The sequence below is a fragment of the Mugil cephalus genome, chromosome 9, assembly GCF_022458985.1.
Source record: "Mugil cephalus isolate CIBA_MC_2020 chromosome 9, CIBA_Mcephalus_1.1, whole genome shotgun sequence".
NCBI classification, from domain to species: domain Eukaryota; kingdom Metazoa; phylum Chordata; class Actinopteri; order Mugiliformes; family Mugilidae; genus Mugil; species Mugil cephalus.
In genome coordinates, this window is record NC_061778.1 from 1,056,690 (window position 1) to 1,199,485 (window position 142,796).

The window sequence follows — 142,796 nt, forward strand, 5'->3', positions numbered from 1 at the left end:
TTCATTGTTGAGCAGGTGTAACGTGCTTTGTCTAAAACTCAGCAGCTTCCTGTGCAGCTGCAGAATCGGAAACAATCGGAAGCGCTAATCGCTGACGGCAGCGTGGAAGTCCCTTCGCTTTCCCACCGAGCTTCACCCGCCTCAGGTCTGGACATCGCACTCACCGCCGGAAACCGTCTGTAACGAGACCGTAGCATCGCTCCTAAAGCTACGAGTCCAGCTAGCATGTAGCACGTGTCTTCATCCTCCATGGACAGTTGGGAAAGTGCATATAAACAAACAAAGTTTTCTTAATCTGAATCTGAAATGAAACAACAACTACAGATTTATTAACCAGTTTGTTCAGCCAGAGGTTTCCTGCTGCCCTGGTCTGTCCTGCATTCAGCCCACGATGCTTCGTCCCACAGGTTTCGGGTCCTTGCAGCTCCTTCTATCCCTTCGTCTGGCTCCTTTCTAGGGACCGGGGTTTGCTCCAGGATCACAGGGTAGCTCGCTCTTCTTCTTCATAGTTTGTGAGAGGAAGTACGTGAAGGACGCGTTGTTAGCAATAACAAGACCTAAACGTTTCAGGTACCTGTTGATCTGATCGTGCAAAGGTGGAAATTCTCCCGGGTTCTGGTGAAGATGAGTCAGTACGGTGCATCTGCATCTGCATCTGCATCTGGTGGTAGGAACCAAGATGGTGGACGGTGTTTCCTTCAGGTAAATGTTTGGAGAACTCTGCGTTTGTCTCAAAAATGATCCAAACCCTTGTTTGTTTTGCGTTGCTCAATGGTTGGTTGGGTTAATTCGACCCAACTCCTGAGTGGTTTATGGGACAGCAGCGTATTTTTGAACCAATCACAGCTCTGGACATGAGTTGTGTTTGAGTAAACGCTGCATGATGCAACATGAACCCAACAACTTGTTATTTCTTAACTGGGTTCCAACTTTGATTCCTCCAGAACTAAACCACTTAGAGAGATTCTGACTTCAGTGATAGAAACATCAGAGTCTTGTCGTTAAAAAGAGACCGAGACCATGAATGAGCTGCAACATGTTCATGAGGATCAGGCTCAACCTCTGGAAGGAGACGTCCAGGTGGAGGGATTAGATCTGGTCTGGCCTGGGAAGACACTGGGATCTCTGGGAAGGTTTGTTCTAGGGACTAAACCTTGGTTATTTCATATCAGGGGGTCAAACTAATGTTGATTCAGAGGCAACATTCAGTAATAGAATAATAACCTACAAGTAACAAGAACTCCAGATCTTTAGTCTTTAGTGCAAAGAAGAACATGTTAATTAGCAGAATGTTTATACTTAATAAACTATCCTTCACATTCAAATGACGTTTCTTAAGAAAAATAAGTGTCTGGTTCTGTCTAGTCCTGGTTCTAGTCCTGGTTCTGTCTAGTCCTGGTTCTAGTCCTGGTTCTGTCTAGTCCTGGTCTCAGTGATATGTTCTGTTCAGTTATTGTCGTCTTCCGTGTAATTTGTCCACCTGCCGTATGTTTTCAGCTTTCAGCTTTGTATAAGAATCTTTCCACAGAAACCAGAGATGCTTTTATTGGGAATCAGAAGGCGACAGAGTGATTCCTCAGTAAACACAGGCGATACCGCTGCAGGCAACAGGCTGTGGCTGTGATTTGTAGCCAGCAGACCGTCAACATGTCACTCTACCTTCGGTGTGTTTAACAGACGTCTGGCCCGGTGCCAGAGGACATGCCTCCTTTACTCTACACTCCCTCACGATGTGGAAAAACCCAACCGGTGTCGCTTTCAGTCCGTTCACTCTTATCGTAAGGGGTTCAGTTAAAACCGCCTCTACTCTGAATACCACGAGCCGTCAAAGGAGCCTGATCCTTTCACAATGAGAGCTTGTTGTGTTGCCAAATAATGGGATGACAGGAAACGAATCGATACTCGTGCAGGTTTTTCATTTTGAAAGTACAATTTGATTTATTTGCGTAAATAACCTGTGATTTTCCACTTCAGACATCTTCCTCCTGAATATGACACCACCAGAGGTTAGAGCCGCCGTTACAAAAGAAACTGAAGTGTCCTAATGACCCACATCCATTACTGTACATAAGCTATGTACATAAACTGGCTGTAAGTGGATTATTAACACAACTCAAACTAGAGGTCATTCTTTATGACTCCTCACTGGTTGTTTCACCTTCCAGACCTCAATTAAGGATCAGCTGATCTACACAAAACGAAAGCTGGTAAATATTCTGCTTTTCATCGTCTGCAGCTCGGCCCCTTTAATCCCTGGGTTTGATGATTTGCATTGACGTTCAGAGCAGGAAAAGAAAGTCAGGCTCGTTTCCTTTCAAGCTTTTTATAAAACCATTGTAATTCATTGTGTTGGTGCCAGAAAGCTTTGTCCTGACGGTGGAGCCAGAGTCAGATTGACAACTCTCTGCCTCACCTCGGCGAAGTCGTCCTTCGTCCTCCAGCGAATGGCTTCATGCTGTCATTCATCCAGGCGGTAGTTCCTCTCTGCAGCGTCTCATTACAGGCGGCGTGGACTCAGTGGGACGTTCCTCCTCCTCTGCAGCCCTCTCCTGGTGGACGCTAGACCTCCAGACGTCACCTCTCATTTGTCTTTGGAAACAATGGCACAGTTATATAATCACATTCCTCACATGCCTCCACAAAAAAAGAATAAAGGGGATTTAACAAGACGTTTTCAGCCCGGACCTCTTTAATCTGAATCTCTGAATACATGAGATCTCTGCAAGATCAAACTGGTTAGCATCTCTGAGACCTAACATACTTCAAAACCCAAAAATAAAACTATGAACTCTGACTCTGAGGCTTTTAGAGGAATACAAGTTTCCGAGAAGATTCGTTAAAACCCCAAACGAAGAAGTGCTACTCTTAGCTGGGAGGCTAGGAAGCTAGGGAGCGTTACTAACAGCTGGGAGGCTAGGAAGAGCTACCATTAGTGGGAAGGCTAGGAAGAGGTATTAGTAGCTGGAAGGCTAAGTAGCGCTACCTTTAGCTTGCATGCTAGGAAGCCAGGAAGCTAAGAACTATTAACTGGGGCAGGGCAAAGGAGGAAGACAAACAGGATCAGATTTTTTTTCCTCCTTCCCCCTTTTTTTTCCTGTTCCAGATGTTCTTGTTTGAACCTTAACTCTCTCGGTCATTTACAGCTGAGGACGTTTTAAGAGTCTCCTAGTCCAGTTTTGTTTTTCACCTTTTTTTTGGGGGGGGGGGGGGTTAACTATGACCTAGATGGCTGAAACCCTTAGAACACAAATCTACTCAGTAGATCTTTGTAGATTTTGCATGATAAACCATAAACAACATTTGGAGGTGCTGCAAATCAGTTCCAGTTTGTTTTATTTGGCCTGGAAACCAAGGACCTTCACCTATGAATTATTTTTCTGTTTGTTTGGACGACAACCAACTGTCATTTCCTGACTTCAGAATGTACCGAGGTCAAATACTGAGGACGTTGGACGTTACATTGCTGACGACCTGTCTGATGGAAGGGACATCTGCAGACAGTATGAGACAAGATGATGCTTCAGAAGTCTGGTATGTCCTCACCATCTGTAAAAAAAAAAAACCCTCTATCGTTCCTCTGGTGGTTTATGTGACAGCAGCATCTTCATGAACCAATCAGAGCTCTGGACTCCCGCTGTGTTTCAGTAAATGCTGCATGATGTAATATGTCATTTTCTTCTGTTTTCATTGATAAGAGTCATTATAGGATTCAACCGACACATTTTATCAGATGAACCCAACAACTTATTATTTTTTTAACTGCGTTCCAGCTTTGATTCCTCCAGAACTAAACCACTTTTAGTTCTGGACCGAGACCATGAATGAGCTCCAACAGGATTCAGTTACTTTGACTATGTTCTAAATAGGGTTATTTAGGGTCTTTTTGCAAAAAGGTTGGAATGATAAGAGGTTTAAACGTTTAAAGCTTTTCGAATTCCCAACAGATCATCAGTCCTTACTCACAACATTTCAGAGAATGGAACTTCCACTAAGCTGCATTTTATGTACATTACTGTGTTATTTACATTTTCTCTAAAACTGTTAGTTTCATGTAATGATGGTATCAGGCTGAGTCACTGAACCTCCTTATTGCAACACTGGTGAACCACTGGTGTCCAAATCTAGATGTGGATAAATGTTAGTGTTTTGTTTGTCAGGTTTTTACTATGGAGCTTCACTGTGTCCTGAATAATGTTTTATTGACTGATTAATTGATTCTCTTTTGGAAGCTGATTGCAAACATCTGCCTGTCAAGTCAAGCCGTTTGGACGGAGGATGTTTATTCCATCTCAAGCTGGACATTTCATTCACCTACTTGAAACGTGTTGCATAAAAAAAAAAAAGGATTTCAGTCACTTCCTGAGTTTACGGGAAAATCCAACTCACACGCTGATGAGTTGATGTGACGCACAAATATCACCAACTGTGATCTGCAGATGCAAACATTCCTCATGTGACCAGCTTCAGTGGAAGTCCCGGTTTCAGAGAGCCAGGTGAAAACCACACATCACAATTCAGGAAGTCATCCTGCATCACTGTGACAAATTCCAAGGGTGTAGTGGGTTCATAGGTGACAAGCAGGTGACAGATTTATTAAAAAAAATGCTTTTATTCTAATTTTCACACGTGGCAAATTCATCCAAATTCATCAGCTACTATTAGCTGGAAGAGCTACTGTTGGCTGCGATGCTAGGAAGAGTTAGCGTTAGCCGGGAGACTAGGAAGCTACGAGCAGCTGCTATTAGCTGGGAAGCTAGAAAGAGCTACCATTAGCAAGAAGGCAATAAAGCTAGAATGCTAGCTACTATGAACTTGCAGGCTAGGAATACCTACTATTGGCTGCAATGCAGGAAGAACTATTAGCTGAGAAGCTAGAAAGAGCTACTATTAGCTAGGATGCTACGAAGTGCTACAATTAGCTGGAAGCTAGGGAGAGCTACTATTGGCTGGGATTCTAGGAAGTTAGGAGGAGGAACCATTAGCTGGAAGCTAGGAGACGCTACTAAGCGATTTAGAGATTTTCTCACTGAAGTGTGTGTTTATACTGTTACACTCAGTTTCTTAAACATGTGTGATGTTTACCAGTAATTATTTAGATGAGCCTCCCTCCGTCATGTTGCGTACTTGATGTTGTAATTTCCTGCATTTCTCATGAGGCCGTTTCAGGTTGTTTCCAGTCATCCTCGAGAAAATAAACAAACAAGACTGTAACTCAGTCATTCTTGTCTCACGCTCAGGGCCGAGGGTAATTCCAGGAGTTAAGCTGTGATTGAGTTCAGGGGTGTGGTTTGCTCAGGTTTACAATTTCAAGAGATGCGTTTATATGAAACGGTCCAAATTTAAAGCCATCTGGTTCACCTGGTATTAGCGGGGAGGCCAGGATGAGCTACTATTAGCTGAGAGAACAGGAGGTTCTCTCAGGGGGCTGGCATTAGGCGAGAGGCTAGGAGGGGCTAATATTAGCTGGGAGGCTGGGGTGAGCCACAATTAGCAGAGAAACTAGCAGGCCAAGAAGAGAAGAAGAGGTTAGGAAGAGTGACTCTTAGCTGGAAGGCTAGGAAGAGCTACCATTAGCTGGAAGGCTAGGAAGCTAGGATCTCAGTTACTATTAGCTATGGGGCCAAGACACTAGGAGGCGCTACTATTAGCTGGGACAAAACATAAATTCAGAACAGAGGAACCGAACGAGAACCTCCAAGCTGTGCGGCGTCTAAGAACAACGAGGCCACCTGGAGTCAAACTGAAGCGGTTCTACTGTTCGTATTATATGGACATAAATCTGCAGCATCCAGCAGCTTGACCTCATTCCTTCCCTCCAGTGTTGAAATCGTTACAGTTTCTGTTTGTGTGGTCACAAAGAAGACAAAGAACAAGTGTCCTAATGTTTCTAATGTGATGATAAGAGGCCAGGAACCAGATAAGAGACATTCATTCATCTGGATTTGACTCAGGAACATTAGAAACATGATAAACTCCTCTGAAGCGCCTGTTTCTTCTCTTCAGTTTGACGTTAGACCTCAGGTATCAAACACACAAATACATAAAGTGAAGAATGACAACAGACGTTAAACTGAACGGACACGATCACTGACATTCCTGTTGTCCAGGTTTTATTTCATTGGTCAACAGATATTTTCCCTTTAACCACGTATGTCGACCTCTCTGGTCCAGTTTAGTGAAATCACTCTTCTTGTTAATGTGTAACTCACTGTGTTACACTCACACTCACTGGGTGATGCATCAAAACCTGCAAGTTCCACGTGTCTTTGCTTATTAAATCACCCACGGCACAAACTAGTGTGGAATCCAGTTATTTTATGAGAGTTTATTAAATGTAAACACGCTCCTCGTGTATTCGTTCTTCTTCGCACTGAAACGAATGTGATTAAGTCTGGAGCTGTCGTTGCTGATTGGCTGTAGAAGCTGTGTGTAAATATGCTGCTGCAGGAACCAGGTGAGCGTGGGCTGCAGGAATGCAGGAGCACAGGCTTCAGGACGACTGAAAGCGAAACCGCTGCAGGAATCATCACATTTGACACCGTGAGCGACGGGCGACGCCCACGGGTGATAAATGTGCTGCGGATTATCACCAGTATTCGCTCACTTGCTTTTACACGCAAATAAACTTAAGTGGAATCTCATTCATAATCCACCGGCGGAACTCTTCAAGGAACAGTCTCCATCTAATTCATCCCTAAGATTAGGGTGAATTATGATTTGATTTATGATGTATTATTTTATTTTTATTGTTCATATATATATATATATATATATATATTTATTCAATTGCTTTATTATTATTTATATTTGATTCTATTTCTTTTACTTTCATTAGTTTTATTAATATTTAAAGTATTGATAATAAACTGGTCACATGTTGCACTCGTGTAAAACACGAGGTGAGGAGGAGAAACCTTCACATTTCTGCTGCGTCCTGAGACTCTGAGTCTGGACGTGAAGAAGGAAAACGTGAAGGTTTCCCTCCGTCGCTCCGTCGCGTTTGAACTCGGGTGGAGAATCATCGGCAGTGATGGAGCTGTCGCTGTGGATCAGACGGAGACAATAAGGACGTCGACTCCCGGCAGGAGGTCGGAGACGGAGGTGGAACACGTGCATTAACCCTCCTGTTACCTCTGGGCTCCGTCTGACCCCGTTCGATGATTAACCTCTAAATATATCATTAACTTCATTAAGGTTCTGCTTCATATTTAATGACTTTCCCTAATTTAATGAGGACAAGGCCCCGACGTGATATGTGTTATTGTTCTAGATATTAGTCCTTTGAACCCGTTGTTACAGAGAACGAGAATGTGAAGTTAGATTAAATGATGTAAAGTCACTTAAACGCGTCTCTTTCCAATGATCTGGTTGTTTCTCTATAGTTGAAAGAAACATAAAGAACATGACAAATAAACTTTGGGATGAAATATTAATTGTAATCATTTTCTGGAGGTTTAATTTGCTGGAGTCAAACTGATAAAAAGACTTTCAAAGACACGTTAGTACGAAGAAGCTCTGCAGCCGTGCAACATTTTTTAAGATGAGACTCAGAAATGACCTTTTATTCCGACTTAATAATTATTATTACGACTCAGAAGCAGCGTGGTTAGCCTAGCTTAGCATAAAGGCTTTAAGTGTTGGATGCCAATGCAAATAATTCCTGCAGGATTCTTTTACTTCCCTAACGACAGTGAACAGTCAGTTCAACCTCCACCACATTAAGTCATTTGGTTACATCATCGCGACAGTTTCTCGTTCCTTCCAGCAAATTACAGATGTGTTGAGACATGAATCAGCTGCTTTCATCCCACTCTCTTCTGTCTTATAACGTTTTCATTTCCTTATGTGACGTCAGTCAAAATCAACTATACGACACCATGATTGTCACTTATGCCACTTCCACAGAATCATTTAAATATAACGAACCTTTAGCCAAACACGTTTAGCTAAAGTGTTTTTAGCTCATTTTTGATTTAACTGTTTTCAGTTAACTGTGTTTTAGCTAATTTTATTTATTTTTTTAGCTATTTGTTTTTAGCTATTTGTTTTTAGCTGGGTTTTTTGTTTGTTTTGTTTTTTTAGCTGTTTTGTATCTAACCACGTTTTAGCCGAGTGCTCAGGTTGGTCCCGGAGGATGAGGTCAGCTGACTCCCTGAATACACTGAAGGAGCAGGTTCTTCCATCTTCCACCAGGATTCATGGGGCTCAGAGAGAGAAAGAGGTTCAGGGAGCATGAGTCCAGACCAGAGTCCAGACCTGAACCCAGACCTGAACCTAGACCAGAGACCAGACCAGACCAGACCAGAGTCCAGACCTGAACCCAGAGAGAATGTTTGGGACGAGCTGGAGACTCAGACTCTGACATCATCAACACAAGATCTGAACTAAAAACACTGGATGGAAGAAACCTGGAGACACTGGAGAAGCTTCTTATTGAACCAATGGAGTCAAAGCTGGAGAAGCTCCGCCCACAGACTAGAGGGAAGAAGCTCCGCCCACAGACTAGAGGGAAGAAGCATTATAACTATTATGTCGTAATGTGCAAACAAATGAGTTTTGCAACACAGTAAACGTTTCACTTTCAGGCTGCGGTCGTCGTCTTCCTTCTATTGCCGAGCGTCGTCGCTGCCACATACCTGAGAGGAGCTGAGGCGAGACGAGACTCGCAGCACCTGAACTCTGCAGGTTTATCTGGGTCAGCGCCAGCAGCTCCTCCAGGGCTTCATGATGGAGCAACTCCAACTTTAACCCTCCAGGAACCAGGAACCATGTGTGCTAACGTGGTTCCTGGTTCCTCTCAGTGAGGTTTAGTGTCATGTGGTTTTCATTGTCATGTCTAATCAGGGTCTAATGTGGTCTACAAGGTCCCCCCTCTGATCTGGTTTATCAGGAACCATGAAGAAGAACAAGTGTCCTAATGTTTCTAATGTGATGATGTTGATGATGTTCTAATGTGACAAATACATGTTTACATTAGTTTAAGGACCAGGAACCAGATATGAGACCAGGAACCAGATGTGAGACCAGAACCAGATGTGAGACCAGGACCCAGATATGAGACCAGAACCAGATATGAGACCAGGAACCAGATATGAGACCAGAAACCAGATATGAGACCAGGAACCAGATATGAGACCAGAACCAGATATGAGACCAGGAACCAGATATGAGACCAGAACCAGATATGAGACTAGGAACCAGGAACCAGATATGAGACCAGGAACCAGATATGAGACCAGAACCAGATGTGAGACGTTCATTCATCTGGATTTAACTTGGGAACATTAGGTAAAAAGGTTAAATAGCTTCTTCTGTCCAGCGAAAACACTCTGGGGTTGAAATTTTGCAATTCCCAGTATTTCAGTGAGTGACCTATAAAGGGTGAATCCGTCAGGCCAGTGGTGCAACAACATTTATTCTCAATTTGAAACATTTTAAACGCATTGCGCCATCAGAGTGAGGAAACTACCAGAGGAACACTTGGTCCTGTGGTTGTTGTAGGCTCATCAGCTCTTTTCAGCCCAAACTGGACATCGAGACCCGACAGTAACATCCAACCTGAGGCCTCAGGACCTGGAGGAGCATTTTAACTGAGACCTGGGGCCTCATTTATCAGCCCGTGCATGGAAAAGGTTCTAGATTCAGCCGTAGGAATGAAATTTAGACTGTGTTGAAGTACAAAAAAATCCAGATTTATCAAACATGTGAGCACCGAACTGACCATATATGGCAGCAACAATCCCTTTAAGTATGCGTGGGGCTTTTTTTTACCCTCACTGAAATCATGCAAAGAGAATGTGGTGGTTTGATGTTGTTGGTGAAGTCTGTACGAGAACTGGACGTAACCTGAGGCCAGAGAAACGATTTCCTCCCAACGCTGCCGACTTGATTCTGTTTAGTGTCGGCTACGTGTCTCCAAACATCTCAGGGTGGACGCTGTAGAAACAGGAAGTGACATCATGGCGACCACCAGTTGCCATGCCAACCAGTCCATAAAGGTGTCTCGTGAGACTGTGAGAGTTGGAAAAAAACTGCTTTTAAATAGTTTATAAGTTCAGGATATAATGCAACGTTTCCTTGTAGCTGGTGGAGGTGGAGCAGAGCGTCGTAGGATTAATGAAACGGAAACGTGTGGGCGGGGCATCATTATCGTGGCTCCGCCCCCAGACCGCACTGATCAGACTCTGGCTCCAAAGTTACAAGATGGCGGCGCAGGTAAAATAGCGTCAGTTTGGACCAATGACATTTTTAAAAAAGCAGGAACACTCGACTAAAATTGGACAAAATGTCTGTGGACATTATTTGGGGCAAGTTCTTAGAGTGCACCTTCCTCCTCCTCCTCCTGTTACTGTAACACACTTTCCAAACATAGATCTTCATCTATTTCTCAATTCTGGTTTGGCAACAAAGGAGTTGCTGGTTAAACATCTGCTGAGTGGGTGAGTAAACAGACGATAACGTACGTGTTTACAGTCTGTGAACGTGGGAGGATGAAGAGGAAAGAAAATACCTTTCAAATTAAACCCGAGTCCGTCCGGTCCAGTTTAGACATCTGGTCAACACAACACTGTCGCATCAGTTCAGGGAACAAAGTGAGTCCTGCAGAGAAACATCCAGGTACGAGTTTCTGTTTTCACGTCATCATGATTATTCATGAGCACATTAAATATAAACCGTCCTCACATTAGATCAAATAAACGTATTAAACTAGATTCCCACGTTAAACACTTATAACATAAAACACTTTAATGGTCAGAGTTAGACGGAGTTAGACGTTAGAGACGCATGAATGTCCATCTAGAGACGACCTGGACCAGAACCAGACCAGAACCAGCCCAGAACCAGACTCTAAACCAGATCAGAACCAGACCAGAACCAGTCCAGAACCAGACTCTAAACCAGTTCAGGTCTGAACAAACTTCACTGGAAACTTGATCAAATAAAAAAAATATATATTTGATGTGTATTGAAGTGTTTTAATTTTAGAGGTTAACCCCCTCCTCACCTCCATCCATCCATCGTTCCTTCCTTCCTTTCTCTCCATCTTTCTTTTCCTTCCTTCTATCCTCCGTCTCTTTCCTTCCTTCCTTCTTCAGTCAGAAATGACTAAAACCATCCTTGTGTAAAAGTTTATTTGACGTGTATTTTAGTTTTTTGGCTCAAGCTCCGCCCACCAACATGGAGGGGGCGGAGCTTAGGACCTATACTGCAGCCTCCAGCCACCAGGGGGTGCTCTACTAGCTTTGGCTTCACTTTACAAGAGCTGATTCATGTTTATTTAAGTGTTTTCTTCTCATTTAAATGATTTATTAAAAGCTAATAAAAATAATAATTTTTATTAAACTCTTCTCCTCCAGGAGCTTCAGCCACGGCCGAGCGTTCGCCTCCGTTCAGCTGATGGAGGCAGGAAGTGGAGCGAACTGAGGATGTTTTGTCTCAGAGATTTATAGAAGAGCTCTTCCTGTTATGTCTGAACAGACTCTGGTGGATAATCAGGCTGAAACGTTCACGTTTCATCAGGAGACAGAGGCAAAATATCATGAAATAAAACACATAGTAGTTTTAAATCACTATACTTTATACTTTTACTTGAGTAGATTTGTGAAGAAGAAACTTTACTCTTACTCTGCTACATTAGGCTTAAATAAGCTCGTTACTTTTCTTTTTACCTCTTTGATATTGTACACGTCCTTATTTTTATACATACAACTCATTTTAATGTTTATTTTGACAGAGAGCGAGATTTTTCTGCCATAGGTTCTAACACGTGACAAACGGACAATTCACTGAAATATCAGAATTAAAAAAAATCTAACCTGGTGAAAAAGTACAAAGGTTTGGAAATTTGTATTACTTGTGCTTAATTTATTTTTTATTTATTATTATTATTTTTTTATTGAAGTACTTGAATTTACCAGAGTTATTTTAATTTAAGCTATTTTGTAATTAATTCATTTTGATTTATTTTATTGTTTGGATAAAATTTGCCTAAAGATAATTATTTTGTATTTTTGTCTGTGATTAAACGTTCGTGTTAACAAATAAATCAGACGTTACTCGTTCAGTTACTCAGTAATTATTTGGATGATATCATATATGATATCATATCATATTATTCTGAAGTAACAGCACTTTCACTTGAGTACAATTTTTGGCGACTCTACCTCTGATGACAACATATAACTGAGATCAGGAGGAGAAGACGTGAAGGAAGAGGAGGAGGAGGAGGAGGAGGAAGAGGAGGAAGAGGAGGAGGAGGAGAAGAAGAAGAAGGTCTGAGCCTCCGTCTGCCTCCAGAGGTCAGAGGTCAAGTTTACTGTTCACTTTATATATATATATATATATATATAGATAACCTCCTCCCTTCTTTCTCTTCTCTCTTGTAAATAAAGAGTCAATAAAATAAAACAATAGAAACCATTAAAGCAAATATTTCACTGTCAGTCCCTAAAGTTTCTCTCTTCCTGTCACCTTGAGACGCTCGTGTGTTTGCTTCACAACAATCCAACGCACAAACAGGATGTGAGGTCGGAGGTCAGCGGAGGGAGGAGGGAGGAGGAGGAGGGAGGAGGGAGGAGGAGGAGGGAGGAGGAGGAGGGGATGTCATGTCTCTCCTCAGAAGGAGACAAAGGAAGGAGGACAAGGAGACGGAGACATTTAAGGCATATGATGTAAATCTGTGTTCACCTGAAAAGACCGACTCCAAACAAACTGGTTCCAGTGAATCAAATAAAATGAATAAATCACTGATGAAGTATTTTTCTACTTTTTAAAGCAGCTCAGATCTAGTCCAGATTTCCTCTGGGATAAAACACAAATAAAAGTTAAACGTGCATAGAACATGAATCATTTACTGCAGCAACAGCTTTTGATTTCTCCAAAAGAGAAAAACTTTTATTCTACAGTCTCAAATAAATAGTTAATAATAGACTTAATTTTATGGCACTAGTGGTCCGTGCATTTATTTTATTTATTTTTATTTATTTCAGGTTTGGCTTTAAAACAACTGTTAGATTTTTATTTTTATTTTTTTTTTTTTATCTTTGTGTTGTTTCTCCTGAAGTTATTTCTTGTCCTCGACTGGTCCAGGTAAGAAGACATAAGGAAGAGGAAGGATGGAAGAAGAAGAAGGAGAAGAAGAAGAAGAAGGAGAAGAAGGAGAAGAAGAAGAAGAGGATCTACCAGGATCTAGAGGCTGGACAACATCTGAATTAGTTTGGCTCATTTCTTGTCACTGAAATGTTGATGCAGCGTCTGTGAACTCATCTTCTAGTGTGATTATGATATGAAAATAATTTAATTACTTACACCTGACTCTGATCACATTTAATGGTAGAGATGGGACAGACACTGGGAACCATGATGCTAACGATGCTAATGCTAACGGCAGTAACCAGACTGATCTGGTTCCAGTGAGTGTTTAATTAGCTTAGCATCCTTAGCTCTATAGCTGCATGGATGGAAGTGAAGCTTCAACACGTCTGAGACCAAACGTTTGTTAAAGTTTGTCTGGACTTCACCTCTAAAGATGCAACAAGGAGGAAACACCTGGAATTAGATCCAACATCTGACCACACATAGCATTAGCATTAGCATTAGCATAGCATTTTATTAACAGATCTGAAATGTAGCGTCTCTGATGCCTGACAGACCTCACACCACTGGTTTATTATTATTATTTATTTTATATTGGTTCATTTATTTCTTAACCAGTTTAAATTTTGTGTTCATTTCTAAAATCTCTTTTTGAGTTACCACTATTTCCTTTTGTTAATAGCTTTGTTTGATTGGAGAAGATTTGTTTCTTTCTTTTATTCTTTCTACGCGCCCAGAACCATAATTAATTTTTTTATAAATTACTTCTTTTTGCATTTTTCTTTAAACTACCTGAGTAACTTCATCAGTTATGACATTAATCCAAACTAACAGAAAGAGTTTCTAAGCTGAGTAATTCTAAATGAGAAAAGAGCTCAAGCTGAATCTAATTTACTGAATCTAAGGTGCATCTAAGGTTCCTCTGAATCCTGCAAAACATTATCTATAAATATATATTCTCCGTTTCCCAGTAACCGGATCTGATATGTAATCTCTGTACAGCAGCGTCACAGGCTCGTTTCGGAGGAAAAATGCTTATGTAATGGATAAAGGCTGAATGCTGGCCCAGATCACCCAAAACAAAACACAACTGCTTTTAATCTTCCAATTATTTCAATTCAGATTCTGTGTGATGCAGCTTTCACAGGAAACGACCACGAGGAAGACGAATAACAACTAAACTGGAGCTGATGGAAAAACTTCTACAAAAACCTTGATATGAATCAAATCACTTGTTTTACGCATCAACAGACAAAAAATATAACTGCTTTCTTATTTCATTTTAAACTTGAAACACCAGGAAGTAGACGGATAAACTATGACCTGGATGATCGAGAACCTTCACACACATTTTCAGACTGAAGTTTAGTGTTAAGTTCAGCTCTGATTCATGTTGTTGTTTCATGTTCTTCTCTACAGAAGATATCAATCACGTAAAATAAGTATTGAACGCATCACAGTGTTTCATAGTAAACACGTTTCTAAAGGTGCTATTGACATGAAATGTTTACCAGGTGTTGGTAACAACCCAAATAATCCACACATAGAAAGAAACCAGAACAAATGAGTCTCATGCTGCTCAGGTTCTTCCTCACAAACAGTCTTTAGATGTTGAATTTATTCTCTTCCTCTGAAGCCAGTGAGAGTTTCCTTGGCTCTGTGTTTGGGATCAGTGTCTTATTGAAACGTCCACCCTCGTTTCATCTTCATCGTTCTGGTCGACGGCAGCAGATTTTTATCAAGAACGTCTCGGTACATTTGTCCAGTTATATGAAGTTTGCCAGTAGCATAAGCAGAAAAACAGCCCCACACCGTGATGTTCCAGCTCCAGACTTCACTGTCGTACGGTGTTTCTGGGCTGATGTGCGTTGTGTCCCACTAACATCCAAACAGTTCAGTCTCACTCTCATCTGACCAGACTATGTTCTCCCAGTATTTTACAGGCTCGTCCGAACGTTGTTCCATTAAACTTTAAACAAGCTTCAACGTGCTTTTTCTTCAGAAACGGAGTCTGAGTGCGTCGCTTATTGTTTTCTTTGGAACTATTGTTCCTGCTGATTCCAGGTCTTTCTGAAACTCTACACTCGTGGACAAACTCTTCTGATAATTCTTCTCCTGGTCGTGGCCGGTTTGTGGTTGAATGATGTTGGATTATGGCCCCAACAGTTCCCACTGGAGCATTGAGAAGTTTAGAAAAGTTTATCCTTCTGGAACCAGTGGCATCAGGATGTTCAGCAACAATAAGGCTGTGAAGGTCTGAGCGAGTTCTTTGCTTTTACCCGTCATGAGATGATCCTTGTGTGACACCTTGGTCATGACAAACCTTTTTATAGGCGTCAGTTTGGACTGTTTTTCTGATCACTGATGGATTTCAGCCTTTTTCCACCTCCCTCTCTGCGTGTTTTCAATATTTTTTCCTTCTGTTATTTCACAATATTACACATGAACTTAATTTCTGAACTCATCTGTGTTCTGCCTCTTCCTCCTCTGGATGTTTTGCTTCACGATGTATAAACCGGAGCGGAGCAGCTATTGATTCCGAGGTGTAAAAAGGTCAAATAAACGTAAACAAAGAAAAACCCCGGTGTGACCGACCTGAGGCTGCGTACTTTTCTGAACTTTTCCTGGGAACAAATGATTTTCTAGAAGAGGGTTCTGGTCAGGATTCCTCATGTTTACAGTAAAAAGTGACGCCCTGATTTATGGCCTTTGCTTCGCGACGCGTGTTTTTAGTTGGATGTAAATATTTAACTGAGTCTCTGCTGCCTCTTATTCCTCATTAAAGTGTGATCTTAGCTCCTGTGGGTTTATAAGGACGTTAGAGACTTTACAGCTTGTTCTGAAACGTGCATCATTCTTCACATTCGTGAACTATTGAGATAAAACAGACCTGCACTTTATGGTTTCAGATTTTCTTCAACAATCCATAAGTTCACAAGTAAACATTCAACCAGGAAACATCTGCTGTGAGATAATTCATCAAGAAAACTCTGTGATGGTCTCCTTCCTTCCTTCCTTCCTTCCATCCCTCCTTCCTTCTTTCCCTCCTTCCTTCCTTCCCTATGTCACAGTGAAACAGTTATTGAGTAACACCGAACCCATTACCACCCCCTGTGTTCTGTGGAAGAAAACCCGCGTGGATTTGCCCTCATTCTGAAGAAAACAACGAATGAACCAAATAAACAAATACATGAATCACTGATGAAAAGGACGATTATGACCGGGGGTAAACTCCTCTCACACTTTGCCTTTGAGGTTTCAGTCGCTGCTAAAAAATCACCGCGGACACAGGAGGTGTTTTTCATCCCTGCGGTTTGTTGGTGGTTGTGGTTCAAAGTGAGAAGCCTCAGGTTAAAGGGAACAAAAGCCCTGAACGCTCGCGCTGTTTCGCTCACTCAGTTTGTGGTCGTGTGGCTGAAACATGACTCTGACGGTTCACGCATGCATTCCTGCATCAGTCTCATGTACAGCGTTTGGACACCAGCCAGTTCACCAGGTAAACCGTGACAGGGAAACAAAGCCGTGATTCTTTCCATGTCGACGTGACGGCATCACAGAGTTATAGCTGATTTTGTTGGCAGAACATCCACGATGCTAATCTCCTGTTCCACCATATCGCTCTATTCTAGCGTGAAACCAACAGCCAGGTCTGCTTTGATAGATTCCATTTGATAAATTTACTGTCATTAGACATGGCAACGCAATGATGGAACAGTAACACTCTGTAGTTTTAATGGAAGAATCCGGGTTATTATAACATCGTTGTGTTCTCCTTGGTACAAACATCTATTTTCCATGTGTTTTACCTTCATAGTATTTCTATTGAGCAGTATTTACTGTATTTTAAATCATAGGACGTTTTTGTGAACATATGGACAATATTTAAACATATATATAGGTGAGTGAACAGAGAACACACAATGACTGGCTGAGCTACTGACATATTCTACAGATGGATTCAATGTAAGTAGATTATAAACAGGAAGGAGAAGATCATTTACACTAAAGGAAATGGCATTAAATAAATAAGAACCAGTGTAGTATTTAGTCCTGTGCAAACAGACTATTTAAAGTGTCCAGTGGTGCAGTGATGGTGTAACAGTCTTACACTTTCTAATAGACAACGGTTACAACTAACAACAAACTCAACAATAAACAATTACTTCTCTGAACTGCTGTTGGGCTGGTGCTTTACTTATTTTATTTTTATTTTAACTTAAGTCTTTTAGAACCTTAACTGAGTCTTTAACCTATTTTTGCTATGTTTGCACAGATCTCAGACAGAAACACACTACGACACCACTGGTGTTAGAAACCACCGACACCATGCGGACGTCCAATAAAACAGGACGTTGCATCTGAAGTAACGAGGTGACTGTCATCACTAAAGCAAGAAAACACACATGTCAAATCCAGCAGAATGTCTTCAATGTCCATACGAGAAAAGGGTAAAAAAATACACATAAAACATGTGAATATAATTCATAATAAATGTTAGAGTTCTCCTGTCAACCAAGAGGTTGGACAGACTTTCCCCACAATATCCAGAAAATGTCTTTCTAAGAAGATGCAACCAGTTGGTTAGGTTCTACTTCCTCCATCATTCAACAAATAGCTTTAAATACAGGTTTAAATACAGCTGTTTACCACTGAAGGGCAAGGAACCATATATGGAACATTCATTAATCTTGATTTTATCAATGAAAATTAAAAAAGTAAAACAGTTATTTGTCGTCCTACAATAACACTGGAGTTAAAGTTTAGCCCTAAAGGGTTAAACAGAGCAGCTCTCTGACCGTCCAATCAGAGGAGGAGAAAACACCGACACTTCCTAGAATACCAACTAGAAATGTGACAGCATCATAACAATGTGTTTCAGTTTTCATTGTGGACGTCCAGGCAGATTTATTTGACTCTGACTGAAATATGACTGGAAGTTGCACTGAAGGAAGCTCCACAGCTGCTACTGGGAACAATTTAATAAGATTAATTGGAAAATATTCAAATGTAAGTCAGTGATTTTGATCATGTTTAAGCCAGAAGAGAAGTGCATGGAAATCTGCCTGGTTAAATTAGCCAGCATCACCATTAGCATGGCTATTGGCGTAGCCATTAGTGTTGACTTTGACGTTATTTTTAGTGGTGCTGTTAGCGTCTCCATTAGAACTTCTATAACACATCACCTTTTGTGTCGCCAATAGCTTTTATTTATCTCACTTTTAACTTTAGCACGCTATTAGCACCATCTTTAGCATCGTCTTTAGTGTCCTTCATCCTTGCTCTGGGGGTTTCAGGATGAATTTTATGTTTCTAATGCTATATAAATAAAAGTGAATTAAATCGAATTGAACTGTGAGCATTTAATGCCACTGGCTTAATAGCATAATTGCCTATGTCATCTATTGACTTTCTGTTACGATATCAATAAATATACCAATGTGTTTTTCCCGAAAACGTTCAAACATGTCTTGGCCAATTTTGCTATTAGGCTAAGACATGTAAAGTATAACTGCTTAATATTCTCAAACAAAAACCACAGAAACACGTTTTGTTGGATGTCCAGTCAAATACAGAGCGACACGCTGGAGCACGAATGGATCTACAAGTCCTGACCTGGAGGTTCAGATTAGCTAATCCTGCAGCAGAAAAGGAAACATGTGCGTCTGGATGCAGAGCAGGAAGTTGGAAAAGACTCGGGTACAACTGCAAACAGACTTTCCAGACAAAGAAAGATTAGAAACTCATTGCAGGGGGAGGGCGGGGGCTGTGCTGCAGACAAACTGAACCAGTTGTCTGGATTCTGATCAGACGGCTCTTTCCTGGTTCAGCTTTCCTGTAATGTTTGGTTTACGTCACTCACAGGCGGCCGGCTGCAGATTCTTATCAGCAAACTCATTACAAACCTTTCTGCAATAAATAACCAATTCAAATAAAAATCACTGCTCTCACTGACACCAGAGAGGAATCTGCAGACTTCCTGAAGGCATTCTGGGAAATGCAGGCCTTTATTCAAGAATCAAGAATCAAGAATCTTTATTGTCATTATGCAAGGCACAACGAAATTCTGTTCATGCAATGAATATTGCATGTATAGCAGCATGTTTAGACAAGGTGCAGTGCAGTATCAGAGTCTATCTGGCATCTGCAGGGGTTTAATGCTCAGTCTCTGGATGGGGGGGTATGTGAGGAGATGGGGTGATGGATTTCACAGCTCTGGGGAAGAAGCTGTGTCTGTGTCTGTTTGTGTTGGTCTTTATATTCCTGAACCTCTTCCTGGAGGGAAGAGGCACAAACATGTTTCTATCTGTGGTTTATAGCAGATGCAAAACAAATAAACAAATAACATCGTTGTGACTGAGGTTAAACTATTAGATGAATAATAGTGAAACAAAGACACCATCCAGATCGTCTACAGCAGGACTCAAACCGACGACCTTTAAATCCCTTTTTCCTGTATCTGACTAAACATTGAATGCACCACAGAGCCATGTGACCCTCAGGCAACCAAAACAAACCCCGACCAAACCACAGGTAAAAGCACCAACATGTTTGCTTCGTTTTCATCCATTCGTCGGTTCCTGTGTAGATCTTCAAAACCTCAAGAATTTGAGTTTCTAAAATCATCTGATTTGTTGATCTGCTGTTGTGGAAAAAGTTTATACAAATACAAGTTTGGAAAATCCTAGAAAAATAAAAAAGCACCACTTACGAATCTTTCGTGGAGTCCCCCAGGGATCTGGTCTTGGGCCGATCTTATTCTCCCTGTACACAAGTGTTTTTTGGTCTTTTAACATTTTTGAAAGAGTCTATTTATAATTATTTTATTTATTTATGAAGTTATCAGATTATTTCTCATTTCAGCTTTATTTGAGCGATAGCTGCTCTGGGTATTTTCACTTTTTATTGTGTTTTAACTTTGTTAGTTTGTTTGTGAAGGTACTTTTTGGAAATAAAACAGGAAAATTCAAAACTAAAAAACTTCAAACTTAATTACGGGATCCTCCAAAAAAAAAATCCAAATTGAACCTAACTTCCAACTCATAATTCTCGACATCTTTACGGGGTCAGGATGCTTTAATTTTAGGTTTTCAGTTTTCAGGTGACAGTAGAGACATGGGATTTAAGTGTAGCAAATATAAAGCTGTAAAATGATCAGGTTTAGAGGATATACCAGTATGATTTAATTTTATAACAACCCCGTGAAATAATGGAAACGCAGACATGTATAAAGTACTAGAGACGGAGACTTGAGTAAAAGTACAAGTACTCTATCAAAAAGTGACTAAAGTAGAATTTGAAGTCTTCTTTAAGTGCTACACTTAAGTGGAAGTACTAAAGTATTCGACAGTTTTGTACTTAAGCATTTCAAGTAGTTTATTTCAATATTTACTACTCAAGTACTTAAAATAAAAGTACAAGTATTGTGTTAAGTAGTTATTAAAGAAAGTGGTGAAAAGTTTGAATATCATCATTTATATCCTTTCAAATGTGTTTCAGTCCCTTTGGCTGTAGCAGCAGTACAAGTACAGGAATGTACTACATAGATACATGTACATGTACATGTATCTATGTAGATACATGTAGTACATAGATACATGTACATGTACTACATAGATACATGTACATGTACATGTACATGTAGTACATAGATACATGTACATGTACTACATAGATACATGTACATGTAGTACATAGATACATGTACATGTATCTATGTACTACATGTACATGTACATGTATCTATGTACTACATGTACATGTATCTATGTATCTATGTACTACATGTACATGTATCTATGTACTACATGTACATGTACATGTATCTATGTACTACATGTACATGTACATGTACTAGTACATAGATACATGTACATGTACATGTAGTACATAGATACATGTACATGTACAGTCACCAGCCTCAGGAGCAGCTTCCATTCACAAAATACTACATGAAAGATGAAACGCAGTGACTTTAAATGACCTGTTGGGGGCGCTGTGTTCAACTGTGATGTAAACTGATGAAACATAACGTTAGAGAGTCTCCCAGCATCGAGACCCAACGCAACAGCTAACAATGCTAGCTAGCTAGCTGGCTAACATTAAGCTAACTCACGTCAGCTCGGCTCTAATATTACTAATATTCTCCAACAGGAACCATAACTTTCATATACACGTTTGTTCACATGAGCGTCTTGCTAGCTCGACGTTAGCTAGCTAGCTAGCTATCATGTAGCTTTAGCCCATTGTGTGTTACCTTGGAGCAGACGCGTGTAGCGTGTTTGTTGTGTTGACGTGTAGCTGGAGCGGCTCCTTCCGCACTGTTTCATCCACTTCATCCGTTCATGTTGTGTTTCCAGCTTCAGGAAGAACTCGACCCACAAACCACATCCTTCAACATGTAGCTTGTTGGAGGCCGCAGCTAGAAGCACCTGGTTTCCATAGTAACGCTTTCTAGGATGTATGATTGGGGGCGGGGCTTTGAGAAAGGTCGATGGTAACGAGTAACGATGCAGCTCATGAAAAATGTATCAGAGTAAAAGTATTAAACTTATCAGAAATATGTAGCGAAGTAAAAGTGGAAGTAGGAAAAAATATATATATAAAAATATATATATAAATATATATAATACTCCAGTAGTGAACAGATGCAGCGTTTGAGTACTTAAGTACAGTAGTGAAGTAGTTCTACTTCATTACTGTACATCTCTGTGTAAGAGGCCATGAAGGTTGTGGTGTTCAGTTTAGTTTCTAACAATTGAGAGAGATGTTGATTTAACTTTTCATTTTCTAGAACATCTGAATCACAGCTTGTTCTAAAATATGTTTCCTCCACGATGATCATCCAGATGAAAGATTAAGATCAGAATGCCTTTATTAGTGTACGTGATAATCTGGACAGGATGTATATAGTTCACTGCTGACATATCTCTTGCAGCCACCACTTCCTGATGCAACATGTAAATATTTTTTGTACCGTAACATCTTGTCTCATCTCATTTTATCTTCTCCTTCTACACTAATTGCAAGTGTTTAGCATGACTGGACAGTCCTGACGAACGACTCCCTGAAACTGGGCGTCCAGCTGAATAAAGCAGTCCGGTAAAAGCAAGACCGAAAAAAAAAAAAAAGTGCCATTTTCTGGTGCAGATGGAAGTGAAAAACCACTCAACTCCTTTCACTTTCTGGGGAATCACAGTGGACGAAACTCAAAGAAGAGCTGTCAGTGTGGGAAAAAAGGTTCAGTGACTCATCAGTTTTAGTTATTTTAGATTTGGAGATATCTGAATCATCTGAATGAGACTCCAATGCACCTTTTTTTTGCATTGCGTGCATTAAGTTAGCATGCTAGCTGTTAGCCTCGCTGGTTTCTAGATGCCACCATGAGCCCACAGGCCCCATTTGTTGGCGTATATTGGATTTTTTTGTGTAGTAGGTATGACTGTTTGATCTGTAATGCATCTTTAAGTAAACAGATGAATCTTGACCTCTTGCTTTGGCTGAGTCACCAAATATTTATTTACTGGAAAACTGAGCTGGGCTTTTTTCCCCTTCCACACCTCTGACTGAGACTTTGGCGAGAGACTGGTGTAATCATGGCATTTTTGTGAAACTGTCCTGTCATCTGTGAAGTACGCACATGCTGTGTTTATTTCCCTTTTGCTATAACCAACGCTCGTCATCCTTTTCAGAACAAAGATGCAGAATTTGGATTGCTGGACACTTACGAATCGATGACTGAAAGAGGAACAAACTAAAACGGGTAAAGAGGAATCAGCTGCACAGTCTGAATGCTTCAACCAGGAACACATGTCGCCTTGCTGCGCTGTCCTCACAGGAAAAGCCCCGAAAAGCTAGTGGCACCACATCTTTATCAACAAACCTCTTCCTCTTCCTCTTCTCTCACAGAGACCTCCATTGTGTTCGCGGCCGCTCTGCCAATCTCTGATTAATTGATCCATCCGTCAGTGTTTACAGAGGAAGAGAGGAAACAGAGGTCATTATGTCGACATAAATCTGTGTGGACTCGCCCAATGTATATTTTAATAAACCTTATTTGACTGGTATTATACTCAACACTTCAGTGTTTGAATAAATCACTGAGTGAATAAATATAAATATGGATTAAGCCTCTGTGACATCGTCCTGAAGCTCAGTGTTGTATCTTCCCATCTTTGTCATTATTGTAGGGACATTATTAAACATGAGGGACTTGAACCCACACCCTTTAAAAAACTAAATGTGAAGCATACTTGAAGTCCAAGGCCCTATGGTCATCACATGAGCTGCAGTTTATTTGCAGAGACACCGGAGGGGATCTCCTGACCTTGAAAGAGGAAACTAGTAACACAACGACTCTGGTGGGTCTCAAACCCACAACCTTTGAATCACTTCCACACTATTCAGCTACAAGTCCAATGCACTGTCAAGGTTTCATGTGAACAAATTTTGTGACATTAAAGGCTGAAAATGTGACCTTCCACCTAAAAGCCAAACAAGAGGATGTAGCACAAAGCTAAGGATGTTGATTCCGCGTGCGAACGACAAACAGGAAATAACAGCCCTTCATCATTACCTTCATCGGATATTTACTTAATGTTCTTCTATTGGGCATGAGAAGAGAAGGCATTAGCTTTGCTAAATCTCTGCAAAAGTCTTTGAATTGCTTGAACGTCCACTAGACGAACCGTGAGAATTTGTAGTAAACGTGATGAAGGTATTTAAAGGTTTGGGCCAGTGGTTTGATTTTAGGAAGAATCGAGATAAAATCCTTAGCATTGTGCTACATCCTCTTTGTTTGGTTCTTAGGTGGAAGGAGGTTATGTTTTCAGTCTTTAATACCGCAAACTTTATTCACATGAAGGCTCTGAAATGTTGCTCTGTGGCGCAGTGGACAGCGCATTGGGCTTCTAGCAAATCACTAAGAAAGTGACCTTTAAACAGCTTCATCAGATGTTTACTAGAAGTTCTTCTACTGGACTTGAAAAGAGCTGCAGTAGTTCTTAGAGCTCTCCCTCTTCTTGAAACTAGTGACATAATGACTCTGGAGGGACTCGAACCCACAACCTTTGAATCTCTTCCATCATTTTCAGCTAGAAGTCCAATGCGCTGTCCATTGCGCCACAGAGCCGCTTCTTAATGGTTTTATGTGAACAAGTTTTGTGGCTTTGAAGACTGAAAACGTGGCCTCGACAAATTTCAATCAGGCTTCTGACCTCACCACAGTACAGAAACGGCTTTTATTAGAGTGTTAAATGACATGAGGTTGAACTCTGACTCAGGGAAGGTGTCAGTTCTGGTCCTGCTGGATCTTCGTGCTGCGTTCGACACTGTGGATCAGAGTTTACTGCTGAACAGGTTGGAAACCTGGTTTCAGGTCCTACTTGGAGGAGCAGAGTTATTTTGTGACCATTGGAAATTATCAATCCGACCGAGTGACTGTGACATATGGAGTTCCTTAGGGCTCAGTCTGTGGGCCCCAACTGTTCAGCATATATATGCTGCCTTTGGGTCAAATTCTGCAAAATTCTAATGTCAACTATCATAGTTATGCAGATGACACTCAGATATATCTCACACTGTGTCCAGATGACTCCAGTCCGACAGAGTCATTGTGTCACAGCTTACAGTCACATCAAACCAGTCACCAAAACAGCCTTTTATCAACTTAAGAACATGTCCAGAATTAAAGGCTTTATGTCCCAAACAGATCTGATTCTGACTGGACTCCCCCCAAAAAAGCATCAAAACGTTGCAGCTCGACTTTTCACCAGAACAAAGAGATCAGATCATATCACCCCAGTTCTCAAGTCTTTACACTGGCTCCTAGTCAGCTACAGAATAGATTTCAAAGTTCTGCCACTGGTTTTCTGTTTTATGCTGTTCTTTTTAAATGCTTTGTCTTTATGTAAAGCACATTGAGTTGCCTCTTGGTATGAAATGCGCTATAAATAAAAATGCCTTTCCTTGTTGCACCTCAAAGCCAACAAACAGGATGTAAAATAATGCTAAAGTTGTTAACTTAATTCCACCTGAAAACAAACAGGAGTCCCAAACCATTCAATTCAATTCAATTCAATTCAATTCAATTCAATTCAATTCAATTCAATTCAATTCAATTCAGTTTTATTTATATAGCGCCAATAACAACACAAATCGTGTCAAGATGCTTCACAAAAACCAGTCTGAAACCTCCAGAGCAGCCTAAGGGAAAAACACCTTTTAACAGGAAGAAACCTGGAGCAGAACCAGCTCATAGGGAGGAACCATCTGCTGAAGACCAGCCGGGTAGAACCAGAGAAGATAGAGAGAGAAGAAGAACAGGAGAAACAAGATAAACTAACTTCTGTCATAGATACAAACATCAAGCTGAAGGAAACATGTAGGATCTAGTAGTATAACACATAGCTGATGATCTGTGACAGTTTGTGAGTGTAACAGGAATCATGGGCAGGTTGGTGAATAGTTCATCTAGGTAGGAGTGGACACCTGGAGGAGGACATGAAGACTGGGACAGATGTAGTTTATGGAGCTCCATGGGTCTGATACACAGCACTCCAGGCCATGAAGACTGGGCTGGTTGATGAGGCCACGGCAGCAGATGTAGCTTAGAACTCCACAGGTCAGATATTCAGCCTCCAGACCAGAGACCCTCACAAGAAGATGGAGGGAGAGAGGGAGACACAGTGGTTAGTAAATTATAAGAGATAGAACATAAAATGATAAGATATTAGAGGACAGGAGCCAGAGAAGACAGAGGAGAGGACATGTCCTCAGTGCATCGTCCCCCTGCAGCCTAGGCCTTGAAAATACCTTCATCTTCATCAGATGTTTACTAGAAGTTCTGCTAATGGACACGAGAAGAGTTGCAGTTATTTTCAAAGATTCAGAGATTAAGAGCTCATCCCTTCTTGAAACTAGTGTCATAACAATGTAGCATAATGAAAGGAAAGTTAAAGTAAGTTAACAGGAAATAGCAGCTCCAACCACCAACCTTTCAATGACTCACTCTGAAATTTAATAGAGGTTCTTACTCTCCATCTAGAGGAGAAGAAGCTGCATAGATTTAGAGAACCCCTTCTGGATGAGAGGAAACACACTTAGTGGAACTCAGAGATACGTTTCAACATTGTTCAGCTTTTTTTTTCTTTCACAAAAGGACAACTATTCAACTATTCAAGTTCCAGAGTGGGACTTCTTCTTCTTCTTCTTCTTCTTCTTCTTCACTCACTCATCTCTTTATCGAGATCACATCCAAAACATCCTCTGGACTCTCTCCAAAACACCTTTGCCTCGTCTCATAATTTGTCTCCTGCCCAGTTCAGATGTGATTACCATGGGTGGAGGAGTCGGTGAAAGGTTATCAGCTTCCTCTGGCCACTGTTCTGCTGAGCTCGCATTCCTGGAAGTGCACAGCTAAATTTATAAGACAAAAGAAAAACACCCATATCTTAATCTCTTAATCAGCGTTTCACTCTGGGAGATCCTTCCTCTGGAATGGAACTGGAACAACCTGGTTTTCTGCCTTCAGCTGAACATCGCTGTGATGCCCCTGTTAAATGCATTTAAATGTAAAGTCATGGAGGGCAGAGAACTTCCTACAGCTCAGCCAGGACAAAACAGAGGTTTTAGTTCAGAGAGAGAAACTTTTACCAAAGCTACAGGATTTTAACCCTTAACAATCTGGAAAGAACGTGTGGATCATAAGAGTATGAATTAGAGGAGTTTGAGGAAGATGCAGAAAATCTCATCTCTTCTTGAAGGGGATGGTTAGACAACAACTCTGGTGGGACTCAAACCCACAACCTTTAAATCATTTCCAAAGGACTCTGCTGGACGTCCAACACGCTGTCCACTGAACCTTCTTAAAAATGTTTGAATTCCTTCGATGTCCTTCAGACGAAGAGTAAACATTTCTAGTAAACATGTGATGACGGTATTTAAAGGTTTGGGGCGCTTGTTTGTTTTCGGGTGGAGTTAAGCTAACATCCTTAGAGTTATGCTACGTCATGTTCTTTGGATTTTAGGTGGAACGAGGCCACACTTCAAGTCTTTAATGCCACAAAACTTCTTTACGTAAAGGCTCCGGAAAGAAGCATTGCATTCAGTCACTACGGCCAGACAGACATTTTCTCCTCATGTTAACGCCTTAATCAGACTTTAACTAGACAACACCTGTGCTCATGCTCCATGACCCCGAACAAAAACATCCAAGACACAGAAGAAGAAGACGGTAAACAGAGCCAGTATAAGAATAATCTGAGGGACAGCGCCATCTATCTGCACCAGAAGTAGCGCCACATTACGTACGAAATTAAAAAAGCTGAACTATTATCCGTCTGGTTGTTGTTTAAATGCTGATCTGACACGTGAACGACTCTTGTTTGTTTGCATCTTTTGTGGAGTCTACGCTGGTCCATCTGGGCTGGGGTGGTTCCCCCCATGGCTGATCTTTCCTCACCTGGATCCTCAGTGTCCGGCCATGTTTGTGTTTTATGTTGTTTTTTTATGTTTTTTTTGTGAAGGACTTTGTGTTGCATTCTTATTGTATGAACATTTATTTCTAAATAAAGTTCGATTGATTGACATCGAGATTACAGAATATTAACTAATAAGAAACTTCAGAGTTTTTCTATTTGTCTTAGAACAAAGAAGAATGAGTAACTTTCATTTTCAGGGACCAGACTGGAGAGCTGAGCTGGAGTCTCTCTGGTGGGTCCTGGTCCTGATCCAGTAACGATATGAGAGGTTTTTATTACACCAGAGATGATGCATTCAATGTTTACACGAACCAAACAACTGTTTCCATGCTCTAAGTTTATTAGATCAGAGTATAAAATAAAGTTACACATAATTAATTCTGTGTCTGTGACTGGACTCAGTTAAAGGATGAATGACACGTGAGAATAAAGGATGTAAAGAAGCAGAACTCCCTTTTTATGAAACTGACAGAGTGAGAAAGTGTGAATGAGTGAGAGATGGAGTGAGAGCAGCTGTTTCCTGCTCCATAAACTCCTCCGTTCCCACAGCATTCCTCTCCAAACGATAAGCAAACAAACAACATCTATAAATCAGATTCACACCTCACGGCTGATTGATTGTCGGGACTCAGAGACACCAGCTCAGAGAGTCTAGAGGAGAAAGATCTGATGGGGTTCACATTAGTTTAGCATTAGCTTAGCATTAGCTTAGCGTTAGTTTGAAACATGGGGGCGCTAATGTCCTGGTTTGGGCCTGTTCTACTGCATCATTGATGGACCAATGAACTGTGAATTCTTCCAGAGAACTCTAAAAGAAAATGTCAGGACTGGAAATGTCGTAGCATCAAAAAAATAAATAAAAAATAAATAAACAGAAATGTTGTAGCATCAGTTGATGAGAAGAAACCACCAACATTTCACAACTGAACTGGTTCTGATTAATGGGATCGGATTAGACCCTGATCAGCTGTTACCACAAACATTCAGTCACAAGGAGCTTTTTTACAGAGATTTATAACATGTGCTCATTTCACGGAATAAATAAATGCTTTCGTCTAATGTTTGTCAGCTTCTCTTTGTCTCCTCGTGTTTTCAGTAGTTTTTATGCAGAAATGTAGAACATTGTGCAGGATGTAAACTCTTTGAAGCGTCTCTGATAACGTGCTGTTTCATTTTGTTGAGTTCAGTCGTCACAGTATCGAGATTAATTCTCAGAGTTTCATCTTTAATCACTGTTGCTGCTTTTGCTTTAATTGCGATGCTGTTTGGTTTCAGGAACTGATTCTGATTCTGTTTCTGGTGAAAATCTTCCCACATGTGGAGCAGACGTGAGGATAAATTTAATCATTTATCATAATAACACACAAATGTACGTGAGTTACTATTAAAACATTTGTTTTTAAGCATAAAACAAAATGTTTCTGTCAACACATGAACAGTTTATATCCTAAAGGTGTTTAATTCAATCCAGAGACGGAAGTTACTGGAGGAGGAGGAGGAGGATGAATAATATATATATATGTGTGTGTGTGTTATTATATATTATCATTATTATATATTATTATATATAATTAGTTCTATGAAGCAGAAAATGTCCTGAACAGGAGGAGACTGAAAATGAACCGAGAGTTGTGTTAAACTTTATAACTTTATTTAAATATGATATTTATGAAGGTAAAAACGTCCTCCTCCTCCTCCTCCTCCTCCTCCTCCTCCTCCTCCTCCTCTTCGGTTCCCACAGTCTGTGATTGATTGCAGGTTGTAAATTCTTCTCGTCATCTCCTGACCGAGCGGTGGAGTCGAGTTACCCAGGTTTGGTTTGATGCCCCCTCCCCCCCTCACCCCCGAGGAACTCGTCCTCTAAAGGTTTTAAACTCATTTTAATTAGAAATGAGTTCGATGAGGATCCAGAGATGAGAACCAATGCATTTCCTGATAAATCAATGAACTCTCAAAGAGTTTATTATGAAAGTAGCATCTGAAATAAGGGGGGCGGGGGGGTGTAGACAGGTGCTGGGGTGGAGGAGGAGGAGGAGGAGGTGTATGAGGAGGGGTCTGTTAGACTCATCATCGCCGTGGTAATGTCCTCTCTGGTCGTCACGCCAACTCATCCCCCTGACGACGTTCCCACGAGAGCCGAGGTCAAAGGTCGGCTACTAGACGGATGTAGAGGAGGAGGAGGAGGAGGAGGAGGAGGAGGAGGAGGAGGAGGAGGAAGGAGGTCTAGATCAAGGAGGAAGGTGATGGAGGTAGAGGAGGAGGAAGGAGATGGTGCTAAGATTAGTCACCTGTCACTTGTTACCCCTTCCTCCTCCTCCTCCTCCTCCTCCTCCTCTCCGTTAGCCTGCTACGTTAGCCTGCTACGTTAGCCTATGCGCTAACCCTCCGTGTTGTGTGTTGAACTCACCAGGACCTCTTCTTCTCTGCTTTTAGGATCGTGGGCCACCTGTGGAGAACAAACCCTCACATTCCTTTTCTCACCACCTCCTCGACCTCTGACTCCTCCTCGCGGACTCCCAGTCTCTGGGTCGGCTCTGTCACTTCCTCCCCGGACGACCTCCGACCCCCCCAGATCACAGCAGCTGATTTCTGTCTTTTTCCTTTTTATTCCAGGAGGTGGTTGGAGCTCCATCCAGCTCCATCATCAGACCTCATGTTCCCTTCAAGTCAGCAACAGCTTTTATCTGTGGGGTCAATTAAACCGTTATGTGTCACTTTCTTTACATTTATAGTTTATATCCATCCATATCCATCCAGAACACCTGCTACACGGTTTCTATCATAATAAGTTCATATTCTTAGTCTCTATAACATTTGGTCTGAAAATCTATCATCAGGAATTATTATAAAGAATAAGAACCTATATTATATCGAGACCAGTGTCCTCATCATAGTGTGTCAGGGTTCGTGGGGTGAAACTGTGCAACAGTTCGTACAAACTGTAGCATAGTTGTATTTATAAATAGTAATTAATATAAGAGTTTACTACATTTACTGAAGAAACTAATTAAATTATATTGATTTACGGAGAAGGGGGGGAATTAAATAAGTTTTTAAGTTTTTAACTTTCTTTGTGAACTGAAAACGTAAATGATTTAGTTTTGAGTTTGTTTAATGTGTTGTGTGTCTGTGAACATGTTTGCATGTATTTTTCTTGTTTAATGTTCCAAATAAAGCTTCAATCAATCATAAATTAGGAAAAGTCATTAAATTTGAAGCAACAAAATAATGTTAATCAAATATTTAGAGACGTTGAACAGTGAATGGGGTCAAACTGAGAACAAAGATAAAAAAATATATATGTATAAAATCATTTTAAAATAAAATATAAGTGAATAAAACATATTAACAGAATTAGCATATGAATATACTTCAGCTACCTGGATGATGGAGGCCTCCTCCACCTCCTCCTCCTCCTCCTCAGAGCGTCTGCAGTCACACGTCTGAATAAAGCAGAAGGATGCGTCTGAGTCTGGACCTGTAAATGTGCTGCTCGGTCTGGATTCATGTATTTAAATGGTTCACTTCCCTTCCTGCGTACACTCTGTTATCATGATTATCATGAACACAGACCACGAGCTCCTTATCGCTGAGCAGGTTTCACACTCTACACCTGATGTTATCTGAGGACCATGGTCGACTCATTTCAATCAGTTCCTCAGAAACAAACAAACTGTTTTCCACTAAAAGAAATGAGAAGTTCAACACATGTACATTTAGATTCTTATTGTTGTTTTTCCGGTGACGTGGAAGTCGTGTGTCATTGAGGGTTTCTGAATAAGTCTGGAGGGAAATTCTGTTACCGACAAGGTTCTTGATTGATCTTGATTTCTTTAACTCTCCTTCTCAAGTTTACGCATCGAATACGACGTTGTGTAAGACTGTTGGTTGTTGAGCGTCTGGGAGTCATGTGTTAGATTAGATTAGGTCAGACTCAACTTCATTATTATTCCACATCCAGGTTCAGGGCAACTAAATGTAGTTTATCATCTAACCAGAGTGAGAACAGTGTGGTTTATCTATTTATTTTCTTTTTTTTTTTCGTTATTTTATCCTTTTCAAAAGGTGCTATAGAAATAAAATGATAGATTGATTGCATAAGTGGGTAGATGATGAATTATGTGAAAGAAAATACAGATGATGTGAGCATTAAATAACGAATGAGCAGTAGCTCCCTGATGTTACTAGACTACTGGTTATGAAAAATGTTCGTCCAGACGACATATTTTAGTTGAAATGGCTGCAGTGATCTGCTGGATGAAGAGCTGCAGGACACAACGACGGAATAATGGGAAAAAATAACAATTAATTCAGACTTCTTTATGAAAATGACAACAATCTGCATTCTCTGTTTCCTGTGTTTTAATAAAAATGTTTTCAAATAAATTGTGACTGATTCAATTCATCCCGATAAAAGAAATGAAGGAGACAAAACATTAGAAAAATCTATCACATTACGAGGGTTAAACTAAAGCTTTGTGGCTCAGATCCACACAGAGACAAGAACCTGGAGGAACCATGAACTATGAAGGCTCCCATGAACCTTCGCGTCCTGACTGGAGGACGTCCGAGGACGAGCAGGATGAGACGACACTTGATTCATGTCCTCCTCGTCCCTTTCCTTCCTGTTCACACACTCTCCTCCCCGTCATGGAGGATTGAGGCCAGACAGACTCTGTGTGTCCAAAACAAGCTGGGAAAGAGGGAGGAGGAGGTGGAAGAGGTCAGAGGTCGTGGACGGTGATGGAGTGATGACAGATGTGTGTTTCATCTGTGTCTTCTTCACCCTGTCCCTCTCTGTTAAATGTCTTTCTGTCTCCTGCACTAGTCAAACGTATTAAAACCTGCAGAGACCATCAGCTGAATGAACAGGCTAACGGCTAGCTGACAACTTCAGTTATTAGATTAGCCTAAAACAAGACAATTAGCTGCTATGTGAGTTTACACAAGCTAACAGGCTAATGCAGCCTGAGAAAGACAACATGAGCAATTATATTACCCTAAAACAAGATAATATTAGCTGCTACGTTAGCCTAAACACAGTAATATTAGATGCTAATGTAAACAAGATTAGCCTAAACGAGATTATGCTGTGTTAGTTTATACAAGCTAACAGGCTAATGCAGCCTGAGAAAGAAAACTTAAGGACTTATATTAGCCTAAAACAAGATAATTAGCTGCCATGTTCATTTACACAAGCTAACCAGCTAATGTAGCATAAGAAAGACAACTTAAGGTATTATATTAGCCTAAAACAAGATAATATTAGCTGCTATGTTAGTCAACACAAACAGGTTAATGTAGTCTCAGAAAGACAACTTAAGCAATTATATTAACCTTAAAAAAAGATAATGCTAGCTGCCATGTTTGTTTACACAAGCTAACCAGCTAATGTAGCATAAGAAAGACAACTTAAGGTATTATGTTAGCCTAAGCATGTTGATGCAGATTTTAGCTTAAGTGAACCAAAATTAGCTGGTACATTAGCCTAAACGAGATTATGTTAGCTGACAGCTAACAGGCTAATGTAGCCCGAGAAAGAAAACTTGAGCAATTCTACTCACCCAAAACAAGGTAATGTTACTCGCTATGTTAATGTCCACAAGCTAAGAGGCCAGTGAAGTGTGAGAAAGATGATTTAAGGTATAAGGTTAGCCTGGACAAGGTAATGGTGACTGTTTTATTAGCCTGATTTAATGACTCTGTAGCTCTTTCCAGAGTCAATCTTTAAGTTTCAGTTTCTCTCTTGTACGACTTAAGTTCTAATTGTGTCATTTTTGAACACTTTGTTCATTTAACATAAAAACAAAAATAAGTGCAATGAAGGGAGAGATTTAGGTTTTTAGTTTCTGAACATTCTGAACAAATAATCAGTTTTCATTTGTTCTCATGTGATAATTTTGTCCCATTGTGATAATAAAGTATTTTCTATTTACTTATAAACAGTTTTAACTGGTTTTTAATCCAAAAGGCAAATCAGAAAAACACTGAAAGATTAAACTGGAATTTCATAGTGAAAAAGTGTCACTAGCAGTGACACTGGCCTGTGTTTACTTCGGATAGATAGAACCTTTGACCTCCGCCCTGTTTGTCTGCAGTCGGTTGGTTTCTGTTTCCACTGACAGGTTTTTGGCTCAGGGTTCAGAGCTGAGCCTGAGGACAGGTGTGTTCTCCAGGTGAACGACAACAGGTGAACAACCACAGCAGGTGAACAACAACAGGTGAACCAGAGTCTGAAGTTCCCTCCGCTCTCCTGCTGTCGCTGTTAGCGACCGTTTGCCACGTGGCCTCGGTTACTGGTTAACCAGGAGACGCTTTATCAATTCTCTTCAACGAGACTGTGGACGAGGAAAGAAAAAAATAAAAAACGGCTTAAGAGTGGGAAGGATGTCTTTGATTATTAGCTGCTGCTATGTTAGCAAGTTAGCTGCTGCATTAGCCTTTAATGAGACTTAGCCTAATGAAGATAACTTAAGCACATCTTGCTGGAGCTGCGTCACATAGACTCCAGACCAACTTTACTACACAAAAATAATCTGTGCTGGTGGAAGTTGATCAGACTTCCTGGTTATTTCTCTCATATACAGTAACTGCACCCAGTTTAGGACCTTTCATTGACATGATACCAAACTATCTCCAGTAAGAGCCTAAACTGAGTCTAAACGGGTTTTAACCTTTGGGAAAAGGCCACACAACTTCATAAAACCAGGACCCACAAACACAGCAGTGTGACCAAAGAGATTAGCAGCAGGTGCAGCTCAGAGGACGGATTTTACTCAGCAGCTGCTCTTCAGCGTTTTATGAGGATGCACAGTCTTCATCTTTTAACCACAAATCTACCAAGAACACTTTAAATGAAATGAAGACAGAAACTAAATCCATGAGGTTTTGATGCTGGAAGTTGATTCATCTCCAAACATTCGCTTGTTTTAACTAAACCGGGAACTGAACTACACCTGAGTCTCATCACATTGGTGGAAACACCTCTGGACACCTGATACGTAATAACGATGGAGCAAAAACTTTAAATCTGTTTAAAGATCGGACCAATAAGAGCTGTAGGACGGAGAGAAAAAGTGCAAAATACCATAACAAAAGAATGATATTCACGTTATTTTTCTAATTTATTTATGAAAAATATATATTTCTTGATTCAGACTGAGACATTAGGCACATTAACATAGACATATATACAATTCTCTGTCATAAATACAAAATTATTTACAAAAAGACGAAATTAAATAGGAAACACTATCTTCTGGAGGGTATGTACACATTGCATTGTTTTTCTTAAATTAACGAAGATAGCACAAAAATACACAAACTACACAGGGACGACACATATTTTTGGTATCAAATGGATTATTAGAATAAAAAAGAAGAAGGAATTTATATATATATATATATATATATATAAATTCACACACACACACACACATATATATATATATGTATAGCTCTTTGGAGTCCTTCACTGATATAAAAGAGAAACACGTTTTCTGTAAATAAAGCTGCAGTAGAAGAGTTTTTTCTCTTTAACTTGCCGTGACAGCAGTGTTTGACAAAAGGCAGCAACAGAGAAAAATTAATTTCTACGACCTGCAGCACCAAAGACTGATCTGAACGTCGGACTCTTTGTAGAAAAAGGTGCAAACTCTTCCCCGATTCCACTGAAATCACATTTTAGGCTCAAAATCTGGAGAATACACATCAGCCGGGATAAAACCCGGCTCTGGTGGATTAAAGAAAGAGATTCCTGGGATTTATTCTTTTTTTTTGTTTGTTTTTTTTTATAAGAAGAGGCACTTCAGTGTCTTTAGGTTCGTTGGACGGTGATTGTAAGGCGTCTTCCAACATTTCATTAACTGGACGGCCGTGGCGATAAAAAATTAAATGTCACTCACAGGGTCAGGCTGTTTCACCTCGAATAAAAACACAAAAATAAAAAAGTCTCTGATTATTCAATGAATGTAAAAGTGGAAAGTGGCGGCACATTGATTAGGGAGCGTAGATGAAGGCAACCGACTTTCCAGACTGGCAAAAAGTTCACATCTTCTGTTTGATCCAAAAGGAATTAATATAGAACAGATAGAAAGGAAATTATATTAGGATTTAGTAGTAAAAAAAATAATAAAGATAAATAGTGCAAATGACGCCGGACATTCAGTCTTTATCTCTTTTTCATTGTCATCCGAACATTGTCAGTATCGAAGCAGTATAAAAAACAAGTTCCTTTTTTTTTGTTTGTTTCCGTTGAGCAGCAGTAATAAATATTAAATATAAAAAAAAGGGTGTGGGTGGAATAGATCCTCTGGTTGTCCTGGATAGAAAAAAGGTTTCAGACCTTCAGCGTTAAAAATAAAAACAGAATTCCCTTCGCTGTCGGTCTGAAAACTGGAGGTTATACCTGAGAGAAACACAGAGAGACAGCGGTTAATCATCAGCGTACGGGATTACTTCAGGTAAGTCAAATTAAAAGACGTCAAGTTGTATTTTGCAGTTTTGGCTTCATAATTCTGCTGAAAGTTCAGGAATGTTTGTATTTAATGCTGCAGGTGGTCAAATATCTTTCATGTAATATTGGAAATAAGATTTTCTTCAGAATGAAATAGTTTCTGATACAGATTCTAACACTCGGTGCGTTTACATGCACGTGAAAAAAACGAATTATTGCCTTAATCGGACTCTAACAGGAGAACTTAAGTGCATCTAAACACGTTACTCAGATTAAAATCAGAATTCTCATTGTCTGATTGCGAGGCCCAGATAATTCAATTGGAATCAGAGTTTTCATCAGATAATGCGTGTGCACATGCTCCACCGCCGCTGCGCTGGCGTGTGACCCAACAACAAACACGTCCAAGAAGCTGATCATAGAAGAAGAAGAAGAGAAATGGAGCCGTCTGAGGGACAGCGCGGATCTTACCTGCACCAGAAGTAGCACGAACATTACGTACAAGATTAAAAAATGTTCTATTATCCATCTGGTTGTTGTTAAATGTCTGACGCATGAACGACTCTAGTTTATTATATCACGTAATAGATCAACCAGAAATCGGGCCGTATTAACGTGGTATTAACCCGCTGAAAATACACGTATCGCCCCCTAGTGTGGAGGAGGAGAACAGTTATTCGATTTTCTTGCGCTGCATGTAAACTGGAACAAGGACTGTAGTCAGAAAGTAGAGTTTAGAGCAAAGCTCCATTAAACTCTGCATGTAAACGCAGTGAGTGAATCAGTTCAGGAACATTTGAATGACTTGATGCAATGTTTTCATTTCTTCTTCTGCAAATTTGCTTCTGAGGGTCCAAATCCAGACCAGGGAATAATAATGATGATGATAATAATAATAATAGTAAATCTTCACCTCAGTAGCAAACACACACTGCTCCATCTGCTCCGGGATGATGAAGACCGGGTGATAGAGTCCGTCCATGGTGAACGTGAGCGGAGGGACGACGATGGACGAGTCACATTTTTTCCTGTTTGAGTGAAAAACAAAAAGAGAACAGAGGGAGGGGTTAGTACGACGACAACGACAGCAGCGCAGACACAATTAGACATAAATGCTCGCAGGTGGAAGTATTTGAAAGGCGCAGACTGATGAGATAAGACGTGTTGTGACTCGTCTCCAGAGGAGGAAGAAAGACGGCAGAGAGATAGCCATCAGAGCATCTAGTCAGGTACTTACAGGTCGAACCTGTTCTTGTCCCGATGCGACTCCTCTTTTGCCAGGTTGTAGTCTGCCATTTTGTTCTTGAACACGTTGTCGCCGCCCTTCTCCACCAGCGCTGCGTCCTTATTGGACACCTTCAGGTGGCCCCCGGGGATGAGGAAGGCCTCCTTCTCTTTGAGGCTGCCCAGCGGCGCTCCCGGGAGGCCGCCGTTGTTGTGTCCTCCTCCGCCACCGATCACTGCGTTGCGGTTGTTCACCGTCTCCAGGTCGTTCTTCACCGACGTGGACATGGCGATGAGCTGTCGGCGCCGGCGGAGCTGACGCAGCATGTGGACGGCGGCGCACACCAGCAGCGCCAGGGTCACCAAGCCGAATGTGACGGCGGCGACCAGCGCTGGGGGCGCGTCTCCGTTCTTGGGCGGCTTGGTGGTGGGACTCTTGACAGGGTACTCGCAGCGGGCGCCCATGAAGCCCGGCGGACACTGGCACACGGGGCCGCTGAAGTGGGTGTAGCAGGTGCCGCCGTTGTTGCAGGGGAACTGCTCGCAGGGCGTGGTGCGCACCGAGCAGTCCTTGCTGGTGAAGCCGAGCGTGCACGTGCAGGTGAAGCCGTTGATGCCGTCGGTGCAGGTGCCGGCGTTGCGGCACGGGTTCCCGGCGCAGTCGTCGATGTTGGTCTCGCAGCGGTGGCCGGTGAAGCCGGGCTGACAGCGGCACATGACAGTGTTACCCAGGTCCAAACACTGAGCGCCTGGAGATGGACGAGACGGGAGGAGGGGGGAGGAGAGGGGAGGGGGTTCAGTTAAAAACACAAGGCTAGAGGACGGGAGTTTGACACCTGAACGCAACACAAGGACTGGATGCACAGGTGGAAAGAAGACATGGATGCCTTCAGGTTTTTTCAGGTATTTCCAATCAAACCCCTGCAGCACATTTACAGGTGGTCAAACATTTTTTATGTTATTCTGGAAATAATATTTTCTTCAAACCTAAATGGTTTTTGATTCAGACTCTACACGGTGTTAAAATGTTTGCCTCAAAGGCTGCAACAAGCAACAAGTGTCTACTTTTGTTCATTGACGGTTTAAGATGATTTGAAAGACAGAAAGAGAGAGAATGCATAAAAAGAACAGAAACAAACAGAGGACCTGGAATGGAGACCTGAGGGACACCGTTGTTTCTGCAGCCTCATACTAGTAAATACTCACGTGTGTGTTTTAGGCTGAAAATATTAAATCTTTTTTCAAAGAGTGAGGAACCGCAGAGTTAAACTGGTAAAAAGCGAAAGGAAATAGTTTAAAAATCGTCTTTTTCATGCACTTGAACTTCTAGAAAGAAGAAACTCATCCGGACAGGAAGGAGAGAGAGAGAGAGAAGAGAGGGGGGAAAAAAAACTTGTTTATCACAAAAATGTCCCGTTCATCAGACCAGAAACGTGTGTTTGATTAAAAACATCCTGAGTCGTGGTTTTCCATCACCGGGAAATCACAAGAGAACAGAACAATACGTAAAGATGTAAGAAGTCAGACCAAAAACTGAAACAGACTCTTTGTCATTTGCTCTGCAATTAAAGGTCAGTTGTTTGATGCTGGAGAGGAGACACACTCGTACTCCTGCAGATGTTTACGTTGTATCTACGGGTTCATTTGGGGCCGTCACACTGAAAACTCTGCAAACCAAACAGAGTAAAAACAGCTCCATATTTGGTCGTCCTCTGCTGCTGCTCTGTTGCAACACTGCAAACCAAGCGTCGCTACAACAATCAAGCGGCTCTTATGAGGGTCTTTTTTTTGGCCGTTCGTCAGGCTCATTGAGAGGCAGGAATGACGGAGGCGCGTTGAAGATAAGGAGGTTTCTACACGCTAATGAGAACCTGAGGGAGGTTGGGGATTCTAGCTGTACGCTGAGAGGTCATATCTGGAGATACAGTTTTATTTCTCGTGATGCCAGTTCTGGAGCCGTCTGTTCCAGATTATCTGTCTGCTCTGGGTTCGACTCGACTGACTGTTGCATGGTTGCACAACAAAGCCTGGAGGCTCCATGTTCACCTTAAGAATGTGCAGATAAACTGAACAGAGCAGAGTCAACAGCTAAACTTCTCCTGTTCGCTGGCATCATTTCTCTCGTCCGTTCAGGTCTGTTTTGTTTGCACTTAATATTACAATTCTTTTGCAGACAGACAATCCATCACGCTAAACGTGTCTGGATCCATTTTAAGAAAGTCTTACTGATTGATCCTGCACGGTGCGTTCAGGAGCTAAGAGTAAATGCGACATTCCAAACTCAGACGAAGTGAATTTGCTTAGTTGTCTTGCAGCTAATTATAATTAATTAGGAGTAAATCCCTGGAACAGTTTAGGAAACATGTGCGTGCCACATTCAGATACTTTCACAATTACATCACATAATTTATCTTTAAGGACTCTATAGTGAGACTCTTTCCAGCCTGAAATGAGTCCTGGATCGGTTCTGGATTCCTTGGACAGACCAGGAGCAGTCAGGTAAAGGAGGCGAGGGGAGGAGGACGGGTTTTATACCACGGCAGCGACAAAGACCACAATGTTTGTGTTGTCAGGCGGGAGGTGATAAGACACGCTCCAGTTTATCTGCTCACTGAGACACGTACATGCATGCAAAGGCTCGGGCTTCATCGGACTGAAGTCATTACACAGAGTAAAGAGAATTGACCTAATTTACAAAATACACACAAAAAACAGGAAAATAGTCTAAAGCTGCTGCAGCAACAGTGGGAATTTCACCCACTCATCCTTCAACAGGTTTCTAGTTGTGGGACATTGTTTGCTTCAACAACGTGTCAACATTTCCAGCTGAATCCATTGTGTCCTCTCTACCCTCAGGAAGACTGGTTTCCAGAAAACCTCCAGCTTATTTGCGTGTTTGTGTGGTGAAGATGAGAGGGAGAACGTCTTCCTCAAACTTCAGGTCAAACAAGTGTTTTCATTTAGCAGAAGGTTATGTTTCTAAATGAGATTATAGCAGCAGGAACCTTCTCCTGCTTTCTGCATCAAATATCTTTTTATTTTTTTAAATCTCCCGGCAGCAGCTGCCAAGTGTCTTGGGGATGTTTGAGAAGTTTGAACGACCTAATTTTGGTCTGAGCTTTGGAGGTCCGTCGAGTTTGCAAACTTTTTCCTGGTGCTCTGTTCCGCTTTAACTCATCTAAATCTTTCCTCAAAGGCTTAAATACTGGATTTTAAACATCCTGAGTCCGAGCTACTGACGGGAGTTTTACATCACAGTGACGGACTATGAATCACTCTCTTCTTCAGGTAAAATCCTTTCACTCAACACATGTCACGCTTTATCTGCTGGAACATAAACTCAGGATTGTGAGCCACAAGTTAATTTTCATTTTCCTGCCAATTTGGCATCACAGAAATATTTGTACATGCAGCATCGAATGTCAAGATTCCCAAGAAAATGTTCACACATCACGCCTGGCTGCTAAATTCAAGTCCCGTCAGATCTGAAAAACGCTGAGTCTAAGATTAAAGAAGCAGCTTCTGTTCCTGCACCACAAACATGCTGCAAAAGTGTCTCCTGAAAGAACCAAAGAGCGGCTCTGCAAATCTATTACCACATAAATCCAAGCGGATTCATAAAACTCTTAGTGCAAACTAACTCTCTGTTTTGCGACGCATCAGTTTCGATTTGATTCCACCCTGACACTGCGGTCACGAACTGGAACGAGCGGACTTTATCAGACATGGACGAGCTCCAAGTCTTTATTTATGCCAAGTGAGGAGCTGTGGCTGTTTGCTGGAAGCATTTCTGCCGTTTTTTATGGGTGCTGTTCTGAGATGTTCTTTGTTTATGCAGACGCTGCACAGCTTTTGCACAACAACCTGGGGCAGCTAACCTCAATCTGACAAATCTTACTCCCTGTTAATAGTTTGATATCTGTTTACTAATGGGAACAAATAGAAGACTCACAGCACGATAAGGCAGCCTGCTCAACAGACGTTTGCAGAGTCTCGCAGAGTCACTGTGGGACTCTGCAAACGATGTTTCAGACACCACAATGAACCTGATCTGATGAACCAACATCGAGTTTAAGCTTCTGATTACACAAACTTCAGGTCAGAGGTCTCAGAAACAAAGAGCACAAATCAAAGATCATCCTCCAGGTTGTATCTGCGCCAAGCCTCAAAAAACAAACTCATCCGAACTTCTTCTAAGAACACCATTCTAGAAACAAGGTGTAGAGCATTTTGAAAGCACAACCCTCCTTTCCTTTGTTTATTTCAGCGTGCAGCAGCAGATTCGTAAAGTTTCTCCACATTTGACATGAGCTAACTTTAAGAGACATCTGTCCACGTCTGTGTAATGAAGCCTGAAGCCTGAGACGCTGTCAGATAAGCTGTGTACCGTTAGCGCAGGGGCTGCTGCTGCATTTGTCGATCCTCTTCTCACAGTTGGAGCCGGTGTAGCTGGGGGGACATCGGCAGCTGTAGCCGCCGGTGGATTTCTCCGTGCAGGTGCCGCCGTTGAAACACGGCCCGTCTGCACACGTCATGGCGCTGATCTCGCAGTTCTTCCCGTAGAATCCCTGAGGACACGCACACGAGTAGTCGTTCACGAGGTCCTGGAGGGGAAGACGGGGAGGAAGTAAAACGTAAGACGTCTCTGCCGGACTTTCAGGAAGAACAGGTAGAACTAAAACGGGGTTCTGTGACTTACTTTGCAGCTGCCGCTGTTCTTGCAGGGGTTACTGTCGCACTCATTGGTCTCGATCTCGCAGTTGATGCCGGTGAAGCCGGGTCGGCAGGCGCAGGTGTAGCTGCCCTGGCCGGTGTTGGTGCAGGAGGCGTCGTTCTGGCACGGCCTGTGGTTGGTGCAGTAGTTCAGGTCTGAATCAACAGCAATGAGGGATGAGAGCGGGAAGTTAGTGAGGTCAGGTCTGCAGGACGTGAAGTAAAACAAGCTGGATGGCACCAAACTGAAAGGATTTACCGTGGGCAGCTAAACAAAATAGAGGCGGTCGAGAATTGCCAGTTTTAGAAACCATACTAACTATCAGTGCTTCAGATTTGTTTTGTGCATCGAGAAGAACCTTTAACATAAAAACCAAATGGAAGTTTTTGCCTCCTTTTATTAATGCGTCATTTAGTTTTTTCCAGATTAACTTTGACTGGAAGTAGCAGTCGTCCTGAACTTTTTCAAATGTTTGAATCCTGATTAGTTCTTAGCGGCACTCAATCGGAAAAGCTTCAAGGTTTGTTTAAAGCAACTGGACTGATGCTGTAATAACAGCCGATGGACACAAATTCACCGTCTGCGTAAAGCGATAACAGAAAGATGAATTCTGTAAATAACTTGGTATTTTGGTATGAAAACATTGGAAAATGGTAGAGGACCGAGGACAGCGCTCTGAGGAACACCATGGAACTTCTGCCCTGATGAAAACTGACTTAACTAAAAGCTACAAGAAGAATATTTAGGAAATAAGGTCAGAAGCGGTTGTTCCACTTCTTCTAATCAAGAACTAAAGCTGGCTCCGAAGAAACTAGATGATAATAATTATTTATTTGCCTGTCGTTTAGTATGTCGTCATCAAAGATTCTGAATTTATTGCCACAAGTCACTGTGGCTGATTGAAGCCTAGAAATCAGCATTTATATTTAACAATTTAAACATTTCTGACAGTTTAAATCCTCTTATTTCCTCATATGCAGACGATAAACCGCTGTAACTTTTACCAGAAATCCTGTCCTGATTTTAAAGAAGACATTTAAATTTTATATGTTTAGCTGATAAATTTTATGTTTGTTTCTGTTGTCACAGCAGTTTGATGTAAATCATCTAATGTTGATTTTAAATACCTTCCCAGAGGCTTTTGGCTTCGTGCTCGCTGATGTTTTTTGGTTACGGTTAAGTTATCGCTGCTAAAAACAAGGGTAGATTTGGAAGCGTTGAAGGTCCAACATGATTATTCGTTGGCGTGAAGCTCTGCACGCTGCGACTTGCAATGTCGAGTAAAATTCAAAATTCTTTGTGTCACAACGCATAAATGATTTGGTTTAAGAAAAAAAACTGAAAACAAAAATGTTAGCAGCGTTAGCAGAGTTTTATTTCATGTCATCTTCCATGTCGCTTAATCCTGCACTAGGGTAGCAGAGTTTTATGTAAAATGTAATTTAAAGAGTTTAAACTCCTGCTCTGTCTGTGTGTCGTAGGAATATTTTGCACAAAACTGTAGAGTTACTGGTTGTGAGTTCCTGCTGCAGATTTCTACTTCCTGTTTTCTCTTTGACCACCTCTGGTCTGCATCATGAATCTGTTTTTATCCGGATAAACTGAGCCATGTGTGGAGGAAAGGCTGCAGCTGTGTGGGTTGACAGTTAGACCACCGTGGTCCCGTGGGTAGGGTGGGTGTTGAACCCACCTTGGTCGCAGTACAGGCCCCCCCATCCCTCCTTGCAGATGCACTGCCAGGGGTCCTGGCAGGTCCCGTGGAGGCAGCCGGGGTAAGGGGCGCACTCGTCGCAGCGCTCGCCCTTCCAGCCCTGCCGGCATACGCACTCCCCGGGGGCCTCGCAGGAGCCGTGGTCCTCGCTGCAGCCCGCTGCACAGATGGCTGATGGGTAGGCAGGTCGAAAAAGGAGAAAGAGAGGGAAAGCAGAGAGCATTAGCACGAGTAACAAGCGGACGTCTCATGTTCTTCAATCACAAAACAATCTCCTCCTCCCTCCTCCTGCCTCCCTCCCCTCTCAGGGGCCTCAAACGCCTCTCCCCATCAAGTGCTTGTTAAGTACGAAGCAGCTGGCCCCCGCACAACAAAAGCAACACATGCCGTCTCCTTTCACGCAAGGCAGCGCACATTAAGCTGCAGCGCGTGTCCCTGTTAGAAGCGGGCGGGCCGGGGGGCCGAACCGGGGGCCCCCATTGTTGAGCACAAAACAAAAGAAGCCAACACACACATGCACATGCTCTAGACGACATAAGATCTGTCTCTTTTTCTTTTATTTTTTTTTTGGCGTTGTCCTGCAGCCACCAGGGCCAAACACGGCGGCGTTGACAACTGCTTGACTTAACAATTTGAAGAAAAAAAATGAAAAATGAAGCGCCAAGAGTCCCATTCTTCACCACCACCCCCTCCTCCTCCTCCTCCACAACGCCTCCTCCCTCCAATCTGAAGAAACGTTAGAATGAAAATGGAGGGAGAAGAGAGGAGGAGGGAGGAGGGAGGGGGGAGGGGGGGTGACACTACTGTAAGAAAACAGTGTTAACTCCCGTTTCATTGAGGCGCTGACACTGAGCTCATTCTGGGTCTGATGCGGCTGCAAACATCAGCTCGTTTCAGGAATAAAAAGTGGCCGCTATGATCACGGTGTACGTTCTGAGGTGGTACTCACGGTCCGAGCAGTACTCGCCCCTCCAGCCCTCCAGACAGAGTCGGTTCCCGTCTACGTCGCAGGTGTAGTGGCCGAAGGTGTCGTTGCGCAGGCGGCAGTAGGCGGAGCAGTCCTCTCCGTGGTAGAACTCACTACACACCACGTGGTAGGAGAAGCGGAGCTCGGTCTGGTTCCCGAAGTGGACGTCCTGGGACCACTTGGCGTCAACGGGCAGCTTCCGGCGAGTCGCCAGCCGACTGATGAGGTTGTTCTGGTTCTCTGGAGCAAACAAGACAAAAAGAGATTAGTTTTATATTTAGATTTATATACTTGTTATTATTATCTTTGTGTGGGATTTTATCTCTTTGTCATATTTATTTCTAATAATAAATGACTCCTTTGTTGATCTAAGGAACTATGTGGCACTGCAAGAGTCAGTGTAGAAAAGAAAACAGGAACTTCTGGTGTATTTTTGGAAAAGTCTCCAACTTAGTTAGTGTCCACTGACGCCGCCTGGCGGTGGGACAGAAACAGCAGCAGCAGCAGCAGCAGCAGCAGTTTACCTGTAGATTCCAGACCTGAAGACTCCGCGTTCCAGGCTTCGATGATCAGAGAGAAAGTTCCCTGCAATTAATTAAAAAAGGATCTATTAGGGTGACTGAGCATGCGTAAATGTGTCATTGGAGGTCAGATTTGTGGATGCAGGTGATTAGTCTGATCGTTTCTTTGGAGAAATAAAGGAAAAGTCTCCAATGAACGGATCACAGGAGGAGTGAAGACACGCTCTGGAGTGTGAGTTCCGTCACCTACCGGCCACTTGAAGTTGAAGGGGACCCTGATGGGCTCGCTCCGGGAGATGGAGTCGGGGTCGGCGCCGAAGATCGCGGTGAGTCCGGTGCCGTAGGTGCATGGCGGCTCCGGGCTGATGACGTGCTGCGAGTGTTTGAGGCAGACGCGGAAAAAGATCTGGCAAAGATCCGGGGACTGGAAGCGACAGATGCCGCGAGAGGTGGTGAAGGAGTCGATCTTCAACTCGAAGACGCCGGAGGAGAGGATCTGGGGAGAGGAGGAGGGGGCGGGCAGCGGGGTCAGATACGGAGTGGAGAGAAATGTCAACGTACACAAGAAAATAAAGAGCAAATGGAAAAGAAGACGGTTTTAAAACATATTTAAAACAACATTGCACATGCGCAAATGAGGAAATCATCTCTGGTCCTTTTCATTTTTGCAGACTCGAGTTTTATTTGTGACTCTGACTTTCTGCCGCTGCACGATTTACCAAACAGATACAAATAAATGTATAAAAACATGATTAAAGTCATTTGTTTCCTGCATAAATAAAGCAAAAATCCCACAAACAGCTTAGAAGAGTCAAGACGTTTCGTGCGTAAAAGCGCACAAACATCTGCACATGTGCACAAATATATAGGCGGAATCTAAAGTGCAGAGATGAATGAATAATAATAAATAAAGAACTAAAAAAAAAAAGAAGTACTCAGAGCTACTCACCCTCTGCGCCGACACAAGCAGCAGGAGACACGGCAGCAACAACCGCGCCATGACGTTCAGGCTCGGAGCGTCCACGGCGAGGTTTGTAAAACCGGTGCGTAAAATCCAAAACGGATCCGAATGAAAACGTTGAGCGCCACCAAAAAAGGGGAATGAATATAACGCTCGTTCCGGGAGAAGTTAAAATTTTAACTTGAAAGTCAGAGGTTCGCTCGTTTGTTTGTGTCGCGGTTGTGGAACAAAAATAAGAAACTGAAAAGCTGGAGAGAGAAAAATCCACTCGGCTGCTGAACTCTGGACTGTAGCAGCGGTGGCTACGCTCCGCTTTATATTGCAGGAGGAGGAGGGGGGGGTGAGCGGAGTGGACGCTGCAAAAAATATCCACCTGAAGAGCAAGCTCTCCTCCCCCTCCCCTCCCCTCCCTCCCCTCCCCCCACCGGAGCGTTCAAAGCGAAACTTCAAGTCGCAAAAACTGAAATCCTGTCAAACAGGAGCGACACCAGCGGAGAAGTTCCCATCACAGCTGACATCGCGCCAAAACTTCACCCGCGACACTTTTTTCTTCTTCGTTTCTTCGCGGACCTGTACGGGATGTGCGTAAAAGCGGTGCAGTAAACAGGAGGTGGAGCGGGGCCACGGCTCATTTCTTCCAGTGTGGAGGGGGGAGGAGGGGGAATGGGGGTGTAAATGGGGGCTCCGCTTTGATTCGCTTTCACCACGGAGGGTGCAATTACTGCGGGGCAATAGAACAAACTGTGAGGCGACAGCAGCGGCCAAACGCTCCTTTTACTGCCTCCTCCCCACGAGTGTCACCGCTCACACGTGATGGGACCCCACTCTTCACACCCCACGACCCCAAAGACACGACAACTACCACACACACACATAAATATATATATATAAAATAATACAATAAAATGATTTAAAGGCAGAAAAGTCCAGGCGAAAACTGGAAGCAAACATAAACACGCGTGGAAATAAAGAGACATGAATAAAAACCTGTAACATTTTAAAAAGACAAATAAGAAATAAAATCACAAAACTTTAGAGTCAAGTGTCAAACATGTGAGATAAGAGAGTAGAGTAGAAATAACTTAGAAATAAATATATTTACTCCTGTGGCCCGTGTCGCGTGCCGTGGGGTGCGGTTTTGGGGGGGGGCACAGGTCCCAGCTGTATGGTAATGATCCACCTTCAGGCCGTGTATCAACATCAACACGGAGCCATCGACCTCCATCAGTGGCCACTTTATTAGGTACAGCCCTGCTTTTAGAAGATGTTCAGGTTTAAGTCGCGCTGTTCATTCTGTTCACATCAGGATTAAATGAGCTGTTTCCTTCATGTGGAACACGAGCGCAAACATTCCAGGTTTCTACAGAGTGTGTACATAATGAGCTGGCCACTCGTCCACTCTGACTTCCATAGAAACAAGTGATTCAAGTCTATTTGAATTATTGGATCTGGCCTGGCCACTTTATTAGGTACACTAGCACCAGTACAAACAGATTCAATGGAGCGAAGCGATAAAAAAAAACATCCTCCTTCTTTCATCTCTTCCTTTTGTTAATTCATTTCTTTCGTTTTCATTTTAATGCGGGTTAAGAGTCGCTGAGTCACGTGACCTAAACTCGGTCTCAGGTGAAAGTGACTCCAGGTGCGCGCTGTCTTTTTCTTCTTTTTTTTTTTTTATTGGCGCTCGCGGCTCCACTTCGCCCTCTATTTTAATTGTAATGAGGGCAGCGCGTGCCTCTGCTGGTCCTGACTTCACCCCCCCCCCCCACCCCCCAAAACTCAGGACCCCACCCACGGCACGAGGCACGCTTCATCTGTCCCGAGACCCACAACAAGCTTCCCATTGTCCCCGCGTTCGTCTCCAGACGTGTCCTCGGGGGCAGCTCGAGACACGGTGATGAATGGCGCGACGTAAGGCACGCCGCACGCGGGGCCGCGAACAATGGACTCAATTAGCGATGAATGAAAGTTACCTTCTGCTCGCGCGTGCCAGAAAACCCAAAACATAAACGACGACGACAACAACAGTGGACCAGAGGGCGCGTGGGGCTTCCAATCTGAGATCAGCTGACCTGTTTGTTGTTGTTTGTTTGTTTGTTATTAGTAAAAATAAATAAAAAAACAAGTTTACTTCCTTCTTTATATGTACAAGTGTGACGCATGCGCAGCAGCACCAGTCTGAACACCACCGCCAACAACAACAACAATAATAATAATAATCATAATAATAACACCTATCAGTAGTACCTGATTAGCGCGTGCAGGTCCGGTCCCCTGGGGGAGGGGGGGAGGGGGGGGGCACCTCCAGGAAACAGGCGGCGCAGACAATATGCGCATATTCGACCGCGCGCCATCTGCTCATTGATCTGACCGCACCTCCACGCCACGCGCCCCGCTGTACGGCCAGGTGCGCGTGCCCCGTGAAGATTTTTATCCCCCCCCCCCAAAGAAACCTCTCTCTCTCTCTCTCTCTCTCTTTTGTCTGGTAACACGCGCCCAAATGGTCTAAAAAAAAAAAAAAAAAAAAAAAAAGCGCACGAGCTTTTGTTGAGGTGCGATAACACATGGCTCGTGCCCAGGTGTGAGGTGAGCGTGGGAAAGTCAGCTGAGGTGAGAGGAATGAGCGCAGGCGTCAAAACCGACACCTGAACAGACATGCGCAGTGACAGAGGGGGCGACAGACAAACGGTTTCTGTGGGCAGGGGGTCCAGCCCCCCCCCCTCTCCACCTCCACCTATTCCTCCCTCTACTCCTCCATCCTCCTCTCCATTCACCACCTCCTCTTCCTCCTCCCTCTCCTCCTCTTCTTCTTCTCCTTCACTGACAGTTTAAATGATTAAAAGAGGATTTTTTTCAGTCTCTTATTAAAACACAAACAGCTCCAGGACAGAATAAAACAAAACTTATAACCAACAACATTTAGTTATGAGGAGGTGGAGGAGGTGGAGGAGGAGGATGTGGAGGAGGAGGATGAGGAGTCCCTCCAGTTCTCCCCCCCCCCAGAAACATTACCATGACTGAGGACGGTTCCCTGTGAGATTCAGTCTGTTTTAAAGCCTCCTCCTCTGATTCAGATGAGAAGTGAACGGCCACAAACATTAATCATTAATCATCAGCATTTATCTTTAGCTGATTATTTTTGGGGCTCGTTATGTTCTAATAATTCACTAATTAAATGCTGCAGATTCACACTGAACCAGGAGGAAACTTTTTTTAATGATGAGATGATAAATTTACTGCTTCTTTAAACTGGCTCCGGATCAGTTTTATTTATCCCGAAGCCTCTAAAATCGGCTCAGTCTCGGGTTCAACTCTCCACCAGAGACGTTTTAACAGCAACCTGGAAAAACCCAGCAGCTCGTCTCCAAAATACACTTTATGAGGTTTGTTCCAGGGCTTTTCTTTATTATTTTTAACTTTATTACCTCCAGTATATTTTGTGCTGAAGACTTTGGCAGCTTCTCAGTGTGTGTTTGCAATTTAGTGCTTTGGTTACGAGCAGGAGAAACTTTGATCCCCTGATTAAAAGTGTTTTAAATGTTCTTTTTTTTTTATACCAGACTCTTCTTGGCTCCGTGTTAAACGAATGAGAGGAAGATCTGAGCTTCAGGATCCTGAGGAGACAAAGAGAAGACGAAGAAACACGTGAAACACGAACATGAGGAAAACTGAGGCCGTGTTCCAGAGAAAAACACCTCTGACCACACGGTTCTTTTCACCGACTTTCAGGATGATTTGAGTCATTTTTATGCAGAAATGTAGAAAAATCAAGAGGATGCAAAAGTGTAAACATCTGTCTAAACATATTCAGGTTTCAGGGCTGATTTGGTCTAAATGTGGCTTCAGAGCTGAAAACTATGACATAAGATGAACTCTACCTCCCTTTACTGACGTCTTTCCATCTTGTGTCTAAATCTGGATCCTGGTTCTGGTTCGACTCAAACACACATTTTCTTTTTTCTCATGGGTGAAACCCTGATATTACAGAAAACATGATTTTATTGTGTCACGGCTGAGAGATTCTTTTTCCCTTTATTTAACCAGGTAGATGTAGATTCTCTTTTTCAAAAGAGACCTGACAGAATTTTACACTATTAAAAGTGTCACAAATAACAATCAGGAGACAGGAATTAAAAATAGAGACTAAAGACAAAGTTATAATGGAAGTCAACGGGACATTTTTGTCACAAGGGGTTAGTACATTTTAAACCTGATGCTAATTTCATGTTTCTTTCTTTTTTTTTGTTCATGAAAAACAACAGTGACTTTAACTCCTGTGTCCTCATACGGGGACATTTAGTTTTAGGTTCGTGGCAGATTCATAACTAGAAACTAGTCGGTGATAAAAACAGCCGGTCACGTGACAAAAATACAAGAATAAAAAAAAAAATAGTTCATTTACACTTAATAACTTTTCTATTTTAATGTGACACACAAACGTGATAAATTCTATCAACAGCACCGAGTTATAAGGTTTAGTTATAACTTCGATAATTAGCAAATATTAGTTTGATGACGTGAATTCATTATTTGCGATTCTGTCTTTGTTCAGACGTGTTCAGTTTTATTTTTTGTTACATATGTGTGACTTTATAATATACAGTGAAATAATCTGCGTGTCCACGTATGAGGACGTCATTTTCTCCAAAAACTACTTCCAGTGCAGAGATGACACTTAGTTTCTATACTTCTTAGGTCTGAATAGTCCCAGATATTATCCTAGGAAATAAAAACGCACAGCAAACTAAAGCTCAGGAGGTTTCAAATAAACACAGCGGTGACTAAAATACAGTGAAATAATCCCAAATACTCAAATAATTAAGATTATAATCTTATCCTAAAGAAATTAAGATGCATTTTAAACAAATGCTCAGATCTCAGGAGGTTAAATGATCAAACTGGGATTTAAATGGTTAAAATCCTCAAAATAGTTGTTTTTTTTTGGGTAGATTTGTAAAATGCTGAAGTGGTTTAAGAAAATTATGGAGAAAATCCATCAAGTTTTTATAGCGGTTTTTGGACGTTTTATCCACTAAAGAGGGCGGAGATTTGTTTCCACAGTGTCCTATTAAACAATAAGAGAATATATATACACACACACACACACACACACACAAATCAGAACCAACATGAAGAGGAAAACATGAAACATGAAATAACCTCCAGGTTTTATTACCTGAGGGTGGAGGAAACTTCAGCCTCTGAAAAACAGAAGAACTTTCCAGCAGCTCCACATTCTTAGAAATGTATTTATTTATTCTAATGTTCACGGACATTTGGCTTAAATTCTCCCATCGTGCACATTATAGAACCTGTAAGAATATTTCCTCCCTGTTGTTCACGTAAAAACCCCAGAGAAGAAGAAACAGCTGTTTTTTTTAGTGGAGATTTTACTTGTTACTGAGGCCGGTGGAGACGCAGCGGAGGACGTTTGAGGACGTTTGTGGATGTTTTCGAGGAGAAACTCCGAGCAGGCGAGTGGAATTTCAGTTTCCCCTGAAAAGAGGAATAAAACAGAGGCAATAACAGCTTGAGAAAGATTTATGACTGGAAATTAAAAACCTACAAAACAGAAACACGAGAAAATAAAATAATAAAAAAAAAACAGCAAATACAATGAACTCCACACACACACACACACACACACACACACAAACACACACGACGTAGTTTGGTTCGTTTTTGTTTATTGAAGGACGACGTTCAGTCTTCTGATCCTTCCCACAATGCACCGGGGCCGGATCACTGGATGAATCCGCCGATTAAAATAGTTCCCAACAAACGCACAAAGAGGAAACTTCTTCTTTTGTGTTTCTCTCCGTCGTCTTGGTTACGACCTCAGGCTGAAGACGCGTCCTTGTTTAACACATCTAACAAACTCCTACAAATTCTACGCAGAGTTCTTCTTCTTCTTCTTTTACGTGAGTCGCCGCCAGCACCGTCCCAAAAAAAAAAAAAAAACAAAACCCAACGACAGATACACATTCAGAAGGCGTCAGGGCCACAAACATCGGCCCCGTTCAGCCTCACATGAGTTCTCCTTTATTGTTTTTTTTTTTCTTGTATGTTTTTAAACCAATCAGCAGCTTAGAAAAAACGAGTCCCCGCCTCCTCCTCCACCAACCAGGAAGTGGTTCCTCCTCCTCTTCTCTCCTCGGTGGAACCAGACGTCCCGGCTCTGGACTCTGGTGGAGGAGGAACGTCTGTTGTTTTAATTTAAGAGGGAGGGGGTGGGTGGGGGTGTGGGGGGGTTCAGGTGGAGGTGGAGGTGGTGATGTGGATGGGGGGGGGTCACTGCTGTTTGGATCTCCAGAAGCGGGAGGCGATGGAGCCCAGAGAGAGGCCCTGCTTCTTCTGCTGGGAAACCTCAGACAGACGCTGCTCCTCCTCCTGGAAGAACGAGTCAGAACAAAATATAAAAGAAACGTTATGAACAGAAAACAGAACAAAAACACGTTATTCATTCATGAGGTTTTATCAACTTCCTTCCTCCCTCCATCCTTCCTCCCTCCATCCTTCCTTCCTTCCTTCCTTCCTTCCTTCCTCAGTAACAGAGTTCAGGTAATTAACGGTTTCATCTTTAATTTCTAAATTAAAGACATGATTAAGATCTGAGACATTATCAAAGATCAGGACAGGGCTCGTCCCGTCTCATCTCGTCCCGTCCCGTCCCGTCCAGTCCAGTTCAGTCCAATCCCGTCTCATCTCGTCCCGTCTCATCCTGTCCTGTCCCGTCCCGTCCCATCCCATCCCGTCCAGTCCAATCCTGTCCTGTCCCGTCCCGTCCCGTCCCATCCCGTCCAGTCCAATCCTGTCCTGTCCCGTCCCGTCTAATCCCATCCCGTCTCATCCAGTCCAGTCTCATCCCGTCTCATCCCTTCCCGTCCCGTCCCGTCTCATCCCGTCTCGTCTCGTCCCGTCTCGTCTCGTCCCGTCCCGTCTCATCCCGTCCCGTCTCATCCCGTCCCGTCCCGTCCAGTCCAGTCCAGTCCAGTCCAGTCCCGTCCCGTCCCGTCCAGTCCTGTCCCGTCCCTCCAGTCCATCCAGTCCAATCCCGTCCCGTCCCGTCCCGTCCCGTCCCGTCCCGTCCAGTCCAATCCCGTCCCGTCCAGTGCAGTCCAATCCCGTCCCGTCCCATCCCATCCCATCACGTCCCATCCCGTCCCGTCCCATCCCATCCCGTCCCGTCCAGTCCAGTCCAATCCCGTCCCATCCCGTCCAGTCCAATCCCGTCCCGTCCTGTCTCATCCCGTCCCGTCCCGTCCCGTCTAATCCCATCCCGTCTCATCCAGTCCAGTCTCATCCCGTCCCGTCCCGTCCCGTCCCCCTCACCTGAGCCAGCTGAGCCTGTCTGCGTTTGAAGGCCTCTATGGGGTCGTCCTCCAGGGCGTAGTTCTCCAGGACGGAGCGGACGTCCTCCACGCCGCTCAGAGCGATGGCTGAAGATGAAGAGGAGGAGAAATGAGGAAGAGGTTCAGCTTTAAAGGTAATGAACCGTCCTAATGAGGGGTCCCTCAGACCTGAACCAGGAGGCTGAGGGACAGGGAGCTGTGTCTTACTCTTGAGGAAGTTGGCGAGGTCGTAGAGCGTCCTGTCCTCTGAGTTCCCGTCCCACTTCTTCAGAGCCATCCCGTTAAAGGGCTGCAAGCTGAACGCCTCCCGCTTACAGTCCACCACGATCACCTTGCTGGTGTCCCGGTTCAGACAGGACACGTCCTGGAGACACAAACACATCACTTAGTTTCAGTCCCCGCACAGAGACGTCCCCGTGGAGCGTCCACCATGAGCCCCGGGGGGACGGGGGAGGACAGGGGAGGACGGGGGAGGACGGGGGGGACGGGGGGGGAGACGCCGTTGACCCTTTCACCGTCTAATCAACTTTATTATCTTAATGATCCTTAATATAATATTCACAGGGATTAAAACACTTTCTCTGGGACGTCCAGCTGGTGTGGGACAGATGGACAGGGACGCTACTTGTTGTCTCCATCGTGTCTCTATCAGGCTCATCTGGTGTTTCTATGGACCCCCCCCCCCGTCCTCCCCCGTCCTCCCCCGTCCACTCGTTTATTTAGTGGAGGAAAGTTTTTCTCTCCAACTAAATGTCAGACAAATTTAAAGTAAAAAAGATTGAACAATAATAAAAGAAAACCTTCAGTTTAACCAATTTATTAAAAAAAAAAATCATTTTTTTGTTTAATAAACAACTAGTTGAAGAAAAAAATAAATCAAATAATCAACCAATTAAAACGACCGTAATGAATAAATAAACAGATTAAAAAAAAATGTTTAATTGACCAAACATTTTTAAAATAATTTGATGAAAAAAGATTAATCAACTAATCCACAAATATATAAAATGTATTAATCGACTAATTAAAAATAAATATTAAATAATTGACTATTACATTTTTTTTTATAAAAATCTTAAAAAAATACAAACTATCAACTAATTTAAAAAATCGATTTATTAAGGAACCAATTGAACAAATAAATTAGTACATTAACTTAAACCTGCGTTTAATTTAAGACACTAATAGATTAATAAAAGTCGACTTCCAGGACTTTTCAGGAAAATCCAGTGAAGGAGGAAAAGCTGAGACTCCGTGAATCTAGTGTCTTTGTTTTTCTTCATTTATCTGGATCAGAACGAACAAACGGCTGAAAAAGCTCAACGACTTCTGGACAAACGCAGCTTTAATAAGTTTCATAAGTCGCCCAAAGGTTCAGGCTGGAAGTAGGTTAACACCAGCTCCTTGGAGGGAGGGAGGGAGGGAGGGAGGAGACAGATGGAAAGGAGGGAGAGGGGGAGGGGAGAAAGGAAGGAGAGGGGAGGAGGGAGGGAGGAAGACTGAAGGAAACGGGGAGAGGAAAGAAGGAAACAGTGGAGGGAGGGAGGGAGGGAGGAGTTTTTCTTTTGAGACATGAGGGAGAGAACGGGTGAGAGGTGAGGAGGGAGGAGGTGAGGAGGGAGGAGGTGAGGAGGGAGGAGGTGAGGAGGTGGTGAGGAGGGAGGAGGTGAGGAGGGAGGAGGTGAGGAGGTGGTGAGGAGGGAGGAGGTGAGGAGGCAGGAGGCAGGAGGTGAGGAGGTGAGGAGGTGAGGAGGTGAGGAGTGAGGGAGGGAGGAGTGAGGAGGTGAGGAGGATGAGGAGGAGGTGAGGAGGAGGAGGTGAGGAGGTGAGGAGGAGGAGGAGGTGGAGGAGGTGAGGAGGGGAGGAGGTAGAGGGAGGAGGTGAGGAAGAGGAGGAGGGGAGGAGGTGAGGAGGAGGGAGGAGGTGAGGAGGTAGAGGAGGTGAGGAGGGAGGAGGAGGTGAGGAGGGAGGAGGGAGGGAGGAGGAGGAGGTGAGGAGGGAGGAGGTGAGGAGGTGAGGAGGAGGAGGAGGAGGTGAGGAGGTGAGGAGGTGAGGTGAGGTGGTGAGGAGGGAGGAGGGAGGAGGTGAGTAGAGAGGAGGAGGAGGTGAGGAGGGAGGAGGTGAGGAGGTAGGAGGAGAGAGGAGGTGAGGAGGTGAGGAGGGAGGAGGTGAGGAGGTGAGGAGGTGAGGAGGTGAGGAGGGAGGAGGTGAGGAGGGAGGAGGTGAGGAGGGAGGAGGTGAGGTGGGAGGAGGTGAGGAGGTAGGAGGTGAGGAGGGAGGAAGGAGGAGGTGAGGAGGTGAGGAGGGAGGAGGTGAGGAGGGAGGAAGGAGGAGGTGAGGAGGGAGGAGGTAGGAGGTGAGGAGGGAGGAGGTGAGGTGAGGAGGGAGGAAGGAGGAGGGAGGAGGCAGGAGGTGAGGAGGTGAGGAGGAGGTAGGAGGTGAGGAGAGGAGGTGAGGAGGAGAGGAGGTAGGAGGTGAGGAGGGAGGAAGGAGGAGGGAGGAGGCAGGAGGTGAGGAGGTGAGGAGGTGAGGAGGGAGGAGGTGAGGAAGGAGGAGGGAGGAGGTGAGGAAGGAGGAGGGAGGAGGTGAGGAGGGAGGAGGTGAGGTGGGAGGAGGGAGGAGGTGAGGAGGTGAGGAGGTGAGGAGGGAGGAGGGAGGAGGTGAGGTGGGAGGAGGGAGGAGGTGAGGAGGTGAGGAGAGAGGAGGTGAGGAGGCAGGAGGTGAGGAGGTGAGGAGGTGAGGAGGTGAGGAGGGAGGAGGTGAGGAGGGGGAGGAGGTGGAGGAGGAGTGAGGAGGGAGGAGGTACCTTGACGTGATGTCCTTCCATGTAATGAGTCGCGTCCCTGAAGAGACGATACATGACGAAGCCCTGAGGGTCGATGCTGTCGATCAGAGGATACGCCGTCTGTACGAACGCACAACACACACACACACACACACACAACGCTACAGTGTCTGTCTGACTGTGTGTGTGTGTGTGTGTGTGTGTGTGTGTGTCCGCTACATGTTGCTGTGTTGTGTTGCGTTGTGTTATGTTGTGTCGTGCCGCGTTGTGTTGTGTCGCGTTGTGTTGTGTCGTGTCATATTGTGTTGTGTCGTGTTGCGTTGTGTCGCGTTGCGTTGTGTCGTGTTGTGTTGTGTCGTGTCGTGCAGCATTGTGTTGTGTTGTGCTGTGTTGTGTTGTGTTGTGCTGTGTTGTGTTGTGTTGTGCTGCATCGTATTGTGTCGTGTCGTGTTGTGTCATGTTGTCGCGTTGTGTCATGTTGTCGCGTTGTGCGGTCACCATGCCGGTCTCCGTGGTGAAGATGACGATCTCGTACAGCGGCGCCAGCTGCTGGAACAGGTAGTCGATGCCCGGACGCTTCTTAAAACGCCAACCTGTCGACAACTGGACACACAAGACACCACGGTCACAGGTCAGACACACTCTGAACAAATACACACACACATAAATACACACACAAATAAATAAATACACACACACATAAATAAATACACACTCTGAACAAATACACACATAAATAAATACACACACACATAAATACATACAAACATAAATAGATTAATAAGCATTAATAAGTCGTCTTCTGTCTTAATGGAGGGTGGCGAGCATCAATGCTGCCAAAAACCACAGAAGAAGAAGAAGAAGAGAAGAGGAAGTATTAGTAGTAGTAGAGATATTAGTAGTAGAAGAAGAAGAAGCCGAGAGGAAACAGAAACGATGTGAGATCATCATCTCGTTTCATCTCCTGCTTCTGTTTGGATGCGAACGACAAATAAAAAATCCTTTAAACAAAGACGTGTTTGTTCAGGTCCAACAGACGAGGAGAGAATGAGAGACAGGGGGAGACAGAGGAGAGACGGGGGGAGACGGGGGAGACGGGAGGAGACAGAGGGGGAGAGACGGGGGGACGGGAGGACAGAGGAGAGACGGAGGAGGGGGAGACGGGGGAGACGAGGGGAGAGGACGGGGGAGACAGAGGGGGAGAGACAGGGGGAGACGGGGGAGGACGGAGGGGGAGACGGGGGAGACAGAGGAGAGACGGGGGGAGACGAGGAGAGGGGGAGGGAGACGGGAGAGGGAGACGGGGAGACGGGAGAGACGGGGGAGGGAGACAGAGGAGAGACGGGGGAGACAGAGGAGAGACGGGGGAGAGACGGGGAGAGACGGGGGGAGACGGGTGAGAGATGGGGGGAGACAGAGGAGAGACGGGGGGAGACGGGGGAGACAGAGGAGAGATGGGGGAGACGGGTGAGAGACGGGGAGAGACGAGGGGGAGACGGGGGAGACAGGAGAGGAGACGAGAGGAGAGAGAACAGAGGGAGAGACGGGAGAGACGAGGAGACAGAGGAGAGACGGGGGAGACAGAGGAGAGACGGGGGAGAGACAGAGGGAGACAGAGGAGAGACGGGGGGAGACAGAGGAGACAGAGGAGAGACGGGGGAGACAGAGGAGAGACAGAGGAGAGACGGGGGGGAGACAGAGGAGAGACGGGGGGAGGATGTTTGTCTGCGTTAACAGGCGACAGGTGTTGAGTTCCAGCTGCTTCACACCTGTCAGATTATCTAAATATTAATAGATTTATTTGTATCTTGGCAGGAAACAGGAGGAGGACGCACCTCCATGGAGACCTCCTCCTCTCCCATAAACCTCACCCACCTCCCTCCCTCCCTCCCTCCCTCCCTCCCCCTTTAACTCTTCTTCTAACTCTCTTTCTCCAGCTGCTGTGTTTCCTTCTTCTACCCATAATGCATCATGTTCTCCAGAGAAACCTGGTTCTTCTTCGTCCTCCTCCTCCTCCTCCTCCTCCTCCTCCCTGTTTCCCGGGGGGGGGGGGGGGGGGCGGCTACGTACCGACCACTCCGGGTGCAGCAGGACGTCGGTGAGCTCCAGGACCAGGGTGTAGGGGGGCTGGTAGTACGGCTCCTTCAGGGGGTCGGGCAGCAGCTTCGGGCTCGTCGGCTCGATTATCATCTGAGCTCAGAAAGAAACAGGGACGTAAAATAAACGCACGAGGAAGTCGGTAAAACCCGCAACAATCTCATCTTTACACCTTTACCAAGATTTACATCTTTTTTTTTCAGCTCTGGAAACAAAAAAAAAAAAACCCAAACAGGAAGATGGGATTTACCAAAAATAATGAATGAGTGATTATTTCTGTGCAGAATAATAATAAAAAAAAAAACGTGAGGACGCAGGAAAAACCCACGATGTGTAAAAACTTTGATGAGTCGATTTAAAATGGACTGAAAATAAAAAGCTGAGTTTGCATCAGAAGAAACAGAGACTGAAAATGAAAGAATGAATCAGAACAAAGAGTTAAATTCTACAGGTTAAAGCCTCATTCATTCAGTACTGTTAGCTAATGCTAGTTAATGCTAGTTAATGCTAGTTAATGCTAGTTAATGCTAACCATGGACTCACCTGTCTATAGTCCTTAAAGTACTTGAAGGTTCTTTTAAAATGTTGGAGAACAGGAGGCTCTGGAGGAGACAGGAGGAGAAACACATGAGAGGAGGAGGAGATAAATATGAAAGGAGGAGGAGGAAGAGATAAATTGAGGAGAAAGAGAAGAACAAGGGGGAGGAGGAGCAGATGGAAAAAGTAAGAGAAGAAGAAGAATCAGGAAGTGGAGCAGGAAGGGGGAGGAGCTGAAGGGGGAGGAGTCTAAACATGTGGAGCAGGTAGTAAATATTTCAACATGGAGAAAATAAATAAACAAATCATCACTTTAATTCACAAACAAAACTAAAACTATGTTAAAACATGTTTTAAATAGCTGATAACATCTGGACCCTGATTGGTCACCACGCTGATTGGGCGTCGTCGTCGCCGTGGTGACCAGAGGGAGGCTAGCTCCAGCTGTCAGCGCGCTAATGACTGATAATGAGAATAAAGACTTGGTTTCCCATGAGGCCGCGGCTCATTACATCAAACGCAGGAGCGTGCCTCTACCCTCCGCTCTCTAAACACACATGATGGACGTAGCAACGCTCTGGTCCCGGGGGACTCAATCCCCCAGAGTTCACTGCAGCGTGCTGAAGCAGGAAGTACAAGCCATCTGCCGCCGCCCGGCTGTGAAGACGCGCTGATAACACTTTCACACACACACACGTGGCCGTGGCCGAATAAAATAAAATAAAATGAAAAAAAGTAAAATAAAATAAAAATAAATAAATAGAATAAATAAATAAATAGAATAAATAAGTAAAATGAAATAAAATAGAATAGAATAAAAAAAATAATAAATAAAATAAAAAAAACAATAAAACAATAAGTAAATGAATAAAATAAATAAGATAAAATAAAATAAAATAGAATAGAATAAAGAATAAAATGAATAGAATAGATAAAATAAATAAAATAAATAAAATAAAATAAAATAAAGAAGAAAATAAAAAGAAAGAAAAAGTAAAAAGTAAATAAGTAAAGTAAGTAAAGTAAATAAGTAAAAAGTAAAGTAAAATAAAATAAAATAAAATAAAATAAAATAAAATAAAATAAAGTAAAACAAAATAAAATAAAATCTCTTTAGGGATTCATCTGCCCAGAGAAATATTAGACTACAAGACATATTTACAGTGCTTGTATCGATGGTAATTATTAAGAGAAGAAGGGAAGAAGAAGAAACAAAAAAGAAAAATATCAAGCAACGAGAAAGAGAAAGAAGAAAGATGAAATGAAGAAGAAGAACTTTCACTTAAACCTGCCGCTCTGATCGAGGTCTGAACATAAACAGATGGTGAGTCGTGAGCGATGCAGGGAAGTGATGAGGCCGTGGTGGGAAGAGGATGTTTAACCTTCCTCGCTTCACCCCCCCCCCCCCCACCCCCACCCATCAGCGTGGGGAACAGGGGGTGAGGATGAGGAGGGAGGAGGGGAGTCGGGGGGTGTAAGCGTGGCTGTGGACTAAGCTCTCCCCCGGGAGCTCCAGCAAACACAGCCCATAATAGTACAGAGTATGAGTGGATGAGGCTTTTATTATGTTAATCAAGCCTGGTGGGGGGGGGGGTGAAGGAAAGAAGGATAGATTGAAGTTGTCTGATGAAGTGTTTTATAAAAGGTTTATTAAATAATCACAGGTTCCTCTCTGCTGGTGGTTTGGTCTAAAGCTGCGTAGACGTGTGATGTGTCAGTGGAAGGTCCTCACAGAGATGGAAAAACACGGAGGTCAGATACCACGGCAACCACGCTCCCTGGTTGCCATGGTATCCGACGCTCCTCTGCATCACGCACACGAATGCCGCCACTTGGCACGAAAAGATGCTAAACGGGTCCCAGAAGACCCATTTATTCATCCATTCACCCCACAAACCACCGCCAACGCAAACCTTCTGGTGCTCCCAGAGGAGGAGGAGGAGGAGGAGGAGGAGGAGGAGGAGGAGGAGGAGGAGGAGGAGGAGCAGGAGGGTGGCTAAAGGGGAGGACAGAGGGTGAAGGTAGAAAAGGTGGAGAGGAGGATGAAGGTCTCCCTGAGGGAGGGTCAACGCTTTAAACTCATCAGGGATGATTTGGCCCCTGAGGCCCCTGAGCCCCCCCCCCCCCCCCCAATCACCCTGAAGAGAAACATCTAAACCTTATATTAACTGATTTATTATCATTTATCTGCGCTCGGTCGAATCAGTATGGGATGAAGTAATAATCTGTTCGTCATCATTGATGGAAACCAACGCGTTTTACTGTCTCTGTCCAACATCTGGTTCTGACTCATTTTTATGTATAAACATAGAAAATCATGAAGGATGCAAACAATCTTAACCTCTTATTTTCTCAATCTTCTCCATCTAGTTTAATTACCGCCCTCTTGTAACCGTAGTGGACAAAAATGTCCATGTCCAAAAAGTCTCTTAAACTTTACAAAACTACCAAAAATTCCATCACTTTGAGGCTTTTAACCTTTTAAATGCCAGTTTAATTACTTAAAGTCACTGTCGTGATTTCTATAGGGCCTATGATGAAGTTTGTGTCCTAAATGTAACTTTAATATCACAGAATGAATTATTTTCATGTGTCATGGCTGAGAGATTAGTAATAATATATAACAGTTATAACGGGAGTCAATGCGACATGTTTGTCCTCTAAGGTCTTAAAATAAATAATAAAATCAAGTCAATACTTCAGATAATCTTGGTTATATCCAACTCTAAGTGACTCTAAGTGATTAAACTGGCATTTAAAGGGTGAAAATTCCACAAAACCATTGAATTTTTGGTAGTTTTATGAAGTGGTTTAAGAGATAAATGCAGAAATTTAATAAATCACTTAAACAACTTCAAACTTGCTCAAAACTACTAAAACATTTCCAACAGCCTTTAAATTCTACTGGCTGGTTGAAAACTGAATTATTCTCCAATAAATAAACCATGCGGGTGTGGGCTTTAGAGTCTTGGATATTGATTGATTGCATTATTATTTTTCATGTAGTGTCAGATTTAAAGTGTTGCATCCTCTGTACACGTGCAAAAAACAAATAAATGTGTTTTAAAACATAGTATTTTTTTTGGGAAATCGCTCAAACAACTTCAAATCTGCTCAAAACTACCACAATATTTTCCAGGATTTTCACCCTGTAACTAAGAGTCTGATGATACGAAGTGTTTTCCATGAAACCGTTCGTTCTGTCCTGTTCATGTTGAAGATGCGTGAGAGCGAAAGACGCCAGATTTCTAAGATTTGACCAGAAACAGAAATGTGTGAGGAGGCTAACGAGGAGTGAGTTACGAGCTCCATCACATCCACCTTCTCACGTCTGAACGAATTCTGATCGCGTGGCTCCGCTAATTATCGTCCCTCCCCGTCCCAGAGGTCCAGTCTGTCTCCTCCTGTCCTCCAGAGTCCACCCCTCCACCCCTCCGTCCATCATAAAACCAGTCTGGAGCTTTACGGCCTCTCCTCTGTCTCTGTCTCTGTCTCTGTCTCTATCTCCTCTGTCCATCTGACTCTGGCTTTCTCATGGCTCTAAAACTGGATGAAGGGGTGGATGAAGGGGTGGATGAAGGGGTGGATGAAGGGGTGGACGAAGGGGTGGACTGATCCGTGGACAGAAGTCTGTCCTCGGGACAGAAGTCTGTCCTCGGGACTCTGGGACCCTTTGGGGTTATTGATGATGGGATTATTTGTGTGGATATGAATCCGTTTGGAGGAAAACATTCAGCAAATATCGACATGAGAACAGACGGGGTTTAAAATGAATGAATGACTAGAGGCATCTGAAGAAGAAGATGAGAAAGAAGAAGAGGAAGATGATGGCAATGAGGAAGAATAAGAAGAAGATGAGGAGGAGGAAGAATAAGAGAAAGAAGGAAAAGAAGAGGAAGAAGAATATTTAATCGTGTTTTAAAGTTGTGAATAAATAAAGTGAGACTCACCTCTGTCAAACTCGTCTGGAATCTGTCGAAGACAAAGAAAGAAGAGAAGAACCATTAAAATCCACAGAGCAGCTGGTGAAGAATCAATCAATCGATCAGTCAACGTAACCATGAATCAATGTTTATCTGTTGATGGTTAAACGAAGGGAGGAGTTTCCTTTAACTGAGAATCAATGACCACATTCAGACACGGGAGGGAGGAGGGAGGGAGGGAGGAGGGGGAGAAAGAAAGGAAAGAGTGAAAGAAAGAAAGAGGAGATGGAGGAAGGAATGAATGGAAGAATTAAGGACTGTGGGAAGGAAGAAAACAAAGTTTATTTCTCACTAAATAAAAATAAAATAGTCCAGTTTCAATAAATAAATAAATAAATAAATGATATGATTAAGAAGCAGGTGATGCAGGAACAGGAGGAAGAGGAGGAAGAATGTTGCCTGAGCAGAGGGAGCAGATTAGGTGAGGTGCGCCCCCTGGTGGCCACAAAGCAGAACTGTAGTCACCACTCAGAAAGGCTTCTGCTGTGACCTCTGACCCTTCAATCCTTCCTTCCCTCTCCCTTCCTTCCTTCCTTCCTTCCTTCCTGCTCTGAACAGATCATTTCTTTAGGAACCTTTTATCTTTACCTCCATCTGGGAACAATTCGGAGAGGAAACGTAATTAATTCTAATTTAATTTAGTCAGAATTCGTCCAGTCGGAGCAGCTCTGAGCTCATTAGAGGAAACCAGGTCCTGGGGGGGGGGCTCAGCTGCCACTGGTCGTATTGTTGTGGAGGTTGTTAGTGGATGTGGACGGAGGTGTGAAAGAGGCCATCGACACCTGGCTACGACCCCCCCCCCCCCCGGGCTGGAGGAGGAGGACGAGTTCCCACGGCTCAGCCACGAGAAAATAAACCCACTCACACACTCATATATATATATATATATATAATAAAAAAAATAAAAAATAGTTGATACATGAGTAGGATTTATATTCTAATCTAATAGTTTTGAAGGTTCTGTCTCATGTTTACGTCCCTAAAACTCTTTAACCTAAACTCACTTGCCACTTTATTAGGAACAAGTGACAACTACAAATAACACTGACACGTCTATGTACTTGTTTTTTATGATATAATGTTTATACTGAAGCTAATTTTATGCTCATCTTGTGAATGTAAGGTTTGATTTTGTTTGTATTTGGTCTTGAATTAGTTTGTTTTCAGAAATAGTGTCTCAAACACGGTTTAAACTCCACTGTCACTTTATTAGGAACACGACAGTTGTTCATTTAACTGCGTTTTCATTTACTTTAACTATTGAACTGAAGCTTGTTCCAAACTATCGTCCTCCAGGTGAATCAGCACCTTCAGATTATTATGCACTCACTAGTGTTCCTAATAAAATGGCCAGCTGACTGTATTTTTGGGAACATACACTAAGATTTTCCTTCTTTTTTTGGAGCTGCAGTCTTATGTCTTGTTGCATCAGATGAATCTTTGCGTCTGGTTTGAGGGTGAAACTCATCATAAAAATTAATATTCTCCTAATTAATAATATTTTTATAACTTAATGACGCGTTGACACATAAACACAGTCGAGGGTTCAGTAGCCGGGACAAACTTTGACCACAACACCCGTCTTTACCGTTACGTCACAAAATAAAGAACTTAACATGTGAGAGACTTTACAGCTTGTTCCAAAATCTGTCATCATCTCCCCAAGTCATGGCTCAACAATGCACATTCTGACTGGATTCTCCGGGAAGTAACGTTCCCTTTTTTCCTCGGAGGTGGGAATGACGCACACCCAAATTATTGGCGTTGCAGTTACGACAAGAAGTCAGAAAAGCAAGATGGCCGCCTCTTTGAAAGCTCTTGCCTTGACCAAATATAACTTGGTGGAAATGTTGTGGGTTCAGTATTTACATTTTTTTGTGTGCGAAGTGAAAATTCTTGATATGAACTAATAGTATTACCACAACGTTAAACTGTTAAACCCAGTTTGTCACAGTTTTGTTTGGTTCTGCTCTGGTTTTACCAGCCTGTTGTTTTTAGCCGTCGTTAGCGTGATTTCCATATAACACACATATCACTTAAATTACACTACAACAACACTTCAACGTATCTATGTGGACGACTGATTTAGTGCAACAACAACTAATCAGAAGAGCAAAATAAAAAGCTTCTAGTCACTGTTTACACACGTGGCGGCCATCTTTGAAACTCAACGTGGGCGTAGTGAGGATTCTACGACTTTCTGAGTAGAAAATTCAACTTCATTTAGTCAAAAAATCCGACTTCTGACTACAAACGCAACCCCCCCGCCAGCTGAGACTTGTGCCGTCTGAACTGAGGTGGGATAAGTGTGTCCTCACCTTTGAAGTGGTCCAGTCGGCCTGTTGGCCAGACAGGATACAGCCTCAGAGAGGGTTTATAACGTGTGACGACGGGAAGGACGGATCGGTCCTTCTTCCCGCGTCGTCCTCCCAACACTTCACAACGACAACAACGGTTACTGTATTTTACAGCTCGGGTCGAAAGGAGGAAATAAATCATAAAATGTACAATATTTCCTGCATCGTCGAGATGGAAATCTGGTCACGTGGAACCAGGTTTTTGTCCTGTTCTTCTGGTTTCACTGATAAAAGTCGTTATAGGATTCAACCAACACAACATCTTTGATTCCTCCAGAACTAAACCACTTTTCAGAGTCTTGTCTTTAAAAAGAGACAAACACCATGAATGAGCTTCAACATGTTCATCAACGTTTTCTAAATAGACTTTTTTTCTCCATAAAGGTTAAAGGTGAATCCAAATAAAACACTATTTTCCTCCTTCACCGTGGGACAAAGTTTCATAATAAAATAATCACTGCTACTGGAGATAAATAAATCCATTAAACGTCTCAGAGGATCTTCTAACTCCAGCCTCCTTTGAAGTGGACTAAACTTTCCCGGATCGACGCCTCCGCTCCACCACAGCTCGTCCAGGAAACGTCCTCTGTGAAGTCGTAGCTTCGGGGACGAGGACGTGAGATAAGTGTGTCTCCTGAAAAGCTTGAGGACGAGCAGCACAAGGCTTCGCCGGCTTCGTCGGCTTCGCACCGACGTGAGAAGTGTGTCGTCTGATGAGAGTCCTGGACGTCCAGCTGAGAGAAGTGTGCTCTCCGGGAGGAACCGGAGGACGTTCACGCCGAGCAGCTAACGTCACCTCCACATGGACGAGTTTTTATATGTGTGGTTAGTCTCTAATGCGGCGAAATAAGAAGAGCATCACATGCTGCGTTTCCATTCCCCCTGGAAATGCACCGCAATAAAAACACCTACACTTCTAAAAACCTCCCAGACGTCTCTAAAACACTGATGTGCTCTCATGAGACGTATCAATAGAAACGTTCATCTCGAAAGGTCGATGGAAACGCTTGTTTGGCCTTTTCCTGGGAGATGATGCAGGGGGTCATGTGACCAGTTCACCTGACGTCCATCTTCCTCAAAGTGACGAGAATTGTGGGATATCTCGTTCGCAAAATACTTTTCAATGGAAACACGTACAAATAGCAAGGCTTTTATTTTGAAAAACTGCAATAGAAACGCAGCTAATGAGGGACGACACGATTTAACCCTTTGAAACCAAATGTGTCCCTGGTTGCGTTATTGGAAAAAGACGTTGGACTTTACAGTTAACGTGGTTTCATGAAGGTAATTTTTCTCTTATGAGATGTAGAAAACTGTAAGTAACTACTGCCAAATATTAAAATTTACGTTCATTTATGCAGCACCTAAAGTGATTCAGAGGCAACACGTCGTATAAAAACATGACAATTTATCAAAGAAATAACAAGGTTATTAAAACTTCAGGTGATCAGGAGAAAAGAAAAACAAACCAAACGCTATTAAAGGCCGAGTAGTGACAGAGTCAGATTTCCAGGTTTTTCTGACCCTTTCAAAGTTCAAAGGCAAAGAAAAGATTAACACACACCTGAATTTGTACCAAGGTTTGAGCTTTCAGTCATAAGATGAGATAAGAATCATAAGGTCTTATGGACAAAACCTCAAATATTAAAGCATTAAAGTGGAAATCTTTTCTTTGACTTTGGATTTTTGATTTTTCCAGCTGTTTGACAAAGGTTGAGCTGTACTCATCCAACAGGTTTGACCTTTTTATAGGCGAAATTAGCACAAACCACAGTCCAGATGGACATTAGAGGGTTGGACAGTAAATGGCTGAAAGGAAGCAGGAAGAAGTCTATGTTTATTTAAACCTGTTTCTCAGTATTTAACAATCATCAAGGGTTAAAAGAAATAAGAAGATTTTGTTTTAAGAAAGTAACGGGAAAACTTTTCAATGGAAACGCGTCTTGAAAACTGAATGAACACTTTAATTAATTTCACTTACTTCCAGTAATTTTTCACTCTTATAAGATGCAGAAAACTTTAAGTAACTAATGTCAAATATTAAAATTTCCAGGTATTCTTAAAAAAAAAACGTGACATTTTCTGACCTTTTTATTGTTGAAAAAAAAAAAAAGAATGAAATAAATGAAATATAAAGATTTTGTCCCGGGAAGAATGTGGACGAGTCTTCGTTCCCGGAGCAACAGCTTCAAAGACACTTTGAGCAGCTCCTTAGCAGGAAGCCGTCCTGACACGTCTGGTCTTTGGTTCCAACAAAAGGATCCTAATGAGGCAGAAACGTGGCCTTTGAAGTGGCTTCTCTTCCCAGAACCAACACCTCCGGCTACAGACCGGGAAACCTGAGGAGGCCTCATCCACAGCCTCATTAGCATCTACAACTGCCCCGTCTTCATATTTAAATGTGTCTCCAGCTCAGTCAGCAGCAGCGCCACCATGTGGTCAGCAGAATATTATATCAGCTACTGACTTTAATGGATCTCTACCTACCACTGGACCAGAACCAGGGACACATGGAAGGACTTGGAGACATGATCCAGATTAAGGAACCAGATGGAAAGACTCTAATTTGTTAATTCTAGCTTATATTTCTTTCTTGTTTAGTTTGGTTCGCAGCTCCAACAGATATCACTTCAACAAATTATAATTTCTACTCGTGGTTGAATGACTTAAACTCCTCTTCTTAGTCTAATTTATGCTGCACAGCTTTATTTTCAAGCTTATTTAAGTTCTGTGTATTTTGTATAAGTGGGAAATGTCTGATTCTGATTCCTCCACAGATCATTATGCCCCAGATTTATTCTTTGTTAATTCTCAATGGGATATTTGGTGATAATTGGTTAATTGGTGATTTAGAGCTCTGTGTTTGTTCTTCATCTTTTTATGTCACCGTTCTTGTTTTATTTTTTTCCTACTTAGTGAACTGAGGCTGTAGTAACAGTGTGTTCATTCTGTTCAACAAATAAACAAGTTTATTTTTAAGTCTCGTCGACTCTTTCCTTCTTTATTATTATTAATTAGATTAATAATTGTCCGGTTTAACTGTTTTTACAGAGGTCACATGACCACCTCCAAACCACCTCCACACCAGATTCTGAGCCTCAAGAGCCAATCAGAGTCACCGAAGTTGATTTTAAATGGTTTTTAAATGATATTAAGTCGGATTCTGCAGTAAAAATCAAAGTGTGAAAACCAGAGCTTGATGCTTTGCCACTGAGGCTAACAGTTAGCATGCTAATGGTCAGCCAGTGGGAATATCCAGATTTCCCTCAAACATATCATAAAACCACATTTACAGCCACGAACTGACGTCACTGCTTTGATGTCCTCAGGTTTCCCAGAGTCACAGGTCTCTGGGCTACATGTCAAGTGTGCCGCCACGTCGCATTACAGTAGTGAGGGGGGGGGGGGAGGGGGGTTAAGAAGTAGGCGAGATAAGTGTGCTCTCCTTCCTCTCTCACGGCAGCACCTCTGCTGTGAAGTGTGCCCTTTACAACGTCCTCTACAACAGGAAGGAGGATTTCCAGGCCGTCGCTCCAACGCATCAAATGGGAAAAGATGAAGGCGGCGCGTCGACGTGTGCTAACCGGACTAAATGCCTCCCATCTGATCCTGAATAGACGGCTGAGTGTGTGGACACAAGAGCTAAAGACACTGACGGGTGAGTAGAGTCTCACCTGCAGGAATTAAGTGTGTGTGGTGCAGTACAAACTCACCACGTTTCCTTGTTCATCCACTGAATTACTACCTGGAAAATAAAGACAGAAACATGAGTTAATGCACATTTTCAAGCTGCTATTTTGCTTAATGAATTTGCTTCAGTTTATTCTAATGAGTTTGGAAGAAAACCAAACTCAGAAGCTCCCGTCTTTCCAGATGCTGCACGGTTGCTGGGTTTCTCTTCTGGGAATCAGATCTGATTCAACTTTTAAACTTTTATTTTTTGCTCGTAAACAGCTGTTCTGAGATCCATTTTTTCCATCTTATGGACTGAAAACCAAACACTAGATTGTTCAATCGTAACAAGCGTAAAATATGTGAGTTGCATTGGTATTTAAGCAGAGTTATGACTTCATGCTCCAGAAATTACAACACTTCTGGCTTTTTTCTTGCAAAATCAAACATTTTCACAAACCTATCTACAGGAAAAAGCACAAAGAACGACACAAACACACACAGGAAGTCTGCAAAGACCAAACTCTGTGTGGGAAAGATGTCAAGTTAAATCCCACATAATCCAGAGAGAGAAGAATCCAGCTTTTCCAAATGCAAATAAAATATTCCCCAAAAAAAGGTGAAAGTTAGAAGGCGGTAAATGTCCTTAAGCAAAAAATATCCGTATGATCCAATGACATCAGAGACAAAAAGAAGAAAATCCAAGGAAATCCAAAAGAAATCCTCTAACTCCTTCAACAACTCTTCACTCATCCTCCACTGACTCCTTTTATCCGTTTTACTGCCTCAGATGAATCTTCTTATTCTCCATCGACATCAAATCAAATTTCTTTCTGAATTCCTCTCCTTGTATTTTTCTACCGTGCAAACCTGCAAAAATAAGCTCCGATATCATCCTGATGCGTCTGACTCCTCACTGAAGACATGCTGCTCATCCCTCACTGACAGCTGCTAGCTCCTCCCACATGTGGGCGGTGCCAATAAGCAGGAAGTGTTAAAAAGAACTAACCAATCACACGCACCGATGGAGAAGCCAGGAAGAGAATAGGGCCAATGTTCAACAACCAGAGACACGCAAGTCATATAAAACTGAGAACGTGTTTGTGTGACATTTACTAGAACCCTGATGTCATGGATTCATCCTCCTTAACACTAACGTTAAGAAGATCTGCAAAGTTTGTTTTATTTGTTATTTATTTTCTTACGTTGAGGACGAAGGAGGAGAAAATATGGTCCAACCAATATGGATTTTTGGTGCCGAGGCCAATTCTGATCTTTGGGCATAAAACATTCCAATAACCGATACATCAGCTCATCAAATTTTTACATTTTTCTATTAAAAACAAGACGAAATAGCTGCTTTTGATGGTTTAAATGTAGTTTCAAACACCTGTTACAGAGATATAAATTGAAGGGAGAACATTTTTACTATTTTAAAATATTTTTATTATCAGAACTTGTTAAGAACAAGCAGCATATTAACATTTAACGAACATAAAATTAAGCATGAAGTTATAACTTTGTTTTTTCCTCCTCAACACCATCAGTTAAAAAACACAGTCTGTGCTGCTGAAAATAAATATAGGCCAAACGGTTTTTATTTATGCTAATTAGCTCTGGTAGCATGAAGCTGCCTGAGTGAGTGTAATATTACTTATTATTACTTCAAAGCCGAATGTTTTTCAGTATTTACCTCCTGATAATGGAATAACAAGCTTATTTTTTATACTTAAATCCTTCTGAGTTGCATTTTGTGTCTATGGATAAAAAAAATGAAGGACCTGATAATTAGATATGTATTTTTCTCAGTTTTGATTTCATGTATTTCGCATGAAAACACCAACAGTGAGTGTGTTGTAGAGTAGTTTTAATATGATGTGAGTAATGAATGTGTCCTGAAACCACTTCCCAGTCGGTGGAGTTTTTTTATTTGGTGTTTGTTCATTAAAACTCTGTTGAGTCTGTTAAAAAAGACCAGAGTTACTGAAGTGAAGAGTTCTGGATTGAATTAAAACGCAGCTGTTTACAATCTCTGTTTTAGTTTATCATTACATTTATTTGTTTGTGTTTTCATAGTGTTACTGCTGTTGTTGTTGGGCTCCACAAGAAACAAATTCAAATACTATTAGGCCTCAAGGTTTAAATACTCTCATCATTTCACTTCTCTCTGTGTTGTGCAACATCTGTTAAGCATCTGTAGGCAATTCAATACTTTTTCTTGCCATTCAATACTTGAGGTTTGTCGTAAAATACTTTTTGTTACAATCCTATTATGTTTTGTTGAAATTCACAACATACTTCTTGTCCAATATTCGTCAGCAGCTTTTTGTTGTGCAATTCAACACTTTTGGTTTGTCATGCAATACTTTGTGTTACAGTCCAGTTACTTTCTGTTGCAGTTCACTACTTTGTGCATCGATGCCAATAATTGTAAATTGTTTATTCTATTCCATTTTTTAAATGTTATTATTCATCTTTTTACATAGTCCACTCTTTATTCTGGTTACTTTTCTGCCTCTATGATGCTGCTGCAAACTGCAATTTCCCCTCTGAGGGACAAATAAAGGTTTTCTATTCTATTCTATTCTATTCTATTCTATTCTATTCTATTCTATTCTATTCTATTCCAAACTGCACAGGATTTTCATTGAATAAATGTGAGAAGCTGAGAGTTTTCTTTGATTTTGTCTTGTCTTGTCATTAAGGGGTGGAGGTGGATCCTGAACCCAGACCAGATCAGAACCACTGTACGAGGATCATTAAACTATTAACTGATGGAAAGTTTCAGCTTCACCAGTGGAGATTTGTAGCCAAGCTGTTTGCTGTGTGTGTGTGCAACATGACTTGTGATAGCAATTATCTGGGAGACTAGGAAGAGCTAATTTTAGAGGCCGTTCTGTTGTAAACTAGTTCAACTCTGGTGAAATGATGTGTTTTTTTTTTTATATCTGTTCTAACAGTTCATGGTCTCGTCCTTCATGGAGACGACGGCGGCTGCTTCTTTAACCCTTTACAGGGAACTCACTGAAATACATGACAATTCTAAATTTCCAAGTGTTATTGACGTGTTACTCTGGTTCATGGACCTTAAACAGATGTAAACACGTATTTAGAGCATTAGAACATCAGACCTCATGCAGAGGGAGGACCTTGTAGACCACATTAGACCCTGATTAGACCTGACAATGTTTCCTTGATCTTCTCTGATTGGCTGAATGAAAACCACATGACAGTAAACCTCACTGAGAGGAACCAGGAACCAAGTTACCACATATGGTTCCTGGGCCCATTTTAAAGGGTTAAAGAGACACTCACCAAATATGTAGATGACGCTAACAGCTCCGCCGAGTCCCATGAGGCCGGCCAGCCTCAGCACCATCTTCTTAGCGTAGGCAGTGTTTTCCTTCTGTTTCTTGTCGTCTGTCTGTTCGCCCTCTTTCTCGGCTTCGGGTCCCGCAGGAGGAGGCTGACCCTGAGAAAAACAAATAAAAAACGCTCTAAACGGTGGAACTAAAATTATAGCTGATGACCAGCTGCAGGCTAGGAAGAGATACTGTTAGCCAGGAGGCTAGGAAGAGATACTGTTAGCCAGGAGGCTAGGAAGAGATACTGTTAGCCAGGAGGCTAGGAAGAGCTACTGTTAGCCAGGAGGCTAGGAAGAGCTACTGTTAGCCAGGAGGCTAGGGAGAACTACTGTTAGCCAGGAGGCTAGGAAGAGCTTATGTTAGCCAGGAGGCTAGCAAGAACTACTGTTAGCCAGGAGGCTTGGAAGAGATACTGTTAGCCAGGAGGCTAGAAAGAGCTACTATTAACCAGGAGTCTAGGAAGAGGCAGTATTAGCTGGTAAGCTAGTAAGAGCTACTATTAACCAGGAGGCGACAATTTGTTTCTATTAGGTGAGAGGGTAGGAAGAGCTACCATTAACCAGAAGGGGAGGGAGAGCTACTATTAGCTGGGAGGCTAGGAAGAGGTTCTATTAGCTGGTAGGCTAGGAGGAGGTACTATTAGCTGGGAGGCTAGGAGGAGGTACTATTAGCTGGGAGGCTAAGAAGCTGGGAGAGCTACTAGCTGGGAGGCTCCCCACTACTTCCAGTTTGTCTTCACTAATATCTCTCCAATAAAGCCATAAAAGGCCAATAAACCTTAGTCCTTTACACCAGAAGTGTTTTCCGCTGCTCACTCTAATAACACGGAGAGGAATAAACTAAAGTATTATTTTATCTTATCTTTAACGACACTAATGCAAATCCCTCATGTGTTTGGATTAGTCTGGGAACTAATTTACATAACTACCCAACTCATGGGCGTTAACAGTGTTTTAACTTTAAAAGCATTTTAGTCATTTGGACCTCATTTTATTAATCATATTATAAAATATAAGAGCTGATTACATGTGGTGTGTGTACTGTACTACAGGGATGGGGAGGAATGTCCTGACCTTCAAACCAAACAAACACCTACATGTTAAACTAAATTATATAAATATGTAGAAAAAGGTTAAAATAAATTATATAAAAGCTCCTAAAAAAAAACATAAACCTTTAACAGGAGAAAGTTGGATCAGTGACACATGACAGCAGCAGGTTACGAAAGCAGGTATTAGCTAATGAGCCGATGCTAACCACATGCTAACTGTCACAGTCCAGGAAAAACAATAAAATAACCATAATGATGAAATAAAATGGTAGCGGGTTATTTTATCGGAAAGGTTCATGTTAAACACACCGTTTATATAACGCGTCTCTCACATGGAAACACAGCGAGGCTAAAGCAAACATATGCTAACGTTAGCCGGCTAACATGCTCGGGTTCATTCATTTATTCAACGGGACACACCGGAGGACACAGGCGGAGCACAGATATAACGTTTTTGACCCTGGCTGCTGCCCCAACAAATGTCACATAAAAATAAATACAATAAAACATCCGTTTCTGTATTTAGAGGTAAAGTTGGGGCTAGCACACAATGAGGTTTGAAATGTCAGAAGCGAAAGTTAATTAATTTTATTCACACGGGCAGCTCCCGGTGGGCGGGGTTCAACGTTCACGTTCTCATGCGCCCGCAGCCATGCATTTGCCGTGTCCCCGCAAACGCCACACCGAGTAAGAACAATCGAGCGCACCCTCACCTGGCTCTGCTGCTGGAGTCTCTCCTGGAGGATAGCCTGAGCTAGCCCGCCCGTAGCACCGCCCGACCCCGCCGGCGGATTCTCTGTGGAAAGTGTCCGGATGAGATCTACCGCCGTCCCGCTCCTGAGCCGCAAGAGCCCCCGGCTCGCTCGGACACACATGGGGAACACAGCCGTAGCCATCTTGGATAGTAAAGCGCTAGGCTAAGCTGCTAACCTACGGGACTACCGGCGTGCGGGTGTGATGCGAGTGAAGAAGGACAAAAGCTTCTGATTGGCTCCGGCAGGTTTGAGTGGCGGACGAGCGGTGCAATCAGAGCAGCGAGGGGCCACGTGTGGCAGAATAAGGGCGGGGCTTAGAATGTTGGGCCAATCAGAAACAAGAATGAGTCTGACCTTCGTTTTTTTTAAACAAAGCTACCATGACGTTGATAGATAGATAGATAGATAGATAGATAGATAGATAGATAGATAGATAGATAGATAGATAGATAGATAGATAGATAGATAGATTATTTTCTTTCTCTGTTATACATACTTTTATTTTTTTTTACCTTGTGTGCTGTGTGTGTTTGTTTTTTGGTTTTACCACTGGCTGCAGGTACAAACATACCTTTCACATTGTACCAACTTTTCTTAATTTATTATTTTATTATTAATTTTATCTCTTCTATATATATATATATATTGCTTAATTATGTCAAATTATCTCATCTCCCGACATTCACATGTCGAAAATATCTTTAAAATGTTGTTTTAACTGTAAACCACTTAATTTATTGAGTGAAGGAAATAAACTGCATCTGTCTTGTTTGGCTTCACTTCAATCTAACATGTAGGATTCATCCCACCTGGAACATTATAAAGATCCAGGACTTTATATTATCTGCTAGCATGAAGAAAATACAAAAAAATGAATCACATAAGTTCTAGTTATATTCTCTAATGATTCCTTTACCAAAGTAATATGTTCTTTGTCTGTTTAATACATGGAATCTTCCTTCCTTCCGTCTAGACTATTAGACACTATAGACATGAGTTTCGTTTCTAGACTCTAAAGTTTAAGAGTGTGATAGAAAAACAACTAAATATCGTTGTCATGTACTGACAGGTTTCCTTCCTGGAGCTGGATCTGGTTTTGCTGGTTTCTTTACATTATTCGTCTCATTCTTGACTTTCACAAGTTTGTGAACTTTGAGCAGACGAATAATGAAGTTCATTTCTGTCCTATAATGTTAATAATCATGTTTATTGTTGGACAAAGGTCTGGACACAAGTGCTGCACAAATTCAACCAATTTAAAATTTTTGGGCTGTAAAAAAAACAGGTCAAATAATTCTCAAAAGCTCCAAATAGCTGCAGATTTCCTTCTACATAAACTATGTCATAGTTTATAAATTACTGGATTCTTTATTCCTGTTGCATATCGGCCGATGTTTCCACATTTTCTGCTTAAAAAAATCTTCTTTTGCACAGTAATCTGCATTTTTTGCACTAACTATCTCACTTTGCACATTTAATATCTTAGCGTCTATATTATATTCCATTACTTTTTAAATTCCCAGCCCAAATGTGAGAGTGCTGTAAAATTGTTGTATGTTTTGTTGTTTTCTCTCAGATTTGACAGCGTCTTTTCTTGTTTTTTGTATATATTTCTTACCTAATTCTGCGCCACATGTGACGAGTTCTGAATTCTACCGGTGAACTGTGAAATAACGATATTTTCTGTATCTGCAGGAAAACACAGCTGAGGAGCGAGAGGCGGCCATGAGCGAACATCTAGAGATGAAAACCCATATTCACGGTGAGTGACTCTCTGACCACCATCTTTGATTTAGTCTGAATCTTTTACATCTTTAATAGTTTTAGTCAAAGCCACAAACAATAAATCTTAGTTTGTAGCTCGGGTTATTTACTGTTCTACCAAGAAGGATTCTGACCAGGAACTACTTTTATTTTAGCTAAATGCTAAATGCTAATCCATTATCCACGCTACTGTTCACTGTTTATATACATCTCAGTAAACATACGATAGTCAGGTTCACCTGCTTCTGTCCCTGGGTTTTATTTTTTATTTTTAACACTCAAACATGATCAACCAGAATAATAAATCAAAGAACAGAGAGACTAAATCCTTTCCCTGTAAACGAATAAAAGAAAACTTGCAGAAACATCTGTGATGGCACACAGAGGATGGCTAATGTGTCTATAGTGGGATCAGATGGACGTATGTTGCTGTCATTAATTATCTGGATAATAAACAGTTTGAGATGAGTCTTTATTTTGTAATGCTGCTGTATTCTCTCTTTTTAGTGCAACAAACTTTAATTTATGAGATGATTTACAACAAAAAAAAAACAAAAAACAAAAACAGCACAGATTAAAGCTGTGAATGTGAAACTGACCAACTCAAAATTACACTTTCCACCAACATAGTTTGATCTGACCGTGACCTCACCTCCACCTGCAGTTACTCACAGTCGCCACTAGAGGTCAGTGTAACCACGAGTTCATCAGCTGATCTGACGTCTTGATTGACTGAACAAAAGGTGTTCTAATCACATTATATAAGAAGTAAATTAAATCAAATTCTAGCGTTGAGTTAAAGAACTGAGTCATTGTTTCACCCAGTGAATTAAACTGAAATATCAGGCTTTTGTTTTTGTTTGTTCAAGAGAATGAGCCAGAAGTGTTTCCATTAATGTGATGAGACTCAGGTGTCCATGAGCTGAATGTGAAGAGAAACTGGGTCATGGAGGAAGACAAGGAGCCCAAGAACACCAGTGGTTCTCCAGAAGAACCAGATGAATGTTTAGGAACAAGTCAAAGTCCTGACCGTTCATCCAGTGGAAATGTTGGAGCTGTCGACCACTTTGCTTTTCAGTGTCTGACAGGTGTGATCCGTAGCGGAGCAGAGTCCTCGGAGCTGGGTCTGAATATGGGGTAGAGTTTGGTCTTCGTTTGGGTGCCGGTGTAAACTACCCTTTGCATCAGTGAACTACGCGGAGGAGGCGGCGCTGCGTTGAAGGTACATCCCGTAAAGGAGTAAATCCGAGCCCTGGTGTCGATGTCGTAGAAGGAGACCAGCTTTCCTTCGTAATCCACAAACACACCGACCCTCTGGGGAACTTTAGGCAAGAGCAGAACGACGGGAGGGTTGGCGTTAGCCTGGCAGCGCCCCCAGTACGAACCCAGCGTCCAGCATCCGTTTTCAGGGCTGAGGGATAAATCTGTACCTTTCTTGCTGATGGACTCTTTCGTCACGCCGACCTCCCAGAACGTTTGCCCTCCGGTTTTGACTTCGTAGTAAAAGCAGCCGGAGGAGAAGCCCTCGTTTCCCAGCACGTAGTGGAGACAGTCGAACCTGGAGGAGCTGTCGGGGACTGTCCTCTTCGAGCCGCCGTCCCTCACTTGTTTCCCGTCCCCGGACACGATGAGGGAGGGGTGGGCCGTGTTCGCGTCCAGAGTCACTCTCTGGAAATATTTCCTCTGGATTTCCCCGAGGTCGTCGTTAAACTCCGTCTGAGAGTCCGTCGCTTCCTCCTCGCCGTCCAGCAGATCCCGGAGGATGTTCTCCACCTGCTCGCTGAGCGTCTCCTCCACCTTCACCACGGCGCTCCTCACCAGGCCGTCCACATGCAGGAAGCTCGGGGCTCTGAACCTGGAGCAGTCTGCAGTGTTTTCAGAGGAGGAGACGGCCGGGAGGTCCTGGAGGAGTTTGAAGTCGTCCTGCGTCTCAGAGAGCTCCTCCAGTTTGGTGCTCGTCGTCTGGTTTTTAGTTATCTCCGTCTGAAGACGACCGAGGAGCGCTCCGGCCTCCTGCTCCACCGCTCTCTGCTTCTCCTCCACGAGCTCCATCAGCTCCTCCTTCCTGGTTTCAATCAAAGCCACTAGAGCCGCGAACCTCCTCACGGCCTCCGCTTTTATCTTCTCCACCTTCAGGCGACTCCGCGCCACCGAGCTCTGGATCCTCTCCGCCTCCACGCTCACCTCCCGCAGAGCCTGGTTGACTTTACTTCTCATGCACTTCAGCTCCGTCCTCCTCTCTCTGACCTCGTCCTCCAAGGAGACGACCTGGTGCGCGGCGTGGACGTCCTTCACGCACGCGGCGCAGATGCAGCTCCGATCGTCCCTGCAGAAGAACTCCTTGGGCTTGTTGTGCTTCTTGCAGGCTCTCTCCTCCAGAGTCTCCACGGGCTCCATCAGCTTGTGCCACCGCAGAGCCTGAACGGTGCGATGCGGCTCCAGGTGAGCGTCGCAGTACGAAACCAGGCAGACGAGGCAGGACTTCACGGCCTTCGCCTTCGTCCCGTGGCAGAGGTCACAGGGGACGGTCCAGGGGAGATCGGGAGACTCGGCGGCGCCGTCGCCTGCAGCTCTCGTCCTCTTGAAAAGCTCCAGGATGTCTCTGAACTCTGTGTTGACTCTGAGTTTGGGCGTCTTGGGGAACGTCTCGTAGCACAGAGGACAGTGGCTGACGTCGCCGAGGGCCCAGTAGCCCGTGATGCAGCCTTTACAGTAGTTGTGTCCGCAGGGAGTGGACACGGGTTCGTTGAAGACGTCCAGACAGATGGAACAGTGGAACTGCTCCTCGTAGCCGGCGGACGCCATGTCTGGAAAAAAAGAGACAAGGAAAGGATTAAAGAACAAAACTCACTGCTCAAAGGTCTTAAGCTTTAACTTTGATGACATTTACATTGAAAATATGTTTTTAGAGAAAAACACAAAAAATTTGTGGAACTTTCCATTATTTGTCTCAGCTTTACTCACATATAAAGTCCATGTTTTTACAGTTTTATTGTGAAACTACAAACACAACTTTGTTAATTACACTGAATAAACTTCATCTTAATCAGGAAAAACGTGGATCTCATGACTCCTTCCATCATTCATCTCCTTTTTGCTTAAACACAGACATATAAAGTCCATGTTTTTACATTTTTATTGTGAAAAATTAGCATTTACTTAGAAACTACATATTTAAATACATTACATATCCAGGGAATCCTGCAATCAGTCATTGCAACATTATTATTGACATATATCACCACCTATTATTAAAATTATATAAACTGCACTGTAAATAAATAAATAAATAAATAAATCACCTGGCAATACATTTTAATAAGGATGTTTTTAATCTTGTTGTACAGAAAAAGAAACTTTTTCATGGACTTCATGACTCCTTCCAATGATTTATCTCAATTTTGCTTAAAGACAGCCCATATTTTTTACAGTTTTATTTTGAAAATGGGTCTTTTCTTTGAAACTACAAACACAACTATGTTAATTACACTGAATAAACTTCATCATAATCAGGAAAAACATGGACCTCATGACTCCTTCCATTATTTATCTCAATTTTGCATAAAGGCAGACACATAAAGTCCATGTTTTTACAGTTTTATTGTGAAAATGTGTCTCAACAGTCCTGTAATCAGTGATTTGTTTCAATAAAATCAAGCTTTTAAAGGAAAATAAGGCTTCAGTTTTGATGACGTTTCCAGTTTAATGTGTAAACACGTGGAGGTTTATTATCAGCACACAGCAGAGACACAGAGATAAGCAGTCAACACTTTTTATTTTTATTTCCTGCTGTTTTCTCGGTCCCAGTTTATTTATTTTTATTTTATTAAACGAGTTGTGCAAACTGAAGTATAATGAAGCCTGTTCAGACTCATCTGAGGCGTTTAGTGTTTCCAGTCTCAGTGTGAGACCAGAGCAGATGTTATTTCTGGGAACTGTTCTGTTTTGTGACGGTGTCAGAGAAAACCTGGACTGGATTTCACTTCAGTTTCAGTTTAACGACTTAAATCTTCAAACGGTTTGAATTTAGCTGAAGCTCTGACTGATTTCAGATGCTCGCGTTTTGCACATGTTTCAGTTTTTGGGTGAAAACTGATTTGATTTCTTCCGGTTCTTTCTCCGGCTTCATGTTTATACTCTGACAGGATCTGCTCCAGCTTCGACTTCCTCGTCTCACATGACAGATTCAACACATTAAAAGACTTAAAGACTCATTTAAAAACCTGATAAAACCTGAGATAGACGTTGTTGGAATGAAAATGTTGTTGGAGCGAGTAACAGGAGCCAGAGCTCACCTGTGGTGGTTGTTTTGTCTCAGTTGTCAAGCTTCAGTCTTACTTTCACTTCCTGATTGTGACACAAACATGGAGCTGACTCCTTCCTCCTTCCTCCTTCCTCCTCCTACGACGCCGGGACGTTTGTCTTTATGAGGTCCGGCTCTAGTTTTACGCCTTTAATGTCGTTTTACGTCTGTTTATTCATTTATTTTTGGTCTTTTTGCAAAGAGGTGAAATGTTTAAAAAAGTGCTTTTGAAACACTTGTTTTTTAAAGGGAACATGTTTGAAATAATAATGTGAACTAACTTAATAGGAAATAAATCTAAACAGGTTTTAGATCCAGCTCTAATCTGAACTTTTAACATGTGAGTAAATATGGATCATATATGAAACCATTTTATTAAGTGTAACTTGAATTTGTTGTTATAACTTTGTCTTGTTTTCAATAAAAATACATTTTAGAGTCATGTGAAGTCCATGTTTTTACACGTTAATGCTTTCAAATTGGTCTTTTACTTTTAAAACTACAAGTAAATGTGAATTACACTGTAAAAACTTTGGCCCATGTATTTAAATCATTTGATTTTAGTTTGTTGAGTCTCATTTTCAATAAATAAAAATGTGTTTTTAGACAAATACTGATTTTACGACACTTTTTAGTTGAAATCAGTCTTATAAAGTCCATGTTTGTGCATTTTAATTATTGACATTTATTCCAAACTACTATTAAAATTATATTAATTACACTGTAAAAAAAACACATAAATAAATAAAAACGTGTTTTTAAATAGAAATTTATTTTAAAATTGTATGGCTTATTATCGACTCGTTAAAATTAAAATTACATTTGTTACACTGTAAAAACTACATATTTAAATCAGTTTGATTTGAGTTTCTTTCAGTAAAAATGTGATTTTAGAAAAACTAAATATTGAATAATATTAATATATTAATATAATAATATTTTTTGTTATTTATCTCAGTTTTGCTTAAAAGCAGTCTTATAAAGTCCATGTTTGTACAGTTTTATTATTAACGTATATCAAAAAACTATTATTAAATTTTGTCTTGTTTTCAATAAAGATGTGTTTTATAGAAAAAACGTGGATTTTATGGCTCTTTATCTCAATGTTTCTTAAAAGTACTCACATAAAGTCCAAGTTTTTAAAGCGCGTTATTGACATATATTGCAATGATTAAAATTATATTAATTACACTGTAAAACTTTGGACTAACCATTGTAATCATTTTGATTTGAATTGTGCAGCATCAGATTTTCATTAAAACGTCTTTATGAATACGTTTTTTAATGCACAGAAATTACAATAAATAATAATTCACTTCCTGGTGATTTATCTTGTTCAGATTTGGTCATTTTTCTTTTTAAATCGTTATTTTTTCATAAAGCTTCACATGAACTGGACTGAATTAGAGAGAGAGAGGGAGAGAGACGTAGACGCACAGTGGTAGAAAGAGCGAGAGGATGGATAAAAGGAGGAGGAGGAGGAGGAGGAGGAGGAGCGTCAGAGTCAGAGTCGCTCCTGTCGTGGACCAGAGAGGAGAGAGAATCACCAGCGAACAACCAGCGGCTTGTTTTCAGGTAAAATCATCACGTTCTCTCCTCGTTTTCTTTATTTATTCGTTGATTGTGATCAGATGATGATGGTCGAGGGATGAAATGGACTCGATCTTCGTGTTGTTTGTCGGATGGAGCTGATGGAGCGGATGGAGGGATGGATGGAGGGATGGAAAGATGGAGGGATGGAGAGGGGCGCTGTTCAAAACAAAACCTCACATTTAAAGCCTGTTTAAAGCCTCGTGCTGCGTTCAGGGTCCGTCTCTTTAAACCTTTTTCACGGTGTTCGGATGAGTTCAGCCCTCTCTGTAAAACAACCTTTGTGTTGTTTTATTTTTTCCTGTGCGTGTTTTCATTGTTTGTCACTGGGGCGTTTTTCTCGCTACTACGCACATTGGCACAAACCGTGAACGGAGCGAGACTCGGTTCAGATCTCGCGTTTTTATCTGGGTTCAATCCTTCTCCGTCTCCTTCTCCTTCTTCTTCTTCTTCGTGGGTCTGGGTGGGTGATGGCCGTGGGTCTGGAGCTGGAGGCTGCGCAGCTGCTTTGCGGTGGTTCGTGTCTAAAATGGAGGCTGGTGTGGATGGAGGAGGGATGCTGCCTCGGCCTCCTCTCCTCCCCTCCCTCCCTCTTTCCCTCCCTCCTTCCTGCTGGTCACATGTTTTCCTCATCCAGATAATTAGCTGCGTTCATTTGGATTTTGATTGAATCTGATGAACCGATCAGTTCTGGTCAGACTCACGAACTCTCATCTAGAAGATTAGTTAGAAAAAAGATGAGAAAATGTATTTTAACTGTTGTTGGATCTGATCCTGAATCAGTTCCTGCTGGTGGAGGAAGAGGAGGTGGTGGAGGTGGAGGGGTTGCCATGGTAACAGTGGTACTAATTAGTAACTAGTGATGAATGAAAACGTCAGGTTGAGGAGTTTACGGAAATATGGAGGAAGAAAAACAAGACGCTGGTCGAGGAGGTGGAGGAGGAGAGACTGCTCCTTCTTCCTCTTCCACCTCCTCCTCCTCCTCCTCTTCCTCCGTTTTACTCCTTTTTATTTGATGAACCAAAGCTGGAATCCATCTTCTCCTCCTCCTCCTCCTCCTCCTCCTCCACCTCCTCTTCTGTCTCCAGTGGATGTGATGCTCCTCATGATGAGACTGGATGTAAACAGATTATTTGGTGTGGTCTCCATGACAACAGCTGATCTTCTGATCCCTGGCCACAGATGGATCATAGATCCCAGGGGGCGTGGTCCAGGTGTTCGTGTGAATGAGTGAGTGAGTGAATGAATGAATGAATGAATGAATGAATGAGTGAGTAAATGAATGAATGAATGCTCCCTCCTCTCCTCATGTTCCATGTGAGAGGTTGCGTAACGTTCACTGGCCTCAGATGAGTCTGTTAGTCACAGTTTCTGTCCAGATGAGGCCACAGGTTACATAAACTCACATGTGCTTACATGTTATATTTAGATATATTTATATTTATATTTGCATATTCATATTTATGTATATTTACAGTTGCATCTTTAGATTTATGTATATTTATATTTATATATATTTACATATTTACATATTTATATTTATGTGTTTCAGCTCATAGCAGCGGTTAGCTTAGCATGTAGCAGCCCAGACAGAGGCTCAGTGACTCAGAGGAAACAACCAGAGAGCTGCTGTTAAAGCTCAGACTATAGCGACGCCTCCTCCCTCCTCCTCCTCCCTCCTCCTCCTTCCTCCTTATACCTCCTTCCACTCCTGTCCAATCTGAGTGTCGTCCTGGTTTTATGGAGATGTGTGAGGAGGTGGGAGGAGTGTGGACCATGATCAGACTAATAAATCCATCAACTCCATGTGGACGAAACATCATTTCTTCTTCTCTGTTTTCTTCCTCTACTACTCCTTCTCCTACTTCTTTTCCTCCTCCAGTTCTCCTCATGCTTCTTCTCCTTCCTCCTCCTATTCTTTTTAATCCTTAATCTCCTCTATCTCCTGCATCATTATTTCCTTCTCCTTCTTCTTCTTCTCCTTCTTCTTCTTCTGTGTTTGAAAAGATGAAAAACTATTTTGAAGTCATCTTCTTCTACCCTTTTAATTCAGGCCTGGAGATAAAGATGGAGGAGAAACGTGTTTTCTTTCCTCCTGTTTCACCTTCTCCTCCCATCCTCATCGTCTTCTGCCTCCTCCTCCTCTTCCTCCTGCTCCTTCTCCTCCTTCCTTTGTTTGAGAAGATGAATTACGTTAAATACCCTGATCCCGGAGATAAATGTAGATGGATGTTGTTCTTCTTCTGTGGTGTCTGGAACCAGAGGAGGAGCTGGAGGGCTTGGATGATGGAGGGGAGGTGCTGCTGGGAGTGGATTTCAGCGTCTTGTCCATTTGCTAAAGTGAGAGGGAGCAGATTTAATCCAGTCCTAATGACGGGCAGGGAGCCTTTATCGGTGCATCGCGGTCGATTAGTTTGTTTACTCCTCGTTTCCTCCATGAACGCACTCCTGAGCTAAAGATAGCGCTCGCTAAGTGACGCTGAATGGAAACAGGAGGGAGCAGGGATGGGCTACGAGGCTATGCTAACATCCGAGCTCACGCTAACATCCGTCCTGTCACAGCTTCAAAGAGGAAACACTCACTTTAAAGGAGGTCTCTCATACTATTATTCAAATGTGGTTGATTCAGCTCGTCAGGCTACATATGGAGGATATGCATTGATGTCACTTCCTCCCAGAGGCCACGCCCCCTGAGGGGCAAAAACATGGTGAACTGTATCAGTAAATACAGAGAGAGCAGGAAAAATGTGGATTATCAGATCAAATTAAGGATTCAACAATGATCCATATGAATTAGTGTGGATTTGGAAAAGCGCATTAGCCTCAGTCACAGTTACTTTTAGGTCATTTATAATAAATGTAGCTAAATAAAAGATGCTAATGCTAAGAGCTTTACTGAGAAGTAACGTTAGCCATAAAATACTGTAGCGTTAAAAGGATGACGAGGAGTGATCACAAATATTCAGTTTATTATTATTTATAGTTGGAACTGAAATAGTTACTGTCGACAAAACAACATCGTACATTTATCTGAAGGTCCAGAACGTAACTTAAGAAGTAACTTAAGGTTTGACTTCATCAATAAATACAGCATAAATTAATATCACCTGACACTAAATGAACCACAACACCAGGTTTCTGTGTCTGGATTCCAGTTGTTTCTTCTAAAGCAGTGAAACATTTACTTTTCTTTTCTTTGGCAGATTTCTGTAAAAATATAAAATATATCTCTGACTGATTTTCAGATCTGTTGGTTCAGTCAATCACACAACATCTCTTCATCATTTTAAAAAAATACAATTTAGATGCTTTTAAAGTCTGTGATTGAAACTAATGCTGCTAATGTCCATGATCAACCGTCACTTTTTGCCGCTCGGTGGCCGTAACCATGGAGACGTCAGCTTCCTGTGACATCACGTCCAGACCCTCCACAGCTGATAATGACGGGGAAAGAGGAGCAGGTTATAAACCAGCTAAAGGAGCCATGTTCTGGTCCTGGATGTTCACATGAAAGAGGAGAAACCTGTTCAACTCCATCATTCACCACTGACGCCACAAACCGAACAACCAAGACACCAGAGCAGGAAATTAATTAACGGAACCAGGATGTTGATTCAGTTTAAGAACCTGTTCGGGTTAAAGAACGGTGGAGCTGCTCATCACTGACTCCGTTTTTAGATTTTCATTTTGTGTTTTAAATTTCTGAACCTCCTTCATCCTCCTCTCCACCTCCTCCTTCTTTCCACTGGGTTAGTGTTTACGTCTGATGACGTAAAATAAAGATGGAGGAGAGTAAACGCTCCAAAAGGGATCAGAGATGCATTTAAAAAGATGATTTTCACCAGGTTTTAATTCGGTTTTATGTTAAATAGACTTAGACTCAATTTGTTCCTCCCTGTCTCTGACTGGTACTAGAACTCTTCTCGTAGATGAAGCTGATTTAGAGGAGAATCTGTTTCAGGTTTTGTCGTTTACTGAAACGTGAGTAAAATAAAAATGTTCCTCCTCTCTGACAGGCCCAGCTGCAACATCCCTCATCATGACAAAGGAGGAAAACCTGGAGGTGCAGGAGAAGGAGAGGCACGACCGGGAGGAGCAGGAGGAGGGGAAGGTCCAGAAAGAGGAGGAGGAGGCGCTGACTGAAGAGGAGGAGGAGGAGGAAGAAGAACAGGAGGAGGAGGAAGATGAGGAGGAAGGGGAGGAGTATGAGTTAGAGGAGGAGAGGGAGGGCGAGGAGAGGACGGAGGAGGAGGACGAGCCGGAGGAGGAGAGGGAGGAGCGGCAGGAGGGGGAGGAGGAGGAGGCGGGGGAGGAGGAGGAGGCCCCGGCTGAACCGGAGCCAGAGCCGCTGTCGGTGTCCGAGTATCAGAGTCCGGTTCACGAGCCACGACGCAGAGCAATGGTTCACCCCTCGGCCCAGGCACCGCTCCCCAAAGACTACGGTACGGACCGCCTTAAATAAATACACACACACACACACACACACACACACACACACACACACACACACACACACACACACACACACACACACAGACCGCCTTAAATACACCTAACACACAGACCGCCTTAAATACACCTAACACACAGACCGCCTTAAATACACCTAACACACACAGACCGCCTTAAATACACACACACACACACACACACACACACACACACACACACACACACACACACACACACACACACACACACACTCAGACCGCCTTAAATACACACACACACACACACACCCACACACACACACACACACACACACACACACACACACACACACACACACAGAGGATGGGTACAGACACTGGCTACCATGATGCTAACGATGCTAATGCTAACAGTAGTATCCAGACTGATCTGGTTCCAGTGAGTGTTTAATTAGCTTAGCATCCTTAGCTCTATAGCTGCATGGATGGAAGTGAAGCTTCAACACGTCTGAGACCAAACGTTTGTCTCAAGTTTGTCTGGACTTCAGCTCTAAAGATGCAACAAGGAGGAAACACCTGGAATTAGATTCAACATCTGACCACACATAGCATTAGCATTAGCATAGCATTTTATTAAAGGACCAGAGATGTAGCGTCTCTGGTGCCTGACAGACCTCACACCTCGTTGATATTCCTCAGTCTTGTCCAGCTCCATTATCCCGTCTCACAGGAAAAACACTCTCAAGTCTCTTTTGCTTTTTTTCCCATGATTCATTGGGAACCCGGGTCACATCCTCTTTGTTCTGACTCTTCATGTCTTGGTTTGTTGGTGCAGGAGGAGGAATTAGAAACCAAGGAGGCCTTGTCCTTGTCCTCTTTGCATTTCTTACATTTAGTCTCCTGGACTCTAAGACTTCTCCTGGTTAAATAAAGGCTGAATAAAAAAAAAGTTTTATTTACAACTTTCAGGACAAAAAATCACCTTTGTAAATATGACGTGTGCAAGCAATGGAGCACATCTGCTATTTTACCTGGCAACAAGAAATACTATTTTCTGATTGGCTGGTTTTTTCATTTATTATTTGTTTCTCAAAAACAAATTCTCTCCTTCACTCTGCTTTCTTCTTCTCCTGTTTTCTTCCTTGACTATGAATTTGCCTCTTTCTTTTCCTCCTTTTCTCTACTTTATTTCCATCTTCCTTGACCTCTCTCTCCCCTCTCTCATCCTCTCTTCCTCCTCCTTCTTCTTCTACTGTTTTCTTCCTCCTTCATCTTTTCCTCCACATTCTTCTTCTCTTTCTCCTGCCCCCTCCTCTTCCTCATCCTTAATCTTCTTTCTTGTATTTTTTATTAAACGTTATTTCCTGGATCCAGACTCACGTCTTTCTGTGTCTCCAGCCTTCACCTTCTTCGACCCGAACGACCCGGCCTGCCTGGAGATCCTCATGGACCCTCGGACCTCCATCCCGGAGCTGTTCGCCATCGTGCGTCAGTGGGTTCCTCAGGTGCAGCACAAGATCGACGTCATCGGCAACGAGGTGAGAACCCACAGAAACGAAAGATCTTCTGGGGATTAAACCGATTCTTACACTTTGCTTTTGTCATCTTAAAATGTCCTATTAGGCACATGGCGCTAAAATGTATCCTAATGCTAAAATTGATCCTTTGTACAGGACACATATCTAATTTCAGGAAATGCAACAACAACAAAACAATAACAAATGAACCAGTTGCACAGTTAAAGAAGAGGTTTATTTTGGCTGGATGTAAGAATCTAATGCTAAAACCAAATGAGCTAATGCTGAGGTAGCAGAGGCTATAGCTTCCAAACATGGCCGCTCTCTACGTTCTCCTTTAATTGGCTGTGTGACTTTCCTCTTTGTGTTTGGAGGCGGGTCCCATTGTCTCATTGACCCAGATTCAACCCTCTGGACACAAACACAGACACAACGAAGTCTCTGTGAGCTCCCACTAGTCCACTCACTACAAAACCTCCTCAGATTCGACTCTGTTCAAGACACAAACTATGATGCAGATGAAAAGAAAAACGAGGATTAGAAGCGTGGATGTTTCAAGAACTTGATTCCAGATAAAAAGATGACACCATGTTCGCAGCAGAGCTCGTTGTGTCTTTCTGAAGCCTTAAGAGGAATTAAGACGACGTTGCAGGGAATTGCATCACCTCCTTCACTTCCTGATATTTCAACATGAATATTTACAGTATTGAATCAACGTATAATTACTTTGTACTTTGTGTTTGAGTAAAATCATGTTGATCATGTTTTTTTTTGTTGTTTTTTTTTTTACAAATTCTTCTAATTTAATTAGAAGAAACATTAAATGTTTTAAAATATGCATTAATTTATTCCATATTATATCAGAACCTACAGATTATATAGTTTCCAATTCACAGAATAAATTCATTAAAAGACATTAGTTTTTCAGTCTGAAAAAAAAAAATATATCAATGACTGAGTTTTTTTTTTCTAAAAATAAAAAGGAAAAAATAAAACCAAAAGAAATGTTCAAAATGTTACAAATATAATGAGCGGTTGTTTTGTTTTTGTTTAAAAGTTTAAATTGTGGTCAATAAAAAAAACACAGTCCTACTAGAAAGAACCAAAATATTCTTATATTCAATTAAATTATCTCTTACCAGGCAAAAAAATACAAACAAAAAACAAAACAACATTAGACAAGAATTCTTAAAATAAGCACAAAGTTCTTGTCTCTGGACAAAATATGAGACGTATTTCTTCGATAAAAGGCTTTTTTTTTTATCTTTCTTGAAATTCCTGTTTTTTGTGTTTTTTTATTCTATACTGGTATAATTCTATATGTCTGGTTTCTCACGGTCAGAAACAACGTTTTTAAACTACAGATAATGGTTTAAGTGGTGGAAGCTGCGATAATGACCCAGTTAAAATGGCTGCATAGACTCGAAAAGACAAAGAGAGACAGAGGAGAGGAAGTGGTGCAGAGAGAAAGAAAGAAAGGGGGGAGAGGGGGGAGTCAGTGACGCTTTATCGTGACTCAGCGTGAAACTGACTCAGCCTGGAGGAATAAATAAGAAGCAGCAGATCACACATGTGGTGCAGAAGAGACTTCCATCATATTCATGAATTAAACCCTTAATTAAAAGTCCACCTCTAAGGAGAATAAATAAAGATGTTGGACATGATGCAGACTGAAGAGTCACAGACCGTGAAACCCACTCTGAGGGTTGGTTCAGGGCTGAAGCCGTGGCCTCATGACTCCACGGTTCTGGTCTGGGAGTCTGGACCATGAGGCCTTGGCCGGATCATCCTCCTGTCGAGTGAAAGGAAGCGTTTGATTTATGAGTCTGGGTCTGACTCGAGTTCTCAGGTGGACACACACAGCTTCTCTGAAGAGACTGGTTTCTGAAAGGAGAAAGAAAATAAAGAAGAAAGAGGAAATTTATGGCAATTTGAGGCGTTGGGGTCCAGAGGAGACGATGACAAGATGACCCAGTTTCTCTTCACATTCAGCTCATGGACTCATGTCCTGACATTTTCTTTCAGAGTTCACTGGTAGAATTCACAGTTCATTGGTCCATCAATGATGAGCAGATGCAGCAGAACAGGCCCAAACCAGGACATTAGCGCCCCCATGTTTCATGGAGGGATGAGGTTCTGATGCTGGAATGCAGTGTTGGTTCATCTCCAAACATTTAAACCAAACTATTCTACTCTGGTCTCATCTGTCCACTAAACATTGTCCCACATGTTCTTTGTGGACAGAGAGCAGTGTCTTTGGTTGTTGAGTGGATTCATCAACATGAACATCAGCCAATGTGAGAGAGGCCTTTAGCTGCTTAGAAGTTCCCCTGGGTTCCTCTGGTTCCTCTCCCACTATGATGGAGTGATGTTTGTTGGTGGACCACTCCTGTGGAGGGGAACAGTCGTCTTCAATCTGTCTGACTCTGGATTATTTGTGGCTTCCAGACTCTTTACAGATGCTTGTGGAACCTTTTCTAGCCTGATGAGCAACAACAACTCTTAGTCTGAGCTCCTCACAAAGCTCCTTTGCCCACAAATATGTGTTGTGAACATCAGACTGAGACAAATCCCTGATTTATAGAAACTAAACCAGGACCTGAGTCTCATCGCGTTGATGGAAACACTTCTGGACACATGGAAATTAACTTCTTAAATTCTGCTCGTTTGTCCTTTTGAGGGAATAAGCTTTGTATCAGAAGTTGTGTTTAAGACCATGGACACTGTTCTAAATCCATTCACATCATAAAACATTTGCTGACATTTAAATCTCGTACCGTTTACCAGATCCTGAAGCGAGGTTGCCACGTGAACGACCGCGACGGTTTGACTGACATGACGCTTCTTCACTACAGCTGTAAGGCTGGAGCTCATGGAGTTGGTAAGTAGCTCTTACTTTAGTACAGATCCAATAATCATACAAGCTTTCCTCCCTTTATCGTTGTCAGATGTTACAGGAAGGAAGCACCAGGTTAAACACAGCGTGATGCTGAATGGAAACGTTAACATCCGTCCTGATCTGATTCAAAGTGTCACAGCTTTGAGTTCAATACATGTGAGTGATCTGGTGTCAGTCCTCATGTGGAGGTGGTCTGGGACCCGTGTGAACACACAATGAGTCCTGGGTCCCATTAAAGACCCCACCTGCTTCCTCTGAGGATGGAAGCCTCCAGGGTTCAGGTCTAATCTTTGAATCTTTATGTCTAAACTGAGGAAGAACCTTTTAGCTTGTTCCAAAATCCAAAAATCATTTTAATACGAACACAGGAACTTAGAACTGGAAGTTCCATGTCAGAGCTGTGCCGTGACAGACGCCGTTGGGACTCTAAGTTCCTCTCAGTTTGTTCCTCATTGTTGTGTGTGCAGGCGACCCGGCGGCGGCGCTGCGTCTCACCAGTCAGCTGATCTCTCTGGGCGCCGACGTGAGTCTGAGGAGCCGCTGGACCAACATGAACGCTCTGCACTACGCCGCATACTTCGACGTCCCCGAGCTGATCCGAGTCCTGCTCAAGTCCGCCAAACCCAGAGGTACACCAGTAAATACCTGCTGATAGTTTGAACCTTTTAATATGAGGTAAATAAAACGCTGGGTGTCCTATGAAACTGGTGAAGCTACTCTTTCCATTGGTAGAAAACGTGAGGTCATTGGAGCTAACCAACTAGCCTCAGCTAACAGAGAAAACATGCAGTAAATACTGAATACCACATCTCAGAATTTCCCTTTGAGTCTATAAACATAATTCTCTATCAACATAGTGGCACTACACATAACAAACCCAGTACAGCCCCCTGTAGTGAATCAGTAGCATTTTGGAGCCAGATTCACTTTAAGAGGTAAAAACCCAACGTGGAGGAACTTTGGGTTCTTTGGTTTGATCCTAATGTCCAGATGGAGAGTGGGCCTGGTTCTGTTTCACTAGAACCTTTGGAGAACATGTGAGCTCTGTGGTGTTTCTAGAGACTCTGGGTCCAGGTCTAGTCCAGGGGCTGATGGATGATGAGTTCAGGGTGTTTTCTACTCTCTGGTCTAGAAGACATTTTTGTGAGAGCTTCTTCTGTTTCCTCCACAGTGCTGAACTCCACATGCAGTGATTTCCACTATGGTACAGCTCTCCACATCGCTGCCTCCAACCTGTGTCTGGGTGCAGTCAAATGTCTCCTGGAGCACGGAGCCAACCCCACCGTGAGGGTAAGAACACCGACCTGTACCATGGCTTCACATCTTCTATCATTTAGCAACACAAAAGAGAAAAAAAGTCTTTCCTCTTGGTTTCTGTAGAATGATAAAGGCCAGGTTCCGGGAGAGGTGGTTCCCGACCCGATGGACATGAGCCTGGACAAGGCGGAGGCGGCCATGGTGGCCAAAGAGCTGAAGCAGCTGCTGCTGGACGCCGTCCCCCTGAGCTGCAACCTGCCCAGAGCCACGTTACCGAACTACGACAACATCCCCGGAAACCTGATGCTGTCCTCGCTGGGCCTGAAGCTGGGGGAACGAGTGGTGCTGGACGACATGAAGGTCAGGGACTCAGATTTAAGTCATGCACAGAATTAAAACGAACAAAAAGCGGATTTGGACGCCTGTTTAGTTCCAGGCTTGAGGCTGTTCCTCACAGTGCACAGTCTTATTGGATGGAACTGGTTACACATTGGTTTTTTACTCTCCAAAACGTCCATCACATTAATGTCCGTCCTGCATGATCTGATCTCATGTGGCCATCTCAGAGTCCAGGTGTGAACACTGATCTGGCCTCAGTCCTCATATGGAGGTGGTCTTTGATACATTTGACTTCAATGAGTCCTGGGTCCCATTAAAGACCACCTACTCGACTGGTAAACTCTTGTTGAGTTTAGCAGTGACCTGATTCCTCTGAGGATGGAAGCTTCCAGGGTTCAGGTCTAATCTGAGCCTTGATTAGAAAATATGGAGGAACTTAGTTTGCAGCAAAACAGGATAAATTTCTGGGACTATCCAACATGTCAGACAGAACTAAAAAAGAGCTCAGAGTCTCTTAATCTGAAACTAAGTTTTGAAATTGCAGCCGTCTTGTAAAACGTCTCCATTCAAGTTATATTTAGAAGAATTCTCTTGCTGCTCTGCTTTGAAACAAATGGACAAAAAGCTCCAGCAGATTTGGGCTTCATGCTATTGGCTGTCAGTAGGCGGCACTTGTAGGAAGTAGGCTGAATAAAATCTGCAGCTGGTGACCAAATACCAGATTTTAAGTTTGTATCTGTGTGTGATGCTGCAGGTTCTGCAGAAACATTTCTTTTAGGCCTGATAGTGAAAGCATTGCTGCAGGAGTGTGTGTGTGGTGTGTGACGTCTGAACAGTGTGTTCTCACTGTGTAGCTCCAGAGAGACCAGAGCAGAGACGACAGCCCGAATGAAAAACTCCGACAGGTTGGTTGGAGCCGGCTGAATCGTAGACTAACTGAACGCTAACACCACGTTGTCCTCCAGTTAAAATCGGCCCTGCAGACACCCAGCCTATCAGCCTCCACGCAGCCCCAAACCAGCCAGCGTTTCTCTTGGGACACGTTCCAACTGTTTCATCTCTCCGTCTCTTTCTTAGACCGGCACGCTGAGGTTTTGCGGCACCACGGAGTTCGCCAGCGGTCAGTGGGTCGGCGTGGAGCTGGACGAGCCGGAAGGAAAGAACGACGGCAGCGTGGGCGGCGTCCGCTACTTCATCTGCCCTCCTAAGCTCGGTAATAGCTGCTCAGAGCTCTGGTGGTTGTTGCTTCCTCTCACAGCAGTTTCATCAGGTTTGTCCTCGTCTGCTCTGCAGGTATTTTTGCTCCAGTGTCCAAGATTTCCAAAGCTGTGGATCTGACGCCTTCGTCCGTCGTCTCCACGCCCCGGACTCCCCGCATGGATCTGGCCTCACGCCTCGCCGGGAAGACCAGGAAGGAGAAGAAGGAGAAAGAGAAAGAGCGAGAGAGAGGTAAACAGATTGGTGTTGGTGTCACTTGCTTTGGTTCCATTCCCAAAACCTAAATATTGGTATAGATATTGGTAATTTAAACACCTACACTTCTAAAAACCTCTCAGAACATTTAATGCTTTCATGAGCTGGTTTATAAAACAATTTGAAGTCCATCTTCCTCAAAATGATGAGAATTTAAGAGAATTATGGGTTATCGTGTAAATATCAGACATTCCCAGAGTTACACCTCATTTGCAAAATACCTTTCAGTCTCTTTATCGAAATTTTAGAAATATCACTTTTATTTTGCTAAAAGTGTTGAGCTGTATCTCAGGAAAGAGGCTTTTCCTTATTTTAACACTACCTGGATCACAGAACTACACTTCCCAGAGTGCACCAGGGTAACAAACCAGCTGATCATTTCCTGTCGCTGATTTGAAACACCTGAGAAAGAATGGAGCTCCTCGGTCGTTCCAACAAACAAACTTCAGACAGTAGAAGCTCCGAGTTCAACGGATTTTACAATCCAAGTTACTGAACTGACCAATCAGCTGACGAAGCCAAACAATAATGATTGAGTTTGAGTTGGAAATGTGAGTTGTCCATGTGACTTTTGATATTGAACAACGAGGAGGACTTGACAAAACCAAAAAAGCTGCATCCAGAAAAGCTAAACTGACAAAGGAAAACAAATACACAACGGCTTCACAGACCCCAGGTGAGACAACACAAGGAAAAACACAGACAGGAAGTAAAGCAGGACAGGAAACACGAGGAAGGAACCAAGGAAAACCAGACTGACTTACAGGAAATGTTGTTGTTGTCTTATCGTTGGTAGTCACTCAGTCTGTTGTGTGTTCTCAGCCCAGAAGAAGAAGGCGTCACTGGCCAGTCTGGACCCAGAGGGACTGAATGTGGAGGTTGGAGACCAGGTCCTGGTGGCCGGACAGAAACACGGCATCGTTCGCTTCTACGGAAAGACGGACTTCGCTCCAGGTGCGTCCTCCGGCCGTCCCCGAGCTCTTCGCTGGTTTGTGGAATCAGAGCAGGTTGTGACTTGATGTGTCGCCGTCGTGTCGCTGCAGGTTATTGGTTCGGTGTCGAGTTGGATCAGCCCACGGGCAAACATGACGGCTCCGTGTTTGGAGTCCGTTACTTCAGCTGTCTGCCCAAATATGGAGTGTTTGCTCCGCCCTCACGCGTCCAGAGGTAACAGCCACAACTTTATTTATCAGCATCAGAATCACTTTATGGATCCCTGGACAAAGGGCGACAGACTGAGCGTCTTCTTTTGGTGTTTCCTCAGAATTGGAGGTCCTAAAGACGGCTCCCAGAATGACAGCTCCATGGTGAAGAAGGTCCACCAGGTCACCAGTAAGTGTCCTTTCATCTCTAATAGTCACATTTCAGCTTAAATGAAGAACACAGCATTAAGTTCAGTGTCATTAACTTGTGTCAGGATTGGTTGGTTTTATTAGGAATGATGGTCTTAAATAAAATGGTTGAATCCTCAAGTGTTGGACGTGACCATGAACAGCTGAACAATTCTTATCTTACCTTTATTCATTAAAACTCCACTTTCTTCAGTGATCTGCTCGCTGCATGTGGTGAACTGTTATACGACGTCGCTATTTACACTTTTCTCCTTTTAAACTTTACGGGGCGCATAAACCCAGGAACATGGATAAGACATAACAACAAATGGTCTCCGATGGCGACTGACGAGAATATTTTGTTTGTGTCTCCAGTGTCACAGCCCAAGAGAAACTTCAACACCATGTGTTCTCCTAAAGACCTGACTTCTGAGAGCTCCATATCCAGGTGAGAATAAACCATCTAGACTTTATTATGGGGACGAGTTCCAACGGATACAGAGAAAATAAATACGTGGTTGGATAATCCTCCAGATAAATCAGCCCCACGACGCTCAGATGAGCCTGAACGTCTGCTCTTACTGTTCTGGCCGTGACTGTGTTAACCCTCAGGAGTTAACCCTCAGTATAATCGGCCGTTTCTGACTTTTAGTCTTGATTTTTCTATTTCCTGTTAAAAACTCTTCACCTTGTTCCTGGTTTGGTTTCATTCTTTTTTTCATTCTGACAAACTGTTTGAACACATTGGAGCTAAAACCAACCGTTTCTCCGTGCACCAAACATGACGACAATATTCAGGAAAAAGTGTAGCGTAAATTATTTCTAATGAGTCTAGTTTTATGAGCAATATCTCCTCTGAATACGTAAACTTTTTTTTCTGCTGTTTTGCACTGTGTGCGTGCCTCCCTGAGGGTAGATGTATGAATGTATATTTATATATTTATATACAGATACATATATAAGGATTCTCATTTTCCATATCCCGTTAATGTGCAGTTTTTCTACATGTACATATACTTTTATTTTTTATACCTGTCGTTTTGCACTGTCTGCATCCCTGCCAACAGAGATGTGTGAATATATATATATATACATACACACTCATTTCCATAATTTGTTACTTGAACACTGCCTTGTTTCTTTGTAACATAGCTTTTGCATATTTTTTGATAGTCTTGTATTTTCATTAGTCCACCCATATGTGCTCTGTCTGTGATGCTGAATGTCTCTGCTGCTGTTAATAATGAGAATTTCCCCATTGTGGGATGAATAAAGGCAGATCTTACCTTTACCTTTACTAGCAACACTATTTAAAAACTGATCCATAGTTTGAAGTTAGTACTGAAACAGAGATTCAGTGACGCTGCGTCTTGATGCTTCTTCGTCTTAAATTCATGTAGTAGCCGAGGGTTAAGCTCCGCCCACAAACCCAGACCAACTTGAGACTAATTGTGGGCGGGGCTTCTTGGCTAGTTTGAACATCACATGACAGAAACGGTTCAGATTTTTATGTGAAATCGTGAAGTCTTCTGAGTGTGATCCTCTCCATCTTTGCTTCCTCTGTGACTTCATTGTGCCTCTTCGTCTCTTTCTTCCTCCTCCTCCTCCTCCTCTTCGTCTCCTGCAGGTTGCTGTTCTGCTGCTGGTTTCCGTGGATGCTGCGAGCTGAGATGCAGTCCTAACCACCTTCCTCCTCCTTCTCCTCCTCCTCTTCCTCTGCTCCTCCGCCAGATCGATCTCTCTACTCGCTCCACGTTCTCTCCATCTTTTATTTTCTCCTCGTCTCCTTCGCTGTCTTCAGTCGATCTTCTCGTGGTGAAACCTCGTCCCTCTTCTCTCTCTGACTCTCAGCCCAAGTCCTTCTAATTTAGCCGTTCTATAGCAACATCTATAGTGCCTTGTATCCGATCAAAACGTCCTGCATTCCTTTAATGAAACTTGGATAATGCGACTCCCTCAAATACCCAACTGATGCGTCTTAAATCATCTCATTGTCCCAGCTTGGTGTTTGTCCACGCTGTGCATTTATTTGGTGCAGAAAGTTTCCTCTTCAGTTTCTAACATAAAACATAAGATTAGCCTGTGCTGCTGCTGCTCCTTTTCTTTTTGCTGCTACAACTTTTAGGGCCTCACCCGAACTAATGTCCTGACTTGTGTTTTTAAAACAGTTTGTAAATATATGAAATACTGAAACAGTCTCTGCATGAACACATGAGTCCTCCCAGAGACTCAGGGCTTCTGCAGGAGATGGTTTCAGAGCTGGATTCAGACGTGGCTGCTGCTTCCTCACTGCCGACACCGACAACTTCATTTAACGGCTGCCGGCTGTTACAGTTGTGCGCATGGTTTCTGATTAACAATCATTTGAAGATGTTGAACCATGATGTAACACATCAACACACAGTGTTCAAAGTTGTTTGCAGCCGTCAGAAATTTCTACATTTCTGCAAAAAAATAACTCAAAACATCCTGAAAGTGGTAACAGCTGATCAGTGTCTACAGCAGCTCGGAGGAATTTGATCCTCAGAACAGAACCAGCTGAGTTGTGAGATGTTGGTGGTTTCCTCTCATCAGCTGATGCTCCAACATTTCTACTGGATGTAGATCAGGACTTTGACTTGTTCCTAAACATTCATCTGGTTCTTCTGGAGAACCACTGGTGTTCTTGGGCTCCTTGTCTTCCTCCATGACCCAGTTTCTCTTCACATTCAGCTCATGGACTCATGTCCTGACATTTTCTTTCAGAGTTCACTGGTAGAATTCACAGTTCATTGGTCCATCAATGATGAGCAGATGCAGCAGAACAGGCCCAAACCAGGACACTTCCCAGATAAATAACATTGGTTTCAGGCCTGTTTTAAAATCCACTGACAGAAATGTAGAAAATTTTGAAGGATGCAAAAAAACAAATGTAATCAGCACTGTAAATAATAGATTAAGTGTAATCCTAGGAACCTCTATCATCTGCATGCTCTAATCTCAGAATTGAAAACAGGGTTAATTAACTACTGATGTTATTCTATAATGTTACTGTCAGTTACATTTTTTTTTTATCTTGTTGGATGCGAGAAAACAACTGTCCTTGGTCTCTATGAAATATGTCATAGAGAAATGAAGAAATAAAACTTATTTCATTTATACCTGCAGCAACACAGAAAGAGACACTGGATCAGCCTCAAAACGCCGCATAAGAAAAGACGTTTTAGTCATGAATAGATGAAGAGTAGTAGTTGAACATATTGAATACTTTAGTATATTTAGAGCTAATCTGTTGTTAACCAAAACTGCTAAGTGACCCAAACAATTTCTGTTTTTATTTTGTCTGTAAATTCATTTAAACTTAATGTGTTTGATAATCAGCTGCACAGCTTCATCAACCATTTCACCACCTTAAGTAGGAAACTAGCCCCCGGATGAGCTCTAAAGAGAAGTCCCTAATATTCTCAAAGCTTTCTTCCCCTTCTTCTTCTTCTTATTCTCTCTTCCCGTCGTCACAACTTTTTGTGAAATGTGAGCATCCGCAAAAAAAGACAAAACCACAATTTAACCAACGTTTGTGCTTCATGTAAAAAAAACAAATCTCTCTCAATTGTATAAGTGGAAAACAGCAATATGTAAACAGTGTTCCTATCTCTGTATGGATATGGTTCATGTGTTGATGTCTCTTTAAAACACTGGAACAGAAGGACGGACGCGCTCCTGGTGGCCACAGCAGACAAGATGCTTCTTATTTACCAGACAAGTTTTAGCAAGATATCTTAGCATGTCTAGTTTCCCTTGTTTCGTTTTAAAAGTTGGAAAAAAAAAAACAAGAAGTTTGTCCTGGTAATATCCCAAACATGGCTCTTGAATTTTAAATTATCAACAAGGAACTTTCCCTCTGCAGCCTCAGCTCAACTAAAACACTTTGTGGTTTCAACATTAAACTCTTCAGCTGCAGAATCTGGTCCATGAGCTCAAACTCGGAGCTCAGCTCAGTCACACAGCTCTTAAGCTTTGCCACGGGTGGTAGGTTGAGCTACCCGTCGTTCTCCTTGGATGGTTTTTGACTGACTGGATGATTCAGATGCAGAGTTTTCTGATTGAAAAGGTTGGGGATATGCAGACGACTCACGACTTTACGTTATGATTTATTGGTGAAAAATCTTCAACCAAATTTAAACAATTTAATCTCCTGACTTATAAATAAGCATATTTCCTAAGAAAATAAATTCGAATTTCACCTCCACTTGCAGCCAGTTTGCAACAAGAGTTGGATGTGAACTGTCTACAATGATTTAATGTAAAGATTTAACTTAACGTTCACGTATGCAGACGACTCACAGCTTTACGTTATAATTGCTCTTTTAGCTCCTTCTTCTTCCACCCTGCCCCTCAAAACCCAAACTGAAGAGCCTGATGAGAGTATCTGCAAATATTCCATTATTTTCTAACAAAATAAATTTGCAGGTGCAGCCACTTTTCTGGAAATAGTCCTGCATAAGTTAAGTTAAAAGTCGACTATAGAAGATGATTTGATGTAAAAATTTGATGTCACACAATATGCAGACGACTCGCAGCTTTACGTCATAATTGCTCTTTTAGCTCCCTCCTCTTCCATCCTGCCCCTTAAAACCCAAACTGAAGAGCCTGATGAACCGAAGTTAATCCACGTGTTGTCATTCACATCTATTCATAGTTTCACTCTGGAAACGTGTCGCTGATGGACGCTGAAGCTCCACAGAGTCAGAACTTTTCTGATTCTTTCATCGTACAGCGAACATTAGTGGACCACAGTGATGGTGGAAGTTTGTCTTTGTACAGTAAACGTACAGTTACCGTACAGTCAATATGTCTCAGTGAAGCCTATGTTTGACCATAGTGTTCCAACTACTGTAGTAAATGTGGAGCTTTCTCTGGTTCGGCCACTAAGTGTCACAACTTATTAATCTCACAGTAAACCTTACATAAGCTCTACTCATGACATGGTTTCTGTTTCATTTGTTGGGGTTTAAAAGGCAGCTCTAGACTTTCTGACTGTTTCATGCCTTCAGCTACTTTAAATTCCTGCTGGCTGCTTTTAAAATAGATCTCTTTGCTTGTAGGTCTAGGTTTTGTTGGTATCTCAGTTTGAAACATTGCATTTTTGTCTGGGTGACATCATCGTTTTGGCCCATGTTTTTTGTCACGAGCAAGAAGATTAAAACCCATGAACGTGTTCCTTTGTGGTTTTGAACATGTTCCAGCAGGAACGTAAAGAGAGGCTGAAACGTCCGGACTCTCTGGTTCCGTCCTTTAAATCGTCTGTAAGCGATCGAGAAGAAGATCACGTTGAGCTCATTCACATTGAGACTAACTCAGCACTGGTTGTTTTAACATGAATAAGAATATACAGTATATAGCCTATATTTTGATAACTTCACTAAGTGTACTTTTTGTTCTCTGGTTTTTGTAGTGTGTGTGTGTGTGCGCGTGCGTGTTTGTGTTACTTTGTGCTCGGTTACAGTCGCTCCAGTTTTTGAAAACATCGGAGAACGAGTCAGACGTCCTCCACCTAACAGACACTCACTGATACAGACACTCACTGCATGATGCTGTTTCTCTCTCTCTCTAACGTTCTCAGTATTTTCTGATTTGATTTTTTTTTCGATGTGTGTATCTTCTTCTCATCAGCATGGAAATGCTTCTAATAATAACAGTGATGACTCTATGAATATAATAAAGAATTTGATGTTTTTGTACTTCTCCTGTCTGCTGCTTTTACTCAAATTACTTCAAGGTCAAATCATTAAAGAATCTAAAAATACACAAATAACAAAGGAAATAAGCTGCAGTAAAAGTTGTCTAGAACTTGAATCGCCCATCCATTGAGTCACTTGAGAGCAATTTGGATTATTTATTCATTGTTTGACTTTGTGGAAGTGCAAGTGCACTCTAATGCTCATTAACTAATATTTTCTACGTTTGTCGGGTAATAAAAACTAATATATGTCAACCTGAGCTTCTTGCTTAAAGGAAAACCTCTCGCCTGCAGCTCTGTCTCATTAAATCCTTCTTATTCCATGATGGATAATCATTCCATTATCTCGTTATTCCACTAAAGAGAGTCAGATGAATATCAGACTTAAAGGAGAGAGCATGTAACACCGATTCATTCAGCACAGCAGCAAAAGAACCATATGTTAATGTTGAAGCATGATGGCTGCAGCATCATGTTTTGGAGGCTCGAGGAAAATCTGACAAATCAGCTCCAGAATGTTTTTGCAAATAAGAACAGGAAAATATTCCCAAGGTGTGCCGAGCTCATAGACTCGTACCCAAACATGCAGTTAGTTTTGCAATCAAATTAAAGGGCACAGATTTTTATTTTAACCTTTCTTTCTATGTCTCTAGTTTCTAAGGATGTTTTAAACATATTAACCTTCTAAAATATTTGGAATATCAGTAAATGATATTGTGACTTTAACCTTTTTAAAATTAACCAACATCCTTTCTGTAACAAAGTCCATGAAAGCTGCTGAAAGCTACTGGCTGCAGAGCGAGGATAAACCCACCAGGGGGCGGAGGACAAGTAAATAACAAACACCGAACTTCTTTTAAATCATGATAACCACATTTATTTCTTTATGAAACCACTCAGGCTTACATGATGTGACGTGATGTGTTTAAAATCTACACAGCGATTTTCAATAAATTAAACAAAAAATACAAAACATTTTAAAAACTGCCAACTCAGGCCGAGCAAGGAAGTGTCAGGTGTGTGATTTTCCTCCAGTTCACAAGCGATTTGTTGGATCACCAACAGTCTTTTCACTTGCTGAGCATGTCTGGAGAATCCAGCCAGAATCGGCTCTGCTGAAGTTCCCCTGAGCAGAATTCAGCCAGCTGGACCTCTGGAGAGGACAAGGTAAAGTCCGTCAGTGCAGGATGAGTTTGAGTCTCCGGTGCACGGATCATCAGTATCAGAGGATGGAGGTGAAAACCTTCCTCTCTGCTTCAGCGCTGGGAGGAGGAGGGGGAGGAGAGGAGGATTTGACCTTTGACCCGCTGCGCTTCCTCCTGGCCCTGCGGTTCTTAAACCACACCTGGAAATAACGAGAAACATAGGAGTTAGTGTTATGATGCTAAAGGTGGGATTCAAGCAGAGATTTAACTGTTTTTGTCTTGTGCGTAAAACGTTTGTTTTGTCTACTTTACAAGTTTAAAAATAATATATAATTGTTGATAATAAAACGTTCAAACGATCGCCCCTAAAAAAGAAACCAAGTCCGCCGCCAAACTGTGCGTAAAATACAGTTTGGAACCATTTTACGCACAACTTGAAGCCTTTTTACGCACGTTAATAACCATCACTCCGTTTGTTTTCCTGCAGCTTCTTGATCATCTCGGACTCACCCTGACGGTCTCCTCGCTCAGCCCGGTGCTCCTCGCCACCTCAGCGCGCGCCTCCACCGCCGGGTAGTCGGTGAGCTCGAACAGAGCCTCGAGCTGTTTGGTCTGAGAGTCGGTAAACACCGTCCTCATCCGGGACTTCTGCCGCGTCTGCGGCGGGACCTGATGGAAGCCGTTGAATCCCGCCATGGACTGAGCATCTGGAGAAATAAAGAAAAGACAACGGAGGACGTTTAGAGGGATGAGAAGCAACAGGCGAGGTTTCAACACAGAAGTTTAAAGTTTAAATGTGGACATACCTGCAGAGTCGTGGCTGAAGTGCATGAAAACTCCAGAGTTTGGATAAATCCCGGTGAAGTCTGTGTGATACGGGTTAAACGCGTCACCGAAGCTCACCCCTCGGTACTGCACGCACCCAGACACAAACACCGGGACCGGCACCGGCACGGGGACCGATGCGGGAGCCCTCAAGTTCCCCGAGTCCAGACAGAAACCGCCGGGGACCCCCCGCAGATATCCATCAGCGGAAAAGTCCTTGTGTCCAACCTGAGGAGAGAGGATGCGCTCGATGCTGAAGTCTGAAACTCTGCTTCCCTCCATGATGCTGCTGCTGCCGCTGTTGTGACCTCTGAGCTCTGGAGGTCCAACAGTGTCCAGTTTTTAACCGAACCAAACACCTGAGACATGTTTAATATGTTAATGAGGCTCGTTGAACTGAGGGTTTGATGGAGGAGCTTCAGTCAGACATCAAGAGGAATCTGGACTTTGATTTGACCCTGAGGGATGATGTGATGATGGGACTCAACATGCGAACACTTTGACTCAACTGGCTTCATGTAGTTTGCCCATTTAATCTCCTTTTGAGGTTTTAAGTTTCACTCTCACTTCAAACAACTTAATTATCCTCTTGTTCTTATAGTTTCTGAGCCATGGACAGAATTTACTGATTTTAATTTACTAGATTTAAAATCTACATGGACCTGGTCATTCATTTAAATCTGCAGCTTTATCTTTGTAATTTATGTGAATAAAATTCTAAATGTGATTATAAGTCAGTTTAAAGCGTTAAAAGAAAAAAAAATAAGTGTTTTACTGCTTTTATTTTTAAGGCAAATCATAAATAATGTGGAAAACAGACAGAATAACTCATTATAAAAGTCCAAAGTGTTAATTTTGGTTTTAAATCTGAATTATTTGTCAAAACTAACAAATAGTTTTACTTTGCGTGTAATAATTAGAACCAAAATAAAAGTTTAATCACTAAAATCATTAAATATCACAAAATTAAGATATTACAAAACATTCACTGGGATATCAGTGAATTAATGCCACTATGTTTCTCTTTCATATTTGTATTTATATTTTTTATTGTTGTTTTTATTTATTTTTTTAAATTAAATATTTTTTTCTTATTTTATATTTATCTGCAGTGAGCGCCAATGGCCGGTAGATGTCGCCACAACTCCACTGTGGCGCTCAGAAAAACAAAATGTGACTAATCAAAAAAACTTTATTTAAAACACAAACAGAAATCTTAAAAGTGTTGAATTCTATAAATATATATATAAATGTAAAATGTGCTGATTAGAATGAAAGAGCGGAACCATTTAAACTCCAGAGGCTGTTTGATCTGCACAACAGGATCTTTTTGTCTCAACACATCAAAGAGTTCATGAACTTTTCTCACGTTTCTTTTAAAGCTTCATTAATTTCAACAGATTAGAGGAAAAAAATCTCCACAGGAACTAAAACAAATAAAAATAAAATTCTATGCATGATTAGATTAGGTTGGAATGTGCACTGATATTAATACACAGCTGGAATCTTATCTTGGTTTCAATGTTGCTGAAAAACACAATTTACTAAATTAAATAAGATATAAGAACAGTGGAGTGGACTTGTGCCAGTTTATTAGGTACACTAGTGACAAAATCAAAATCATTTGACTCTAACAGTTATGACATGTCTCTGCACTAGTTTGTTTTATGTTAAAATACTAAAAGGAAATAAATAAGGCCAGTTTATTAGGAACACAAACTCCATCCTCCACAGTGACCATCCAGTTAAAGTAGATTAGAATGACTTCACTATCGTACCTAATGAAGTGGACAATGAGCATGAATCAGCTTAAAGTGTAAGAAGCCTGGATGAACCTGAACAACAAAGGAAGCTGTTTGTTCATGTAGTAGGTGTACCTAATGAAGTGGCAAGCTTTGGGCCTCTGACCCCTCGTTTAAATATCTTTAAACCAGGACTTATATTTAAACCAGGTCATTATATTCTTCTAGTAGTTATAATAATAATAGTAAAAGCACTGGATGTGGCTCAGATGAGGAAACTGTCTGATCTGATTGACCTCGTTAACATCCTGAGATTAAAGAGACGACGTTAAAGAGGAGGTGGTGGATTGAATGATTTTATTTTAATGTCATATTTATATATATTTACATAAATATAAAATCCGTTTAGTGCAGATCTGAGATGTGCGCAGATTATTAGATTTATTGGATTTATTTTATCTTCCCGCTCCGTCTGAAGGATTTTACGTCAGACTCTCGGCATGAATCAGCAGAAAGACCGAGTCCAGACACCCAGCCCCCCCCACCCCCACCTCCACCCCCCCTCTGTCTGGCTGCCTGGTAGCTGATTAGTAAGCAGGACGGGAGTTCAGTCTCAGGCCTCTCTGGGCAGGTTTCAATCCTCTGGCTTTGTTTTTTTGGCAGCTGTTCATCCAGTCGGTGTGGGCCGCGCTTCAATACTCGGTCCTGTCCGGTGTCTCCTGGCTCAGTGTCAATACTCTGTGTTTAAACGCTTCCCTGCCCTGACTTCCTCTAAGTTCCTGGTGTTAGTTAATTAAAACGTGTTTCCATTAATGTTTGTTTGCATGTAAATCAGCAGCAGCGCCACCATGTGGTCAGTAGAATATTGTATGAGCTGCTGTCTCTGATGGATCTCTACCTACCACTGGACCAGAACCAGGAACACATGGAGACATGATCCAGATTTTAGGAACCAGATGGACTCTCACATGTTAACGGTCTAATTTATTTGTGACGTTAGTTATTTTAGCGAACGAAGGAAAGATTCTGTTCTCGGATGAGATTCTTGCTCCAAAACTAATGTCAGAAGTGGGATTCGAACCCACGCCTCCAGGGGAGACTGCGACCTGAACGCAGCGCCTTAGACCGCTCGGCCATCCTGACACATCTGAGGGGGAAGGGGGGGGCTCAGTTCATTCACATTTACATTCAGTTTGTCGTCCACCCGGGATGTGATCGTGGGTTTATCCTGTTGGATTTTATTCTTGAAACCTCTTCCCCTCTGGTGCGGATCCAGCTTCTATTGGCAGCATTAAATTCAGCTTCCTTTCATATATTTGTATTCTATAAATTCTATAAATCTTATAAATGACGTTATTACAAACCCTATTTATTTATCTTGTGAGTTTGTAATGATGTCGTTTGAATGGAGTAAATTCGTATATTATTGACCAGCAGGAGGCGCTGCAGGCATTTCCACCGCTGGTAGAAACCATTATGTAACGTTTCTTTCCTCGCAGCCTTCTCCCTGTTTCACCATCTTTATTGTTGTTGGACTCTTTCCACCTGTGTTCACCTTTTAAATATCAGCCCCCAACACAAGTCCAGGATGAGAGGAACTCAGGCCTTTTCTGAATAATCTGATTTCTCTTCAGGAACGTTTGATTTTTATTTTTTTATTTTAATTTCTCTTCCTCTTTTTTTCTGATGAATGGAGGATAAACTAATCATCATCAGATTTCTCAGAGGTTTCAGGAAGCGTTTCTCTTCCCTGCTGTTCTTTCTTTGAAGGTTCATCTCTAACACACAGACACGTTTCTGTGAACACGGATGAAGCTTTGAAATGACAAATTACATTAAAATAAAAAACGCTGGGAACGTGGAGAACTACGGAAGCCCTAAGCGGTCATACATTCACACACATTATTTCCTTGGTTTTTACGTTAATTAACGAGTTCATGTCAATTATCTATTTAAACATTAGAGCACAAAACAAACCTTATAGTAGAGCTATTACATTAGGTTATTATTTTACTATGTTATAGTTTCATATCAATAACTCGTTATCTTGAGAAAACAGAGGAAATTAACTCATTGTCGCGAGAAAATGGGGAAAAAACACGTTTTTAATCATGTGACTAATTCATCTGAAGTCCAGTTTCCTCAAAGTAATCGACTGTTTATATAATGGACAAACCCACAGTGACGTCACCCATAGTGATTCTGAACCTCAAAAATAAAGCCCGAAGTGGGCGGAGCCCGCGGTAGCCACGTTGGATGAGCTTTACTCCGCCCACACTCGAATACACCAAATATGGACATGGGGTCATACTGGGGCGGAGCTAAACGCAGCCTGGCTGTTGAGTCCCGCCCACCCAACTCTCCGCCACCTGTCACTCAAAGTGGGAACGCCCTGAATTATGCAGAATTTCAAACCTTAATAAACCAAAAAGCGGAAATGATTCACCCTCCGCACATCTGTCGTGAATAGTGAAATAAACTGTTGAGACCAAACATGTTTAATGATGCTGTAAAGTTGGGCTTTTTAACATGGGGCTCTATGGCGGATTTGCTCTAGTGGCCACTCCATGAACTGCAGCTTTTTGCACATGAGCTTCATCGTTCAGACGCGGAGTTTGCGGTTGCCACTTGGTAAAGACGAGGCTTCACTAGAGCTACAGCTCATTCACAAAACACCTTTCAACGGAAACACATACAAAGAGCAACTGGAGTTTATAGAAACTTCAGAACAATCACTTTTATTTTATGTGAACTGTAAAGGAAACTCAGCTAATGGGAGTAGGAGACCTCCCTGTGTTTGTTCTCATCTCTTGTTGTGTGTTAGATTTTTAGATTTTACCTTGGATTGGACGGTGCATTGTGTACTTTTGGTTCTCCCCCATCATCGCTGCCATATCTGGGGTCTGGAGTCGTCGTCTTGTTTCTTCCAGGTTCCCACATCAAGTTCCCTCATCATCAAATCAAATGAGGCTCGTCCGTCGGTGTCTGGCCTCAGAGTTAGAGACGGGGTGAGGAGCTGGGACTAGAGCCCAGTTCAGGTGGTTCTTCTCTTTAGAGGCAGGACTAGAACACTCTCTTAGGGCCTGGGAACGTCTCAGGATCCACCAGGAAGAACTGGAATGTGTTGAATTCACCACGTAGCCCGATGCTATGAATGGATGGAGAGAGTAGATGATGGAGAGAATAGATGATGGAGAGAATAGATGATGGATCGGCTTCTGGAGGAGAGAGGAAGATCGGAACTGGAAGGGAAAGGTGGATTTTACAGAAGGTTGAACCACTTTTTCTGAATTAAATATCAGGTATGTTCTAAAATAGACGCTGTTTGTGAAATCTCAGCAAAAAGCAAAACTTCCAGATCTTTTAAAAACTATTTCCAGACCTTAGAGAAGGTTTTACCTCTGACATGAAAGCAGAAGAAGTTAAACTCTGCTAGATGTTAAATCCACTGTCTTGGTTGTGGATATTTGAAGATGTTTTCTTCTAAAGTGATGATGCATTAAGGTTGATCTCTGCTCCGTGAAGACTGACCCACTGGAAACCGAAGCTCCAGTGTCTGCAGACGATGCTCGATCACGACAGAGAAACATGAGAAAACTCTGACTGGGAACAAGGTTTGACCCTTTTTGTCACTTCTCTCTTCTCTGTGTGTTGGATAAACAGGTTCAACGTTCCCACGCGCTGTCATTAAAAAGGTCAGAGCCCGTGTAGGAGGAAAGGTCAGGACCTGCAGACACACAATCAAAAGGACTTTCCACTCATCCCACGACGTCTCTGTGCATGTTTGGGCTTTTCAGATTCTTATAAACCAGAAACTTTGTTAGATTTTTATTTTTAAATCCAACAGCTAAAAACAGAAAGTTAGTCTTAATCTGAATGTTGTTTCTCCTGAGGTGATTTCTGGTCCCTGAATGAAGCAGGAACAAGTCTCCATGGTGACCCCAGGTCCAGGTCTCTGGTCCAGGTCTAAATAAACCCGGTTCTTCTCCTGATTCCAGACGAACTCTCAGAGAGAAACTCACAAGTCTAGAAGATTAGACGTCACTGACTGATGGAAACAACTTCTTCTTAAAATGAAAATTAGTGAGAGATCGATACTGAAACATCGATACTTCCGATACGAAGCATTTATGATGATGAGGAGAGAAGAGGGTCAGAATTAAGATGCAAGCTTTCATTTTATAGTAGTTCTTAATAACTGAACAATAATTAATTTTAATGGTTTCATTACTTTACTTATTTCTTTTTTTTAGTGTTTGAAACAGCATGTTGTATGATTGTGTCTCTGTTTGGTTTTTCTGTTGTCGTATTAACTCGGCTATACAGTAAATGAGGCCACTACCTCAATATACTTCAGAGTTTAAAATAAATAAATATGAACTCTTCTTTAGTTTAACATATAAAAGTGCACAGACCAGCGTTACCAGATGTACGATAATTATCATATTTGTAGATCAATAATCCCATAATCCCATAATCTAATCTAAAATAATCTGCGCTATCAGATCTACTTTATGGTCTGTGCTAATGTTTTACGTGGCCCCTGAGCAACGTCCAGTCAGATGTGAACTTTCTGCAAAATACGATCATTTTAAGGTTCTAGTGCGATAACAACTGACAGACACAGTGTTTGTGTTCTGCAAGAGCTTTTAGAGACGTGAGTCATAATAAACAGACTTTAGACTTTGACTTTCTCTTTATTTCTGTGCACTTGGCTCATGAGGAGAAGGAACTCGTCTCCTCCGACCTCCTCACCTTTCCACCTCGTGGCCCCGACAGCCTTTTGTTCTCCAAACTGACCAATGACACGTCCACTCTCGGCCTCTCAGCCAATCACAGCCTCTGTTGTGATGCAAACCAGCCAATCAGAGAGCTGCAGGCACGCTCCCGACGAACCAATCAGCTCCGGCTCCACCCACACGCCCCCACACAATGAGCAGCTCCTATAGAAGAGAACATTAAACAAAGGGAGGAGTGGATGAGCTCCATTCTCAGATTTGACAACTTAAATAAGAGACTTGCTTCTTGAGTTTCTTTTCTCTGAGGGGGGATCCTGTAACAGACTCAAAGAAAAGCTGTGACACTGAGCGTTCGCCTTCCCAGCGTCCTGATGCTTTCACCCCCAAACATGTCTGAGATTTGTATTTATGATCACAAGGGAAAAGAGTCGTGAACAACAAATAGAAAACTAAACTAATTATAGAGACAGACTCTGTGTTTACGGAAACATAATAGGTTCTTTGTAATGTACGATCTCAGACAGACTTTGTAATTATTGTTATAAATGAGCCTGTGCAAATATGGCTTCTTATATAAAGCATAATAATGCAGGTGAAACCGTGCTCACTCAATGGAACTGGTTTTATTATCTAAAAAAATCCAGAATATGAGACAAAATGTAGTCAAATATTGTCCATGTCCTATAAATACCTCTTCCTATTTATGCTACATGCTCTTCTGTTTAGGGGCTAAACTGCATGTAGCTGCTAAAATAAAATAAAGTTGAGTCTGATTCTAATCTCAGAGGCAGTTCTGTTAGCGGGGAGCTGAACCGTTTCCAGGTTTATTCCAGCTTCTGTCAGTTAAACCAAACCCAGGGAGAAGAACATATGGAAGATGTGACACAGTTATTCTTAGGCCCCGCCCACTGAGGTTCCTCTCGGCCAATAGTTTAACCTCTGCCTCCGGAGCCGAGCGTGATGCTAACGCCTCGGTTGTCTCAGCTCGGTGAACCGTGCAGGACGTCTTCATGCAGCCGCCATCACAGCTCCGTCAGATAATCCCCCCCCCCCATCCCAGCAGACACGTGCCATGCTCGGCTGTTCGGCCTCTCGAACCCCAGCGACGTTCATCAGCCCATGAAAACACCACATGCACCATCTCAGAAGGCTTCCAGGATCCATGCTCTGACTTAACGCCCTGGTTACAGGGACCCAGCTGATTTTAATCAGCTTCAGTAGCATGAAGGCGATATTAGCCCCCCACAGCCGAATGAACTATGGTCTGTTGTAGATACAAAGAAGAGAGAAATGAAGAGATTTCAGATATTTTAGCTGATTCAGTTGTGGTGTGCGTCTCCACAGAAGTTCAAATAACAGGTTTGTTGGGAAGAAATTCACAGAGGAGCTTATTCATAGGAGGAACCTTCCTCTTGACACCGACAGAATCTGTGAAGATACAGGTTCATCTTCTGGACGCTCGTCTTTGGGCAAAGATGTGGAGGTGAACGCTGCACTGGATCAGCAGCAAAGATCGCTCCATAACAGAGCACTCTGATTGGTTGAGCAGCTTATAGAACCAGGCAATGAGAGGAGAAACAGAAAAGATAAAAGTAAAGATGCCAACAGAATCCCATATGGTCTAGTGGTCAGGATTCCTGGTTTTCACCCAGGCGGCCCGGGTTCAACTCCCGGTATGGGAACTTATCTTTCATTGGTCTGGAGTCCTGCAAAGATCTGCCAAAAAATAATTAAAGCCTTGTTTGTGTTGTGTTATTTGTGGACAGCAGAGGGAAACTCTCATTGTATGTGATGATAAACACTTTGAATTCTGGAGAACAACAAAACAACAAGTGAAGTAGAGGCAGAGATTGAAGCAGCTGGTAAAAACATAGATTCTTTAAAGTTGCAGAGGAAAGACGTATTATGTCATTCAGACATTTTATTAGATGTGGAATCAAAAATAGAGAATTTTCAGATTCATAGCTCAAGCTATTTGTCTAAATGTCCTTAATGATCATCCAGTAGCTGATGTTGAGTTTGGTGTAAAAGCTGAATTTAGAGCAGGAGCAGGAACCAAGCCGCCATCCGTCTGAATGTAAATTCACCAGCTGCTCAGCTCGTGCTGATCGTAGCTCATTGTCTTGGTGGGTTTGTCTCAGCTGCCTCTGAAGCAGCGTCTTATGTAATTTGCAGCAAAACCTCTTTTTGAAATACATGCGCTCCTTATGTAACTGTCCTACATTTACATCACTGTGCAGAGAGCTCATCATTTACATTTATGGAAATGAGCATCAGAGCCCGTCCAGACGTGCATTGATCTGTCGTCTCTGCTCCGGTTTTATAAACATCTGACTTATGAGCGGTGGCCATGTTCCAGAGAACTGTCTGATCCTGAAACCTGAGCGTCTGATTATGATGAAGCTTTAAATCCAAACAGTCACCTGAACCCCACAGGTTCTTATTCCTCTCATTGAACCTGTGAAGCCTTAAAGCCTCGTCATTCTTGGTGTTTTGGATTTTAATGCATCTCCTCTGGTGGAATTTTAGCCGTTGTGTGTTTTGTTTGTCGTCCTGCAGGTCGTCATGGACGGAGAGGACCAGACTTCTTCTCGTGGCTGAAGACGTTATTTCTTCATGAGGCTGTGGAAGAATTATAATCTTGATGAACCTTCCTCAAAACCCCTAGAAGACTCTTCACCACCATATTCACCATATTAAAGATGTAGTTGATTCAGCTTTTATTATTTGAGGCTGTTTTCACACCAAACAACCAGAGAATGAGCTAAACTTCAACCTAAATGATCAGTTCTGCCTCTTGCTCTAGACGTCTGTCGGCCTTGTCTGATGAACCGAACGTCTCCGTCTTTGGCTCGTTGACCCTTTATTTGATGCAGTGAACCTGGAAAACAGACTAAAGTCTCACAGCCAGCGTTGTTGCAGGAAGCTCCATCAAACATCGAACACAGACAGATGATTGTGGGTCAAATAAATCAAACTAATCGTGAAAAGCTGTTCATTTAAATAAAAGCTGTCAAGTGTGGTTTGTAGTATTTAAATAGAGATTAAACAAATTAACAGAAGAGACGAAGCTGCCTGGTGGCAGCGCAGCTCAGGGCTCTAAACTATTTAAATTATTTCAATGCTTTGAGCTCTGCAGGATTTGGGGGCGTGGCTTCTTCCACGGCCAAAATGGAGACGTCCAGAGACGCAGCGCTTCAAAGGAGGAAGGAGGAGGGTTCGTCCATGTTCAGATACAGTCACAGTGTAATGAAGTGAACTGCAGGTCCAGTCACTCACTACAGGAGTCATGTCTGCAGCTTTCAGGCCGCTGGTTGGAGATCAGGCTGAAGATAGTATCTGTCCTTCATTTCACATTTAAATCATATGTGAATCCTGATTTTTTTTCCTGCAGATTTCTTTGGAATAAAGTTAATAATTAACCAGATGTATTATTTGAAAGTTGCATTAGGAGGCGTTGGAGGTTTGCACAGTGTATTTTACATATAATTCAAAAGTTTTATTTGCTCCTGGTCACAAAAGCCGAGTCTTGCTTTTCACTTCCTTTATTATTATTAACCAGGAGGCGGAGCTGATTAAATACATTAAATAGTTCAAGAAGGAAGTAAAAGTTGTGAAGTGTTTCATTCCGGAGGGGGGTGTGTTTCCAGGTGAGACGTGGTGAGATGCAGGTCATCATCTGCAGGTGTGTGTGTGTGTGAGCAGGTTCACAGGGGGCGGGGCTTGTGAGCTACCTGCAGCAGGTAGGCTCGGGTTACCTGGAGCTCGTTTCTTCCTGCTGCTGAAAACCACAACGCTCACGTCCGCTGATGACTTTTATCTCATCAACTGATTCCAAACCTCATCCGAGCCCCTGGAGTCAGTTTGAGAGTTAAATTATTATCTTTATTATTGTTTCTTTCCTCCACATCGGACTTTGCTTCCACGTTTCCTGAGATGAGCTCATCCACCGGCGGGTAAGTTAAACATCATTCATCGTTAATTAATCTTCTCCGCGGGCTCTTTAATCGTTCTTTACGCACAGAGTGGACTCCTCATCGTCCACGTCCCTGTTTGTTGTCTAGTGCGGTTTGTTATTTACCAGTTTCGGGTGTTTGCTCCACCGAAACTCCCTGTGTGTTATTTTGAACCTGTTCAGGAAACATGCAGATAATGCGGGACTGTGCTCGGGATAATTTCCACCGTGTGTAGCTGTAAGAACCGGTTTCTGTGTGTTTGTGTTTGCACGCGCCTGTGTGTGAGAGGGAGAGTCTTTCATTGACTGAGGGGTGTATCCAGTGTCCTCTGTGGCCTCAGGACACGAGTTTACCTGAGTGTGTGTTTGTATCTGTGTGAGTCTGGTGGGCTAATGCCCCTCTGTTGCCATGGTTGCAGCGACAGATATAATGCATGGTGTTCTAGTGGCGGAGGGGTCACTTTAAAATATTAATCTTGTCTTAAAAATAATGAATGAATGTCAGTACACAACTGAGTCTTTGTTGAGAAAATACACCCTGTGTAAAAAACTGATTGTTCAGTGTGTACACAGTCAGTGCAAAGTTCTACATTTCTGCATAAAAAAAAGATGATGTTTATTCAGGAAAATGAGTCGATATGACACCAGAGAGGAGTTAAAGTAAGAAATCCACAAACAATCCACCATCAGACAGTTTGACAGGACAAACTATTTGTGAGGAGCTCAGAAAAAGAGTTGTTGTTGCTCATCAGGCTGGAAAAGGTTCCACAACCATCTGTAAAGAGTCTGGAAGCCACAAATAATCCACAGAGAGTCAGACAGATTGAAGACGACTGTTCCCCTCCACAGGAGTGGTCCACCAACAAACATCACTCCATCATAGTGGGAGAGGAACCAGAGGAACCCAGGGGAACTTCTAAGCAGCTAAAGGCCTCTCTCACATTGGCTGATGTTCATGTTGATGAATCCACTCAACAACCAAAGACACTGCTCTCTGTCCACAAAGAACATGTGGGACAATGTTTAGTGGACAGATGAGACCAGAGTAGAATAGTTTGGTTTAAATGTTTGGAGATGAACCAACACTGCATTCCAGCATCAGAACCTCATCCCTCCATGAACATGGGGGCGCTAATGTCCTGGTTTGGGCCTGTTCTGCTGCATCTGCTCATCATTGATGGACCAATGAACTGTGAATTCTACCAGTGAACTCTGAAAGAAAATGTCAGGACATGAGTCATGAGCTGAATGTGAAGAGAAACTGGGTCATGGAGGAAGACAAGGAGCCCAAGAACACCAGTGGTTCTCCAGAAGAACCAGATGAATGTTTAGGAACAAGTCAAAGTCCTGACCTTCATCCAGTAGAAATGTTGGAGCATCAGCTGATGAGAGGAAACCACCAACATCTCACAACTCAACTGGTTCTGATCTGAGTGGGATCAGATTAGATCCTGATCAGCTGTTACACAAACATTTAGTCACAAAGATTCACAGACTTTAACACTGATGATTTAGATGGTTTGACTGAAAATCTGCTGATGTTTTGAGTCATTTTTACATATATAAAAATAAATAAATAGATTCTGATGATGGCCACTTTAAAGTGACAGTAAATGATGAATTGACTGGACGTCAGATGTTTGTGCTTTTCTACCTTCAGGGAGGCTGCTCTCTTTTGGTTTCATTCAGATTATCCACTGTTCCGTGTAAAGAAGGTGGATTATTTGCACTGAATCATAATTTACAATATAGAAATATCTAGTGAATATCTGGCTCATTAGTAATATAAGGAAGGAGATTTATGTCTCAAAATATTTTCCAGTCACCTTAAACATTCAGACCTGACGTGGCTTCGTGCTGTTGTTGTTAGTTTCCCTTGGATGTGTCATGGTATGTTAAGTACTATTAGAGCTCTTGTCTGTGGTTTTAATCCAGCTCATCTCATCAACACATTGTTAGACGGAGCCGACTCCGCTCACGTCTCCAGGTCTGTTTTCTCTGAGCTTCACGGCCGTGATGGTGAAACACTTCCTCCGCCCAGCGACACCACAACAACACTCAGGCCGGTCTGGGTTGATCCGCGGCCACGCCTCAGCCTCCGCTAAATGTGTCTGTCCCAACAAACAAACCTTAATCCCTGAGATTAACCTCAACCACATTAAGAAAACAAACACGGAAAATGAAAAGGTGGAACATGTGAGACACAATTCAGAACTGCAAAGTAAAGAGATATTGTTTGAAATCTGCATGAACCTATAAGCTCTGAAGGCTTTCATGATGTTTTTGAAAGTCTTCTGATAAAATGATATGTTCACAAAGTTTCCCAGTTTATTGATTTGCTGTATGAGTTTGAAACTTTCTGAAAAATCCAAAAAACAAACAAACAAAAAAACTGGATCTAATTGACCAGATAATAACCAGGTCGTTGTTTCCCAGATGTGAAGATTCCCTGTAAATCTTTGGGGTTTTGTTGAGCTCTAAAAAGCTGCAATAAATAACAATTGACTTAATAATTATCCCAGAATGACCTGTGTCTGAGCTGTGACTGAATCGCCATAGGGGAACAAAGGGGACATTGTTGATCTTCACAAATTCAAAAAGTTCAACTGTTGTCGATGATATTTTTGTGCACAAGTCAGCGAACATCTGTTGGTGGTTCTGATCCAGCTGTTGGGTAGAGAACCAGGAGACATGACTCTTCCATGCTCTGCAGTATTAATCCTGGGTCTGGATCTTTTTCTTGGTCCACTCGTTTACGTCCCGTGTGGACTCTGATTGGAGGGTTCCAGCGTCCCTGACACCTGGATGATGTCACTGAGCTCAGGTGAGATGACCTGCAGCTGTCTCACTGTAACTGTGTCACGTATCACATGTCAGCTGGTCACAGGTTAGAGTTACTGCAGAGGTGGTGGTGGTGGTGTCGGTGGTGTTGGGAAATCACTTTGACCCCGTTCCCACCTCCTGTGTTGTGTTGAATTTGACGTGATGCACATGAAGAACTTGTCACTGCTGCAGCCTGTTGATTGGTGCATGAGTTGCAAAGAAAGACAAACCTTCTACTTTTCCCAGTTTTTATTGCAGCACGTCCTCATTTCAGTGTCTCAGCCCGAGAAAACCGTCCTTCTTAAAGGGGCAGCGCCACGTTTTCCTTCTTACGACAATAAAACAAAGACCATAAAGCTGTTAACACGGTAGCAACTATAAATTTTTTATAGCAAAATAAAGCTTTGATGTGCGTTCGTTTAACTGGGCACATGTGCGTCTTATCGTCTCTCTTTCTGCCCAGAAGTCTGGAATATGTTTAAGGATAAATATTTATCATTTGTTTTAGACGGCGCTTGGTAGTGGACGCTTCCTGTCTTTATTCGCGTTAAGATGAATGTGGTGTCCCGGCAGGAAGAGGAAGAGCTGAGTGTTTAAAGAGACTCTAAGTTGTTTGTAATGTTTTATTATGTAGAGTTGCTGAGTTTCATTAAGACTTGGATTACCTTCATTATGATCCCAAGCCCCCCCCCCCTCCAGGCAGCTAGCTAACATCTGCAGGCTAATGTCCCCTCCGATGGCCGTAACACCACATAATGTTATCACACCATTAAACAGACTGTTTCCTTCAGCTTTATGGTGGCTGTTAGCTTCCAGCACGGGGTCACTCGGGGCCGGCCTGACTTCCTCCACTCCCAGGGTTCGGCTGAGATTAGCGCTGCAGGTCTGAGGAGATAAAACGCTGTCGAGTGTGCGGGGAAGTTCAAAGAAAAACACCTGCAGCACAAGACGGATCGGTGTGTGTTCAGCTTCAGGACCAGCTCAGCTGTTTCTCTGCTGCTTCAATGCAGTGAGATCGAACGTGGTTCTGAATAATCCTGACAATAATAATAATTATAATAAATGTCTACTTCAGTAAATTCCATAATGATAAAATAAATAAATTAAAAATTTTAAAAGTCAATTTGTTTAAAAATAAAATAAAATAATAAATATAATATAAATATAATGGCAATAATAAACTTAGTGTAGTTTAGTAAACCCATCAGCAAAGAAAATAAAATTAAATAAAAGTAATATTTGTTTTATAATTTTCAGTTTGTTTAAAAAGATAAAATAGAAATAATTAAATTAAAGCAATAATACATTTATTGTAAATCATTAAACCCACAAACAAAGAAAATAATTATAAAAGTAAATAAAGTCACATATTATTTTCCTGGTCTGGAACTGAGCATTTATTGCTTTTATTAAACTAAAATTGTTCCTCTAAAACAGCCTCCTGGAAACTAAATGTGCTAAATCCATTAAGAAAATCCATCCATCCATCGATGAAACGCGTGTGAATCATTTTACTGGAGAAGCAGGAAACAGCACTGAGCTGTGAGATGATGTTCAAAGACATTTGAGTCATTTTAATTTAGCGCCCCACTGTCCTCCGCTCTCACTGATCCTCTCTGCTCATCCCAAACTTCCAGCTTAGTTACTTTAACATTCAAATCTGCAGAGAAACGTATTTGGGTCATGAGATTAAGATCTGTGCACGAGAAAAAAAGACACCTTAAAGGAATTTCATTTTCAGAGCCCTGAATTCAAACGTCACATGTGTCTGATGTGCTTTGACTAATCAGCTGCTGATTTAATGGGAATCTTTCAGGGTTTTAATGTAGGAGCCAGGGAGTGTGTTGTTGATGTTTTAGGGTCTGGTCACAAAAATGTGACGTGAATGTGTCCGTTCTTTCCGTGCTCTTTAGTCATGAATGAATTCTCTGGTTTTGTTGGAACCAGTTCATGTTTCACTGAAACAGTAACGTCCTGCAGAGAGTTTCATGTTCCTGTTGATGTGAAATAGTTTCTGTTTCCAACCTGGATCAGCTTCCTTCTGGTTCACACCACAAACAGCACAATGAACCCACGCTGCTCTTTGCCAGTTTATTAGGAACACCAGTAAATCTTGTTTATGCTAACATAGTTGTTTAATTTGTCTTTGCTCTGCTACCGTTATGTTAAATAAGTGACTGATCATAGTGTTTAAGCTTTGGATTCTTTGTGCTAACATAACTTTTCACATGATCTTGTCAGTTTTAGGCTAACGTAACTGTTAACATAAGCTTTTTAAGGCTAATTATCTGGCTAACGTGTTGTTCAGGCTAACGTAGTCTCTAAAGTTATCTTTCTCTGGCTATGGATAGTTTTTTTTTGTTTGTTTTTAGGCTAAATTTTTATGTTTTTGAAGCTATAGTAAATGGCTAACATTAGTCGCCTGTGTTATTTTGTTTAGGCTAATGTTACATTGATTGTGCAAACATAGCTACCTGCATTATCTTTTGGGTTAATTAACATTATCTTGTTTAAGGCTAACATCATATTTCAGCCTACACTATGGTATCTGTTTTTGGGCTAACGAAATAGCTGATATTATCATAGCAGTTAGTTAGTTTGTGCTATAGCTAATGTTATCCTGTTTTAGCATCGCTAGCAGCTAACACTATTATGTTATATAGGCTAAGTAAGTGACTAACATTACCTGGTTTAGGCTAATTAAGTGGCTAACATCTTGTTTAGGCTAATATTAGTTTGTTTGTGCTATGGCTCATATTATCCTGTTTTTGCATCAGTAGGTGCTAATATATAGCACGTAGCATTATTATGTTAAATAGGCTAATTAAGGGGCTAATGTTACCTGGTTTAGACAAACATATCAGCTAAGTAACGCTGTTATATTTCAGCCCACATGCTCATGTCGTCTTTTTGGGAATAATGAAATGAAACGCTACGATAGCAGTTAGCATTATCTTGTATAAGATAATATCACAGCTCTACAGCAGAGAAACTGTGGAGACTCTGACTTTATCTCCTTTCCCTCGGTTATTTCAGGGAGGATTTGTGAACTCTACACCTTCCACATGTTCTCATGGTCTCGTTTTCTGTTTCGTCCTCTCCCACCTCGACCACATAATCCCTGCGTCTCTCTGAGGACGACAGAGAGGCTGTTTGTCCCACTGCCGGGACGCTTTTGTCCTGGGGAGACAATAGAAAGACTCTGGGGGCAGGAAGGGGCAGAAAGGGGGAGGATGGGGGAGAAAGAGGGGGATGAGGAAAGAGGCAAAAATGTGTCAGAGGGACAAAGACGAAAAGGTGACACTTTAAATATCAAGTTTTTTTTTCTCATTGCAACGTTGGTCATCTTCTTCTACTCTATCAATTCTTCTTCTTCTACTGTTTTACCTCCGTCGTCTTCTTATTTGTCCTTCTTCCTCCTCGTTCTTCCTCTTTTACCTCCTTCACCTCATTCTTACTCTTTAAATTAAGTTAAAACATAAAATCTTTATTAATCTGAATCATGCTCTTATCTTTCTGACATTTCTACATAATTTATTCATGTTCATGTGATAATATATATTTGGAAAATAAGAAACATAATAAAATAAAAGACAAAATAAATGACGTCACCATCATCATTAATGGGCAGATGATTAACCATCAATAATCTGTTGACACTTTTAAGAGTTTGCACAATCAAAAGACAGAAATTGAAAGATGAATAAAATAAACATCAAATTAATAATATTTTATTAATTCAAAATGAAATAAAACACACGAACAAAACATGTAAAGTGACCAGGAAGGAGTCTTTAGCTGCTTCACTACAATCAAATAAAAATAGAGCTTGTTTTTAAATCCGTCCACATATAAAGCGTTTCTCCTGCGCCGCCAAGAAACCTGAACATTTTAGCCAATATGACTTCATGTAAACTCCTTCCACCTCAGGGCTTCTCATTTTCTGGATGTGGTGTCATTTTCATCCCATAAATGTCCTCCTGCTCCTCCTCCTCCTCCTCCTGCTCCTCCTCCTCCTCCTCCTGCTCCTCCTCCTCCTGCTCCTCCTCCTCCTCAGGTCTCTGTGGGGACATCATCACGCTGTGATGCCATGAACTCGCCTCCTTTCACCTCTTTCACCTTCACAGCTGACTTCATCACGAACGTGTAATTGCTTGACTCCACTTCTATTAGCAGCGAGCTAATAAAGCTGTGATGAAGCTCCGCCCCCTCATCCCGGCGTTAATCCTCCTCCTCGGCTCCATATCAGTGTCAGGTTCAACAGAAGCCACTTCCTTAATCCTAAGAGGAGGAATTGTCCTCGTATCTGGACGCAGGGACGCGGTGGAGGTGATATCCTCGTCATCTCAGCCGGGATGAGTCTTAAAAGAGGAGACGAGTTTTACCTGATGGAGAGAAATCTGACAATACAAAGTAACTTTGAATCAGACCTTTACTAAAAAAAACTATCTGAGCTTAACAGGAGCAATAAGACAGAACTGGTACTGTAGTGAAGAAGACGAAGGAGGATGAGGGGAGAAGCAGAACAAGGTAGAAGAGGAGGAAAAAGGAGGAGGAGAGAGGAGGAAGAAGAGGAGGATGAGAACGCATGAGGAAATTGAACAAAGGGAAGAAGAATGAGAATAAGGAGGAAGATGAAGGAGGAGGATGAGAAGAAGAAGAACAATGCCGGATTATGAGGAGTGAAAAAAGGAGGAGAACAAAGAGGAGGAAGAGGGAGAAATGGAATAAGGAGGAGGATGGAGAAGAAGAAGAAGAGGACAGAAAGAAAATGAGGAAGAAAAAAGGAGGGAGGAAACTTGGCTCCATGGTTCCTCGTGGTTCCTCATGTTTGACTGTGAACAGTCGTACTCGTACGCAATGCAAATAAAACTGTTTGTGTGTCATATTCAAATGATGGAAAACTACCAGACTGATCCACGGTTCATTCAAAGGCAGGAAAACAAACACAAATAGGATTCATTTGTGTTTCACCGACATAATAAAGTCAGTTTTGTTCGTTTATTGCTCAGGTTATGACGAGAGAAACCAGCACAGGCTCGTTTCCAACTACTTCCAGCTCCGAGTTTCCAGGTTTTATACCTGGACTGAAGATATTTATGTATTTATTTGTTTGTTTATCCCCAGGGGCCAATTAAAGACACACAAATACATACGTATGTGCACAGTGTGTCGATATTTCTATTCTGCATTTTGTTTCATTCTGTTTTTAATGATCTTATACCCTAGTGTGTTTTTATATTTTATCAGTTTTATATTTTTGTTATGACATTCACTTGTTCTGAAAGGTTCTGCAGAAATAAACACACACACACACACACACACACACGCACACACACATACACACACACACACACACACACACACACACACACACACACACATTAGGGTGCATATTTGGCTATAAGGTTTCTGGCCTTCAATCCACAGTTAATGGAGTGATGCAAGTTTAATGTAAGAATGTAGGTTTGTAGATAAACTGTGTGTGTGTGTGTGTGTGTGTGTGTGTGTGTGTGTGTGTGTGTGTGTGTGTGTGTGTGTGTGTGTGTGTCGAGCTGCAGGCAGGTGGTGACTCATCGACAGATACAGATGCTTTTGCTCTTTCTGTGAAAACCTCATAACAACGCTTCATTCACACTCTCAGCTCAGTGGGGAAAACTGTCTTTATTTTTAGGCGAAGTAGTAAGAAGAAGATTCATTCAACTAGAATCAGGAGGAGGAGGAGGAGGAGCTTTCATGATTCCTTTGCATTAACTTGTTAAAACATCTGACCTTAAGTACAGATATGAGACGTCTGGGATGTGATCTGATCTAAGTCTGCATCTGGAGGTGGAATGGAACATGTTTGACCTCATTCCTTTAAGCAGAGTGAACACACAGCGAGTTTTGGGTCACGTTAAACGACATCTACTCAACAAAGCTGACCAGTGTGTGAGTCTGTGAGTCCTTCAGACTAAATGTTTGTGTAACAGCTGATCAGGGTCTAATCTGATCCCATTCAGAACAGAACCAGCTGAGTTGTGAGATGTTGGTGGTTTCCTCTCATCAGCTGATGCTCCAACATTTCTACTAGATGAAGGTCAGGACTTTGCCATCGCACACATGTGGTGCAGATGAGACTTCCATCATATTCATGAATTAAACCCTTAATTAAAAGTCCACCTCTAAGGAGAATAAATAAAGATGTTGGACATGATGCAGACTGAAGAGTCACAGACCGTGAAACCCACTCTGAGGGTTGGTTCAGGGCTGAAGTCGTGGCCTCATGACTCCACGGTTCTGGTCTGGGAGTCTGGACCATGAGGCCTTGGCCGGATCATCCTCCTGTCGAGTGAAAGGAAGCGTTTGATTTATGAGTCTGGGTCTGACTCAAGTTCTCAGGTGGACACACACAGCTTCTCTGAAGTGACCGGTTTCTGAAAGGAGAAAGAAAATGAAGAAGAAAGAGGAAATTTATGGCAATTTGAGGCGTTGGGGTCCAGAGGAGACGATGGGTTGTGGAGAACAGGGAAGGGTGTGAGTAAGGAAGCATGAGGTTAAATGATAAATGTGTAAGATATATTGATTAGCATGCCAGGAAATCTGTTCATAACTACGGGAGGACACACACTAATGAGCTGAACTAAAAATGCATAAAAACTTCCTAAAAGAGTCTTTAAAGGAGAAATATTCACTAAGCACAGGCTGGACAGGTAGTTTGTGTTCATTAGGTGAACTCCAGGTTCGCTGAGCTGTGAAATCACTGCAGGAGAACCACTCAACTCTTTTCATGAGACAGTGGCAGTTCGTCTGCATTTACCTCAGACCACTGGGCTCAGACCGATGTGTCTACCGTCAGCTTGAAATACTCCTGTGCTGCTCTCTGACAGTATGCTTTAGGTAATTTGATGCCACGATACATTTATTACATTTACCTGCTAAACCTTCTCCTGCTGGACATGCAGATTTGTGTGCATCTTATTTAGATGTCTTGTTCGTTTCAGTTTGTTTACAGATTTATCTCTGCAGGTTTTTTTTTTTTTTTTTTTTAAATCAGTGATAGTTTTTTCTCAGGTGCAGTAGAGGAGCCGTCTCTTATTTTCTAATCTTGCTCCTTAATTAGTTTTTCCTGCAGCGTCCTCACAGTCTCATTTCTCCTCTGAACCCAGTGACCTCAGGCTAAATCAGAAAACACTGTTTCACTGAGGAAAACGATGCGCATCCACATTTTAGTTTGTCTGGCCTAGCGCTACAGCGATTAATCGATTAATTCATTAGATGATCGATAGAGAGAGTTAAGGAAGGTTTTTAGTTAAGACTCTCAAAAGGTTTTTTTTTTTAATTTATTTTTTTAAGTGAATTTGATTTGGACTCGAATAAAAATAAAGGTTCAGCCGCTGGAAATGACTAAACTGTTTTGTAATTAAAAAATAATCAACAGACTAATCGATGACAGAGTCAGCTGGTAATTACAGCCCCAGTGTGTTTAGTCCTAGTTATACAGAAAACATCTTAACCCCTTCACCCTGACAAACCTGGTGCCACAGAAACTAGAAACTATCTGCACCAACACTCCACAACACCACAGGACGTCACTATTTTCATGGATTTTAAAATGTGCGTTATACGTTATAGAATCCATGGAAATATTGAACTTGCCTGATGACGTCCAGGAGAAATAAAATGTCCAAAGGTTGAATTGTGTGAACGTTGCCTCCTGTAGTGAATCAGTAGCATTTTGGAGCCAGATTCACTTTAAGAGGTAAAAACCCAACGTGGAGGAACTTTGGGTTCTTTGGTTTGATCCTAATGTCCAGATGGAGAGTGGACCTGGTTCTGTGTCACTAGAACCTTTGGAGAACATGTGAGCTCTGTGGTGTTTCTAGGAACTCTGGGTCCAGGTCTGGTCCAGGTCTGGTCCAGGTCTGGTCCAGGTCTGGTCCAGGTCTGGTCCAGGGGTTGATGAGGTCAGAACGATGTCATTACTATCAGGGCGGTTTCTAGTCTCTGATCTAGAAGATATTTTAGTTCATTACAGATTAATCAGACACACCTTCATTTATTTTTGGTACACCATCTATTTCTACACACATACAGTACAGACAACATACAGCTAAATGGAACCGTAAAAAGGTGTAGGTGGAAGCTAAAACTGATGTCTACCCTTTTTCATCTGTCACCAAAATAAAAACATTAGAAAGAAAGAAAAACAACAAATAAATAATCAAGTATTTAATTTAATACAGATTGATGAGTCACTGTATGTTTAATTGTTTATTCAAATTTAAAATGAGAAATCGCATGTAAGTGGACAAACAGTGAATTTATGTCGGCACTAATCACATTTCATTGTTTTTTCTTTAACAAATAAAACCTTAGAGGAACCCGGAGCCGTCTGGTTGTCGGTCACAGGACTCTGGTGTAGAATCAGCTGCTGTGTCTGTAAATCAGGAGATAATTAAACACACATTGTGCTGTGTAAATTTGTCTCTGCCTTTCACGAACATAAATCTGCCTCTGCCTCTCCACTCATTCAGAGCAGCTCCATAAAGATCCACAGAGACTCATGAATAAGCAGGAACCCAGAGTTTCTCTGGCTTCAGGTGTGTGTTGGGACCTTGTGGAGATGATAATAATGAATCACTGCTTCCACCTGTGTGTGTGTCTGTGTGTGTGTGTGTGTGTGTGTCTGTGTGAGTTTGTGTGTGTCTGTGTGTGTGAGTTTGTGCGGAGGATTTATCCTCCTGAGACCTGAGCTGTTGTTTGTTTTGCATTTTTAATTTCTCCTTTTCTCTTCATTTGGGATTATTAGGACGTAAGAACTATAAAAACTAAAGAAACGTCTTTGAACCGGAAGTAATTTTTGGAAAAATAATGATGTCCTTATGTGTGGACACTGGGATTATTTCACTCAATATTATAATAAAGTCACCAGTATTTAACAAAATAAACTGTTAATTCTCATGTCTGAATGTTGTTGTGCGAAAGCTGAATCGCAAATAACGAAGTCCCAACGTCCTCATTGAAGTTCTTGATAATTAGCAAACTTATAGCTCGTTACTGTTGATAGAATTTACCTGTAATATTAAACGAGAACAGTTAATAAGCATAAATAAAAAAAGTTAAAACTGTAAAATTTGATGAGGTTTTGTACCTGCTCCACTTTTCTGTGATCAGCTGCAGAATGAATCCGCTATTAAAGTAAAGTTGAGAGTAAATAGTTGAGAGGATAAAAGTTTAAATGAAGCAGAATAAGCTTCAACGAACCTAAAACTTAATGTCCTCGTATGAGGACGTGGGGTCTCAGAGGTTAAACCACGGAGCAGACTGGATGTTTGCTGATCTTCATTTAATATTCTTTAATGTTTATGTGAACTTTCCCCCGTCAGGTAGACGTCACGTGATGTCAGGATGCCCGGTGTAGGACCGTCCCCCTCAGGTTGCCACGGCGACAGCATCCTCACAGACGAAGGGAGTGATGCCGAGCCCGGAGATGAAGTGAGAGACTCGGAGTTGCTCCAGGACTCGTCCCCGTATCACTTCGTGTTCAGCTCCACTTCGCTGGAGCCGAACGGAGAAGAAAACCAGCGCGGGGACGACAGCTGGAGCCAAGATGGAGGCCCGCAGGGAGAGTGAGTGTCTGGATAATAAAAACTGTGATAACTGACCTGTATGGTTGGAGGTCACCATGTCTGATGTCTGTATTTTGGAGCAGGGATGCTGCTCTGACTTTGGCCTTTAGGGCAAACTCAATAATTCAGAGGAAGCGGCAGCGCTTTTGTTTTGTGGCTTTTCCCAAGCCCTTCTATCATTTCTTACAATCTGAACTTTTTCCCGGACCAATAAAAGAAAGTTCATTCATTCTAGTTTTATCTGGGGACGTCATGTGATTTAGAAATGACCTCTGTTTCATGTGGCACATTCACAGAAATGGGATGAAGAGACTCTGTGTTTTATTCCTGGTTACTTCACTACATGTCTGACTTAATATTCTACCTTTTATACCTTCACGCTTTTTGACACCTTGAGTTACTTTTAGAACATTTATAATTGTTAATAATAAGAATAAACTCCCTGTCCACACTCCACTTGTTACATTATTTTTATAGCTAACATTGAAAAATGTTTAATGTGTTCTTCATTGTTTTAATTTGACTCGTCCACTAACATGGAAGGGGCGGGGCTTATATGACCTAAAATCCGTTTCCTTACAGTTTGCTCCTCTGTGTCTCCAGGTTGGAGAGGAGGTGGTCTCTCTGGCACCAGTTCATGAAGGAACACGCCCACCTGGACGCTTGGCTGCGATTGGCTGAGCAGGCTGTCGATTCCCAGAGCTCCGCCCACATCACATACACTGAAGCAAAGGAGGAACTGAGGAAGTTTGAGGTGAGGAGAACGAGACCGACTGTGGTTTTATTAATCATTAAAATCTCACCAAGTAACGGAGCAGAAGCAGATAAAGAACCTGTAAACACATAAAGACTGGAGCCAAGTTAATTAATCATATATCAGTGTGCTGAGATTCAACCCACAACATGTCACCATTTTGTAACTGTTGGTGTGAATGCCATTTATCAGCCCCTGGAGTGATGCTTCCATTCATTAGGTTTAATGATGATGAAGTTTTAAATGTTAAAAAACCCAATGTTTTTTAAACCTTTAATGCAGTTTTACAGTGAATGAAGTTTCTATCAGGCAGCGTCACAGTCTCTTCTATCTGAAATGTTTAACTAAAGTTTGATTCTTAAAGCTGAGCCTCGTTTCCTAAATGTCCTAAGATAGAGGTCCCGATCACATTATTTCGTCTCCTATTCGATACTGATCTTTTAATATTCAGTATTAAAATTCTATCTTTCTATCTTATCTTTCATCTTTTCCTAGAGTCAGTAGATTTTTCTGTCTGAGTTCATGTGGAGAGAGGAGCTCGTACCTTGTGTTCTCTACTCCACAAATGTTCTGGTCCTCCAACGCTGCCATAAACTCCCAAACCCTCCAAAACTTTTAAACGTGGCAGTGTTCAGTGTGTGTTGTTGTTGTTGCATGTGTAGATGAGTGGATCCTGTCAGACCTTCTTTGTGTGTTTGTGTGTGTGTTTGTGCAGCGGCTGAGGCGTGAGGCGGCTTCTCGTCTCGTCCAGCTGGACAGTCTGACCCAGAAGAATCGGACGCTGGCTCGGTTGTTTCAGGGCGCGATGGCAGCTCGGCTGCTGGCGTCGACGAGGGAGTGCGGCCGACGATGGGACGACGTGAACGTCAAACTGGAATCCATCACTGGACGACTGCAGGTCCTGATAATTACAGACTCCTCCTGGTTTTAATTAACAGACCAAGAAGAAGAGGCTCCTCTGACCCTGATGATCTCAGATAACGTGTTCATTTCTAACTGTCACGAGTCGTGTGATGATCTGGGAAATAATTATCCTGAGGAACTTCTCTCTTCAGCTCTTTGTGTCGGAGTGGGAGGAGTTTGAAGCCCAGAGGGAGGAGCTTGCCGTGTGGTTGGCTGATATGGACGTTCGTCTGACGGCGGTTGATCACCTGACAGGAAACGCCTGTGAAAAGCTCAGACAGCTGCAGGTGTGTGTTTGTTGAACAGTTGCATTTACATCTCATCAGCACTATTTACACCAGAGCGTTGGTTTTACCTGGAGACTTTACCTCCCTCTCTGTTCCGCTTAAATTTAGTCAGTTTTAGTCCCATTTTGCGTTGAATTTAAAGCACAGCTGGTGTCTGACATTATTACACTTTACTAAAGGTCTCCAGGTAGAACTAGTCCTGTTTAAATAGGGCTTCAGTTTATATTCTTAACCAGAGTCAGAGAACATGGATTTTATTATAGACGTGTTATAACTGATATGGATGATATAGCATCATCCAACTAATCAGAGAAATTTAGTATGAAATTAACTCTGTGGGGCTCAGGTGGGGCTCAGCTGGGGCTCAGGTGGGGTTCAGGTGGTGCTCAGATGACTACTGTTACTCTGCTCTTCCTGCTTCCTGACAGATCATCTGACTGGAGCAGAATCGGTTCCCAACAGAGAGACTCCAGAACAACTTTCCTGCATAATGTCTACGTTGTGTTCATCTTATTGTGTGTCCCTCTTTCCGTTGTGTGCAGTCGTTCCAGGATTGCGTGTGCGAGAACTCGTGCCGTGTGAACGCTCTGCTGCAGCGCGGCGAAGCCTTGATCCAACACAGCGAACCCAGCGACGCCCAGTGGGTGGAGACCGGGCTGGAGGAGCTGCTGCAACGCTGCAACTACGTCTACAACAACATAGCACGAACACACACCAGGCTGCTCAGCATGAGACTGGTACACACACACAGACACACACTGGTGTAAATATACATGAGGACGCAAAGAACTGTTCTCCAGCTCTGAGAGGAAATGCTGCAGAACAAACTGGGGTCACATCCTCTGAGGCTTCAGGGCTTCATGCTCAAATGTTTCAGCCGATTTATGAAGCCACTGACGGTTTTTTCCATGTTTTTTAATTATGGAGCGCTGCCTCGTTTACTCTGTCCTCGCATTCAGCTCTGCATTTGGTTTTAAAGCCAGCGGTCAAACTGAAAAGCAGAGGTAGAGGTGTCCTCTCCTTTAGTTCTTAAAAACAGCTGCATACATTTCCCCTAATGCAACTCACAAATTCCTGTACATTAAACCTTAAACTTGCAAACAGAGGGAGACGTTCTCTGCATGTGGATGGAGTCAGTGAGAGAACGTTTTCAGGAGGAACCTCCTCCTCCTCTGCTCGACTCAGATTAGCTGTAGTGTTTATTGTAATGATTCATCATGATAAATTTAAAATGATGTCTTCTCCTCTTGGTGCAGGTGTTTGAGGACGACTGCATCCTGTCCCAGGCCCCAGACTCTGGTTGTCCCTCGGAGACTCTTCCAGACGAAGAGGGAGCGCTTGATAAACACCACCTGGACGTCCCTGCACAGTCGACCCCCTCTGGAGGTAAATCAACACCTCAAACGTTTTAACTGAAGGTCAGACGTAGACGTAGACTCTGAACGTTTTATTTCCTTTCAGATTTGCATCCGTTGGTTAACCCTTCATCCTCACCCCTGCGCCATCCTCCCCCTCCTCCCTCGCGGTCCTCTCCCACCCACGAGCACCTGGAGTGGGACCCCTCGGTGGATATTGGACATTCTGTCTCCTGTGACGAAACAGACTCGTCGTATTTCAGCGTCAGCACAGGTAAAAATAGACACTTAAATCATACTTTAATAGGTTTTTAACAACCTTCTCATTAATAGTTCAGTTTATATTTCTTTGTTTCACTTCAATGCTACAACCTTTGATAGATGAACTCATGAGGAAGACGTCTGCAGCAACGAGAGAAAGAAACGTTGTTTTTCTTTTCTGATTTTACTGTTGAGGGGAAATAAGATGCATGAATACAGACCAAAATGCAAACATATCTCCTGCAGCATTTTCATGACGATTCAACACTTTTCTGTGCAAACATCTCAAAATGAGACCTGTGACTTGTCAAAATGAGGATTTAACTTTTGTTTCATGCAGGTCTCGGTCACAGAGACGGCCAGAAAAGGTGGAGCTACCTCAGCTCCTTCGACTCTGACTCGGACGTCACAAACCAGGAGGCAGACGTGGTGAGTAACAGCAGCCACTCACTGGCCAGAACATTAGGTACAGCAGTCTAATCTAAATAAGGTTCAGCTGTTCATGGTGGAGGATGGAGTGCTTTGGGGAGATGATGATGTATTTTGAAGCAAGCTTCAATTCAATAATTAAAAAAGAAAATTAAAACTCGGTTGAATCAACATCCCGACTAAAGCTGAACACCTGAACCTCCATGAAGACAAGGTTTAGAGCAGGAATGTGTCCTAGTGTGTAAGAACAGTAAACGAGTTGTTTAGATTTGCTGCAGGACATTAGTCTTTACTAGTGTACCTAATGCAGTGGCAAGTGAGCACCAGGTATTTTAATTGGTTATTTATGGTCATTGGACTAAATTAAGATGAAACTCATGTGTTTCTTGTCGACGTCCTCCCAGCGCGCTGCTCTGTCCGGACCTCGTGTGTCCTGGAGAAACGGTTCTCGGTTTGTTTGTGTCATTAAACCCAGTTTTTGCTCATGAGGCCGTGTGGCTTCCAGAGGAGCTGCATGAGGCCTGAATTCGAAGAAGAGCATGTGGTGTTTTCTTCTGATTCCATTGTACACTCTCCCCTCTCTGTTCTGCTCTGACCCAGATGCTACATGGCCCAGAGGCTTCATCCGTCCCTCTGTCTGTCTCTGTCTCTGTCCCACACAGACAGAGACATTGATGTTCCAATACAGCAGCCAGCTCAAAAATATTGGGCTTTACGAGCCGGTTACAACAGTTCACCTCCTCCTCTACTGACTTATTGATGACGCCTGCAGAATCTGGCACCTCTGCATGTTGTCGGCCACAACAGTTTCCCTCTTTTTTTTTTTTTTTTTTCATTTTGGCGAGACTGAGCAGAGTAGACGTGTGAGAGGAAGAGGAGGGCAGAGGAGGAGGGAATAAAAAGACACGAGGAAAAACCAGAGGAGCGTAATGAATCAGGAGGGAAGTAAAGAGAGAGACAGAGGGGACAGAAAATTGTCAGAGACATTTTGAGGTAATTTAAGTGTCCTCTTCTGCAGCTGCATTTATGTTTCGTGAGGGTTGCACGAGGTCAGACTGTTCTGTGATGAAAGTCAAGTGGACACCGACTAGTCTCTGATGACGTCACAGATAAAGAACACAAGTAAAAAACTCTGACCGTCTTGTGATGATTCAGTGTTCTGATGGGAAACTTTTAGACCTGGCGTTCATTCATTCATTCATTCATTCATTCATTCATGTGGATGTTACCTCACCCCATAGCAGTGACCCTCCCCAGCAGGATGCACAAAAATACTTTAGGTACAACTCAAAAATAAACATGAAGAACAGCACAAGGTGTTGACCTGGTCTCCAAATCCACTCGACAATATTACAATATTAGGAAGGTGGTCATAATGTTATGCCTGATCGGTGCAATGACCCGAAGCTCAACAGGAAAATAAACAACATCAAAGAGACGCATGTAAAACTGAATTAGCATCAACGTTAGCTCGTGTCCTCTCAGGATCCTTTTCTTTTTTTATTTGTGGTGGTGGTGAAGGTGCGACCTACGTCCTCCCCGGGGGCTCGTCTCCGTTGTACTTCATTAAATCTGAGACCGTGTGACCTCGTCTCCGAGCACTCGGATGCTGCATGAATTCTGAGTGAGGAGGGTTTAGCTCAGTTAATTCAGATTCTGATTCTGCACTGAAACTGTTCTTGTTTTTTTTTTTTTTACAACTTAATTTGCCTCTTCTCCGTGGTGCATTCAAGGACATTTAGGATGTTTATCAGTGTCAAAACTTCCTCTTCAAGTTTTGCAAATTAAAAACAACACGATCACATGGTGATGAATGATGTAAAGTTGAGCTGGTGGAGACTTCACATCAGATTCTCCCTCTCATCTCTCTGCAGGGTCTGGACAGGTGGCCTGACCCCTCCCAGCGGGACCTCTTCTCCCTGGGTAAGACCAGACAGGAGGAGGAGGAGGAGGGGGAGGAGAAGGAGGCGGCTCTGGACCAGTGGATGACCTCCACTCCTGACCGACTGGACGGTGAGCCGGTCGGCTTCGATGGCGGCCGCGTGAAGGCGTGGCTGAGAGTCCAGAGCTCCGCCCCCCTGGAGAGTAGGACGTCCTGTTCCAGAGCGGTGCAGACTGACCGGGAGGTACATAAACTGCTGAAATCTTTAGTCTTTTAGCTTTAAATCTTGATGAAAGCATAAATATGAGTTTAAAAATCATCCAGGTCGTGGTTTATCCAAAATAATTTGAAATAAAAGCAATGAGACGTTTCATCCAAGCAGATTTTTTTTGGATACCTGCAGAAAACATTTCCACTACAGCCATATTAAAGAGGAACACAGCTGGGTTCCATCCTCTGCTGGATATAGTGCAAAAATAATTATAATAATAATAATAAAAAAAAGACATTTCCTTCCGTTTTATGAATTTCATTAAAAATAAGCAGGTGTTAAAGCTGCACTAAAATAATAAGATTTATTTTATCCAACATATCAGAGTCTGCAGGTGTTTTAGAAACAAACGTCTCTGCAGAGCTTCTTTAAAGCCATTTCATTTGTTAATATTATTTATGTTCTTTGCTATGGTCCATAAACAGGTGGAGACCGTTGGCCTGCAGGACAGTTTATTTTCAACAGTTTTTTTTAGGTTTTGACAATTGTAAAAGTCTAGAATAAAACCTGAGTGACTGTCCTTCAGCCTCTGAGCTTCTTTCTGATCCTGTTTCCCGGTGGAGCTCAGCGTTAACTTTCAGCACATGGCATCACATGAATATCATCTGTGGCGTGTCTGTGTTAAAAACCTCCTGACCCGACTCCTGAGACGTTCACTCACATAAAACCGCCATCTGGCCTTTAGGCTCAGTGTGGAAGTATAGAAATTACAGAATGACGCTGATCGGTTCATGGGACCATCATCATTTCTGCTCCTCTTCCACACTATGATGGTGGACGTTTAGAATCCCCACCAATCAGAGACCTTTAATTCAACTTATTTAATTCTCATGCAGAAGCAAAAAATACATTTATCATAATTAAATTCACAAATGCTCATTGTAAAAGTCATAATTCTTTCTTTTGTTTTCTGTCTTGATTTCTTTTCCTAATTTAAAGGCTGTCTGATTTTTTTTGGGAGACCTCATCTTCTTTTTGGGGGTTTCCCTGGCATGCATTTAAAAAAAATCAATAAATAAAAAATCAGTGTCTTATTGTCAGAAGTGATGTTTGATACCAGCGATTTCCTTCCTGATACGATACTGAGTAAAATTCAATCCGATGTCTGATATAGATACTTTGTGTAAATCCACCCTGATGTTTCTGGTAAACCTAAAAAAAAGTAACGTATTTCAAACCACAGCTTCATACAGACAAGACATCAGAGTAATTTATTTATTTTAAACTCTGAAGTATATTGAGGTAGTGGCCTCATTTACTATGTAGCCAAGATAATACAACAACAGAAAAACCAGACAGAGACACAATCATACAAAATATGTGAAAATGATGTTTCAAACACACACAAAAAGAAATAAAAAGTGAAATGAATGATTGTTTAACTATTAATAACGACTATAAAATGAAAGGTTGCATCTTAGTTGTGACCCTGTTCTCTCCTCTTCTGTCCTCCTCATCATATCAACCATCCTGCTGAGGTTGTGTTAAACTTGTGTAGCTGCTCTGAGAAGTGAACATACGTGTTGAGGTATTTGTGAGGAACAGACGCTCTGTTGATGGTTTAAATTCAGTCTGCATGCTTCCTGGTTTCTGGACTAGCTGCTTCGCTAACGAGTCCGTCATCGGTTCCACTCAAATCTAATTGAGCTCTTGAGACTCAGATGTGTTCGGTGCGGAGCTGATTTGTCCCGGTCGTCTTTAAACGCAGCAGCTCTCAGTAAAAGACGACGCACGTTTAAAACGTCTCAGGTTGAAGTGAAGATGGATTCTTGAATAACTGTCCTCTGTCCTCTCTCCATCTGACTTCATTGGCCTTCACTTCCTCTCTGTCTCTCATTACTGCTGAAAGCATCTATTTATTCTCCTCCTCTTCCTCCTCCTCCTCCTCCTCCTCCTCCGTCCCATCCTCAGGCCTCAGAATGAATCCATAAAGTCTTGATTTATGTGGTGAGTCTGGCTGCACTTTAACTGTCGCCATAAAAAAAAAAGGATAAAAACTCTCCGACTTCCTCTTTTCCCTTTCTTCCTCATGATTTCCTCTTTCCTTTGTCTCTGTTCTTCCTCTGACTGTTCAGGTTTGTGTGTGGATCTGTAGTTTGATTAGTTGTTAGTGTGTAGGTTTATAACCAAAAACTAATTAATAAACTTGTTAGTCCAGACGTGAGAGTACAGTCAGAGAATCAGACCTCAGTTAGGTCCCATTAAATTAGTCGTCCTCTTCCTCTTCTTCTTCCTGCCTCTTCATTTTATCCCTTTTCCTTCTTCCTCTTCTTCCTTCTCTTTTGTTTCCTGCTTCCCTTATTCTTCCTGTCCTCCTCCTCCTCTTTTTCCTCTTCTAAGATGCATAATTAAGGGAAACGGTTGTAGATGTTGTGACACATTAAACTGAGACCAGATAAAACCAGGATTTCCATCTTGTCTGTTCTCTGATGACGACGATATCTTCTCTGTCCTGTTTCAGTGTCGTCTGTCTGGAAGCCACGTCAGCCCTCTGCTCCCTCAGCTCCACATCAGCCCACGTTGCCATGACGCCACACAGCCTCTTCCTGCCTCCTCCTCCTCATCTTCATCACCACCGTCACATGACCTGGAAGTAGACACCCCCTCTGATTGGATGACGCATGGCTATCGGCTACAGGTGAGGCTGAGCTGCAGGTTTATTGGATGTTTATTTTAATTAATGAGGAGCTGAAGAGTTAACGGAGGTCGTCTGATCCTCAGGATGAAGAGGAGACGTCAGAGCATCACCTTCATCATCATCACCTTCATCATCTGTCAGAGCTAAGGTGAGGAAACATTCAGAGCTGCGCTTCTGTTTAGTTTCACTCAAAAAAAAAAAAACAGAATCTTTTTAGTGGAATTTAAAATTAAATTCCTCCACAATAAACCCCCACACTCTACAGGGAAACTTCACACTATGATTTTGATATTTATCTTATATAAATAAGATAAATATATTATTATTTGTGGTTGGTTTTATTCAAAAGGAGTTTGTCGTTATCATCATGGTAAACCTGTAAAGTAAATGATCATAATTAATTTATTTTAGAGCAGAACAGGCCTCAGACGTAGCCGTAACCTTCCATCATCCACTGGTTTTCTGTTTTGTATCGAAGTGAATTCTGATTGAATACACACACACACACACACACACACACACACACACACACACACATATTTACAGTAATTAAAATATTCAGCCAATGCCTAAGTTGCATTAAGCTGCAGAACCCCTGACAGGATCAAACTCAACCATTCAGTTCCAGTGTCTGATGATATTTTTATTGAAAGGTCTCCATCTCTTCCTCTTCCACAGCGGCAGGATCTCCTCCCCCTCCTCCTCCTCCTCCCCCTCATCCTTCTCCCCAGCCCTCCTCTGCCTCCTCCTGGCTGCAGCTCTGGCCTTGCTGACCTGTTATTTCTGGGTCGTCGTGGAGCCGCCGTGTCACCGCAGCAACAGGATGCACCAAAGCTTCCACGTGTCCCTGAGATACGTCAATGGACCCCCACCCACCTGAAGAAATGACAAAAAAAAAAAAAAAACAGCCAGAGACTCTCATCCACCAGACGTGTCAGACCACAGGAAAGAAACTCAGATGTGATAGAAGCCTGGAGGAAGATAGAAGGAGCGAATATTCTCACCTGGCAGTTTATTAAAGGTTAAACTGCACTAAACATTTAGCCGCTGTTAGCTCAGGAAGTTCTCTGTGCTGCATCCAGAAAACACATTTACATTTATATTAGAAAGTTAATTATCTAAGAGAAAAGCCTATAGACATCTCTGTATCGACAAATCAGAACTTTGTGCAAAATGTGTTGGCAGCTAAAAGAAGACGTTTACAAGCTCCTGTTATTAAAGCATTAAACACTGGCTGCAGAGATGCTTTAATTCCCAACTGCACCTGAACTGGAGCAGTTATTGGTCATAACTGGTGAATGGTGCATCATAATAATCATAATAAGATCCATTTGATCATATCACTGCGCTCTTTCTGGTTTCTTCTTCATAAACAGCCTTTAACAAACTGCAGCATCTTAAAGGGAAATGATAAGTAAACATGTAACTGCCTTATTTTCCAGGCCGCGCCTTATCTCTGTGGCTGGAGGTGTTTAAATGTTCGCTCTAAAACTGAGAAGAGTTGTGAATCTGGTTACAACCTCAAAAAAAAAAAAAAGAACTATTCTTAGACCTAGAGCCGTGATGCTAATGTAGCTAATGCTAATGCAGCTAACTGTATAAATTAGTATTTTAATCACTAACTTCCTTGTCCCATAGTGATAGCGCTTGTATTTATACGTTCAGAGGATGCGTTTTGTTAAATATACTATAAGTCAAGTTGATCTTTAAAGAAATTAAGATAATGCAATAAAAGTGTATGTAAAGAATTAAATGGAAAATATAATAATAATATTAAGCTGTAAGTTCCTTTTTTTGCTGTAAATATCTGACAGATTTTTACTGAGTCTGAGACTGAAGAGATTCTCACCATGTCTGTGGTTTGTGTTGGATTTGGTTCTCAGGGGAACATGTGTGATGATGTTTTTGACACTTTAATGGAGTAAAAAGGAGCTCGATAAATCAACTGCCATATTTAACATTTCACGTTTTCATTAGAATAGATGAATAAATAAAATAAACTGTATGAAACTAAAAGTGTTTTTAAGTCTTTTCCCTTCCATGATAAAAACAGATATGCATCATTTAAAAGCGAAAGGAGTCTAATTTAAACATGTTTTCATTCATTTTGTCAGTCAAACACAATCACATGATCGTTAATAGAAGCTCATAGGTGAATTAGTCCTATGTCATATTTGGGTAATTGCACTGATTGGGGAATGCATTTGCGACTGTGTTTATATACAGCTTGTATAGTGATATCCCGCACTTTTTTAATGACCATGGCAGCGCACTGGTAAGACGAGCTGCTCTGCATCCAAGGAGAAGAGGAGATTTAGCAGCAGATATCAGACTCTGTGCAGGACACAGTGATTTATTCATAATATCACACGTCTTTTGACCAGTCCATTCTTCAGGTCATCACAAACTGAAAGCGTTAAAGGGATGAACAAAGGAATGGGTCTGACCATGCTGTCCATAGTTTACCTCGTAGTGTAGTGTTCTTAAATGTGTAATGATGACAGCTCTCACAGTGGGAGGTCAGACCCGGTGCTGGTGGCTATGTGAACGCACACCAAAGGTGGGTTAACCTGAGTTTGAAAATCCTCGGTCAACCTGGTATTTTCATTGTGAAAGGGGTAAAAAAGACTCATTCAGGACTGGAGATAAAGATGAAGGAGAAGATACTTGTTCCTTTCCCTTTCCTCTTCTTCTTCATCTTCTCTTTGTCTGTTTCCAGTAGGTGTGATGTTCCTCTTCATGAGTTAAGTTCTGCAGTGATTGATATTTTATTATCACATCGAGTTGTATTTGGTCTCCACGGAAACGTCACTGACAGCAGACGTGTCTGAACAGGTGAACGGGTGAATTCTCACATTTCTTCTCTTCCTTCATGAGTGGATGTTTGTTGTCCTCTGAATGACTCCTCTGATACTTCTACTCTTTTATTATTTGTCTGCAGTCGTTCTCCTTCGGTGTTTGTGTGTTTGTGGTGTCATCCAGTTAATGAAAGCTCTCCATCTGTTCATGGTGCCAGCAGCAGACCTGATTATCATGATATCTGCTCAGTAAGAAAATAAAATAAAGATTCTTCAGCTCCCAGGACAAAAATAAAATATTTCCATTTATCTTCAAAATCTCAGGGAATCAAACGTCTGTTTTGTGCTGCAGCGTTTGGTGGAATCTGCCTTGATAAGACGCATTCCAGCTTTAAATCTCAGCATTGTCCCGTGAAGACGGTGCGTGCTCCGATGAACATGGGCATGTTTTCCACCCTTTGTGCGTAGAAATGTGACGGAGGTGAAGGGGAGGAGGGCGCATGAATGGATGCGATTGTTTTCCCCCCGCAGCTGAGAAAACGCCTCAAATTCACTTAGAGGGAAAATAATTTCATGTTAGCCGAGGAATTCACAAGCAGAACTTTTAACCCAAGACGGTCGTGAGACGAGGAAGAAGAATGCAAGAGAAGAGCAAGAAGAAGAGGGCAAGGTCGAGAAACTGGGACGCGCCGGCGAATCAGGGAACTGGATGTTTGAGGCCCGAGTAAAACCTGGTGGTAAAACTTACCCTGAGCTGTATAAGAGGAACCAAAGATGGAGATGAGAGGCTGAGGGATGACTGATAGTGATGTGTCCTACCTCCAGATCCACTGTGGAGATCAAAGAAGAAGAAGATGGAAGAAGAAGAGCTAGTCCTGTCCATTCACCAGACTAGAGCTTCTCTAACTTTTTTGATCATGGGGTTATTGTTAACAAAGAAGGTGCATTAAATAAAAAAGGTTTTAATCACGCGTTACCTCAATTTTGGCTGAACTTCACTGGCTTCCAGTTTGTTTCTGGATTCATTTTAAAATTCTTTTATTTGTTTTTAAATGTCTTCATGACCTCGTTCCACAGTTTCTGTCCAACCTGCTCCGGGCCTACGCTCCATCACGCCCTCTCAGATTGGCAGGTTGGCTGCTCCTAAGACAAATAGGAAGCTGAGAAGTGACCAAGCCTTTTCAGTCGCTGGCCCCAAACTTTGGAACATGATTATGCATAAAAAAAAAAAAAAAACATCAGAAGTTTGAAAAATACTTTGATACATTCTGATGTTTTTATTTTGGTGAGATAATATGAAAGATGAAGAAGGGCAGGCATCATGGAAGCTTTGGTTTCTGCCTCCACCTTTTCTCGGTTCCACTGTATATTTTCTGTAGGAAACGTTGTGCAGAAAATGAACGACCTTCCTTCCTGAATTTCTCTGGATCTCTGCATGGTGTCTAAGTATCGAGGATCTTTTGGTCTACTTCACTTAGTTTTTCCACTCCACTGTATTTTAATGTTCAGCTCGTTTCATTGGTAAATACACAAGAGAGGCATCTAGATAACCAGAGCCTGTGATTTTACACTCGACACCAACCGCCTCCTACTAAGACACAGATGACCAGAGAATTGGTTTTTGCTCCACAAACCTAAATCAGATCATTTGGGACAAGCTGCCCTCCCCCAAGGCAGAGGCAGGAAACACTAGAAACATATTAAGGTCAGGCCTCTTGCTTTGGACCGAACAATGTTCCTGCCTTCCAGTAAATCGTCTATAAAGTCTTAAACACAATCTGGACCAAAAACCAGTCTGAAACATCCAGGAGGACGCAGCAACTTCCCAGAAGATGAAGGTTTTGCTACATAAAGTTTATGTGGAGTCTCTCTGTTGGGAACTGATTCTCCTCCAGCAAAGATCCAATGAACCAATCAGATCATTAATGTGGTGACGGACAGAAGAGTAACAGTACACGTCCTCTAAACGTCTCTGATTGGTTGAATTCCCCATTTTTAAATCGGTCCAGGCATCGTCCTAATCCGGCAGATAAGTTGTTAGCTTTAGCTTAGCATAGCCTGTACATTCACATTTGAGTACAAATGTCAATGCAATTAACACGACGGGATCAACCCCTCAATGTGAATGTACAGGTCACATGAAGTAATTATGTGCTGCCTCTTCTTCTTCTTCTTCTTCTTCTTTTGGGGGTTAGAGGTCTCTAGCAGAAACAGCTCCACTCATAGACCTGGGATATGTACTGCAGCCTTTCTACAACTAGATGTGGTTTTGCAATGAATGGACATTTACTCAGAAATACTAGACACAACACCAAGGAAAACCAGATCATTTTCATACATGTGGATGTGGCCTAAGCAGCTGGTCTGCTGGATTAGGACGATGCCTGGACCGATTTATAAACACTTTTTTGTCACTTATCCAATACAGTGAGTGACTATATTCCACATAGGGGTGGTTTATCCGTTTATAGCTGAAAGTGGTTGTAGTTACAGACTAACATCCAGAGTCTTGTTTTGTGAAATCTGGATGAGGAGACCGGAGGCGTCTGGAGAAAATACAGGAGGAAGAAAAAAGAGAAATAACTCTTTTATTTTGGGGCAAGACTGGAAAGTTGTTCTGGAGCCTCTGCACCAATCACATAAGTGTGGTGATGGACTGAAGAGTAAAAGTGATCATACATAACATCTGAGAGACATTGAGTTGAATTTGTTGCCAGCAAGATGTTAAGAGTCCATTATCTGGTCCGTTGAAGAAGATGTTGACAGGAAATGACTTTAAATTACAAACAATTAACAGCAATTTAGGCTAAAGTTGGAAATGGCTGAATCACTTCATTGCTCTGATCGGTGGGAAGGCTATGTAAGGTATTTTTTCCTCAGTACCGGTTCCCATAACCCCACCAATGAGACGCTTATCTGTGCGTGCTAATGTAAAAAGCCATAGAGATTCATTAAAGCGAGTCTTTATTCATCCGCTCTGCGCTGAAACAGTCACAGATTCCAGTCTCGTTCCAGTTATTGAGCCGCTGTGTTCAGGAATGCCAGATATTTCAGTCTATATTTACGAGGAGCACACAGGCTGTGTTGTTTCATAATGGAGACTTCAGCTGCATCTATTAAACACACAGAAAAAAAAATATATAAACCTCTCTTCAGTCCGAGCTCCGTTCAGCTTCTCGTCAAACCGCTCAGACTGGAGCGTTGTGTCTCATTAAAGATCCAGGCTTCTAAAAAATGGGATTCTACAAAACACTCTTTGCAGCTTGAACAGATGTAAAGAAGAAAATCAGCTGCAAACCAGATTAGTGCATTGATTCAATTTCTATTCAGCAGCAGCAGCAGCAGCAGCAGAGGCCACTGAGCTTAATCACATTTAAAACGTACACAGAGGTTTTAGTGACATTTAAAGAAAATTGATGTCAGATAGAAACACTCTATTGATTTAATTGGGATGTAATGGGGTTAGTGTGTTTGCTGGTAAAAAATGTTCTGTTAAATGAAATGTGTGTGTGTTGTGTTGTGTTGTGTAGAGAGGATGGGTTCACGTGTTCACTGTGTGTGTGTGTGTGTGTGTGTAGCTGCAGGCTGGTACTACTCCCTGATCTCTACGACATATCAACCATCCTGAACCGCCAACGTCTGGCCGTTCACATTCAGATCAGATTTAAATGCTGGGGACGAGTTCGTCCATAAAAATGATTCAAACCATTAAACAACAACTTCCTCTGCATCCAAGAGTCCCACAGAGAAACCTTTACTCTCAAATAGTTTCGTTTTTTTATGAAGCTTGGGAACAATAAATGTAATTATATGTTCTTACATCTTTTTTTTTTTTATCTTATGGTTTACTGCCTCTGGTGCTGCTGCAAAGAGGAAATCATCTGATCATGACTTGGCACGATTAAAGCAGGAGAACCAGCAGGAAATAAAACATGACATTCATTGGTGCGGATGTAGCACCCACCTACACCAGACCAGGTGTGATCATGGAAATAAGGTTTGCTGCTGCCGATGTGGAGTAAAAGTTAAAGAATCCTTTAGGACTGAAGCACCTAACGGCCCTTTGACCTGCTCCAAGTGTTCATGCTACTGTATGAACCAATGCAGAGAAATGTTTTCCTCTGAGGGGAGTTACTGAGGTGGTTCTAGTTTCTTGAAGCTGACGTGATCGTAGTTACTGACCCTCATGTTTTGTGTCATCAGAGATAGAGATGAACATCGATAAAATTTTATTGATGCCATTATGGATTCTTCTCCTTTGAATTGTTGCCTTAATCCGACTCTAACTGGACAAACACATGTAAACACGTTACTCCGACTAAAATCAGAGTTCTCATCGGACGCCCAGATAATGAGATGGGAAACTGATTTTCTCCGGCATGTACACAACGTTTTGCGCTGGCGTATGACCCTGGAACAAGAACATCCAAGAAATCCGGTGCAGAAGAAGATGGTAAACAGAGCCGGTAGAAGAACCACATGAGGGCTAGCGCCATCTATCTGCACCATAAGTAGCACACGCATTACGTACGGGATTAAAATAGTTCAACTATTATTCATCTGGTTGTTGTTTGATCTGCTGCATGAACGACTCTAGTTGGTTATTACATGACCTAATAGGTCAAACAGAAAGGGGCCGTATTAACCTGCTGAAAAGACAAGTATCGCCACCTAGTGTGGAGGAGGAGGACATGTTCCAAACTGGGACATGCATCACGTACAAAAAGTCAAACTTCGAGCAGAGCTCCAATAAGTGTGTGACTCTAGAAATAAAAGAAAACCTGTGGATGTAGAGAATATGTCACTAAAAGCCTCCACCTCCTGTCCTATAAACACACATCACCTGTAGCCGTTTGCAGGATGAGACAGGTGTGTGTGTGTATACATGTGCGTGCAGTGCAGGATAAAGTCAGGATGTTCCTCCGTCTAATGGCTGAGTGACCGACTGACCGACCGACCGAACGGCTGCTGAGTGACAAACTCTGGTTTCCTGCCAAGTCACCACAGCTGAGGCTGAGACAGTCTGAGTCTGAGGGTGTGAACGCACTGTGTGTGTGTGTGTGTGTGTGTGTGTGCGCTGCACTAAGCTGATGTTTTTGGAGGAAATTAGAAGCGACGAGCTGCATCCGGAGCATGAGCAGGGTGTTTTAGGTACTTAATTATTTAAGATGATGCTCTGAGGAGGTCGATACCGGAGCAGACTGACGGGAACGATCCACAGGACGACGCTGGAGGCTGCAAGAGCTTCACACAGACGTTTAAAGGAGCTTAGGATTGAGAAAAACGCATAAATGTGGCTTTCATTGTGAGTTTCTGCAACATCAAAGAGAAAATGCTGAAAATATCCATGTGCATAACATTTTATAAATTTGATTGATTTATTTATTTTTAAAAAGAGAAACTGGATGTTTACACATAAATAAGAAAGATTAGACCCATACGACTAATTTCCATGTGGAGTCCCAGGTGAAAAATAAATTAGAGGAAAAGAATACAGTTAACATAACAGCATAACTGAACAAAAACACAAACACACAAAAAGAAAAACAAGCATCCACATACACAGGCGCCTGTTACACACAACATAGTTGCACTATATGTTACGATATATATGTTACACAAATGCACATATCCCGTTATCACTATTGCACATAAACATTTAACAGTATTACACAAG

The 142,796-nt window shown here is 42.4% G+C and overlaps 6 protein-coding genes, 1 long non-coding RNA gene and 3 other non-coding genes across 13 annotated transcripts; 3 read left to right on the plus strand and 7 right to left on the minus strand.

The window, feature by feature from the left end:
• Positions 1–1,753: 1,753 nt before the first annotated feature.
• Positions 1,754–21,665, minus strand: LOC125014114. Its single transcript, XR_007113434.1, has 3 exons — positions 21,350–21,665; positions 10,511–10,599; positions 1,754–2,589 (listed from the first exon to the last, which is right to left on the minus strand). It is a non-coding gene; the product is annotated as an uncharacterized LOC125014114 (long non-coding RNA).
• Positions 21,666–24,131: 2,466 nt separating this feature from the next.
• trnar-ucu lies at positions 24,132–24,223 on the minus strand. The gene is given in 2 exon segments: positions 24,132–24,167; positions 24,187–24,223. It is a non-coding gene; the product is annotated as a tRNA-Arg (tRNA).
• Positions 24,224–34,677: 10,454 nt separating this feature from the next.
• Positions 34,678–46,491, minus strand: dlc (deltaC). The gene is made up of 10 exons (XM_047595104.1): positions 46,114–46,491; positions 45,415–45,660; positions 45,168–45,228; positions 44,626–44,883; positions 43,656–43,847; positions 41,951–42,120; positions 41,639–41,855; positions 37,265–38,000; positions 36,941–37,055; positions 34,678–35,979 (listed from the first exon to the last, which is right to left on the minus strand). The coding sequence occupies exons 1-10, from the start codon at positions 46,162–46,164 to the stop codon at positions 35,974–35,976; spliced, it is 2,052 nt and encodes a 683-aa protein (XP_047451060.1). The 5' UTR covers positions 46,165–46,491; the 3' UTR covers positions 34,678–35,973.
• A 5,159-nt stretch (positions 46,492–51,650) lies between these two features.
• On the minus strand, positions 51,651–74,338 carry timm50 (translocase of inner mitochondrial membrane 50 homolog (S. cerevisiae)). Its single transcript, XM_047595118.1, has 11 exons — positions 74,038–74,338; positions 72,224–72,380; positions 68,950–68,981; positions 62,847–62,868; positions 58,903–58,961; positions 58,333–58,452; positions 56,761–56,865; positions 56,284–56,382; positions 53,685–53,841; positions 53,458–53,564; positions 51,651–52,515 (listed from the first exon to the last, which is right to left on the minus strand). Exons 1-11 carry the CDS (start codon positions 74,218–74,220, stop codon positions 52,417–52,419), a joined length of 1,140 nt encoding a protein of 379 aa, XP_047451074.1. The 5' UTR covers positions 74,221–74,338; the 3' UTR covers positions 51,651–52,416.
• A 1,958-nt stretch (positions 74,339–76,296) lies between these two features.
• LOC125014078 (E3 ubiquitin-protein ligase TRIM39-like) lies at positions 76,297–80,264 on the minus strand. The gene is made up of 2 exons (XM_047595114.1): positions 80,139–80,264; positions 76,297–78,650 (listed from the first exon to the last, which is right to left on the minus strand). The coding sequence occupies exon 2, from the start codon at positions 78,646–78,648 to the stop codon at positions 76,918–76,920; it is 1,731 nt and encodes a 576-aa protein (XP_047451070.1). The 5' UTR covers positions 78,649–78,650; positions 80,139–80,264; the 3' UTR covers positions 76,297–76,917.
• Positions 80,265–81,633: 1,369 nt separating this feature from the next.
• clip3 (CAP-GLY domain containing linker protein 3) lies at positions 81,634–102,468 on the plus strand. 3 transcript variants are annotated; one of them, XM_047595109.1, is made up of 15 exons: positions 81,634–81,721; positions 85,753–86,178; positions 87,565–87,704; positions 90,471–90,564; positions 91,050–91,211; positions 91,754–91,872; positions 91,963–92,199; positions 93,033–93,083; positions 93,256–93,391; positions 93,472–93,627; positions 94,474–94,605; positions 94,695–94,818; positions 94,916–94,983; positions 95,358–95,430; positions 102,334–102,468. In XM_047595109.1, exons 2-15 carry the CDS (start codon positions 85,776–85,778, stop codon positions 102,359–102,361), a joined length of 1,923 nt encoding a protein of 640 aa, XP_047451065.1. In that variant the 5' UTR covers positions 81,634–81,721; positions 85,753–85,775; the 3' UTR covers positions 102,362–102,468. The 3 variants fall into 3 exon arrangements, with proteins under 3 accessions (XP_047451065.1, XP_047451064.1, XP_047451066.1); XM_047595108.1 differs by lacking the exon at positions 102,334–102,468 and adding an exon at positions 96,610–97,545; XM_047595110.1 differs by lacking the exons at positions 93,033–93,083; positions 102,334–102,468 and adding an exon at positions 96,610–97,545.
• dharma lies at positions 100,400–102,953 on the minus strand. The gene is made up of 3 exons (XM_047595124.1): positions 102,653–102,953; positions 102,357–102,553; positions 100,400–102,046 (listed from the first exon to the last, which is right to left on the minus strand). Exons 1-3 carry the CDS (start codon positions 102,951–102,953, stop codon positions 101,924–101,926), a joined length of 621 nt encoding a protein of 206 aa, XP_047451080.1. The 3' UTR covers positions 100,400–101,923.
• A 2,520-nt stretch (positions 102,954–105,473) lies between these two features.
• Positions 105,474–105,556, minus strand: trnal-cag. The gene has a single exon. It is a non-coding gene; the product is annotated as a tRNA-Leu (tRNA).
• Positions 105,557–110,762: 5,206 nt separating this feature from the next.
• Positions 110,763–110,834, plus strand: trnae-uuc. The gene has a single exon. It is a non-coding gene; the product is annotated as a tRNA-Glu (tRNA).
• Positions 110,835–112,859: 2,025 nt separating this feature from the next.
• On the plus strand, positions 112,860–136,337 carry si:ch211-137a8.2 (uncharacterized protein LOC777613 homolog). Of its 2 annotated transcripts, none has more exons than XM_047595106.1 (13): positions 112,860–113,108; positions 125,299–125,541; positions 126,145–126,295; positions 127,011–127,193; positions 127,351–127,485; positions 128,028–128,222; positions 128,742–128,871; positions 128,947–129,114; positions 129,442–129,530; positions 131,405–131,656; positions 134,145–134,321; positions 134,405–134,469; positions 135,000–136,337. In XM_047595106.1, the coding sequence occupies exons 2-13, from the start codon at positions 125,321–125,323 to the stop codon at positions 135,199–135,201; spliced, it is 1,968 nt and encodes a 655-aa protein (XP_047451062.1). In that variant the 5' UTR covers positions 112,860–113,108; positions 125,299–125,320; the 3' UTR covers positions 135,202–136,337. The 2 variants fall into 2 exon arrangements, with proteins under 2 accessions (XP_047451062.1, XP_047451063.1); XM_047595107.1 differs by having other exon boundaries at positions 125,303–125,541.
• The last annotated feature ends 6,459 nt before the right edge of the window (positions 136,338–142,796 follow it).

What these genes read in the sequence shown, in the direction of transcription:
- dlc (XM_047595104.1), bottom strand. Translation starts at nt 46,164, where the DNA reads ATGGCGCGGTTGTTGCTGCCGTGTCTCCTGCTGCTTGTGTCGGCGCAG. An exon ending in TGCTTGTGTCGGCGCAGAGG is followed by an intron (nt 45,661 to 46,113) that starts GTGAGTAGCTCT and finishes TCCTCTCCCCAG; the next exon opens with ATCCTCTCCTCCGGCGTCTT. An exon ending in GGGCGAGTACTGCTCGGACC is followed by an intron (nt 43,848 to 44,625) that starts GTGAGTACCACC and finishes CCTACCCATCAG; the next exon opens with CCATCTGTGCAGCGGGCTGC.
- timm50 (XM_047595118.1), bottom strand. Translation starts at nt 74,220, where the DNA reads ATGGCTACGGCTGTGTTCCCCATGTGTGTCCGAGCGAGCCGGGGGCTC. An exon ending in TCACCACGGAGACCGGCATG is followed by an intron (nt 56,383 to 56,760) that starts GTGACCGCACAA and finishes GCGTTCGTACAG; the next exon opens with ACGGCGTATCCTCTGATCGA. An exon ending in GACAGGCTCAGCTGGCTCAG is followed by an intron (nt 52,516 to 53,457) that starts GTGAGGGGGACG and finishes TCGTTCTTCCAG; the next exon opens with GAGGAGGAGCAGCGTCTGTC.
- LOC125014078 (XM_047595114.1), bottom strand. Translation starts at nt 78,648, where the DNA reads ATGGCGTCCGCCGGCTACGAGGAGCAGTTCCACTGTTCCATCTGTCTG.
- clip3 (XM_047595108.1), top strand. Translation starts at nt 85,776, where the DNA reads ATGACAAAGGAGGAAAACCTGGAGGTGCAGGAGAAGGAGAGGCACGAC. An exon ending in TCGACGTCATCGGCAACGAG is followed by an intron (nt 87,705 to 90,470) that starts GTGAGAACCCAC and finishes ACCGTTTACCAG; the next exon opens with ATCCTGAAGCGAGGTTGCCA. An exon ending in GAAGGTCCACCAGGTCACCA is followed by an intron (nt 94,984 to 95,357) that starts GTAAGTGTCCTT and finishes TTGTGTCTCCAG; the next exon opens with TGTCACAGCCCAAGAGAAAC.
- dharma (XM_047595124.1), bottom strand. Translation starts at nt 102,953, where the DNA reads ATGGAGGGAAGCAGAGTTTCAGACTTCAGCATCGAGCGCATCCTCTCT. An exon ending in CTTCAGCCACGACTCTGCAG is followed by an intron (nt 102,554 to 102,652) that starts GTATGTCCACAT and finishes TTATTTCTCCAG; the next exon opens with ATGCTCAGTCCATGGCGGGA. An exon ending in TGAGCGAGGAGACCGTCAGG is followed by an intron (nt 102,047 to 102,356) that starts GTGAGTCCGAGA and finishes CGTTATTTCCAG; the next exon opens with GTGTGGTTTAAGAACCGCAG.
- si:ch211-137a8.2 (XM_047595106.1), top strand. Translation starts at nt 125,321, where the DNA reads ATGCCCGGTGTAGGACCGTCCCCCTCAGGTTGCCACGGCGACAGCATC. An exon ending in ACAGTCGACCCCCTCTGGAG is followed by an intron (nt 128,872 to 128,946) that starts GTAAATCAACAC and finishes ATTTCCTTTCAG; the next exon opens with ATTTGCATCCGTTGGTTAAC. An exon ending in GTATTTCAGCGTCAGCACAG is followed by an intron (nt 129,115 to 129,441) that starts GTAAAAATAGAC and finishes TGTTTCATGCAG; the next exon opens with GTCTCGGTCACAGAGACGGC.